Here is a 132,410-nt window from a genome sequence, read left to right as displayed (position 1 = left end):
TACCCTTCTGACAGGAGCAATTTATTAATCAATTGACTTTGGAATTGTGGGGAAAAAACATCCATTGAGCTTCTTTCTTCAAAAAAGACTTTGGTTTTAAGCCCTTTGACTTTTTAGACGTGAAACAGTGAAAGAGTAAACATCCTTTAGAGTGACCCAAGAAGTCTCCCTTTCTGAAAGAAATTGGTATAGTCAGCCTTTGATAAGAATCCACTGTGAACAAGGCCTAACATAGAGGGCTTTGTCACCACAGAATATATTATTTTCAGAAAGATTCAAGAATTTTTAAGTAGACCCTTTGAAAATTTCATAAATTGGACTTGGCCAAACACTTACTAGTAGTGTCTTTAAAATGATTTATTCAACCTTGTCTTTTCAAGGAAATTGCCATTTAAAGAGATAGTTGGTAAATAGCATCTGTGCCTTTTCTCAGAAGTGATTTGCTGAAACATGTCCACATTTTAGAGTTTAATTGATATATATGTAAACTATCACACATTTGCTATTATGCAATGATTGATAAACTTCAGTAGCTCTAGAAAGACACAGGCTCTATACTTATATACAAAGGCACTATTGCACATATTTTGTTGAATATTTTGTCAATTGTATTTACAAAAGAGATACTTTCTTAAGAGCATATGCTATTAATATTTGATATTTTAAAGTCAGAATATTGAAGATTGCCTTAGTATTGTATTATAGCCTAGACTAATTAAAATTGAATACTTAAAAGAGATTTTTCAGTTGCACAAAGACTATACACACAAGTTAAAATGACAAATATTTTCTGAGTCTTTAGGAGAAACAAGCTAAACACATAGTTTTATAGTTGCTACCTTGCTGAGCAAATGGATTGTTCTTAATATTAAAAATCTTACGTAGCTGTGTCAAACTGAACCGGTGCATTATACCTTATACATTAAATTAAGTATGTTCTAAGGTGGCTTTTCTTGTCTTTATAAAAAAATAAATATTATAAATCTATTATAATAAATATGAAAAATGGTTTACTTAAATATATTACTGTTATTTGTTACGATGTATTTTTATTAACACTTAACTCAGTTATTACTTGAGGACTTCCTTTATTAGTTAAGGTTCAGTTGCAGAGAGCAAAATTCACTCTAATTAGTTTAGTTAGGCAAAGATTTATTACCAGACATTAAGTGGCAAGAGAACTGACTCTAAATTGAGCATTCAAGAACAACTTCCAAAACTACACCAGAGAACCAGACCACCAAAGGAGTTGCTAACTCTTGTATGATTAGGAAACTGCTACTTCGTGCTGTCATGATGGAAAGCCAACACTAAAGCTGCTACCTCCAGAACCATGCTCTATCTGCTTTGATTTACACCAGCAAAATAGATGCCAAACCTCTCAGTACCCACAAGCTAGTGACTATATTGAAAGAGAACAACAAACATCTTCACAACCATGTTTCCCAGCAGAAATGGCAGAAGCATAGCCTCCACCTCTCTTCTGTCATTCAGGTCTCATGAGTATGCATCTCATTGGCCTATGTTGCAAAGAAATCTGGGGCATGTCCTTTTAGCTTTTAGCGTTTTAGCTTCTGTAATACAGGAAGGCACACTATAAGGCTGGAGTGGACATTGGACACTGTATTTGTTTTCTATTGCTGTGTAACAAATGACCACACACAGGCTCTGCTTAGAATCTCACAAAACTGCAGCCAAGGTGTCAGCCAAGCTGGTTCTCATGTAGAGGCTCAATTGGAGAAGAATCCACTTCCAAGCTCACTCAGGCTGTTGGCAGAATTTATTTCCTTATGGTTGTGATCTGGAGGGCCCAACTTTTTGCTGGTAGTCAGCTGGAGGCCCTCCTCAGTTCCTAGAAGCTTCACTCAGCTCCTAGCAGCTGCCCCCAGCTTCTTCAGGCTGCCCAAAGATGTTTGCCATGTGGGTTTCCCCCAAATTGCCACTTCATCAATCCGGCAAGGAGTCTCTAGAACAAGTCTGATAACAAGACTTCCTTATATAATATAACATAATCCCACAGTGGTGACCCCTCATCCCCTTTTCCATATTCTTTTGATTAAAGGCAAGTCACAGGTCCCACTCTCAAGGGAAGAGGATTACACAATGGCATGAACATCAGGAGGCTGAGATCATAGATGTCAAACAGTATTTCAAATGACTGTACCAATTAACACTCCGTCAATCATAATTAATAGATCTGGTAGCTCTGTATCCTTACCAACATATGGAATGGTCTGCCTTTTTTCATCTTAGCCATCCTGGTGGGTGTATAATGATGTCTTGTTATGGTTTTAATTTGCATTTCCCTGATTTAAAAAAAATAAGCTAGGTATAATTTACATATAAATTAATACACATTTAAAGTGTACATTTTTTAAAATATATCTTTATTGATTTCAGAGGGATGAAGGGAGAGGGAGAGAGAGAGATAGAAACATCACTGATGAGAGAGTTATTGATCGGCTGCCTCCTGCACACCCCCGACCGGGGATCGAGCCCGCAACCCAATTATGTGCCCTGACCAGGAATCGAACCCTGATCGCCTGGATCCTAGGTCGACGTTCAACCGCTGAGCCACACCCAGCTGGGCTAAAGTATACATTTTTGAGTTTGACAAATTTATATACCTTTGTAACCAACCACACCACTATCAAACTGTAGAAAATTTTCACCCCTCTAAATTCCCTTGTTCCCTAACCAGGTCAACCTCCCCTACCCCCAGACCCAGACAACCCTTGATGTGCTTTCTGTCATATATTAAATTTATTTTTACTAGGGTTTTATAGAAATTGAGGCACACAGTAAGTTCTCTTTTATGTCTTGTTCAGTATAATGTATATAAGATTCGTCCATGCTGTTGTCCATATCAGAGATTTATTCTTTTTAGTATTTCATTTGTATGAATATACCACAATTTTTGTGTCCATTCACCTGTACATTGTCATTTGAGTTGTATCCAGGTTTGTCTATTATGAATAAAGTTTCTAGGAACATTTGTGCACAAATCTCTTTGTGAACATACTTTCATTTCTCTAGGATAAACACCCAGGAATGGGATCGATGAGATGTAAATTTATTTTTCACCTCATAAGGAATTTCCAAACTGTTCTCTAGATCAACTGTATTGTTTTGTATTCCCATCAGTAATATATGAGAGTTCCAGTTGCTCCACACTCTTGCCAGCACTTGGCATTCTTAAATTTTGGCTATTTTAAGGGGGGGGTGTAGTAGTATTTCATATTGTAGTTTTAATTTATATTTCAATGATGACTATTGTACTTCAGTGTCATTTAGTTTGTATATGGGCCGTTCTTACATACTCTTTTTGTGGAGTGTTAAAATCTTTCACTAATTGTTTAAAAAAATTTTCAGTTTTATTGAGAAATAATTTACATATGTAACTATCTGTTTAAGGTATACAGCATGATGGTTTGATTTATACATATTGTGAAATGATTACCACAATAGTTTTAGTTAACTTCCATCATCTCATATAGGTACAACTGAAAGAAAAAAATGTTCCTTTGTGATAACTCTTAGGATCTATTCTCTTAACTTCCCTATATATCATACAGCAGTGTTAACTAATCATTCGGTACATTACATCCCTAGTATTTATCTTACAACTGAATGTTTGTACCTTCTGACCATTTTCCTTTGACTTCCCCTTCCCCCCACCTCTGATAACCACAAATCTGATCTCTTTTTCTGTTTGTTTGTTTTGTTTTGTTTAGTTTAGATTGCACATACAAAGATCAGACAGTATTTGTTCTTCTCTGACTTATTTCACTTAATGTTAATTCTTCAAGGTCTATGCAAATGGTAGGATTTTCCTCTTATGTTGAATAATATCCGTGCACACGCGCGTGTGTGTATGTGTGTGTGTGTGTGTGTATCACAGCTTCTTTAAAACATGAGGGTGCAGATATCTTTTTGAATTGTTTTTGCTTCCTTTGGATATATTCCCAGAAGTGAAGTTGCTGGATCATACAGTAGTTCTATTTGTTAATTTTTTGAGGAACCTTCATACTGTTTTCCATAGTAGTTATAACAATTTACATTCCCACCAACAGTGCACATCCACACCAGTATTTGTTACTTCTTGTCTTTTTTATGATGGCCATTGTAACGGGTGTGAGGTGATATCTCATTGTGTTTTTAATTTGCATTCCCCTGATGACTAGTGATGTTGAGCATTTTTTCATGTATGTGTTGGCTATTTGTTTATCTTTGGAGAAGTGTCCATTCAGGTCCTTTGTGCATTTTTAAAATTACTATTTTTGCTATTGATTTGTATCAGCTCTTTATATATTTTGGATATTGACTCCTTATCAGACATGGTTTTCAAATACTTTTTCCCCATTCTTTGGTTGTCTTTTCACTTTGTTGATGGTTTCTTTTGCTGCACAGAAGCTTTTGGTTGGTGTAATCTCACTGGTTTATTTTTTATTTTGTTGCTTGTGCTTTAGATGTGACTTCCAAAAAATCATAAGGAGATGTTTTCCTATGTTTTCTTCTAGAATTGCCATGGTTTTAGGTCTTACATTTAAGTTTTTACTCCATTTTGAGTTCATTTTTGTTGGGTGGTATAAGTTTTATTCTTTTACATGTGAATATCCAATTTTCTTTTACTGTCTATATCAGTTTATCTTTTCTGGTCATTTCATATAAATGGAGTCATACAATATTTGGTGTTTGGCATTTGCCTACCAGTGTTGTTGAGGTTCATTCATGTGGTAGCTATCAGTAGTTCCTTTTCATTGTTGAGTAGTATTCCATTGTATGGATATATCATAATCTACATAAATTCAACAATTGGTGTACATTTGGATGGTTTCCCCCTTTTGGCTATTATCAGTAATACTAGTATGAGTATTTGTGGTATAAGTTTTTGTGTGGTTATATGTTTTCATTTCTCTTAAGTATATACCTAAGAGTAGAATTGCAGGGTCATATAATAACTCTATCTTTAACATTTTGAGGAACTGCCAAATTGTTTTACAAAGTGGCTGCACCATTTTACACTTTCACCTGCAGTGTGTGAGGGTTCCAGTATATCCACATTCTCGCCAACACTTGTTATTGTCTGTCTTTTTTTATTGTAGCTACCCTAATGGGTATGAAGTGGTATCCCATTGTGGTTTTGATTTGTATTTCCCTGATGTATAATGATATTGACCATATTTCTATGTTCTTATTAGCTGTTATAGACTGAGTTGTGTCCCCCAAAATTTCATGAGGTGGGATCTTGTCCAACTGAGACACAGCAGTCACCACAGGAATGGGATCTGCATGGCTCTGTAGCCAGAAGAGGTGGCTGAGCTTGTGTCCTTGAAGACCCTTTTTGGGCCCTCACAGCCCTTAATGGCCTTCTGTGGTATTTAGGTAGCCACGATCCTTCTCACCTTGCCACATAAGACAGTGCCTATGGTGCCTTGGCAAGAGCTTCCCTAAGGCCTGGCAGAGTTGGGCCTGAAGACCCTGAGGCCAGCCAGTCTGGCTTGGAGTGGCCACTACCACTACCATCAGATCATGGAGGTAGTTGTGGTTCACTGTTACTTCTGAGTCTGGGCCTAGCCATTAACAGCTGTGGAGAGGGCTCTGGGGCTCTGCAAGACAGGAGTTGCAGCCTGCCCCTGACCTCTATCCCCAGTTCACCTGCCTCCACTTCTCACTGCCCATTCTTCATACTACATCTTTGAAACCCAGTGTGTATTTTACACTTACAGAAAATCTCAACTCAGACTAGCCACATTTCAATTACTCAGTCGTCACTTGTGGACATCGGCTTCTGTATTGGACAGCACAGTTCTATAGCTTTGTCTGATCTGTCATTTACAGAAAGAGGTATGATAGAATTGTCCTATGGGTATGGATATATCAACTTTTGTTTCTATGAAGTTTTGCTTTAACATTTTTGAGTCTAGGATATTGGATACCTTAATTTTAAAAATTTTTTTATATATATATTTTTATTGATTTCAGAGAGAGGAATGGAGAGGGAGAGATAGAAACATCAATATTGAGAGTCATTGATTGGCCACCTCCTTCACGCCCCCCACTGGGGATCAAGACTGCAACCTAGAATGGGCCCTGACCAGGAATCGAAACGTGACCTCCTGGTTCATAGGTCAATGCTCAACTACTGAGCCATGCCGGCCGGGCAATTTTTTTTTAAATTTATCTCTTCCTGGTGGCTGGAATCTGTTGTCATTACGAAATGATCCTTGTTATCTTTAGTTTATACTTCTTACATGAACCCTTTAACCTCATTTTTTCTCATTATTTGCTATTGTCGCTGTGTAATTTAACTCTCTGTACATTGTTGACTTTACGTGACATTATTATTGATTAATTCAGTCAATATTTACTTTGATTTACCAACAGATTTACTATTTTTGTTCTTCATTACTTCTTGCATCACTAAGCTGACATCTTGGGTCATTTGTATTTAATGTTTCTTTTAGTGGGAGTCTGCTGGTAACAGATTTTCTGTTTTTGTTTGTGAAAATATCTTTAGCTCACCTTTCTCTAAAATTTTCCTTATAACTTTAGATTCACATGCAGTTGTAAGAAATAATATAGAGAGATCCCATATACCTTTTACCAAGTTCCACCCAATGCTAACATCTTGTGTAAATATAGTACAATATTACAACCAAGAAATTGTCATTGATTCAGTACACTGACTTGAGATTTCTCCAGTTTTAATGGTATTTGTGTGTTTTCTTCTATATAATTTTGTGTGGTCACCACATCCAAGAAACAGAGCAGTTTTATATTTCAAGGTACTCTGCTGCTGCCCTTTTACAGCCATATCCATCTCCCACCCACCCTAACTCCTGGAAACTACTAACCTAGTCTTTTAAAAATTTTTATTCTTTTGCCCGGCCAGGCGTTGCTCAGCGTTTGAGTGTCAACCTGGGATCCAGGCGATCAGGGTTCGGTTCCCGGTCAGGGCACATGCCCGGGTTGTGGGCTGCAGCCGATCAATGACTCTCTCATCATTGATGTTTCTAGCTCTCTCTCCCTCTCCTTTCCTCTCTCTGAAATCAATAAAGATATATTTTTTTTAAAAAAATTATTCTTTCAAACATTTTTATAAATGGAATCATATGGTGTCTGACCTCAGGAGATTGGCTTTTTTCATTCATCACAATTCCTTAGAGGTTTATCTAGGTTATCATGTGTATCTTTTCATTGTTGAGTAGTATTCCATGGTGTGGATATGCCCCAGTCTCTTTAGCTATTCACCAATTGCAGTGCATCTGAACTCTCCAGTTACTGGGTATTATGAATAAAGCTGCTCTAAACACAAGTTTTTGTGTGAACATAAGTTTTCATTTGTCTGGGATAAATGACCAAGAATGCAGTTGCTAGGTTGTATGGTATGTGCATGTTTGTTTTGTGAAAAACTATACACGTTTTCCAGGGTGGCTGTACCATTTTACACTCCAGTATATAAGTGATCTGGTTTTTCTGCAACCTCTCTAGCATTAGGTGTTATCACTATTTTTATTTTAGCCAATATGATAGACATGTCATGATAGCTCATTGTGATATTAATTTACATTTCCATGGAGGTTAATGTTATGGCTGGCTTGAATTGTGTCTCCCCAAAATTTGTATGTTGAAGTCCCAACCCACAGTACCTCAGAATGTAACTGTATTTGGAGATAAGGTCTTAGAGCAATGATTAAGTTGAAATGAAGCTCTTAGGGTAAGAACCTAATCCAATATGCCTGATATCTTTATGAGACGAGAAAGACACCAGGGGCATGTGTGCATAGAGGGATGACCATGTGAAGAAGCTTTAAGAGCAGCCTTCAGCAAGCCACAAGTGAGGCCTCAAAAGAAACCAGCCCCGCCAACACCTTGATCTTGGATTTTCAGCTCCAGAAGTATGGGAAAATAAATTTCTGTAGTTTTAGCCAAGTATTTTTTTTATGGCAGCCCTAGCAAACTAATATAGGTAATGATGTTGAACATCTTTTCATGTGCTTATTTACTAGGTGTTATATATCCTTTCCAGTGAAATGTCTGTTCATGTATTTTATCATTTTCTTTTTTTAATTGGATTTTTTTTACTGTTGAGTTTTGAGACTTTTTTGATATTTTAAATATGAGTCTTTTGCCAGCTATGTGATTTGCAAATATTTTCTCCCAGTATGTAGCTTGAATCGTCATGTAATTCACATGATTTTGATGAGGTTCAATTTATCACTTTTTCCTTATAGTACAGTGATTTTGGAGTCAAGTCTAATAATTATTTAACTGCTTGTAGATCCCAAAGATGTACTGCTGTGATCTTGTACTAAACCTTTTATAATTTCATGTTTCACATTTTTTTGTTATCCATTTGGAGTTGATTTTTGTATAAGATGTGAGGTTTAGGTCAAGTTTCGTTTTTTGCCTCTTCATGTCCAGTTGTTCTAGCACCATTTTCCGAAAAGGCTCTTTCTCCATTGAATTGCTTTGGTACCTTGTCAAAAATCAATTGGACATATTTGTATGGGTGTATGCACTCTCATTTTCTAAAGATATTTTTACTGGATATCAAATTGTAGATTGCTTTATAAGTTTTATTTTTCCAGCAGTTTGATGATATCATTGCATTGTCTTTTGACTTCTGTTGTTTCTGTTGTCACTTTTAGTGTTGCTTTTTTGAAGTTAACCATTCTTTATTTCATTTTTTTTTAATTTTTAAATTGAATATATTGGGGTGACATTGGTTAACAAAATTATATAGGTTTCAGATGTACAATTCTATAATATATCATCTGTATATTGTATTGTGTGTTCACCACCCCAAGTCAAGTCTCCTTCCATCACCATTTATTCCCCCTTTACAACATCTTCTACCTCTTTCACCCCCCTTTCCCCTCTGGAAATGTCTCTCTTTTAAATCATACTCTCTTCTATCTGGTTTCAGTGTGGTGTGTCCAGCTGCATGTAATATTCTTGTATTTACAAAAATAGATGTAAGGAAGCCTTGAAAGCATCTATATTTATAATCTTACCTTCTATGCAATAGTAAGAGAAACATTTTCCTTTCTACTAACTCCTCATGGACCTATTTATGGTTTTGTGTATGTTTAAGGGGGAAGGATGCACAAAGTGTATAATATATAAAGACTAGTATCCTCACCCTTTCTTTTAAAAGTAAAAAGGAACTCTTTTACTATTAATAATTTTATTTCTATTCCCACAACTCTGCCTTCATTTGACTGTTTCAGCAAACATTTTGGTCAGTTGGAATTTCTCCTAACATTTTGAGTGTTGTTCTTGTGCCTGTGGTAATGCTTTTATGGATTATTTGTAAATTTTCCACTATTATACAGAATTTTTTTTAATTTGAGAGGATGTTTTATTAAAGCTGGGGACAGTGAAACAAGGAAGGGCCTAGGATAACAGGAGAAGGACTAGGTGGGGAAATGAGCCCAGGCTGGGCTGCTTTGGCTCACTAAGAAGTCAGAGAAAAGGGGGCCTTGGAGACAGATTCAGGGGGTTTGCCCATTGCTGCCCTGGTTGCAAGTCTCATGGGGTCTCAGCGTTTAGGTGAGATTTTTTTTTTTTAATTTCAGTATCTTTTTGGAATTTAAATAGAATAAATCCTTAAAGTGATTTCTAGGAAGGAAAATCCATTTTCCTATCAGGCTGAATACATTTAGTGCCATAGTATGTTCATTGTACTCAACTATGCAGGCATCTATCTTTGGAGAAATAGCATGAACTGAAGAGTTTGTAAGCCATTGCCAGTGGCACCTACCAAAAATCACCACTCCCTACAATTCAAGCAAAGCCGTTGTTCCCATATTTACATTTTTGTATATACAGAGCCTCGTGGGCAGCTTTCCTATGTTGATTAGGAAATGGAGTATCCAGGAAATGTGGGCAGGCAGAAAAATTGAAGTATTTCAGTTACCTCTAGGAGTAAAGCCATGAGTATTAGCATTTCTAGTAATTTACCTGAATGGCTTTTTAAAAAAATAGGTTTAATCTTCATTGTTGAAAGTATTACAGTTGCCCCCCCCCCACCATTGGCTCCCTCCACCCAGCTCCCACTCCCACCCCAGGCCTTCCCCAACCCCAAGACTTCCCCACACTCTCTTTTGTCCATCGGTTATGCATATATGCATATAAGTTCTTTGGTTAATTTCTTCCCGCACTCCCTTCCTTCCCTCTAAGATAAGTCCATCTGTGGTCTGTTTCAGTGTCTCTAGATCTATTTTGTTCATTAGATTCCACATATAAGTGAGATCATGTGATACTTGTTTTTCTCTGACTGGCTTATTTTGCTTAGCATAATACTCTCCAGGTCCATCTATGCTGTCCCAAAGGTAAGAGATCCCTCTCTCTCACAGCTGCATAGTATTCCATGGTGAAGATGTACCACAGCTTTTTTATTCACTCAACTACTGATGGGCTCTTGGGCTATTTCCAGATCTAAGCTATTATAAATTGTGCTGCTGTGAACATAGGGGTACATATGTTCTGGGTGTTTTGGGTTTCTTTCTGATTGGTGTTTTGGGTTTCTTAGGATATATTCCAAGGAGTGGGATCACTGAGTGAAATGGCAGTTCCATTTTTAATTTTTTGAGGAAACTCCATACTGCTTTCCATAGTGGCTGCACCAGTCTGCATTCCCACCAGCAGTGTACTAGGGTTCCTTTTTCTCCACATCCTTGTCAGCACTTGTCATTTGTTGATCTGTTGATGGTAGACATTCTTGCAGGTGTGAGGTGGTACTTCATTGTCGTTTTAATTTACATCTCTCTGATGATTAGTGACCTTGAGCATTTTATTCCAGATCTCCAAGGGTTTCTCCCAAAATTTTCTGGGGCTTGTGCCTACATTTGAAAGGCAGACTGTTATACTGATGTTATTTTCTCAGTGCTTATTAAAATTCCACAACACTGCCCTGTCCGGATATCTCAGCTGGTTAGAGCGCCATCCCAATACACTAAGGTTGCATGTTTGATTCCTAGTCAGGGCACATACAAGAATCAACCAATGAATGCATTAATAAGTGGAACAACAAATTGATGTTTCTCTCTCTGCTTTCCTCTCTAAAATCAATATTTTAAAAAAAATTCCACAACACTGCTCCCACCTCAGAAAATATTAAACAGCCATTAATAAATTCTAATTGTGCAAAGGATAGATTTTTATGTATTTATTTTTTAATCCTCACCAGAGGATATTTTTCCATTGCTTTTCAGAGGGAGTGGAGGGGAGAGAGGAGGGGGAGGGGAGGGGAGGGGAGGGGAGAAAAAGAGGAGAGGAGAGGAGAGGAGAAAGAAGAGAGAAAAACATCAATGTGAAAAAGACACCTCGATTGGTTGTCTCCCGGATGTGCCTTGACCAGGGCCAGGATCAAGCCTGCAACCGAGGTACATGCCCTTGGCCGAAATCGAACCCGGGACCCTTCAGTCCACAGCCTGATGCTCTAACCACTGAGCCAAACCAGCTAGGATAACTTGTATTTTAAAGTTTTCTTACCTATGGAAATTGTCATTAGTTTTCCAAAAGTGTTTTGACAGGTTTCCATGGATTTGTTTAACATTTTCACTGTTAGCCAAAGGCAAAGCCCCTTCTCCCAGTCTAACAATTTTACTACATAGTCATGTCACTTCTGGGTGTCCATGAAAAAGCTACACACAACTAGAAGCTTTCAGTATGGAATTTGAATTTTAAATAAATTTCCTCCCCAGGTTCTCAGAGATCAGTGCAAGGTAAGGAAATTAAACAAGTACACCCTCCGCCCAGTGTAGACATGGGCTGGAACAAGACTCTGGGAAAATCTCCCTAGGTGTTGTGGGTTCAAGGAGTTTTCATGCTTGTATCCTACCATTCACCCTTTTCAAGATTTTCCACTCAGAGTACTATGCACACAAGAACGAATTAGTAGAACAGCAAGCAAAGCGTCATTTGTTAATAAAAGCTTGATTCAAGAATTCAGCATATGCTTAGTAACGCCTCTTTTTCTGTCATTCTGTTTCAGGGTTCTCTGGTTTAAAAATTGGATTGTAAGCCCAGGTAGCTCAGTTGGTTAGCGTTGTCCTGATATGCTAAGGTTGCGGGTTCGATCCCCAGTCAGGGCACATACAAGAATCAACCAATGAGTGCATAAATAAGTGGAACAACAAATTGATGTTTCTCTCTAAAAATCAATAAAAAATGGACTATAAAATGAAGCTTAATCTGCTTCCTCCCGTCTGAATCTGAGGAGCAATGGTCTTGAGAAAAAAAATGTCCTGACCTAATCATGTAGAGGAGGTGGAGCCGGCTACTGTGTATAGTCACAAATGCGTATTGCTTTTCATTGTGATGACCCTGTTCACTGGTGAAATGTAGTCTAATAATTGACCTCAGACCAATCATATTAGTAGCTCTGATGGAGGAAGATCTAAGAAAGAGGTATATCAAGCGCCTGGAATTATAGGTGAACATATTTGCTCTCCACCATGGACCAAGACTGAAGCATGGAGAGAAGGTTAAAAATGTTCCCCTTCCCTAATATTAGCGAGACTACACTTACTATTCCACATATGTCTGTTGGGAGAAGTTGATTTCAATGCTGGCTCCCTCTCTTTGGTTGCCATGGTGATGAGAGAGTGAAGAACAATTGACAACAGAAAAAGAAATTTAGTGCTACCAGGAGGAAGTAACAAGATTTCCCTCTCAGCAGAACCAAGCTTGCCAGTGCTTCAGTGCCACACAGGGACTAAGGAGGGGGTCTTTGGGATGAATGATTTGTTATCTCAGCAGTCTTTATGCTGTTGCCATTGTGTTAGTGCTCTGGTACCAGCCTCTGGTACTGACAGTCTAGCCTGCATTTTGTATCCCAGAGTCATGTCAAGGGACATTGAGAGCTTTTATCTTACTGCTTCCCTCAGTGCCTGCAAACAGGTGTTGCCATCAGGACCCATGCTGATGACACACATCAACACCTTATAATCTGTACTAAGGACAGAGTTGCCCTTTTGAGCACCTGACGGTTATGTTCAACATGAGATGAGTGGCTAAATCAAGTTGGCTGTGCATACAGGATAGTGGCTAATTTCTCAGTGCATGCAGCTTGGCTGGGGAGATCATGTTCATCTCTCCTCTAACTTGCCATCCAACATTTAATTTTATTCTTGGCATATGCTGGAGATGTGACTATCTTGGGTTTCCAGTCCTGATAACTTGCTGCCATTTCTTTTAGAAGAATCTTTATTTAGTAGTTTACTGAGGATAAAACGGCCTCAGTAGAAGCAGGAAACTTGTCAGAGTGCAGTAATGTGGCCTCCAAACCATAAGCCAAGTCGTAGGTTTTAGATGCTTTACATTTAGCCAGAACTCAGGGCCCTGGACAATTGCAAGTGTTAAAGAAAAGCACTAGAATCAATGCAAGATTCTGGGGTCCAGTCTTGACTCCTGCAGTGACTTGCTGTGTAACCTTGAGCAAGTTACTTCCCTTCCCATCATCTTCAATTTCCTCATTGAAAGGTGGGAATATATCATGGGGAATATTAAAAGATTCAAATGAGGTCATGAATATAAAGCTGCTCTAAAATGCAGAAAAAGCCTAGCACTTGTGTAAAGCAAGCTGATTAATATTCACAGGATAGTGAAGGACAAAGATGTACAGTCCAAGATTCTTGTAAGTATATATGGAGAAAAGCAAGTGTCTTAGCTCAGGCCTTACCATGAACCTTAGTGAGTGTGTTGACATTGCTTCCCTTGGGGCAGGACAGTGGGCTGAGGGACACCAGGGACCTAATAGAGCTAGATAGGGAGAGTCAAAGATGTAACTACTGAAATAATAGCATGTGTCATAATAATGATTATATGTATACACACACATACTATGCACACACACATATGTATCTCACATCTATAATGTGCCAAGTACTCTGCTAAGTCATTTATATATAAAATTTTATTTAATCCTTATAGCAATCCTCTGCAATTAGTATGATTATCATCCCTATTTTATAGATGAAGAAACTGAGGCTCAGAGACTAATTTGCTATTTTTTTTCATGGTCACTTAGCTAGCAAGGAGGAGAACTAGTATTTAAACCCAGGCCTAGTGTGATTCCAGAGCCTGTCCCCATAACCACCAGGCTGGCCATAGAATCCTCTGGGTGGATGAGCCTCTGGATCCCTTCCCTAGTGCTGTAAGTCCAGGCTCAGTCTAGAGCTCAGCCACTAGAGGGTGCTGCCTCTCCTGCTGGTAATGGACACTAGTTGAATTGTGAGGGATTTGCAGCTGGTTCTTCTCTCCCAGACATGGAAGACTTCTCTAAGAATCCAGAGCCTGGTTCCATCTTGTTCTTGGGCTCTCACTCAACCTCTTTTAATTCACACTTGGCCTCAGGCTCCAAGTGTTTCCAGTGTTGATGATAGAAATGCCTTAGCATGACAGTTTGTGTGCTTCTGTTTCATGTAGGCCACAGGACGTCAGGCAAACTGCCTGCCCTAAAAAGACTCTCAGTGCCTCTTTGGAAAAATGAGTAGAAGGGTAGGAGGGACTTAGTAGTTAAAAGCCAGAACTCTGTACCGACACTGTCTGGGCTCTCACCCCAGCCTCCCCACTTCACCTCTCTGAGCTTGTTTCCTATCTGTAAACATAAGAATAACACAGCCCACCCTGCTTGGGGCTGGTGAATCTTGTTTGGGATACAACATGCAGAGCTTCATGCCTGGAGCACCATGGGAGAGCTCAGCAATTGGTAGTTCCTCACGCTGGGTCCAGACTCTGCAGATAGAAGGAAGCACCACACTCAGCCAGGGCCCATTATACTTGGAGGCCACAGAGTGGAACAGGAGAAGTCCCTCATTGGCCCCTCTCCTCTGGTAACCCTATACTGCAGCCTAGGTTCTGTGAGAGCCTGTTACTGCCCTGCAGGAGGCCCCCAAACATCCCTCCCTTGGTGACACCCTTCAGTGGCCCTTCAACCTTTCCTGGCCCAGAATTATTCCTAATCTCTGACTCGCTTCCCTCCAGCCAGAACTGCAACATTTTCTCTCCTGTCCTCCAAGATACTTACTTCTTCACTAAGCCTTGTAGATTCTACTTCCTGAAATGAGTTGAACCTGAATCCTGTCCTGCTTTTTATCATTGGTGTAACCTAGAGCAAATGCTGGCATCTCTCAAATCATGGCTCAGCCATTTATGCATTGTGTGACCTAGAGCAGATTCCTTAACCTCCCTGAATCTCAGTTTTCTCCTATAAAATGAGGATAATACTAGTTCTTATGTCTCAAGGATTGTTGTAAGGATTAAATGAATACAGGTAGCCCTGGCCAGTGAGGCTCAGTTGGTTGGAGCACCCTCCTGTACATCAAAAGGTTGAGGGTTTGATTCCCAGTTGGGGCAAGTATGGAAGGCAACCAATCAATGTTTCTCTCTCACATCAATGTTTCTCTCTCCCTTCCCCTCTCTCTAAAAATCATCAATAAAAAAAATGAGGACTACAGGTAAAGTGCCTCACACTTAGAAGGTGATAGAGATGATCAGCTCTGTGATTTTTGGCATGGTTTTTGAAAACCCTCAAAACCTCAGTCTCCCTAACTGTAGCTATACCTGAGTTGTTATAGTAAATGAGTTAATCCATTTAAGGTTCCTAGTCATGCACCCAAATCTATAGTAAGAATTCGACAATTATCAGTTGTTATAACTCTTATCCTCCTAGCCACCACACTGCCTAGTCTCCTCTGGACTGGGAAAACCCCTTCTTCCACCTCAGTGGGTGTTATCAACTCCTACCCACCCACCCCTAACTGTGCCTGTGTGGTTATCCAATAGGCAGTTTGTCTTCTGTCTTCCCCAGTCCTTTGTTGTAAAATGGTAGCCCAAGTTCACTGTTCTGTCCTGTCATAAGCCTGGGGTTAGTTACTGTGTTTTTTGGTTTACCCCGCAGCTGGAAAGGCTTGTAGCAACCTCCATGCAACCACACAAACCCATGTACAAAAACCTTGCTAACTCTTATTTTTCTCATTCATAAATGGGCTTATCTTCTAGGATTGTTGTGACTTAAGTACCATAGAAGATCATCGCTGTAACAAGAGTAGCAAGTGCCTGGCAAAGAGTATTGTAGCTACCACTTATTAAGCACTCACTCTATGCCAGGTTTTTGTGTCTGGGTTTGTGTGCTTGCATGGAGGTTGCCACAAGTCTTGCCAACTGGGAGTAAACCAAAAACACAGTAACCAACACCAGGCCCCTGACAGGTGAAGACAGTGAACTCAGGCCACCTAGCAACCGTGTTTGGGAAGAGAATTGGCAAACATTTTACAACAAGGGCCTGGGGTGGAAGGGAGAGAAACTGCCCACTAGAAAACCACACAGGCACAGTTGGGGGTGGGAATGAGAGGTGGGGACTGGTAATACCCACTGGGGTAGGTGAGGGGGCTTTCCTTGCCCAGAGACAGAGGAGAATAGGAACATTTAATGAGTATGTGCAGTGTGTGTGTGTGTGTGTGTGATATAATAAGGGACTGCAGAGCTGGTAGTGAGAAGGTTGAGAGCAGAGAGCTGACCTTGACACCTGACCTGAGAGGAGCAGGCCCATGGATACAGCCAGCATGTGGCAGATATGGGATTTGAAGCCAGGTACTTCTGCCTCCAAAGCCCATGGTCTTAATTATTACAATATTAATTCCTAGCACAGGGTAGGTGCCCAATAAATATTTGTTTAATTAGAGATTTCATATTGCTGCTTCTTTCTGGGAAGTTTTCTCCCTCCATCTCTAGCTGGGTCCAGCCTTCAAGATCCAGCTCAAATGCAGCCTCATGCTCAACTGATGTGCCCTCTCTCTGTTACTATGGGGTGGGGGAAACAGGAGGCATCAGTGCTGGGGTATGAAGTATTGGTCACTAGGATGAGCCAGCTAGGGTGGAGCTGAAAGAAGGACTCTGGGTTTTGCACAGGGATTTTCCTCCTGGGTTTGCACACTGGTTTTGAAGTTGTTATAAGTAACTCACACTGGGCTCTGATTAGTCAGAACAGTGAATTCCAATTACTTAGCAACCATGTGTACAGAGGAGGACTGGAGCAATTTTTGAGCTATGAAATACTGGGAGCTTAGAACGCAAAGCAAGAATTTTAAACGGAACACTGAACATGTTAAAATACTAATCCCCATTAGACTTCAGATCAATCTTATTTTAACCCTTGGAACAGTGGATTCCAAATAGTCTTCCCCACAATCTAGGAATCCCTGGCAGGTGCCTCACAGAAGGGGATGGAGAGACTTCGTTTACAAGGGAGAGGACACCATGGTGGGAGTTCTGTGCCCTCCGTTGTAGTTTCCACCAGGACAGCTCCTATTTGGTTTGTATATGGAGCTTCTACATTCAATTCAAAAGAAGAGTGTTTCTGCTAAAGCACAAAAAATAAGTTTTGAATCCTCTGTCCCAGGAACCCACATTTGGCCTCTGTTTTGTGTTATCTTTTTTAATGAGGGACAAACACTGCAAAGATGCTTTGAATGGTCAGCCATCAAGTGGTGCCAGGGAGAGCAGGTGGAAATGACTGACAAATCAGTCATTAGTTGAGTAAAGCAGTCATTAGCTGACTTGAGCCTGTAAGCTCATTTCGGTTATAAAATTAATAAAACCACTACTACAACTATGATTACTATGACTACAACCACTTGCTGAGTGCTTTTACTATGTGCTAGGGGTTGTGCTAAGTACCCTACATATATTATTTCACTGAATCCCCACACCAACCCTGAGAGGAAGTATCATTTTCCCCATTTTACAGATGAGGAGACGGGCTCAGGGTGGATAAGTAACTTGCCCCAGATCATACAGCTAGCATATGGTAGGTTCCACTTTACTTACAAGCACAAACAGAATGGACTAAAGGGATTATAGCAGTCAAAGGTCAACTACCTGGCAGTATTAAGGAAAAGGTTAAATTTCCACCAATAGATGGCACCAGTGTATGAATTTGGTTGCCTACTCAAGGCTGGGTCCAATTCAGGGAAGCCTCAGCAGGGCTCAGAACTGAAGCAGCCTGTCACAACTTGATTGAAGAAGGAAGGAAAGATGGCCAGCATTTTATTCTTGAATCAGATGACAATACTCTGTCCTGTTTGCAGCTAAGCAAAGAAATGGGAAACCAGCAAGTGAGGGGACATAGGTGGTTCTGTCAAGAACTGCTTTAAAAAGACCTTAGAATCTTTTTTTTCAACATTTCCTGAGTGCCTGCTTCATGCCAGGCAGTGTGCTGTGCAATGAAGTCACATAGATATCTTACTTCATAAGAAGAGGGCAAATGCTATGGTAAGGGAGGCACTGAATGAATGGGGGCACCCAACCTAAACTTGGGGGTCTGGGAGGCTTCTCACAGGAGAGGTATCTGAGCTAGTCTTATTGGTTGAATGGGAGTTTATCAGACATGTAGAAGTGGAAGAGCATTCCACACAGAGACTTAAAGCTACAGAGGTGATAGAAAGCAGGATATATTCAAAGACAGGCAACATACGCTTCAAGTGTTGAGAGATGAGTCTGAAGAGACAGGCAACTAAAGGAGAATAAGAGATACAAACCTCCAGTTATAAAATAAGTCACAGGTTATAGTGTACAGCATAGGGAAAATAGTTGATAATATCATAACTTTGGTGACAAATGGGTACTAGACTTATTGTGGTGATCACATACTAAGGAATATAAATGTCAAATCACCATTTTGTACACCTGAAACTAATATAATATTGTATGGCAACTATATTTTAATAAAAATAAATTTTTAAGAAAGAGAGACCGTTAACAACCAAACAATTGGGCAGCTTGGAATATCAAGTTAAGGGCTTGACTTTTGAATATATGAGTAGAGAATCCATAGATTCTCAAGAAAATCTGTGATTTTTTTTTTTTAAAGGATACGTCTTCAACTGTTAGTGTGGCAGTGAAGAGCCATAGTAGGGCTTTAAGCAGCAGCACAACATGATCTGATCTGGTGGCCACTGTGGAGGATGAATTTCAGAGGAACATGCTCAAGGCATGAAAATTAGTTGACAAGTATTTGGGGCAGGGGTAAGGCATGAGAGCCTGAACTGTGAAAGTAAAATTGATAGGACTGAGTAGTCCCCCAAGCTCTCCTCCTCATATGCACACAACTCATCTACAAGGCTGAACTAAGGCTGTATCTCTCACCCACCCCCCACCCCAACCCATTGCCCTACTCCCTATTTTCAGGTTACACTTTGGAGGCCTTTTTGTTCCTTTTCCATCTATCTTTGAAGTTTAGTCTAGCCTGATTTCACACGTTGACAGAGAGGGCCTGGCCCTGGCCCTACATCCTCATCTGTAAACTGAACTCAGGTAGAGCAATGAATTGGCCTTGAGCTGGTCTCTGACCCTGTGCCCATGGCCTCACAACATGAACAGAGTTCAGTTAAGAAATCAGCACAGTTACAGGAAAAAGGCAAACATCATTTAGTTTATTTTTCTCCTGATTCATCTTATGCCAACAGAGACCCCAGTGGATAACAGCCAAAATGAGGAGAAGTCCCCAAAGCAAGCTGATTGTCTAGATGCACCCTCCTCTTGCTGCAAGGCCCATCAGAAAAGCATTACAACTCTTCTTGGATCTGGTGTTGGTATTCCTGGAGGTGAAGCCCGAAGTCAGTTTTTCCATGAGGAGACAGAACTATGTGGCCACCCAGAAGGCCAGGGAGTCAAAGAGCCCTGAAGAGTGGCTATTCCCCTCTACATGGGCATGCTGTGTCCTGATCTGCTTCCTGGGGGCTTCAGAAAGCAGATCTTCCTTCCCCTAGAGCTGCTAATACCCTCCCATTGTCAAAACTGCAGCAACCCAGACAATGAGATGCCAGAGGCCTGGGCTCACAGCACAGGTGGGTATAGCCAGCCTAAACTGGTGACTGAGGACCCAACTTTCAATCCAGAGAGTTGTGCCTAGAGATTCCTGGTAATTGATGACCTGAGGCCTTGCCAGGCATACTGAACCCTAATCAGACTCTGGCTTAGTTTGGACAGGTCAGGGATGGGGAAGGAGGATGACTTGTGACTCTGTGTGGTGCTGACCTTAGTATCCTCAAACACCCTTCTGGCCCCTTTTTATCTGCCTCCTTTTTCTCCTGCTCTTCGTCCCCATCCTCTTCCTCACAGTTGTCCTCCTCTTCGCTGTCTGAGTCTTCATACAGATTGATGGTTGCCTGGACAGGGAAGTTCTGCAGTAAAATCTCCCCATAACTGTATAGGTAGTCAAAGGAGCGGGATTTGGGCCAGAAGAGCCTGTGGACAGAGAAGAAATATGGCCCCTAACTTAAACAGGTCTCATATGTGTAGAGGGGTCAGCAGGACCATGGAAGAAGCCAGACGCTAAACTCCTTGTCCTACCTACAATAATGGTGTGAGAGAGAAAGGAAGAAAGAGAGCTTTGTAAAAGCATTTTCTGAATTGTTACAAAATAGCCGCAGACAGGAAGGTAATATATGGTGGGCCTATAACTGTGGGGAGCCTCAACCCCAATATCTATCAATTCTGACACTGATCCCACCCCCACCTCAGAAGCCCTCTAGCCAATAATTCTGTAGATTTCTCCTCTGTTCTCCATCTCCTACTAAGGCTTCTTTCACTGACCTGTCCATAAGGACTCATTCTTAGGTGTCATTGACAATGCCACCAGGGAAGGCAACTTTGGCAAAATCCCTAACCTCTCTGGGCTTCAGTTTTCTGGTCTATGAGATAGTGGTCATAGCAATGCCTCCCTCCTCCTGCTACACAGGGCTCTTGTGAGGATTTAAAGAGCTAATGAACTTATGTCAAGTTCTGAGTTTGGTGCCAGAAGCTTACCTGATGGGGTGATGGAACTTGGAGTCAGCTTTGGTGACCTCGGCACTTGTAGCCCCACCAGTGGCCTGTTCAAAGCAAAAGCTAGCATGGGGCTCAAAGTACATGGCCAGATAACTGCCTCTTCTGTACCAGGGATCAGAAACCTGCAGGTAAGATGATCTAGAAAGAGACTTTAGACATCTCTGGGGTCCAGCCCCTACCCCTGCTCCCAACAAAAGGGTCTATCCTGGTTCTGGTTGAAAAACAAGTGGACAGAGTCCTGGGGGTTGTTAACTTTCCTGCCCCTGTTTTAATACTTGTTTGGAGACTGTCCAGGGGACAGGGTTCTACTGAAACAGTAAAGATTTGGGGGCAAGGGTGGGGGAAGAGCATTGGGGTTAGGTGCCAGGAGACCAGGATTTTAGCAGCAGCTCTACCATAGCCTAGCTTTGGGGCCTGCTCATACCGTCCCCTCCTTTAGACCTCAGTCTCTTTATTTTTAAACTGCACAGAAACCTCAGGTCTGCCCTCCTCCTAGAGCTGTTGTGAGAATCAAATGTGAACAAGGCTGCAAAGATGGTTTCCCAGATCTGCAAACCTTGACTGAGGTCAGGGGCTCTTTGGAAAGAGACCTGGTCAGTGTGAACACATGTGGCTGCATGTGAACATGTGTAACAGGAGCTCAAACTCACCAAATCCACAAGTTTCCTCACCTGCCTTGGGGGATCACTTGTAGAGCACAGCCAGGGCCTCCAAAGACAAGCCCCTCTAGGACGTAGAGGAGAGATCCATCAGTGGAGGAAGGAGACTTGAATGTGGACTCTCTGAGATAACAAAGAGGCCTCCAAAAACACTTGGCTTGGATGCCCTCTACTTCAGGAAGCCTTTCCTAAGGATCCTGAGCCCAGGTCAGGACAGATGCCCCTCCTCTCTGCTTCAACAATGTTATCATTGCTCTTATCACAGTTTTGTAATTGTCTGTTGTTTACTTGCCTTTGAGCTTCTTAAGGCAGATTTATGTTTGATCATATCTGGATCCCCAACACCTACCACAACGCCTGGTACACAGTAGGCATTTCAGTAAATATTTGTTGAACTCCTTAAATATTTGGAGGAATGAATGAGGGCTGGGTGGAGAATATCTTACTCCCTACCTCCTGCTCCAAGAAGCAGAGGTCAGAGTCCTTCCATTTTTCTGGGCTGGGGAAAAGGGCCAGAAGTATTCCTGGGCCAACTGCTTCCCCACTAGACTTCCAGAAGTAGGGGAAAAGCAAATGGAAATCTTATAGTGTGGTCAGAAAAGAGCCCCCCCCCCCCCCCCAGTCAAAAGTCTCTTGGGACTTTAGCCCTCGTTCCCTACCTCTGCAGCCTAGGTCATGCTAAACTGAGGTTTCATGGCATTCTCATGTGTGCCTCTCAGTGGGCTGAGCAACTTTGCCCATGAGGGCCTGGCTGCTCAGCTTTCAGCTTTGGCAATGCCCACTGTCCCCAAATCCCCTCCTGTCACCCAGAGGGATTAGTGAGGTGAAAAGTCAGTTGAGATATTCCATCCCCAGATATAGAGGAGACAGTTTCTGAGAGCTATGAGGCCTTTGCCTTTTTTTTTCCTTCACAGAAAACAAGGACATCTTGAACATCTCATTTTCCTTCCTTCCCCAGGAAACCCACTAAGCCAGAGTTCAGGTTGCCAAAGATCAAGTTCACTTACCTTTCACTCCCATCTACTTCTTGTCCAGGGAAAGGAAGGGGCGATGGGCTTAATAGGCCAGGGAGTTCCAGGGGTTCCTGTGCTAGGGCTGGAGCAATGCTTAGGGCCAGGGTTGGTTCAGGGTCAGCAGCAGCAGTGGGAACAGAAGGATCCATTCTTAGGGTGTCAAGACCAGGCAGGCTGTGAGGGCTCCTATTTCTCAGAACCTGCTACACTCTTGGCCTTTCCTGGGAGACCCTTTATAAGACCTGCCTGGACTCATAAATTATTCAGAGAAGTACAGATGTGGGGGACTTGAGGCGGGTGAAGATTTAAGAAAGGCACTCAAGGAGGGAGAACTGGGTTCCTTGGTGTGAAATCTCTCCCAGTTGAATAAACAGAGAGTCAGTGGGGGATGAGAGGTTATCTTTACCTCCAAGTCAGAAAGGAAAACACAGAAGGGGCAAATCACACACCATTTGTGAGAATACCTCAGGCAGTAGCAAAGCAGGAGGGGGGAAAGGTGGGAAGCTCATTAGTACCTGAAACCACAGAAAGTTGTCAGGCACAGAGATCTGGACAGACAGGCCGTTGGCACAGCTTGTTCCAAAAAAGAAGGACAGTTAACTTGGCTAAGGAGAGTGAGGAAGTCGCCCGTTATTTCAGCTCAAACCCCAAATATATTTGCCAGGGGCACCTGATATAGGGTGACTGCCATTAAGCATACAACCTGGGTTAGGAAAAAAGGAGTTTCTGGGTGAAGCAGGTATAGTTGCCTATGGGCTAAACGTCAAGTCTTCTTTCCACACCCTCCCCTTTACTGGTCAATTCTTTTGCAAAAGTGCCAGAATCCCCTTTCCAGCCTTAGCAGTAAGTGATTCTGTAAATGAATGCAGGCAGTATTGTCAGGGTTTCCAGGTCAGATTCCAAATCTTAAAGCTCAGCTTCTAGTCCAGGAGCCAGGGTGCTCGGGGAGGCAGAGTTTTCCCAGCTGCTAAGCTGCTGAAGGACTATCGCTGGCTCCACGGCTTTCACTTTCTTCACATGTGAGAGGAGGGTGTGAGCCCAGTGGTCCCAAAAGGCCCTGCAGCCTGAACACTCTGTGACGGGGGGCTGGGTAAATGGGTACTGACCCTGGGCAAGCCCAGAGGCTTGAGCACAGTCGTCCTTGGCCTTAGCCAGTCTTCTGGGCTTTAGACAAAAAGCTTCGAGCTACAACTACTGGCAAGCTCCTTATGCTTTAGAAGTCCTGAAAATATCCTTCCTGACCTCAGTGTCCAGCACCAGCACAAATTTAGCTTCTTGGATATTCATTACAGTAGGGTTTATAATGGGAAAAATTAGAAACAACCTGAAATGTCCAATCACAGGAAACTGGTTATATTAATTAGGATAAATCCTTGCCGTGGAATACTAAGTAGACATTCACAACCATGTTTTAGGAAGTATAATTATCCACAAAGTGGAAAAAAAGTCATATGCTAAAATTGGATGAATAATTTGGTTAGAGGGCTCTTCTTTTCTCCATTCACCTACCCCCCCTCTCCCACCTCACTTCAAATTACAGCCCCACTGTGTTCTTTACAGCAAAGGAAAATTGGAAACAAACTAAATGTCTCTCATATTAGAAAGTTGGTTAAATAAATCATTGAACAGTTATACAATTTTGTATTAAAATTGGCTTGGTAGGAGACTGGGGAAAAGTTAATGAATTGAAGAAAGGAAAAAAGAAGCCTCTACAGTATAACTTAGAGGAAGATCTCATTTTGGTAAGAAAAAAGTATAGAATATACAGTGTGCAGGAAAAAACACTGGTTAAAAGAAAGGAGAATGTAACAGTGGTTGGTTCTGGGAGTAAGATTATGGTAGATCTTTACTTCCTTCTTTATGCTTTTCTGAATTTTCTGAAAAGTTCCACAAGACCTAATATTATTTGGGCCATAATAAGTAATGACATAAAAAGAAAAAGAAAAATGCTTATCCACAGAGGAAAGAAAACTCTTGGGGAAATGGCAGTCATTTTCAAATATCTGAGGATTAGACTGCAGTGGGATTATACTTGTTCTGTGTGACTTCAAAGGACAGGGCAGAGGCCCAGGGGTGGAAGCTACAGGGAGACACATTTTGGCTCAATCAAAGGAAAACTTTCTAACAGCCCAGTCACCACCTAACTCAAGGGCTTGGCACTGTGCCGGCCCTTAATAAACAGAGGTTTATTATATGTGGTGAAATGGGATAAGCTCTCTGTCCCTAAACTGTGTAAGTGTAGACCTGATACCAGATCTGGAGAGGAAAATCTTTGGGGAGAAAATGAGGGCTAGTGGGAATCCCAAATTTCTATCATTCTTTGAGGGTTCTTGCTAAATTTACCTCCAGAAGATGAGAATTTGCTTAAACTGCATCATTGACTCAAATGAGGAGGGAGGCTGAGAGGCAAAGCCAGGTTGAAGAGATTGGGCTGGAAGGAGATGACAAGTGAGTGAGTAAGAAACAAACTTCCTGTCATACCCTCAGAACTTCCTGATCTCTAGATGGCCATGGTCTCTGCAAACAGGCAAGTGGGAAGAGGGAACAGGGAAAGGGGTTAACATTACTCCTGATCCCAGGGCTCATTCTCAGCCAGACTTAGCCATGCCACCTACCACCTAGAACTTGTGTTCGTTCAGCCATAATCCTTCATGATTGGAATTGTCCAGGCTCTACTCTCCTGAGTAGCAGGCCTCAGGGTTCCCCTCAAACCAGCTCCCAACATGCTTTCCTGGAGTCCAGATTGCCTTCAGGCCTGTCTCCAGGGCTCTTTGTTCTCCCTCCACAACTGCTCTGTCTTGTTACTTTCTAAGAATTGCCTCAGCCACATTCAACTTGCGGGAGATGAAGCCACTGGCCTTTCTTTTTGGCTTCTCCCCAAGCTAAAGGATTTAAGGCCTGCATATGTTGCTGGACAAAAGTGGGAGCTTGGCTGTTCTCCTTTGCACTCAGCACAGAACAGGAGGAAGGTGGCCAGCAGGGTGACAGGAAAGGTCTGTAACAACCAAAGTGAAGAACTTCCTGTCAGGGCAATTATGATCCTACCTCTGTTTCCCCTAACAGGGTTTCATCAGTGATTGCTTTGCCAAATCCTTCTGAGAGGGCTGGGTGCCTCCTCTGGGCCAGATGCTGTTGGACATTGCCTGGTGGGGGAATGGACTAGAAAGAGGAAAGTGCTTTAGACACTGCCTCAAGGGGATTACAGCCCAGGGAGGGAGACAAGACCCACACAAGGAAAAACAGACTCAATCAACCTCCACTGGGCCCCAATACCCCTCAGTCACTTGAACATGTTCTTTTGTCAAGTCCTCAGCTCCAGCAGTCACATTTCCCTGGGCCACATTACAAACTTTCTCCAGCTCCCAACCAGGTTTCTGCCCCTCCCCTCTCCCTGCATGGAACAACCTCTCCTCCCACTTCCTTGAGAAAACAGAGGCCTTCAAGCATGAATTACCTCAGTGCTCTGCCCCACCCCCCCAAAATTGGCCTGCCTTTCCAACTTCCTTCCCCTCCAGGGGACAAGGTGCTCCTCTCATTAAAGGCTAATCCCTTCCCCTTCGGCCTTGCCTTATCCACCCTCTTTCTCTGGGCTCTTCCTTCAGACATGGCCCTTCTCTTCAGAAAAATTCAGCTTCTTTGTACTAGCGCTTTCTCTTCTCATTATAAAATGCCTGTTTCTCTTATCTCCCAGAGCAAGCCCCCTCCCTCCTCGAATGTGTTCTCTTTCTCTCTCTGAATCTCTTTCTTCCCTCCCTCTCTCTCCTTCTCTCTATCTTTTCTTTCCTTTACCTTCAAATTTGTTGAAAGTAGAATCTAAATTCTAAACTGCCACTTTTCCCAACTTGCCATTCGCAGTTTAACCGACTGCAATTTGGCCCAACCCCATCCTTCTAGTGAAAGGGCACTACCAAAGGTCACCAATGATCTCCTAATTGCCAAATTCAGTGATCTCTTTGAACTCTGGGTGGCAAAAGACACTGTTGGCCAAGTCCTGATTTCTGAAATTCTTCTCTTGGCCTCCATGATCATGCTCTCCTGGTTTTCCTCCTACTTCTAGAACCATTCCTCTCAATCTCTTTTGCTGACCTCTCTTCCTCTGCCCATTTCTCAAATCTGTGGTTCTCAATTATAGTTAACAAATCAGGATGATACACAGTGATGTTTTCAATAGGTCACAGCAAAACGGGAAAAACATCAAATGTAGAGTTTTTCAATAATCTAAATGTATGCAATTATAAAAGACTGGACTTCATTCTAAGATTATGTCCTCCCTATTTTTTTGGTGGAAAAATATTTTCTTTTTTGAAAGAATGGCAATGATGGATGTTACTTTATTTCTATTTCTTTAATGTCAAAATAAAATGTTAGTTTCTCTATGTCTGTCTCATTGACATGTATTGTATGAAAGATTGAGAATTATGTTTCGAGCCTGAAATTCTCCCAATACATATATGAAACTCACTCCAAAATGGAACTATATTTCTCCCCCCACAAACCTCCTCTGTACCTGCCTTGGTAACCAGCATATTGGCCAAGTCATTCGAGCTAAAAACCTCAGCCACTAAGCCCTAATGGTTGTAGTCTTCACCATTTCTCACATCTGTCAACTTTGTGCTCCCCACTCTCCCAGTTGTTTCTTCAATTATGGCCTCATCTGTCCTCTCTCACCTGGATGCCTGAACTAGCTCCCAGATATGTTGCCCTGTTCTTGACTTGCCTTACCAATCCATCCTCACAGCCACCACAGATCTTTCTAAAAACTAAGTAAGGTCAACGTGTACAGTACTTAAAATTTTCCAGTGAGTCCTAATTGCCTATAGAAAATGTCCAAACTCCTTTGTGTGACAATTGTAGCCTTTTGCTGCCTAAGCACAGCTTGCCTCTCCAGTTTTTTGCCTCCACATACCTTCCGCTGCAGCCCCCCTTGACTTGACCTGCACTCTGCAAAAAGGCCATGGCCTTTCACCTGTAATCTTTTCATGATTTAAGGCCTCTGAAGGTCTTAAGCCCACCCTGTACAGGGGCTTATCACAGAGAACAGTGCAGGTCATAACTAATGGCAAGGCTTAAAGTCAATTTAGTGGGTTGCAACCAGCATTTAACAAAATGAATAAACAGCAAATAGAAGAGTGAATCACATGCAGTAAGGACATATATTGTTCTGTGAAACTTTTGTTTTAGTCATATATCTAGATCTAGATTTAGATTTAAAGATACACAAATGCATGTACTAGGACATGCTGTAAAATATATTTCTTACTGTGGGTTCCAGTTGCAAAATTTGACTGCCTTAGGGGCACTAGATGTTATGTTTTTATTCATTTAGTCAGTGCTGTTCATGTCACAGTCCTTGCTCTCAAAATGGGACTAGTTTCACTGGGGAGTGTAACAGAGGTTAGGAGAACAGGTAATGCCAGGCAGACCTCAAGGAGGTGGGTGATTGAGCTGAGCTGGGCTTAAGTAGGCAGTGAGAAGGGGAAATGTAATCCTGGCAAGGGAGAACTGGCACAGAAGCAGAAAGTGAGAGGAGAGAACATTTGTTAAACATTTATGTACCAGGCACTGTTCTAAGCATTTTGCATGGATTAATTTAAGTCTCACAAACAACCTCTGAGGAAGATCCTATAACAAGTCTCATTTTATAGATGAAATTAAGGTACTTGCCCAAGGTTACAGAGGTAAAAGTGACAAGGCTGGGATTTAAACTCAGGTAGTCTCTGTGCTCTCAATCAATACACTGCTTTTCACTGCCACTGGAGACCAGTGAGGAGAGAGGGCTGTCCAGGGAACAGTGAGAGTCTAGGCCAGCAGGAAATAGATGGAGAAGGCTTTAGAATGCCAGGTTGAAAGCTCCAGAACAGGTTCTGCTCTCACCTTGAGAAAGGAGGTCTTACTCTTTCCCTCCAGCCTCTACCTTTTGAGCCAGAGGCCCTGTGGTTGGGGGCAGGAGGACTAAAAGGCCACTGTAGGGGCCAGGCAGAAGCAAGGCAAGTCAGGATCTGGTCTGAGAAAGGAAGAAAGGGGAAGATTCTTTCCCTCACCCAAGCCTGTCCCCAAAACAAAAATAGCAAATGGTGCTGGGGACCTCTGCCCTCAAGTCCAAATGTCCCAAATGTGCCAAGTCTTGAGCCCAGCCCTTTGGGTTCCTGGGATGGGGGGGTCTCCTCTGGAGAACAGTTTGTTTCTGGGTCAGCTCACTGCCTGCACCCTCTGACTCTTGGCCCACCATTTGAGCCAGGGCTGTGGCCCATGTGGTGCAGGACTCTCTTTGCAGAGCCCCTCACAACTCCCCATTTGCTCCTCATTTGGACTGCAGGGGCCTAGAAAAACAGAGCTCTGAGAAAGCAAGAGGGGTGGGAGGTAGGGTGCCTGGGAAGGTCACTCCTAGCCAGGCTCCTCCCCTACCCCCATTTAATCCAGTCAGCCTCATCCCTGGCTCCTATAAGCAGCCTCTTCAGCCCCTTGGCTCTGACTGGGCCTCCTTTCTCAGCCTGGCCTGAAGCCATGGGAAGATGAAGTGATGCTGAGTTTTTAGCATATTCTCTTCTCTTTTCTTAAATTTATTTTTATTTTTGTTTGTTTTTTTAAAATTGATGAGATAGAGAGAGAGAGAGAAAGAAACATCAATTGGTTGTCTCCCATATGTGCCCCGACTGGGATCAGACTCACAACCTAGGTATTTGCCCTGACCAGGAGTTGAACCACCACCTCTTTGGTGTACAGGACAACATTCCAACTAACTGAGCCACCTGGCCAGGGCTATTCTCTTCTCTTTTTAGTTTTGGCATCCTGCTGATCCTACCTAAGTAAAAAAACAAATACTGATAATTAGTGGCAGCCATCTTCCTGGGAGGTAGATATTGACTAATAAGAATAACCACTACCACAACAGAAATAAGTAACATTAATTGAGTGCTTATAATGTGCTAGTCACTGAGCACTTTCTTACTTTATTATCTCATTTATTCCTTATGAACATCCCACAAGATAGGTACTATTATTATTCCCAATTAAAAATGAGCAGAAAACAGAGAAATTAAGTGATTTACCAAATAGCTAGTGAGGAAAAGATCTGATATTGAAACTCAGTGTTTTATTTCAACACTCTATGAGATTTTAGAATACAGCTGTGTGGAGGTTATGGTCCATTTGGCAATTGCTCCAGGTACCCCACTTAGGGGCCCATGTGCTGCTCTGGAGTTAGGTAGATTGCAGAAGGGGCCAACGGAAGTGGGTGACTGGTGCCACAACCTGAGCAAATCTCTACCATAGCCATCACCAGTGCTCTAGGGTTGGGCCTGATCTGTCAATGGCACCACCTCCCAACTACAAAATGGAGCCAGCTGAAATTTCCGTCAGTGCTTCCTTCCTTCATGACAGTTCTTGACTTAACCCTCACTAGCTATTGCTATAGAGTAGTTTGGCTACCACTCTACCTCAGGTCTTTCTCATCAAATGTCTGTATTTCTGCAGTAGACCTTAAAGTGAAAAGGCTTGGGCTCTAGAAATAAACTTTGGTATTTATTCCAGCTTCAACACTTATCTGTGTGGCCTGGGGCAAATGACTTAACCTCTCATTTCTTAGTTTTCCCATTTGTGAAATGAAGTAATAATGGTCCATACCTCACAGGTTTGTAGTGAAGATTTAATGAAAGAGTTTGATAAAAAGATTGTTCAGCCCGACACATATTTAATACTAATGTGGCTGTTATCATTATTATAATTATTCTTTTTTCCCCACTCCATCACGAGCTATTCAGAGCAGAGGCTTTGGAAACAGGCCTGGGTTGCAGTCTCTCCTGGGTAGTTTACCATCCAGGTGACCTTGGGTAAATTACTCAATCTTTCTGAGCCTCAATTTTTGGGGAATGAACACAGTAGTACCCATATCATAGGGCTGAAGTGAAGATGAAATGAAATACTGTAGGTAAATTGTTATTAGTTATTTTTGTCCGACATGCTTTCAGGTGTTTTCGTTATATATGGCCAGATTTGGTTTCTTAAAACACAGCTTTGCCCAGCCGCATGGCTCAGTGGTTGAGCACTGACCTATGATCCAGGAGATCGAGGTTCGATTCCCTGCCAGGGTGCATGCCTGGGTTGCAGGCTCAATCCACAGCAGGGGGCATGCAGGAGGCAGCCAATCAAAGACTCTCATCATTGATGTTTCTATCTCTCTCCCTTTCTCTTCCTCTCTCCGAAATCAATAAAGATATTTAAAAAAAAAACACAAAAAACATATCATAGCTTCCATCCTGCTCATACACCTGCATTGGTAAACCATGACTGACGAAATAAGTCAGACATTCACAATTTTCCCTATATCTTCAACTTTACCTCCAACTCCACCCAGCTCTCTCACTTCCAGCAGGCTTGTGACTACACTGGCCTTTCACAAAATCATCTCCATCCCCTGCCTAGGTCTAGAATGCCTTCTCTCTCCCTCATGTTTAAAATTCTACCTCTACTTCCCAGGTCCTCGTTAAACCCACATTTACTCCAAGAAGCCTCCAAGATGTACTAATATCTGCCTTCTTCCACAGCTCTTTCAGCAGCTTCCTTTTCAGATGTAAAGTAAGCTTCTCTATTGAAGTGAATAGGGAAAGGACTGTGCCTTTATCATTCCTCCTCTTTCCCAACAGCACCTGACACAGGACTGAGTACATAGTAGGTGCTCATTCCATCTAGATAGAATGCCATTTGACACAGGGTAGTTAGTTCAAGAAGACTAACAAGATTCAGTCCGGCAGAGCCTTGGGGCTTAGAGTGACAAAAGTTCATGGACCAGTATGGAATTCTCTGTTAGTGTTTTGGACTTACAGGATAGAGCATCCAAGATCCTAGGATGGGGGAGATTTGGAGGGTAGTTGTTGACTTGGCTGAGATAGCTCAGGAGCAAGGCAAGTCAGAAATAGGAAGGGGCACAGCAGAGGTCCTTGGGGGAAGGGATGTAGAAATTCTCTCCTCCTCCTCATTCTCAGCTGCCTCCTCTATTGACAGGACATTTCTAAGCATGATTAAATTTTCATCTCCACCTTTCCACACTCCTCCCCTTTCGGCCTAGACCAGCAGCCTTAAAAGTATGCTCCAAAGACCCCTGGGAACCTCTAAGAGTCATTTAGAGGGTTCAGTCAAAACTACTTTTATGATAATGCTAAGACATTATATGCCATTTTCACTGTGTTAGTACTTGCACTGATGGAGCAAAAGCAATAATGGGTAAAAGTGCTGTCAACTTAGCATGGATCAAGACAGTGCCTCAAACTATATTCATGTTATTTCTTCATCAGCAATGTTTTCCCGGTAGAAAAAAATGGTAGTTTTATTTAAGAATATCTTGATGAAATAGTACAGGTTATTAATTTATTTAAGATCAACTCTTTTAATACATGTCTTTTTATAGTCTATGTGATAAAATAGGAAGGATGTATAAAGCACTTCTGCATACCAAAGTATTGACTTGCAAGCTAAACTAACCATTTTTTTAATGGAATACTCTGTTTTTAATTGAAAGAACAAATAACAGACAAACTATTGTTATTCAGATTTGGGTATTTGGTTAGCAGTTTGTTGAAAATGAATAAAGTGATCCTGTTATCTCAAGGAAAATGACTGATAATATTGGTTGTCAATGATAAAATTTAAGCTTTCAAGTAAGAAAATAAAATTTTTGAAAACCTGCACCTGCCACTGTGAGCTTGAGAGTTTCTCAACACCCTAAAGACATTTCTGATAAGATTAGTAGTGATATTATTAATGAATGCAGTTTTTTATATTGTATAATCATGAAATGAGTCAACAACTGGAAGATCTATATAACTGGTTGTGCCAATATTTTCCAAATGACTAATGCATGATGTTACAAAATCATGCATGGATAATAGATCCATTCAAAGTGCAATATAGACCAATGGATTTCAATGTCACAGAATACAAAAGGTTCATTGACATGGCTTCAGATTCAACATTGCAAATAAACATTAAGAAACTACCACTTCTGGAGTTTAGGTGTGGTACCGAAGAAGAATACCCACAATGTATTAGTTTTCTATTGCTGCCATAAAAAAAATTATCACAAACTTAACAACTTTAGCACAACACTCGTTTATTATTTCACAGTTCTGTAGGTCAGAAGTCCAGGTGGGTTCACCTGAGTTCTCTGCTTAGGGCCTCAAAAGGCTGAAGTCACATTTTTGGCTAGACTGGGCTTTTATCTGGAGACTCTGGAGGCAAAATCTGCTTCTAAGCTCAGTCAGAATGTTAAAAAAAATCCAAACCTTCAAGTTGTAGGTCTGAGGTCCCCATTGCCTTGCTGGCTGCCATCCAAAGGCCACCCTTTGCTCCTAGAGGCTACTCAAATTCTTTCTCATGTGGCCCCTTCTATTTTCAAACCATCAATGGCAAGTCAAGTACTTTTCACACTTCGAATCTCTCGGACTTCCTTTTCTGCCACTAGACAGAGAAAGTATTCTGCTTTGAAAGGGCTCACATAATTAGATTAGGCCCACCTAGATAATTTCTTTTAGTCAAGTAACTAATATAATCATGGGAATGATAAACATTAAACATCATAAACTCTCACTCTCAAAGGAGAGAAAATTTATATCCAGGTCAGGGTCATTTGTGAGTCATTCTTAGAATTCTGCCTAAAAAGCTATAAAATAACCCCCTTCTTTAACTACACTTCTTTATGAGGCTGAATTATCTTCATATACTTTAACCAAAACAATGTATTGCAACAGATTGAATGCAAGAGGAGATATGAGAATCCAGCTGCCTTTATTCAGCCAGATATTAGAGATTTGCAAAAATGTAATACAATGCCACTTTTCTTGCTAATTTTATTTTGTTTTGGAAAATAGTTATTTTTTCAAAAATGTATTATTTATTTTAACATACAATGGGTTTTTATTGTGATTTTAAATAAAAATAGTTTTAAAATGTATCAGTTTTTATTTCTATGTTAAATATCAATAGATACAACCTGTAAAAATTAAAGCTCGTTGGAATATTCAATTATTTTATTTTTTTAAGTTTTTAATTAATACCTTTTATTGATTTTTAAGTATACATACATGTCATTTTAATATACTGTGTGACAAAATGTGGAAGGACACAGAAAATTAATTCTTATACATAGTTATGTAACAACTATTACAGTTTCAACACCCAGAATAATTCCCTGTTTCATGCCATTGTACACAACCCCTTCCTCCATCCCCAAACCCTGGCAACCACTAAATTGTTCTCCATCCCTATAGTCTTGACATTTCAAGGATGTCATATAAATGGAATCATAGAGTAATCAGCCATTTGAATCTGGCTTCACTCAGCATAATACATTTGAGCTTTATCCATGTAGTTGTCTGTATCGATAGTACATTCCTTTTTTAATTTTTTAAAAATATACCTTTATTGATTTCAGAGAGAAGATGGGAGAGAGAGAGAGAGAGAGAGAGAGAGAGAAATATCAATGATGAGTCATTGATCTGCTGCCTCCTGCACGCCCCCTACTGGGGATCAAGCCCGAAACCTGAGCATGTGCCCTGACCGAAAATTGAACCTCGGTCTCCTGAATCATAGTCGATGCTCAACCACTGAGCCACGCTGGCCAGGGAGTACATTCCTTTTTATTGGTAAGTAGTATTCCATTGTAAAGATGTGCCACAGTTTGTTTATTCATCCACTAGTTGAAAGACATTGGGCTGTTTCCTAAATAATTTTTTTTCTTAGTAAGATACCCTTTTTATTCATTGAACACAAAATGAAAATGTGCAAACAAAGGGAAAAAAGAAGCCCTAAGTGTTATGCCACAGAAATCTACTTTTGTTATCCACAGGCAATTTTCACAGCTTTCTTGAACCTCAAACTTTTTACATTTGTACTTCTAAAATAATTTTATCCCCTATTGTAAGGCCAAGACTTTTTTTTAAAAAATCTAAGATAAGAAATGTTATAATATTCTTGAGAACTCCCACCTTGGGCAAGCCACTTTGCCACACATGAATATAATGCCTAGATGTCTCTTTGTTAGTTAAACAAATTGTGGCCAGAACTGTGGAATGTGTGTGCTGGCCCAAGTGCACCTGTTTGCACACATGATCATCAACTAAATCAATCTTTTCACAGGCAATGTAAAGAAGGTGGAGGAAGGGTTCAGAATCCCAAGGATCTGAATCCTGACAAGGTCACTTCTTAGCTGGATGAACTTGGGCAAGTTATTTAACCTTTGTCTGTTTCCTCAAGTCCAAATAATTTTTAAAAGTGTAAAGTGTTCCTAAGACCACAAATTTTGAGAGATGATAGTAATGGAGGTATCATTTTTACATGGGAAACCACTACATGAATGAAAGAGCTATATTTTGGAGGTAGGATTGCAAGGATTTACACTTCAGATGAGATGGGGTGCAGAGGGTAAGAGAAAGAGAAAACAGTGACATTAAGTCTAACGCAGAGGTTTCTGGCTTTAACAACTGCTTTGGTAAATGGAAGATTTGCTTTAGTTCCAAGGAAACCAAGGACATAATTTTGGACATGTTGATTTTGAGATATTTTTGAACTATCCAAATGGAAATGTCAGTATATAGGGGCCTGAATTTCAGAGAAGTCTGGGCTGAAAATGATGATTTTGAAGTTATTAGAGTATACAGGGTAATTGAAACCATGAGAGATAAATGAGACTTCCAAGAGTGGGAATGCAGAGTGAGAAAGGAAGAAGACCTAGATCAGGCTCCTGAGAAACACCTATATTTAAGGATTTGGCAGAGGAGGAGGAGTCAATGAAGAAATAGCAGGAGAAATAGGAGAAATACGACAAGAGAGTTGTATTACAGAGGCCAAAAGAAAACATTTCAAGAAGGGCAAAGTTAAGGACATTGAATGTTGCAATAGAGACCAAGGAAGTTAAGGACTGACAAGTGGCCATTGGATTTGGTGACATGGGGTCATTTTTTTTTAAAACATATCTTTATTGATTTCAGAGAGAGGAAGGGAGAGAGTTGAAACATCAATGATGAGTCATTGATAGGCTGCCTCCTGCACGCCCCCTGCTGGGGATCAAGCCCGAAACCCCGGCGTGTGCCCTGACTGGGAATCGAACCTCCATCTCCTGGATCATAGGTTGGTGCTCAATCGCTGAGCCACGCCAGGCTGGGTGACATGGGGTCATTTTTAACCTTGACGAAAACTTCTTGGTTTGGTGGAATAGTGGGGATTGAATGTCACGAATCCTTTCTCTGCCTTAGATCCTAACTCTTTCTCCCATAGCCCTCTCACCCCTGCCTCTTTGCCCCTAGAATCTCTTATTTCTCCTTCTAGACTCCTCTTTTCATAGCACCATTTACTCTTTCTCTCTTAAGACCTTGCTTTATATACACTTCTCTTAGATTTTCTTCCTCAAAGACCCTTTTCCTACCTTTTCTCCTGCTCTCTTCCTTAACCTATTTCTACCCAGACCCCCATTCTCCTTCCTTTATTCTCTCACTGCTCACTTATCTCCTTAACCAGACACTGCTTTTCTTCTCTTCTCTCAGACCCCTCTCCATTCCCTTATCTATCTAAGCTTTCGGGATCTCAGCAGGGGTCCCAGAAGATTACTAAGGAGCCTCCCAGGTTGAACACTGAAGAGTCAGTCTTTGGCATGATTCCACCAGGATCTGGCAGTGCCAACCCATAGGAAACACAGTGTTAGAACTTAGTTCTTGAATGATTGCCAGTCTGGTAACCACATCCTGCCAACACAATACCCTCATCCGCCCTGGCATCTGCCCTTAAGATTCTGCCTTTTCCTATTCTCTTTTTATTTATTTATTTATTTATTTATTTATTTATTTATTTATTATTATTATTATTATTATTATTATCATTATTATTATCATTATTATTTTGCCTTTTCCTATTCTCAGTTGCACTGTCATGGTGAGCTGATAAGGCATCCTTCTACTACAAATTCTTTCTTGCACTCAACTAGCATTCTTTATTTGTCAAAATGCTTTCATATTCATTAGCCCAGTCTTTTGGAAGTCAGCTGGGTGAAGCCTAGAGAAAGAAGATATGAAGACTTGCTTCAGGTCACACAAATTGATTAGTGGATTAACCTACTATCCCTTTGGTCTTCTATCCCTTTGGGGTCTACTATCCTCATTTTCATGCCCCAAAAATCCCCAGGCCTGAGCTTGGGAATGGCTTCCCTTTGAGCTTGTCCCAGCCTGCCAAAGGGTAGCACCCTGGGAGTACAGCCAGGGGTCAGTACCCCATTTGTACTTGCAAGACAGTTACATGCCACCTTGGGAAGGACAATGATTTCTGATTTGCTTCACTGAATTTACACTAGGTAACAGATCTGACTGATTTCTTTGCTGTTACTTCAGAAACAGAGTAGAGAATAATTAAGAGCCAAGCTCCAGAGTTGGTCAGATTTAGTGCCCAGGCCTGATTCTGCAGTGGCTCAGTGAGACAATATATAGAAAGCCCTCATCACAGTGCCTGACACCTAGAAAGTGTCCAATGAATAGTGGCCATTAGTCTTATCTGTTTTACATAGGAATACTTGGGAGGGAGTCAGTGTGGTACACTGGAATGTTTATTGAACCAGACATTTAGAAACCTAGATCATAGGTGTAACTATTGCTGCTCAACAAGGGATGATGGGTAACTCATTCATTTCATCTCATGGGACCTAGGCTTTCTCATCTGGAAATAGTAATAGCTGCACTACTTTTGTATTATGTTGTTTTAGCCTTTAAAGCATGCATCCTCTTTGCCCTAGCTATTCTATTCTTAAGAATTTGTCAGTATTATGTGCAAGGATTCTAGGTTATAATAGTGAAAATGGAAATAACAAAATGTCTAATAGTTAATTGTTAAATAAATTATATATCTATATAATAGAATGCAATGCAGCCATAAGAAAATGATCCAGATCCTATTTTTTAATTGACATAGAAATAGTGTGGTAGGCAGTTAGACAGACATGAGCAGAGCAAGGTCAGAAGGCCAGGGCTTTCTGCCCTGGATGCCTAACAAAGGACAATTGTACAGTGGGACCTTGCCCCCAGGGTGATCTTTCTTCCCCTAGCATATAGCTGGTCATGTGGTTTGGACCCTCTGACCTTTCCTCCTTAGAGGTAACATCTAGGCCTCAGTTGTATTTCAGCTCCAGGCCCAGAAAAGCAACAAAACCAGTCAAGGCTGACCCCAGGACCAGCTGCATTAAATAATGACTGCCCCCCACCCCACCCTGGCACTTACCAATTAATCAGTGGAGATATAGATCCTGAAAGGACACACCTGGAAAGCTGCTGAATATACTATTGAGACCTTCCCCTGGGACCTCCCCTAAAATCTCCACCCTTAAAACCATTAGGACAAAGGACCCAGTGCTCTTCCTCCCAGGAGCATGCCTGTGCCTTTCCCTCCCCCCTACAAGTGTGTTACCATTTCCTTCCTCACTCCCAAGCTCCAAGGGCCTTTCCTTTACCTTTATAAATTGTTTCCTACACTCATTTTTTTTCCTACAAATTACTTCTGCCTCTGTGATTTTCCAAATAAATATTCCCTTACAGTTTGAGTCTTGGCTCTGAATTCTTTCCTAGCCAGAACCCAAACTGAAGCCAGATATGGCCTGACCCCACCTGTCTAACATGCAGTTCCGTTCCCACTGCCTACAACATTAGGACCATGTCAATGTCTTATCATTACATTATTTAGAAATGATAGGTTACAAAATTACAGTGTATAATGTGATTTAATATTGTAAAAAAATATTTCTATTCATGTCTTTTACAGTACATCAAAATGTTAACAATGATTAACATTATACCTATTGCTGGTGGTATTAACAAGACCTCTATTTTCTATTTCATACTTTATTTTCTGAATTCCTTGCAAAAGAATCTAGTATATTTTTTTTAATCAGAAAAAAACAGAAAAGCTTTTTTTCCCGTTTGGAGAGGAAACCCAGTCTCTGCACTCCACTCCACAGACTTTGTGGGAGACTGAAATGGTATAGAATATGGTACTCTTGTGTGTAGTATAAAGGGGAGGCCCATGGTTATCATAGCCACCTCTGTCTTACCTTGTAAGGACCTGCTCTTTGAACCTACCTGCAGTACACATGTTTGCTCTTGCACTTTGGGGTCAACCTTAAGAGTGGAGTAGGGCTGGTGGCTTCCTGTAGAACAAATCTGTGTGGAAAAGTCTGCGGGGCTATAGGCAGCACAGGGTTGCTTGGGCACTAGCTCACTGGACTGTGTTATGAGGCTTACTCCCTGCTGGGCTGTAAGGCCACTAGCCAGGAACACCTAATGGGCATAAAAGAACACCCTCCTCTCCTTACTCCCAAAGCTGAAATGTTCCGAATTCCTCCTTGGGTCAAACTGCTCTCCCCCAAAGCCTCTCCTGGGCTCAAAGAGGTCACCACACAAAAGCCCAGCTGGAGTTTTTGACAGGAAAAACACAAAACTCACCAAACTTTTTTTAAGTACCTCAATCTTCTACAGCCTCCAGGGGTTTAATTCTGATCTGAAATAAGTCTCTGGCCCAAGGCTGAGATTTGCAGATGGATTTTGCAAAGCTGCTGCTAACAATTAGAAATCCTTTATCACCTCAGCCTGGGGCCCCTTGCACCTTGCTCCTCTCCCTCAGGATCCCTTCAGGATTCTCTCCAGGGCCGTACGTCTCCTCCCAGGCTCTGCAAAACAACTGCTTCGTAAGTGTCTCAATTCTGATTTATTTCCTGTCTTTTAAGCTCACTTAGGTGGTCTCTTGCTTCTTAGTTGCTGCCAATTTGGCTCATAGTGATATCAGGCTGGGCCACCTTGGGTTTCTGAGGGAAGAGTGCAGGAGGGAAAATTCCATTGTACAGGAGTTGGTAGTGTTTGTTTCCTCAAGGCTACCACAAAGTTAGCAGTCTTTGAACCTACAGGGCTAGAGGAAGCACTCTGCAAATCAATAATTTCTGAATGCAGCTTTTGAAGGCAAAAGGACTGAGATAAGACGATGGGGGGAAAGGAGCTACTGTTTGCATCTTCGTCTAACTTGAGGGGTGACTAAGGAGGATTGGAAAGGGTACTCCCTTACAGCCAGGACCAATGCCTTCCTCAGCATGAAAGTTCAGGGAGTCAGCAGAAGGTAGAATTTGAGCGAAGTCATAAAGTCTCCCCTCCAAGCCCTTAAATAACTCTCCCCCACTGGTCTGCAAGTCTGTCATTAGAAATTCCTTTTTTGAAGGAAATCTTGCCATTTGGGACAGTATGGATGGACCTTGAAGCATTATACCAAGTGAAATAAGCCAGACAGAGATAAACACTGTATGATCTCACTTATATGTGAAATCTAAGAAAAAATAATAATCTGAGCTCATAGATACAGAGAATGGATGGGTGGTTGCCAGAGGCAGGGGTGGGTGGGAGTGTGTGTGTGATACAGGTGAAGGCGGTCAAAAGGTACAAACTTCCAGTTATAAGATAAATAAGTCCTGGGGATGTAATGTACAGCAATGGTGATTATAGTTGACAATACTGTATTGTATATTTGAAAGTTGCCAAGATAGTGGATCTTAAAAGTTCTCATCAGAAGAAAAAAGAAAAAAATATAACCATGTGGTGATGGATGCTAACTAAACTTACTGTGGTGATCGTTTTGCAATGTATACATATATTATATCATTATATTGTACGCTTAAAACTAATACAATGTTATATGTCAATTATATCTCAATAAAAACAAAAGAAATCCCTTCTTTGGATGGGGACATTATTCTCTTCAAGTATTCTCTTTGAAAACAGTTTCAACCAAAACATTAACAGCATTTTAGCTGTGGACATTTTAGGTGATGTCTGTTGTCTAAATTCTGCTTTCTGCATTTTCTACCTTTGTAAAATGAGAGTGCTTTACTTTAATGATCAGGACAAAGATAAACTTAATTTTAAAGTGTTTAGAAAATCTCTCAATCCACTTGTAGTTCCCTGAACTGTCATCAACCAATTGATACAGAAGGAAAGATGTACTGGTCCAAGGACAAACATTCCAGAAAGTAGGGCTTCAAAGGAATGGCTTTGCCACTTACTAGAGCCCTTGGCAGCTGGGGGTGAGGCACAGAGAGGAGAGCAAGTGTCTCAGATTCCTGTGAGGGGCTGTGAGATCAAGGGATGGAGAAATGAGGCTGATGGGAAGAAGAGGGTTGTGGTGGCCTCCATCACCCCCAAAATGCCACATGAGGTCCTTCCTTGAGTGTGAGAACCTTACCTGTCCTGTCCCACTCAGTCTTTTGAGGGTGCTCCCAAAGAAGGGGTATCAGTCACAAAACTCTTGAGCAAGATATGCGGGGACTAGTGGAGCAAGTATCCAGGAAAGAAGTGGTTAATTCAGAAACTGCTGTCAGTCTTGATACCCCTAATCCTCTCCTGCACTTCCAGTCCTTCCCTTAAGGAAGATTAAGGTAAGGATCCTAAATGAAGCCTTCTTGTCCAGCCCTTGGGCCATGGAGTGTGTTGGTCCCATGCCCAGAAAACAAATTCAGCTGGCAAGGCCTAGAATTCTCTGGTATTCCAGAGTAACCAGGGCTTGACTTCTAGGAGGATCCCTCATAGAGAGGAGTTTCTTTTAGAGCTGCCTGCTTCTAATAACAGCCGTTTAGTCTTCTATATTTGTCAAAGTAGCTTCCTGTCCCTATTACCTTACTTGAGACTCAAAATCTTAGACACCAGAAAATTAGGGCCTGAAGAAGTTAGGGAACTTCCTGAACAGGTTCCAGGGAGAACCAAGACACAAACATTTTGGTGTGACTTTGACACTACCCTTTAGGTCACCAATATGCTTAGAATACAGTTAACTATTTGTTGAAGACCTACACTGAGAGGCAGGTGTCATTCCCATTTTACACATGAGGAAACTAAAGTGTAAAGAATTGAAGTGACTCTCCCAAGGCTACACAGCTAGAGAGTGCAGAGGCAAAACAAAATCCATGTCTGACTCCAAACCCCAGTTTCTTTTTTTTATAATGTTTTTAATATGTTTTCAGAGAGGGGAAGGGAGAGGGAGAGAGAGATAGAAACATCATTGAGAGAGAAACATGGATCAGCTGCCTCCTGCACACGCCCTACTGGGGACTGAGCCTGAAACCCAGGCATGTGACCAGGAATTGAAACAGCAACCTCCTGGTGCATGGGACAATGCTCAACCAACTGAGCCATACTGGCCTGACCAAAGCCCAGTTTCTTTTCCTGCCACACCATACTGCCTATCTTGAAAATGCTTAGTCTCAACTTCTTTCTTTTGATAAGAAAATACTAAAGCCAGGTCGTACTAATAAGAATTTCCAAGGTCTTTTGATTCTCAGGCCAAGACTCTTTCTCTAAACCCTCTACTGCTCATCACAAAAAACAAAACCAGAATCTGGCCCGGACCACCACCCAACCACTTGCTATTTTGTCCACCCTTGACTTCCTGACCATGGCTGAAAGCTGACCCATATTGGACCATTTCTCCCATTTGCATAAGCTTCAACAACTTGTCCTTCCTCCTGCCAAGCTTTGCTAAGTCAGACTCTAGAGATTTCAAACCTCAGCGACGGCATTTTTGACTCTCCCTCCCCTTCCCCCGCCCACACCAAACTACTTTCCTACTTACTCCTACTGAGTCAAGACTGAGTCTGGGGAGAGGATATCTTTTTGGGGACACTGTTGAATTCCATGGGAAACTCAAGTTGGGCTCTTCTGCCACCATCCCAGAAAGGCTAAAGCAGAAACTGGGAGGCAGGAGGTCTTTTCCCCCTCAAATTCAAGGTAGTTCACCAATGTTCAGTGAAAGCCCAGATATAGATAGAAAGTAAAAAGGAAAAGTATTTAACCCAGCCTGGGTAGAAAGAGGGGTCCAAGGAAGGTTTCAAGGAGAGGATAAGTTCTGAAGGATGGCTAGCAATTAGTCAGGCAAATGGTGGATAGTAGAATAGTATGCTTAAGGGCTTGGAAACAGAGGAAATTCAGAGAAGTACATGAGTTCAGGTATGTCTGGAGCACGCACATGTCTGTGTGTGTGTGTGTGTGTGTGTGTGTGGTTTCAAGGTAGGGTGGCACTTATGATTTCATTTCCATTTTAGAAAGATCCTTGACTATGGGATGAATAATTGATTACAAGAGCAGGGCAGAAGTGGAACTAAAAAAAACAATTTGAGGTGTCTATGAGATTTCCAAGTGGACAAAAGATAATAGTTGCATCATTTCAACTGAAGTTTAGACTATGGAGATGGGGGAAAGTGGATTTATTCAGGATATATTTTGACAGTAGATCTGATAGACTTCATAAATGTCTATATGTCAAAAAGAGGTGAGGGAGGAATCAAGGATGACTGGCTTGAGTTATTGAATGGGTGATGGTCCCATTGAAATAAATAACATTATGTAAAGGTTTGACGTAGAGAGAGAAGAGGACAGCTGATTTCAGCTTTGCAAATGCTGAGTTTAAGATGACATTAAAACATTCAGATGGGGTCATTCCAAATGCAGATCAATATATAAATCTTGAGTTCGGGAGAGAGATCTGCCCTAGAGGTCTAGACTTAGGAGTCATTACCAAAGGGACAGAGTGGATGATATCACTCACAGAGAATGTGGGAAGGGGATGGGTGGAGGTGGAAGAGGGCATAGAGGGGATACATGGTGATGGAAAAAATAAAAACAAAAAAAAGTAAGTTCAGAAAGTCAATCCATTAACAATTCCCCTTTCAAAAGGAGGCCCAATAAAAACATGGACTATTGTGAATAAAAAAAAAAAAGTCTAGAAGTCTATATAAAACCCTCAGTGGAATAGTCAGATTTATAGAGGGGCAGAAGAAGAACTTATAAAGGAGACCTAGGAGAATAATTTTGAGGGGCAGGGAAAACTGGGAGTGGTGTTATACAAAACAAGGGAGAAGACAGTTTTATGAAGGCGAGGGACAAGGTGAGATGACAGAAATATGACCATTAAATTTTGAGACAAGGAAATAATTGCTAATCTTAGTGAGAATATTTTCAGTGGAGGGCTAATGGCAGAAGCAAGACTGCAGAAGGTTGAGCAGTGAGTGGGAAAGGAAAGAAGTAGAGACATCAATATTAAATGGCATGTTTAAGAATCTTGGCTGCAAAGAGAATGCTGTGGATAGGCTAATAGCTGGAAAGAGTAGAAGGAGGGTGGCTCAAATAAAAAAAAAATTAAAAAAAAAAAAGGAGTGATAAGTATTTGAAGTAGTCACCTGGAGATGTTCACCAGGGAAATGGAGAAAAACTTCGAAGCAGCACTGAAGGTCCAGTGGGATGCACAGTCATGATCAGGAATTGTGCCCCATTTAGCAATAAGAAGGCCAATGCCTGGAAAAGACTTGCACAGGGTCATGGCTGGAAAGTGACAGCTGAGATTCAAACTAGATTTACCTCCCCACCTCCTATCAAATGTTTATTGGTCCCTGCTTTGCATCAACATTGGAATTGTCATGACCATCATGGATGAATACTATTAACTATCAACCATGTGCCCAATGCAGTAGAGGCACAACAGAAGTTTAATATATGGTTTCCTCCCTCAAATTGTTTAGAGATTGGTTGAAGAGACAAGGTATTCAACAAATGTATATACATATAAAATGGTAAAGAAAATGTAGGGAGCAAAATATCAGACCTCTCACATAGCAGTATCTTCACAGATACATTGCCTAGGGTAAGAGGAACAAAGGGAAAAGATATGCAAATGGAACTACATCAAAATAAAAAGCTTCTGCACAGTGAAGGAAACCAGCATCAAAATAAAAAGGGAGCCCACTGTATGGGAGAACATATTTACCAATGATACATCTGATAAGGGGTTACTATACAAAATATATAAAGTATGTCTACAACTCAAGAAAAGGAAGACATACAATCCAATTAAAAAATGGAGCCCTACCTGGTTTGGCTCAGTGGTTAGAGTATCAGCCCACGGGCTGAAGGGCCCTGGGTTCGATTCCAGCCAAGGGCCCCTTCCGGGGTGTGTGTGGGAGGCAGCCAATCGGTGTCTCTCACATCGCTGTTTCTCTCTTTCTCTCTCTCCCTCTCTCTCTCCCCATCCCTTCCACTCTCTCTGAAAATTAATGGAAAAAATATCCTTGGGTGAGGATTAAAAAAAGGAGGGGGGCAGATACGCACGGAGAGGTTCAAATCTGGGTCAGGGCACATGCCCAGGTTGTGGGCTTGACCCCCAGTAGGGGGCCTGCAGGAGGCAGCGGATCGATGTGCTCTTATATCGATGTTTCTTCTCCCTTCCTCTATCTCTAAAAGCCAATACATATTCTTTAAAAAAAATGGCAGAAGACCTGAATAGACACTTTTCCAAAAGAGGACATACAAATGGCCAAGAGACATATGAAAAAATGCTCAGCGTCACTAATCATCAGAGAGATGCAAATTAAAATGACAATGAAGTACCTGCTAGAATGGCTATCACCAATAAATCAACAAATGACAAGTGTTGGCAAGGATGTGGAGAAAAGGGAACCCTAGTACACTGCTGGTGGGAATGCAGACTGCTGTAGCCACTATGGAAAACAGTGTGGAGGTTCCTCAAAAAATTAAAAATAGATGCCCGACCGAGCATGGCTCAGCGGTTGAGCGTCAACCTAGGATCCAGGAGATTGCGGTTCGATTCCTGGTCAGGGCACATGCCCGGGTTGCGGGTTCGATCCCCAGTGGGGGGCCTGCAAGAGGCAGCTGATCAATGACTCTCATCATTATTTCTCTCTCTCTCTCTCCATCTCCCTTCCTCTCTCTGAAATCAATAAAGATATATTTTTTAAAAAAATTAAAAATAGAACTGTTGTTTGACCCAGTGATCCCCCTTCTAGGAACAGATCCTAAGAAGCCTGAAACACCAATCAAAAAGAATATATGCACCCCTATGTTCATAGCAGCACAATTTACAATAGCTAAGATCTGGAAACAGCCCAAGTGCCCATCAGTAGATGAGTGGGTAAAAGAGCTGTGGGACATTCACACCATGGAATACTATGTAGCTATAAAAAATAAGGATCTCTTATCCTTTGGGACAGCATGGAGGGACCTGGAGAGTATTATGCTAAGTGAAATAAGCCAGTCAGAGAAAGACAAGTACCACATGATCTCACTCCTATGTGGAATCTAATGAACACAATAGACCCAGAGACATTGAAACATGCAACAGATGGACATATTTCAGAGGGAGGGGTGGAGGGGAAGAGTTTAACCAAAGAACTTATATGCATGTATGCATAACCCATGGACACAGGCAATAGTGCAGTGAAGGCTGGGGAGGGGGCAAGAGGGGGTCATTGGGGGGAAAAGGAGGACATCTGTAAACTTTCAAAGGTAAAGATAAATTTTAAAAATACACAAAAATAAAAAAATAAGTGGTGAGTCCGGCTGGTGTGGCTCAGTGTTTGAGTGTCAACCTATGAACCAGGAGGTGAGGGTTCGATTTCTGGTCAGGGCACACTCCTGGGGTTGTGGGCTCGATCTCCAGTAGGGGGCATGCAGGAGGCAGTGGATCAATGAATCTCATCATTGATGTTGCTATCTCTCTCTCCCTCTCCTTTCTTCTCTCTGAAATAAAAAAACCCAAAAACATAAAATGGTGAAACTTTGTTTTTCTCTGTCTCTCTTTTTCTCTGTATCTCTCTCTTTGTCTGTCTGTCACCACTCTGGGTGTTCAAATGCACTGAGTAAGGCACTTGAGATACAGAGATGAATAAGATACAGTCTTTGGCTTCAAATAGTTCACAGACTAGTGGGGAAGAATAAGGATTTCAACAGGAAATTTAAAGTTTCCTCATCTGTACAATAGGGATTTGGGTACCATAAAGCATTATTGTGATATTAAATGAGTTAACATTTTTGAAGTGCTTATAATGGTCACACAGGAAACACTACATAAGTGTTACTATTATTATTATTACTGTAATGGAGGTAAACACAAGATATTGTTAAGAACGTAGATGAGGGACACATGATCCTGGCTAAAGTGAGAGATTCTTGAGTTCTGTCCTAAAGCATGAGAAGGTGCTAAACACAGGGAGAATAATGCAAGGCATTCTGCATAGAAGGAAAGCCTGTGTTCAGGTTTGTAAGCAAAAGACAACATGATCTGATTGAGGAACTGAAAGTTCAGCCAGACCATAGAGTGTGTGGAGGGGAATGGCAAGAGATGAAGCTTGCGAGGTCATAGAATACAAACAAGTTTGGACTTTATTCTTTAGCTGGTGGGGAGCCACTGGAATGTTTTATGTAGAGCAGTGACTTGATCAGATTGTGTTGAAAGATCACCTTAGCAACAGCGTGCAGAATGAATTGGAGGAGGGAAGATTGGAAGTAAGACCAGTTAGGAAGTCATTACTATAGTCCAGGGGAGAGAGAGTGAAGAAGCCCTGAGCTAGGGAAGTAGCAGTGGGGATGGAGAGATGGGTACCATGAGTTTGAGTTATAGTCAAGAGGTAGAATTGGTGAGACAGTGACCATAGAGAGTGAGGGATAAGTGCGAGAGAGATGTAAAGAATAGCTAAGATCTGGAAACAGCACAAGTGCCCATCAGTAGAAGAGTGGATAAAAAAGCTGTGGGACATTTACACCATGGAATACTACGCAGCTGTAAAGGAGAATAATCTTGTACCCTTTGGGACAGTATGGATGGAGCTGGAGAAAGTTACGCTAAGTGAAATAAGCCAGGCAGCAAAAGACAAACATCACATGATCTCGCTTATACATGGAATCTAAAGAACTTAATAAACTGTTGAACAAATAGATTCAATGACATGGAAGCATAGATGAGACTGACAAATGTCAGAGAGATGGAGGAGGGCGGGTGGGTGGAGGGGGAGAGAGTAACCAAAGAATTTATATGCATATATGCACAACCCAAGGACACGGACAATAGTGGGGAGAGGGACTGGGGAGAGGGATGGGACGGGGTGGAAAGGGTCATTGGGGAGAAAAAGGGACATCTGTAATATTTTAAACAAAAATAAAATAAAAATAAAAAAGAATTACTCCCAGGATTTTGGTCTGGCACAAGAGGATGGATAGAGATATCATTCAGTGTCCATTAGGGAACCCAGGGAAGAACTGTTTGGGGGAGGAGTGTGGTGGGAAAAGTGACAATTTCTCTTTTAAACACATTGAATTTTAGCTGCCTATGAGATTTTCAAGTAGACATTTTAAATGGGTAATTGTTTTGGCAATCTTGAGGCTCCAGAGGAAGGTTTGTCCTGGAAATACAGATTTTGGAATGCCAGTGCATGGGTGTGAGATTAAATCATGAGGGTGCATAAGTGTGTTCAGGTACAGAGTGTTGATTGAGAAAAAGGATGGCCTTCTAAAGAAAACTCACATTTAAGAGATGGGTAGGGTAAGAGAAATTTTGAGGAAGGCTAAAATGGAATAGCCAGATTACGGTGGGTTGGAAAGTTAGTGAGCTGGAGGATCTTGTAGAGGATGGGAAGAAGGATGTGTCCTTGACCCTTAGTGTCTTGAACCTTGGCAAGATTAGGGTCTCCTTCAACACTGCAAAATCCTGGACAGCTCTGAGATTCCAAAGGATTGGCTTAGATGTTTTCCCTTACAAAGCCCTCTATTCAACTTCCCTTTCCTCTGTTCATCTTAACAGAGAGCCCAGGGAATTTCAGGGCTCCATCCGGGCCCTGAAATAACCTTTGCTCCAGAGTCCCCCCACATTATCTGAGAGGTCTGGGGCTGATGTGGCCATCTATTAGGAGAGCAGATGGAAAATGTCTGGGTGTATTACATATGCAGAAGGCTTTAGGCTAGCCTGTGGAGGGGAATTTGGGCAGGTCCTGGAGGACCTGAACTCTCAGAGTATAGATGGAAGACTTTGTTTCCTGCCCCAACCTGCTCTGGAGTAGATTTTCACCATGGGCAGGAAGACCCAGAGCTAAACCACTGCTTTCTAGGCCCTTGAAGATTCAAGAGGCCTCTAATAACTTGGAGACCATGGCTATATCTTAGTACCTGTTACTCCTGCCCAGTCTCCTGGAGTTTGGCCTCAGTCTGCATTTGAGGGGCTTTGTGTCACTGTTGCTGGGTACTGTGTTAAACAGAAGGCCTTGGAGATGGAATCATGCCAACCAACAGCTTAACGTGAAGTTAACACGGCTACCACAACTGCCATTGACATCGCCACCTTCTCTTAAAGCAGCTACCTGTCTGGCCCCTAATTTTGTCTGGCTGCCAACTTAAGGCATGTGCCTACGCAGGAGATGATGACATTTTGGCTCCACTTTCAAAGTTTTTTTTTTCCTTTCTCATGTGTTATTTCTAAAGATAACAAAGGTCAAAAGGCACCAGCATTTTCTGGTTTCTCATAAGCTTCTGGTCAATATTTAATCTGGTTTATGGATTTTTTTTAGGTCTTCTAGATGCCTTCTTGAACCTGCTTGTGGCCACCCACAGACACTTGTAAGGAGGAGAGAAGTCAGCATAGCAGAGACACTCTGAAATGAGGAAATAGAGGCTGGGATCCAAGGATCAAGAGCTGCAGCCAGAACACAAGAAAGCAAGCCTTGAAGACACTTCTACTGAGAGGTCTGCCATGGCCTCTCTTGGCGTCCAACTTATAGGCTATATCCTGGGCCTTCTGGGACTGTTGGGCACATTGGTGGCCATGCTGCTCCCCAGCTGGCGAACAAGTTCTTATGTTGGTGCTAGCATTGTGACAGCAGTCGGCTTCTCCAAGGGCCTCTGGATGGAGTGTGCCACACACAGCACAGGCATCACCCAATGTGACATCTACAGCACCCTTCTAGGCCTGCCTCCCGACATCCAGGCTGCCCAGGCTATGATGGTGACGTCCAGTGCAATCTCCTCGTTGGCCTGCATTATCTCTGTGGTGGGCATGAGATGCACAGTCTTCTGCCAGGATTCCCGAGCCAAGGACAGAGTGGCGATAGTGGGCGGAGTCTTCTTCATCCTTGGAGGCCTCCTGAGCTTCATCCCTGTTGCCTGGAATCTTCATGGGATCTTGCGGGACTTCTACTCCCCACTGGTGCCTGACAGCATGAAATTTGAAATCGGAGAGGCTCTTTACTTGGGCATTATTTCCTCCCTGTTCTCTCTGGTAGCTGGAGTCATCCTCTGTTTTTCCTGCTTACGCCAGGGAAATCACTCCAACTACTATGATGCCTACCAGGCCCAGCCCCTCGCCACTAGGAGTTCTCCAAGACCTGGTCAACCACCCAAAGTCAAGAATGAGTTTAACTCCTACAGCCTGACAGGGTATGTGTGAAGAACCAGGGTCCACAGCTAGGGGTGGTGGTGGCTGGGTCTGTAAAAACCAGTGGACAGCCCCCCCCCCCCCCGGGCCATAGGTGAGGGACATTGCTACTGGATCATGTCAGAAGATGCTGCTGAGGATAGACTGACTTTGGCCATGGGACCAAGAGAAGGCAAAAATGGGTGCTGGTGTGACAGTATGCAAGTTGAACTGTCAATATGCTTACCAAGCCAGCCTTTCTGTTTCCTTCACCTTGGTTCCCAACCTCACACCCTGAGTCCCTCAACCCCCAACTCCAAACACACCCTCTACTCTAGACCAGATTCCACAGGCTTCAATCTGCCCGTTGGTTTACCTGACAATCCATCCATAAACCCACTAATCCATCCCACGGACTGATCCTTTCTGTGATCAAAGACCCTCTCTCTGGCTGAGGTTGGCTCTCAGCTCATTGCCGGGGGTTGGGGGAAGGAGGAGTGGTGGCTTTTATGAATATGGCTCAAATCCTGCTTCTCAAGCTTCCCTCCAAATAAACTGATTGGCCACTAATGGGCCCTGGAGTGTCCATCCCACTCTTGTTATGATTCCACAGTGTTCAGACTGATTTGTGCATGAACAGAAATAGAGCCATCACACTGTACAGAGGGAACAGAGAGCAACTGGATGCAGGATGACAGGGAAGGAAGGTAGCTGAGGATCCAAAAAGACCGGAACCACTACCCAGAGAAATTCTCAGAATTTGCTCACACTTGTGGGTTAAGGATATAGTCCACAGCTAGAGGAAAGGACAAGGAAAGAAGATATGATGGAAAGCTCCACTCCAGGTAGCAGCAGACTCTTACTCCACTGAGGAACTGCCTCAGAACTTGCATCCCCAACTTTCACTGAAGTTCCTGCTTCCCTCTGAGGCACCTGACCTGGCCTCCTGCTAAACAAGGCTAAGGGCCCTACACAATAGTTTCCTTAGGAATGGGAAACTAGTTTTTCTAGAGATGGCCCTTGGCTGGGAGATGAGAGTGTGGGAGTTGTCGGGGACTTCGAAAGATATCACTCCTTGATGCTGGTGCCCAAGAAAGAATAAGAATTTTGGTATCTAAGAAGCTAGGTGGATATGTGTGGTGCTACAGTAGGTGTTTCTGTTGGGCCAGAGAGAGTCAGTCCCCCAAAGAGTCTTCAAGTCTAATAGAAAATCAGCTCAAAGGCTGAGAACAGGCTCCCAGGAGTCTACCCACAGAGCACACTACAGAGACTGAAAGACTACAGCACAAGGTGGGCCTCTTGTCACCCTTCATATTCCCCACTACCATCCTTCACCAGACATTCCAGAGTTGCTACAAGACATTCAAGGGCTTCAGCATGGAATAACCAAGGTGCTATGGCCCTGATCTGAGTGATAGCTGAGCTGCTGCCTGGAATTTCAGGTGAGGTGAGAAAGTAGAGAATGATTCCCAAGCAGACAGGTCCAGCTCCAAGACCTGAAAATGCTCCATTTCCCCTGGGGTAGGGGTGGAGGTGGGAATCATAAACAAACCAAGGGCATTTTTACTCACCAGCCTAAGTATGACCAACTTCTGAACTCCAGAACACCTCCCCAAACCTCAGTGCCAGCAAAAGGGGCCCACTCATTGTCTCTAGCATACCTTGCATGTTTTCCACTTCCTTGCCTATGTTTAAGCTGTTCTTCCAAACTGGAAAGTCCTATCCCTTTTCCCAAGTTTTCCTCATGCTTGAACAATTTGCTCAGCACCACCTCCTTTACTGAGCCTCCTCTGACCACTCCGTCCCTCTCCTACACCCCCCCAATGTACAAATTGCTTTTTGATGCTTATCATTCACAATTTTGATGCATAGTTATATTTTCATGTGTGTATATCTGACTTCACAAGTACATTGTAAAATTTGGAGGGTAGGGGCCATATCTTAGGCATCTATGTATCCTCCAGACTTACAGATAAAGAGTGCTTGTAAGAGTGCTTGGCAAATAGTAGATAATCAATAAACATGTGTTGATTGAATAACTGTTTTATTCTGTCAAAGTGGCCCATACAGGGCAGGTGTGATGGAGAGAATTGGGTTAAAGGGAGGGTAAGATGGAAAATGGCCTTTATTCCCACTGGGCGGATAGAAAATTCTAGACTTTTCTGAAGATACTACAAAAGTAAGACATTCCTCCTCTCCAGGAAAACTTTAATCTTTTCATCTTGCCCAGGGATCTTCCTTTTCACAATAATTGTTTCATTTTTATTTTCTAAATTTGCTATGTGTTTATTCCTTTCATTCTCTGAATCACCACTGTGAGGAAGGTTAAATAGATCGGATAATCTCCACTTGGCAGATGGGGAAACTAAGGCCCACATAAGAAAAGAGATTTCCCCAGGGTCACACAGATGGTGCTAGTTCCCTAGTTTCCTGACTCCCAAAATAGGATTCTGCAGATCCAACAACATTCACAGACAATAGGAAGAGCCTGACAGAGGTTCCCAAACTGCCCAAGGAAAACAGCTATGGTCAGCAAAGTAATATTGGAGACACATAGGCTTTCCTAGTCTCCTGTGAGGAGGATCTGGGAGAGCAGGACAAATTCACTGAGTATACCACCTGGAATTGCCCCTCCTGCCATGCTGGCCAGCCAGCCAGCCTGGGCATAGCTAACTGTCCCATCAGGGGAAATGCCAGGCTTACATTTGAATAAGTCACAATACCTCAGTTCCAATTACCCTAACTCTGGAGGTGTGAGATTTGGGGAGGCCAATGATTTGTCCCTATTTCAACCTCTTTTGGAAGTAACAAAGCCTAATTCATGAAGATATTAACTGTGGCAACATTGACCATAATGGGACCCTATAAGATTCAGCTTACCCAATCCCTGGACCTTGTAGGCCTCAGCACACAGAAGCCTGTTATAACAGGCACTACTATCATTGCACTCTTGAAGTGGGCCTTCTTTGGTGCAGAGGCTAGGACCCTAGCATTCCAAGCCCATTTAGAAGGAATGGAGGCAGGCAGGAATAAGGGTGGAGAGAGAGGGCTTGATGAACAGAAGTTTAATAAGTGGTAATGTCTCTGGTCTGGTACCAGGAACCCAAGTGCCCTTGACTGGGGCCACTGGAGGTTGGAAGATGGGGTTGTCTTGCTGACTCTGCTATGCTAAGTGGGTACCAATCTGGTATGGGCTCTGATGCCCCACCACCTGGCAAACAAAATACTTTCAGATCCACCAATTTCATTGCATGCTCTAAATACCCCAACAAAACAGATCTTTTGCAGGAAACAAAATGGAGGCCCAGAGAGGTAAGTTCCCTAAAATCACAGAGTGTCAGAGTCTGAACATAAGCTTGGAAACCCTTCCCATAGGGTCTGAGATTGTGCTCAGAAGGTATAAGAGCACCTGTTGCTCTTTAGACTCCTGCCTTTGCTCTTGGAATCTAAGGGCCTTTGAAGGAAACTGAGCACGATCTTCCCTTCATCTTAGGATAAGGCTGACCTGGGAAGTCCTTCTTCCTTTTTTTTTTTTTTTTAAATAAGAGTTTATTTGCTCTAAACTGATGACGTATGCTGGGGAATAAGATCTCAAGTGCTCTTCTTGCTTCCTTTTAATCTGGGAAGATTCTATGAAAGGAATTAGAAATTCATCCTCAACTAGAGAAATCAGGGAAGACCCAACAAAGAGCAATTCGTTGAGCAAGAAAAGCCTTTGACTGTTTTTTCCTTTGGCTTGTTGAGCAAGAAAAGCCTTGATCTAAATAATTTCCTAGAAATCTCCTTGAGTCTGGGTCCATGTTGAACAGCTTTCAGCTAACCCCATTGCTTTCCATCATAAAGTAATTTAGATTAGCCAAAGACCAAGGGGATAGTGAAGGCCATTGTGTTTATGCTTCAGCCTCATGGTGCTGACCCTTGCACAAGGAGAGCTGTTTCTGCCCTCCCTTATTACTCTGATAATAGGATGACTCATGTTTTCCCCCCTTTGGGGCCCTGGTGACCCACTGCTATGTGATCATTAATGGGGAGGTGGAGGCTAAAACTAGCTTCTTGGTGAGACCTTTACCCAGTTAAACAACCATTCAACCAACTCTCCAGCCAGCCAGCCCACACTAACTGCACTCTTAGTCTGTGTCAGGCAATGTGTGCTTTGAGGGCTATAAGGGTGAATAAGGGTAGTCTGTGGCTTATAGGAGCTGACAGCTCATCTGGGGAAGATAAGATATGCACACCAAAATGTGGTCTAAGGCACAATATAGTCTGCCTTGTGGGAAGGGGAAAGTGCCATAAATTGGGATGTCAGGGGCTAGTTTAAAAGGTATGTAAGTCCCCTCAAATCCCAATTCATATGAAATGAGGCTCTGGCACTACTTGAGCTTCTGGGGGAAGGATGATCAAAAGAAACTGTTTCTCTAGCTGAAGGACCATGGGAAATAGAAAAATAAGGTGGAGAGCAGTACTAAGGAGGAAACAGGGAGACACCACTCAGCTAACCCAGGACATCTTTGAATTTACCTCACAAGACCCTCAAATGGCTCTAATGGAGAGAGTGACCCTGATGCTCATCCTCTTCTCCCTCATTTCCTTCTCTTGGGCAGGTCTATGGAAATTGCTGGGGGCAGCAGAGATGATGACCATCCAAGTAACCTGAGACCTTTGGCTCTGGACCAGAGGAGAAACATAGGTGTGGGAAAAGGGGCACAGTTATAAAGGAAGGCAAATGAGGCCTTGCAGAGTCAACAGTTCCCTTCTACTAAGCCCAGGGCCATGGACAGGTGACTCTTTTGTGCCTTCAGCTGCCCACTCTGGGACATAGAGGCCCTAGGCTGGGAAGTGCCTGTGCTCCTCCTCAGCTGGCTGAAGCTTGCCCTTCACCCAACCTTGTCTCCCTGCCCAGGCAGCTCCTAGCTTTGATGAGAAATTCTGTTATCTTAATGGGGGGCAGGGGAGCCTCAAACAGGAAGTCCAGCAAATTACCTCTCTCTTTTGCCCAAAATATTAACAGGCTGTTATCAGGCACAGCAATACAGAAGCTGTAATCTGACCACCCCCCTCCACCTCACACAACCTACCACTTTCCTGGAAATTGAAGCTCAGGAATTCCTTCTTAACTTTTGCCTATAATTTCCTGCTCTGGGCCTAATTTCTCCACAAAACAAGTCTTAGGGCTTCACAAAGCAGAAAGTCCCCACACCAGGGCAAATCATCAGGTTCTACTTTCCTGTCACCCATGAATTCCCATGGCACCCTTACTACTTCACAAGTCACTTCCTTGGAGGGCTTTGAAGAACTTTCTATTTGCAAACATGGTCTTGTGGAAATAACATTGAGAAAATTCACATGTTTTCAAACAGATATTAGAAAGTATAACGGGATGTGAAATTAGATGCCAAATGAGTATAAGCACTGTGCCAGGCAACCCAGCATTTCAGTGGTAACTCCTTTCCTCCAATAGCACTTTCATAGTCTGTGATATTTGACAAAGTTCTGTTGGGTTGCTCAGGAGAAAAACCAGTCACACCAAAAGTACAGAGAGAAGATGCTCCTTGCAGCCTTTCACTTGAATTTATTTCTGGAATTACCAAATGGAATGCAAGAGGGTGGATCAGCATCCCCCACAAAGGATATCTGATGATACTGTGAAGACTTCACTCCCTTAGGATAAAGGCACTGAATGCCTCAGTTGAAAAGCAAGTATATTTTATGGAAAGAGAAATGCATTCAGCCAAAGATTAGCCATCAACACCAGAATTTGCACTAGTTTCTCAGTTTAGCCTTAAAAGAAGCCTGAATGAGAAGATGAGACCAATGAGTTTAAGATATAGAACAGTAATTCAGAGACAGTAGACACTGGAATAATTTGGGAGAGAGGGTAACATATGCACCCTTCAACTATATGATTCAACAGCTTCAGGAATGGAGACAAAGTAAAGCCCGGCCGGGAGTGGCTCAGTGGTTGAGCATCGACCTAGGATCCAGGTGATCGGGGTTCGATTCCTGGTCAGGGCACATGCCCGGGTTGCGGGGCTCCATCCCCAGTTGGGAGCGTGCAGGAGGCAGCCAATCAATGACTCTCTCATCATTGATGTTTCTATCTCTCTCTCTCCCTCTCCTTTCCTGTCTCTGAAATCAATAAAGATACATTAAAAAAAAAAAAAAAAAAAGGAATGGAGACAAAGTAAAAACTAAGAAATAGGCAGACAAGATGAGAAAGGTAGTTCCATCTCCCCCTTGGCAATTCCAGAGGCAGCTCATGTGGTTAATTTTACGCATCTGTGTGTAATAATAAACCAGTATGTTCTCAAGTGTCATTCCCCAAGAGACTTGCTCAACTCAGCACTCTTGGGGTGGGGGTGGTGGGGAAGGGTGGTGGTGCAAAGGAGCCAGTGAGAACACTAGAAGGCAGAGGCCAACAAGTCCAAGACCTCCTGGAGTGTAAGAATAGGGTCTTGATGGCTGTTTTGATATCAGGAAAGCTGCCAAGTGACAGCTCTGGGTGAAAAACCCAGTCAAGAGGAAATGAATTTCTATGTTGTTTGGAGGGATATTCGTTACATAAGTGAACAATTTCCTGATCATGAGGGCAGTTAAACATTGTGTGGGATTGTAGAACTTTCTTCCTTGGAAATTCTTATTAGTGTGAGCTGGCTTTAGCATTTTCTTATCAAAAGGAAGAAGTTGAGACTAATTTTCAAGATCGGCAGTATGGTGTGGCAGGAAAAGAAACTGGGTTTTGGCCAGGCCAGTATGGCTCAGTTGGTTGAGCATTGTCCCATGTACCAGGAAGGAGGTTGCTGGTTCGATTTCTGGTCAGGGCACATGCCCTGAGCTTCAGGCTCGATCCCCAGTAGAGGTGTGCATGTTTCTCTCTCAATGTTGTTTCTATCTCTCTCTCCCTCTCCCTTCCCCTCTCTGAAAACATATTAAAAACATTATAAAAAAAGAAACTGGGGTTTGGAGTCAGACAAGGATTTGGTTTCACCTCTGCACCCTCTAGCTGTGTGGCCTTGGGAGAGTCACTTCAATTCTTTACACTTTTTCTTTACGCTTTAGTTTCCTCATGTGTGAAATGAGAATGACACCTGCCTCTCAGTGTGGTCATGGCAGATAGTAGGTCCTCAACAAATAGTTAACTGTATTCTAAGCATATTGGTGACCTAAAAGGCAGTGTCAAAGTCACACCAAAATGTGTGTGTGTTTGGGGAATGGGGGGCAGGTGACAAAGTATATTTTATACCATAGATCTGAATCTACATTAGCAAGGGGATAGTCTTTCTCAGGCCAAAATTTCTCAATATTGTTCCCAAAAGTCTGAATACTTTGAAGACCTTGAATAGGCTTCTGTTCATCAGATTCCAGGGGAAAGCCGACTCCAGAAGCTGGAGAGAAAAGGGGTGGGCATGGCTCTTTGACCTTCATCCAGATCTATGAAAATCTGAGGTGAAAAAGAACCATGATCAATCAGGTCCCACTATAGTAAACCCTCAGTTTTACAGCCTTGATTTAATGGACTAAATTTCTGGTCCATATGTCATATGTGAAAATTAACACCCTGTTAATTTAAAAATGCTTTTAGCCAAGATTTGCTTATAATTAAGTTAACAAGTTATTTTTTGTTATTAATTCACTGTTATCTGGTGGTGGTTGTTATTAATCCTCACCTGAGGATATTTTTTCCATTGATTTTTAGAGAGTGGAAGGAGGGGGAGAGAGAGATCGAGATCAATGTGAGAGAGACACATCGATTGGTTGCTTCCCATACATGCCTCAACTGGGGCTGGGGATCGAACCTGCAACCCAGGTGCATGCCCTTGACTGGAAATTGAACCCACAACCCTTCTGTGCGTGGGCTGACACTCTAACCACTGACCCACAACGGCCAGGGCTAATTCACTGCTATTTTAAACAAATTTTAGTGAATAGGCCATATGTTGGAAAAAACACTGTAGTAATTTCGCCAACATAAATAAATATTACATATATACAACCATAGCCTATATATTTAAATCTAAGTCACTGCTCATAAACAATGTTCTGCAAATGATTAGCACGTGATCACACTGCATTGCACACGGTAATTGGTTCTCTTGTCGAGTGCACGATTTTATTCAGTAGTTTTAACGCTTGCCTGGCGATGTTCCTACCTGTGCTCAGCCATGCCCCAGCCCCAGCTGTGGGCATTTGTTTACTCTTGGTGACTGGTGAACGAACGTATTTACTAGATCTATTCAGTATAAATTTAAAATTACAGTAATATATATATAGAAAACTTTTCTGTGAAATTAAACTTTTCTTAATTTTAATTACACAAACATGTCTATATAAGTAAAAACAGGTCAACTAATTTGTCAATTTTTTAACATACACATTTGGAAAACCTACTTTATTATATAATGGACTTTCGGCTTTACTGGACATGCCCTTACCCGAATTAGTCCATTATATCGAGGTTTTACTGTATTAGAGAAAAGCTTAGTCAAGGAAACTGCAAACTGGGGTTAGTTTCCCAAACTCTGGGACAACTGGAGAGTTTTCAACAGCCACTTCCTAATTCATAGTCTACACAGCACCCTTGGTGAGCAGATTTAGCATAGCCACCCTCTTGCTGGCATTCCCAAGTTCTTGGTCTGTTCTGTTCCTTTTGCTCCAAATTAAATTATTCACTATTCCTTATACCTCCTCCAACTAGTCTTGTGACTTTCCTTATATTATTGCCTACACTTGGAAAACTCTCCCCACATACCTTTACCTTTCCAGTCCTTACAAGTTTCCATAGCCCAACTGGAAGATCAGGCCTTTTGGAAACACTGACCCTCTGCCTAAAGTCATTTTGCCTGCCCCTGAGGACTCAATGGGCAGATGAATGTATTTTGGCACACAGAAGGCACCCAAAACATCTGAACTGTTCTTATATAAAAAGTGGGTTGGGGATTTCTGGTGATTCACATAAAAACTTTGGGCTTGGGGATGGAGGCAAGTAACAAAACACATTTCTTCTGCAGATTTTATTTTCCATCAGAATGTGAATGCTACTTATGTTTAATTAATGACTAAAAGATTAATATACCCCAAACTATTTAAGTCAGTTCAAATTATCTAATTTATTAACTAATCATGTGCTCTTTTTTTATTTATTGATTTGAGAGAGATGAATGAGAGAGAGAGAGAAACATCGATTTGTTGTTCCACTTATTTATGCATTCATTGGTTGCTTCTTGTATGTGCCCTGACTGGGAATCAAACCCACAACCTTGGCTATCAGGATGATGCTCTAACCAACTAAGCTACCAGGCAGGGCATGCCCTAACTTTTGATTAAGAAAGTATGGTTCCTGAATGTCCTCTCTGCCTAAGATAAGTCCTGAATTAGGAATGTCCTTGTCACCAAGCATAGTTATTCTTTTGGGGAAATTACTATTGACTTAACCTGAGCTTACCCCCTGAAGCTTTCCTGAGCATACCTCCATACTTCACTCTTAACAGTGTACTAAAGAAAGAGGTTTTAATTCATAGCACAGAACTCTGAAACACATTCTATCTGGACATGGCCCTTGGAAACAGAGCCAGACAAGTCTCTGCCTCCAATGATTACCCCAATTATTTGCAATCACTGGACATAGGCAAGCAAATCTTCCTGTCCCCTGGGTCCACAAAGTCTCTGACCTAGTCTTCTGCTAGGTGCCAATTTGTTCATCCAACAAGCTTGTATTGCCTTCCTCACATGTGCCAGGAACTTACTTCCGTGAAGCTTGTTCTGTCCTTTGCTTATGGATAGTTCCTTTTCTTTTGAAACAAACTGTTGCTGCTCTTGGAAAAAGTGCGCAAAAGACTCCCCAGAATTTTTTTTCCCTCTTTTTACTTCTTACTCTCAAGATCTGGTCTCAATAGACTTCTCCTGATTATATTCTGTAATTATCAGTATTTCAAAATTGCATGCTAAGGAGCTTCCTTTTGATAATATTCAGAATGCCTGTGAGAACATCCATATTCCCTTTCTCCTTTGGTAGCCTTTCTAATTATTCAAATTGAAGATCAGCTAAAGAGAAACACTAGGCCACTCCAGCTCACACTGACTGTCCCCCATAACTTGTACCATTTATTGTCTCAGTCTTTCATTTTCAGAGTTTAATGTCCAGGATTGCAATCTACCTCACTGATACTGTATGTATCCAACCTCTTCGGTGAATGAGGCACTATTTAAGGCTCTTGAGAGAGAGGGAGATATGGACAAAAAACAGTCCCCACCACTACAATTATTTATTGATTACCTACTATATACCAGGTACTACGATAAGCTCGAGGATACAGTGATTGGCAAAAACAGGCATGACCCTTCCCTTCGTGGAACTTATTAGTGAAAGTGGCAGACAGAGACCAAGTGTGTTCTGTTCACCACTGAATATCAAACAGCACATAACATATACCCAATAAATATTTGTTGAATGAGTGAAAGTAAACAACCAAATATATAACTGCAAATTGTGAAAAGTGCTATGAACTAAACACAATAGAAAACAGTGATAGAATAGGGTAGAGAAAAATGGTTGCTAGGAAGACCTGTCTGAGAAAGTTGACACACTAAGACCTGAAGGGTGAGGAATAGCTAGCCATGCCAAGACTGGAGATATAAGCATTGAAGCAGAGGGAACAGTATGGATAAAGACTCTGACGTTAAGTCATAGACTGACATGTTTCAGTGGTAAAACCACAGTGAGCAGGGGAAAGTGAGATATGATCAAGAGTTGCAAGAGAAAAACTAGAAGCAGGGAGGGGGTCTTGTAGCACATTGTAAAGAATATAGCTTTTATTCTAATACAATGAGAAGTCATTGAAGGGCTTTAAGCAGGGAGTCATGTGATTTGATTTATGAGTGTGCATGTGCGTGTGTGTGTTTAAATCACTCTGGCTATAGTGATAGGACAATTGTGGGAACAAAAATGAAAGCAAGGACACCAGTTAGGAGTTTCAATTATCTATGGGAGATGATAGTAGTTTGGACTAAGGTAGCTGTAGTAAAAGTGAGTGAAGTCAAGCTAATACTTTGGAGTTAGAACTGACACACTTTCTGACAGACTGGATGTGGAAGACTAGAGAAGAGAAAAATTACAATGACTTCCAGGTTTCTAGCTGTGACTAGATGGGCGGAGGTACCAATTTTTAAATGAGGAAAACTGAGGGAAGGAACAGTCCTGGGGGAGGGTGTGTCACTGTTTATTTATAACATGTTTTATTTGAAGTACCTGTGGGACATGTAAATGTAAATGTCAAGTAGGCGGCTGAATATTTTAATCTGGAGTTCTCTAACAGGGAAGACAGGACAAGGAAGTCTGTGATAAGAGCCTTATTAGTGACACAAAACTTACATGTTTAAAGGAAATGTCATCTGGCTGGGTTAATCAGAGGAATTTTCAGGAAAAAAAGTTGACATTTGAGCCAAAGGAAAGCTGATAAGGGAGAACATTCCAGGCAAAGAGAATGGAATAGCAAAGGTAGAAACGGCAAAAATATTAAAGCAGGTTCAGAAGCCCAGAAATAGTTCATTTTGGATGGAATATGGTTTGTTTGAAATGTTGGAAGATGAGTCTAGAGAGCATGGTGTAAGCCAGATGGGAATTTGTATTGCAGTTGGTGGGCAGCTGGGAGCACTCGCAAGTCTTTGAGCAGAGGCATAACGTGATATCATTAAAAGCAATTTTGTGATAGTGAATATGGTGGATTGAAGGAGTGAGAACAGGAGGCAAGGGAGGCCAGTTAAGAATCTATTGTAATGATCAAGATGTGAGATAATAAGAACCTAACTGTTGACTATGGAAATGGAAAGTTAAGGGGCAAATGTGAGAGACGTTTGAAAGGAGAACTATGATTATGTTAACCTAATAAGATAGACAGGGGGCAGCACTCACTTTTTTCTCCTGAATGTCTTTTGCTTCCACACTGTTTCATAAGCTCTTGTAAGGCTGAGTGACACTTTTCGATCTCTCCACTGTGGCATTTAGTATTGGTTAAAGGGACCTTATCTGGTAGGATTTCATTGTAAATAGGGAAAAAAGAGGTAGCTCTGGTATTGTAGTAAATAGAATCACACAGTTAACTGTTGCTGGAAGAAGCAATATGGGGTTGGGACTAGGAAATGGGCTGAAAGTAAGCATAGTAAAGATGAGTTAAAATTTTCCATTTTTTAAAAAAGCCCAATGGCCTATACGCCTCCCTATTCTGTCCCTTCACTCACCCATACATCTCTTTTCTTTCTCTTTCACACACACACACTGAACCTTCAACTCAATTCTCTGATTGTTTTTTTTCCTACATCACCCTCTGATCCATGTTGTCTATATCTGTGCAAAGCCCCACCTTCTCACAGCCCCCATCTGAAGAACAAGTATCACTGATAGAATGGCTGAATGTGCTCTCCCCTTCTCTGAGTAATATTTAGACAACTGGGGCCCTCAACATCATAGTCCAAATGTCTGACATGAGAAATAATCACGTGGCAGGCTAGAGCTGCAGTGAGGTGAAGGTAAGGGGGAAGGGGATATTTTAAGTACTTATTCTAATGGTGAAGCCTGGCTCTGGCCTCCCCCTATTCCTTGCAGTCTCACTGGAATATCTATGATGGGCTTCCTTTCAAAGGAGATAAAATAAGTTTGGGAGAAACTTCTGAAGTAATTCTGCAGAGGAGAAACAACAGATATCCAAAACATTCCTCTGGACTAGTGAATCCATTTGTGATTGCTTGATTCCCACCTCCCTTTTATTATTTCTCCTTTATAGTTTTCACTGTTGCTATGTTTTTTATGTGTTCAATGTTCAACATCTTTTGAAGAGTACCTTGAACTCTTTGGAGAGCATGTACTATATAAATACAATAAAGCAAGGAATAAACAATATGTCTACTTTTACAAGAGTATAAGTTTTACTATTTCTGATAATATGAGATCTACCCTTCTTTCAGCACTAGCCTGAAGAGTAGGAAGGTGGTGTATTCTGAGGACTATCAAATAGATCTCCCTGCTCTAAAATAGCTCCCTCACTACCTGAATCCCACAGATTGATGATACATATTTTTTTAATTTGGACCTTGAAGATTTCTTTTCCAAGAATTCCTTATTAAAATGCAAACAACACAGAGGGAGGTGGGTAGATGGGTCACAATTTAACCTTAGTTCCCTTTACATTAACCCACCATTCCTACTAAACACATTTTTCACATTCTAGCTTTTTCCGTGCCTTTGTTCATGCTATTCTTCCAGAGGTAATGTGAGATACAACATAAATTATAAATATAAAATTAACTTATAGTTTCACAAGTCTCTCATTTGATATCTAAATCCAAGCCTACTCATTCTTTTAAAAAATGATTTATTTTTTCCAATGTAAGAATAACAGATTTATTATAGAAAATTTGAAAAAGGCAGGAAGATAGCAAGAAGAAAAAATTATCAATCATAGTCCTACCACCTAAAGAACAACAGTTGTTAAGTGTGATCATGCTTGTTCTTTAAACAAACCTTAGTTTATGTCCCATTTCTGATGCCTTCCTTGAACTTCCTCCTCCAGACTTTCCCTATCATGCTTGTACTACTATCTTGTACGTTAGTTAACTTGGTGTTTCTCTTGTGTTTCCAACTAGATTGTTAGATCTTTGAAGGCTGAATCCATGAGTTATACATCTTAATTTACTCCAAAACTCCTAGTACATTGGACCCAATATTTGTTGACTGATTTAACCTAAATGAATACAAACCATTTCAGAAAGGATATAAAATAGGTCAAGTACCTAAGTCATGAAAGTTAAAGCTTTCAGATCACTTGGTTTGGTGACTACTGCTTTTCTGTTCCTGGAACTCTTGAAAGACTATTGAACTAGCCTCTTTTCTCACACCAAACTGAATAAGAAGAAGACTGATTAAGAGCAAGGATTTACTCAAAGATTCTCTAAATAAGGCATAAAGGTGAGAGAATGAGAGAGAAGTGGGGAAGGGAGGGAGAAAAGGAGAGAGAAGATAAGGGAAAGGAAGAGGAGAGGAGAGGAGAGGAGAGGAGAGGAGAGGAGAGGAGAGGAGAGGAGAGGAGAGGAGAGGAGAGGAGAGGAGAGGAGAGGAGAGGAGAGGAGAGGAGAGGAGAGGAGAGGAGAGGAGATAGAGTGTATAGTCTAGTGTTCAATCCAGTATGTGATTTGCCTCCAGCACCGTATACAGGATCCCATCCACTTGTTCTGAGTCAAACCCGATCTCACGAAGCTCCAAGTGAGGGAGGACAGAAGTAAGGAGATAGCTGACGTGGATACGCAGCCGCGTAAGCTTTGCCAAAGCCCTGTATGATGGAGTGAGGGGGCAGGAGAAGAGATGACATGAAGTCATTAGCCAACAGAACAAAATGAAGCGCCTTAAAAATGGGCCTACATTTCTCAACAATTATGTTTCCATTAGCTACAAAGAAAGAAGAAAGCACAATGCCACCAAGCACAGGGAGACTGGCTGCAGCTCTCTAAGAAGTAATTCCTCAATCCTTGGTGGCCTTGGTATGAATTGATTCAGACTTCCTCCCTTATCTATGACCAGTAACTGGGGTCCTAAGGGATCCTTCCCATTAGCACTCACAAGCTGATAACTAAACCCTAGTAATTAACCTTTCTAGGTCATCTCCCTCTGGGGTCCGGTAGGAGACCTGAGCCTTCTGCAGCACTTCCAGGTGCATCTCTGTCTCCTTCAGTTTCTCTTTTAGTTCTTGCTTTTCCTCTTTGGTTCTTTCCAGCTCAGCTTTCAGAATCTGGAATTCAGCTTGGCGATAGCCCATGTGTTTCTTGCTCCAATACAAGCCTTCCGTTTCCTGGGTACTGTAGGTCACCAATTCATGTTGGACTTTCTTGAATTCAGAATGCCAGTGATTCCTCTCCTGTTCCAGCTCCTCCACCTGCAGTCCAAGAATAGAAATTCAATGACCCCACATGCTACGAGAGTACAAAAGTTGTCCCTAATATATTCACTCAGTGATTCCTCTGTACATATTCCTCTACTTATGGACCTTTTCAATCCCCAAATATAGGAGGGAAACCCATTAGGGTTCACCGAATCTGAGACATACCACAGAGCAATTCAATGACCTATTTTATTTAAAGGCCTCAGAACGTGAATTCATCAGACTCTCTGATCCCTTGGTTTCAGTGATCTCTTATTCCCAGTGGTAAGGCGCTGCCCTAACCTTTTGCTGGAACAAATTCCTTTCCGCCAGAACACGTTCCAATTTTTCTGTGGTTCTTTTCAGTTCTTCCAGCTCTCTTTGGTTCTTCATCTTTGGCATATTATGACTTCCACTCTCCTCATAGCCTCTCCCTTTCTCCCCAGTGGCTGCGGCAGGGATTGTAGCAGAGGCCACAGAAGAATAAGGCACTGGGTTCCAGGATTCAATTGCTTTTCTTCTCTCAGCAAGCTCCTCTCGGTTAAAAGGGATCAGCTGAATGGGAGCTCCTGAATCTCGAACACCTTTTGCAACACCAACAACAGCTACAAAAGGTCCCTTGTTTACTTCTTCCTTGTTTATGTTTGTGCTGCCTCTGTTAGATTCTTCTGCTACCAATCTTGGCATCTGATCTTCTAATTCTTCAGGGAGCAGGGACCCCTGATGTTGTTCTTGGGCCCCTGAATACAGAACTGAAACCTCCCTACTTTGACTGGTACTCTTGCTTGCTTCTGGGTATTCTGGGGAAAGGTATGGTGGTGTGCTTCTCTCAGAACTGGATTTATCATGGCTGTTTTCCCCTTCTGGGTAAGCAACAGCTGCCTCTACCCTCCTGTAAGAGTTAGGCATGGAATAATCTAGTGGAGGTGTTGTCATCTCATTCTGGAGCCTTCTTCGTTTCTCCACAGGTTCCTCACCCAGGATCCATTTGTATTTACTGTAAGAAGGAGAGGAAATGAAATTTTAATCTGTCAAAACATAGGCCAAATATTTCCTTATCCTATAGAGCCCCTCTTCAAATTTCCCATATTAAAACTGATTCTAGTTGTTATCCACAGCTCATTTCAGGTTAGGAATGCAGGTTACCTCCAACCCCCCACCTCTGCACTTATGCAGTTTGCTGGTATAACAATTGGTCTTAAGAGAGATATGAAATCAAAAGGTATGAAGAGTCAGCATCTGGATACAACAGGACCAGGTTGACCTTGGTAAGAATTCTGAAAAAGGGATTAAAACCAGCCTGACTTAGAAGTTTCAGAAATGCAAGTCAAGGAAGGAAAACAAAAAATACACACACAAAATCCCCTAATACGAGAATGGAAAAAAAAAAGGCCATAAAAAGCCTAGTGGAATATGTGGAGGAGAACTGAGCAAGCTCGTTAATTTTAAAGTGTCACAAAAACCTTCCAGTATCAAAGACTTATGCACAAAGACTAATGCATTTTTTTTTTTTTTTATATTGTAACGAACACCATACAATTCCTTTACCAGCCAACTGGATTGTGGCTATTGCCCATTATTCACTTGTAAAAGTTAATTAAAACACAGGGCCCTGGTCATAAACAAAGAAACTGAAACAAACAATTCAAGTCATTTCCCCCTATAGCAAAAGAATCCCCTCTGTTGGGGTAAACAGGCACTCCCAGGATGGTGACCTCAATCACCTTCCATTTCTGGCTGCTATATGCACTAAAGGTTGAAGGAACAAACAAAACAATTGGTGCCAGTGAAATCCATAGGCAATTTTATATCATATGGCAGGATGGGACCCTCATTTTTATCCTTATAACTATTCTGCCACTTCTGCAGAAAACCAAGACATTTCAAGGTAAAGATTGACTTTCAAATTTTCAATGAGAAAGAGTCAGGCATGTTCTTGGGCAAGTCATAGTATTTTGAGGCTGCTCATATTTCTCTGCAATTTCTGAGAATATCTATAAGACATCTCAAATCTTAGCTTATTATAACATCCTGAATTTTCTTCAAAACTAGTGTTCACTCAGAACTAAAACTGGTCTGCCATCTTAATAGATCTTGTTGTGTCAGCCTTAGTGGGAAAGCAAAAGGATTTAGGGGCTATGTAAGAACAAATGTATCCATTATTAAATGCGTGTAAGGGCCACTACAGATGGTCCATTTAGCTCTGGTACTGAGGAAGATAGTAAAACAATCAGTTTCCAAGTATAAAGAGAGGGTAAATGATACTAGATAGCAACAACAAAGTTTTGTGAAAGGAAATGAATGTCAAATTTTCCGCCTTCTCTTCATTTTCCAGTATAAGGGTTCTGCCCTTAATTGTATTCTCTACCTACAATTTTTTTCCTTTGGTAATCTCATACAACCTCTTGGTTATATAACCTCTGGGCAGTAACTTCCAAGTCATTCCCCCAGCCCTGATCTCCAGTACTGAATTTCCAACTGCCTGTTACACATTTCTTCCTGGAAGTCCCACTGATATCTCACTCAGTATTTATGAAATTGACCTTTCATTTTTACCTTCAAACCTAGCTCCCTCTCCTGTTTCCTATATGTGTTAAGACACCAATAAACTCTCAGTACTTTTACATAGTTCTACCACTATCAATACTCAAGTTCAAGCTCTCATTACCTCTCCTGGACTATCGCAGTGGCTTCCTCCAGTCTCTCTTCTCTCATCCCCAGATCACCCACTGCCAAGTTAATCTTCCTAAGTAAGGCACTACTCTAATTATGCCACTCCCCTATTTGAAATCTTTATTTATTGCTCCCATGTCTAAGTCCAGCTCAAATCTCACTTCTGAATTCCTAGAGCATGTCTAAGTCCAGCTCAAATGGTACTTATGAATTACTATAGCACTTTAGCCCTGTCATATATGTATCACTTTCTACCATGTATGCATGTGTGTATGTGTGTATCGCAGGTTCCCTACTAAAGTATGAGCTCCTTGAGAGACGGGCACTTAACTAACTGTGCTAGATGGGGATGAGGGAACAAAAACTTTGCACATAAGAGCCAATCAAAAAGAAATAATTATGTGGAGATAAAAGTAAATGAATTTTACTTATTGGTTCTATAAATACTTATTAGTTTTATAAGTAAAGTTCTGGTTCTTCCATCTAAGAATCAATTCTTATTCCAAACCTGTATTCACTCATTTAGTAAAGATTAATTTAGAGTTTACATACTAGGAATTATTTTCCAACTACATAGTTTCTTAGCATTTTCTCTCTTCTTTTTGTCACCTTCCTCCATTGCTTGTTTGCAGGGAAGCTAGCTGATATTTTGATAAGAGACTATATTCAATCTGTAGCTCAATTTGGGGAGTATTGCCATCTTAACAGCATTAAATCTTCTAATCCACAAACATGAAATGTCTCTCCATTTATTTAGGTCATCATTAACCTCATTCAACAATATTTTGTAGTTTTCAGTACACAAAATCTTGCTTGCACTTTTGTTACATTTATTCTTAAATATTTTATTTTTCAAACTACTGTAAATGAAACTGTTTTCTTAATTTCTGTTGTTCTTTTCAAAGCTCTGTTAGCTAGTTAGATTTTCACCCTTTACCACTAGATGTATGTGTGTCCTAGAGACTCTAGATGTATGTCCTAGAGACTGCTATCACAGTTAAATAAATTTATGTTTCTACCTCACATTCATCCAGGTAGTAGTTATTTCAATTTTCCCTCTCCAATCACTGCTGAGAAGGCACAGCCTTGAACTTGCACACAGTCTTTCAGACTACCAAGGGTATGTGTAATTTTACTTTTAGCCTGGCTTCCTAGGAGTTGCCCCTGGGTCAGAATACCTTATTGTTCAGTCAGTGGTTGGTTAGAGGTTGTGCTTAAGGCCTTAGTGTCATTGAGGCTTCTGCTCTTTATTGTTTGATCAGTGTGAGGCTTGGGGACTGCTTTCAAGTCCATTTTATGTCCTGGTCTGATTGCTCCTAAGATAGTGTAGCCTTGTGCTTATGCATAGCCTTCTTAACCCAGGATTGACTGTGACCCCCAAGAAAGCTCTTCCTGACTATCTTTTTTCCTTGGTTCTCTCTGTTAAAAAACATCTGATTGCTCAGCTATTTTGCTTGTTGTAACTTGTATTGTAGAGCTATGAGTACCATCTCAATTGTTCTCCACCATGATTTCCTTTATTTTTGACAATGCCCTTAAAAATGGAATTCTCCATGATTTGTTCCACATAAAGTCAGTTCTTTCAGGTAGAGTTAAGGAGCTCTTTATATTTAAGGCCTGTCTTTCTCCCTAAGGAAGAGGTGGTTTCACTCTTGGAGAGTGAAACTTTTTTTATTAATGGTGCTGGGATGGTTTTTGGTTTCCTTCTTCTGGCATAAACCTCTGTCCTACAAGCAAGCTGGAGCTGGAGCAACAGGAGTCCAGTATTGTCATCATGCCTTCCCTAGGGCAGTGCTTTCACCATGAATTAGAGCTGGATAGGGGAAGAGAAAGCTAGCTAGGAGAAGAAAGACCCAGTCCTTCTTGGGTCTGTCTGGAATAGAGCTTCTGCAAGACAGAACTGGGGGAGATGAGAAATGTCAGAGGCCTGACCCTCTCAGGTGAAACCATAGCTCTAGACTAGGAGCTAGGAGAAGATAGAGACCCCAACTTCTTGACCACATCCACCTGGATTTGCACTCCCAGAGTAGTTTTCACAAAACACAGCTTGGAGGAGGATGGGAGCAGGGTAAATGACAAAGACTCTTGTTCTTTCTGAGATCTAATAAATTACCTGAATAAATGTTTCTCCATTTTCTGTATACCCCTAGGGCAATTTCCAGGAACTCAGAATGACTGTTTTGTTTTGGTTTAATAACTTTTTCCAGTTAAATGGTTATTTGTTGGTGAAAGTGCCCACTACACTCCTCATTTCTCCATTCTGGAAGTTTCTCACAAAGAATGTATTTTAAAATGTTAATACTGGCCTCTGAATCAACTTATTCATTAGAAAAATTGTTCTTTTATTTCTACCTCATATTTGTTGTTTCAAATATTCCTTTAAACATACTAGAATGTCTCTCCTTCCATCATTACAATGTAATTTGGATTTTTTTTGGTTATCTTCTTAAACATGAACTAATTTGTCTTTGACATATAACTTACTCATAGGCTTTATAAATATCTAAATAAATTACAGCCACTAATGCTCTCCTTTGTATCTATGTTTATGACTACTTTGGACCTCAATCTGTACCCCACATGAAATCTAGCATGTATTGGGAATACTTACATATAAAACTTTGATACCATAAGCTCCTTCGTCTTTGATTCAAGCACTGCCTTAGAACACTGTCTTTCATTCAGTAAGCACTCACATATATGTAGAATGAGTGAACAGAAAAGGCTCATTTCTATTAAAAGAAATAAGCTGTCTTTCTCTAAAAGGTTATGCCTGTCTCATACTGGCTGAACATATTTTCTATTTCAGGTGCTCCCCTGCTCTTGTTAGATTTGTGAGACTCATAAAACTGTTTCTGATGACAACTCAGGAGGTCTTAATAAGTCACATAACTTACCCAACTAGGAATTTTTAAAACTTTCTTTTATAGTGAAGGCTTTGTTTTATCTAGAGTTAGAGAGTTGTACTACCTGAACTAACGATCCTCATTACCTTAAGGTTTTGATAATTACAAAGGAGACCTTTGTAACTCTTGACTAAATCGGTAATTCCATTAACATCATTTTATCAGAAAATCTTGTATATTTCACTGAACTCTTGAACACCTTCATTTTCCTTTATAAAAAGGCAGACTCCTTCCAATCAATCTGAATCCTCCTATACATATAGCTTGAAATGACATAGTCATCATTTACTGACCTTACATAAAACATATGACATCAGTAACACCATCAATTATCATGTATCTTTCCCTTGAAATAATATTATTCTCAAATTAAAACTACACATGAAGAATCAAAGTACTTTACCTGTCCTCTATAGCCAAAACCCAACTCTGGGAACAGCAGCTTCAGACTCATACAAAAATCTCAATAAAGACTGATAAAGTGTGCCACCTAATGGATGTACTGACATACTACATGCATAAAATACACATACATAGGTTAGCATTTGCAACCTCCTTCAGGTTACCAAAAGTCAATAGAGAGGAATGAAAGAAACACTGACAAAAAATAGAAACTGGTCACATCAGGGAAAGTATAGCCTTTAAGAGCAATGACATCTTAATACTCCAGTGGCAATTCTGATACATGACCATCTCAAGGAGACTGAGGTAGAGAGGTAATATCTTGCTTCAAAAACACACAGCAGTAGGAGGGAAGATGGCGGCACCCTGACAAGAAGCAGAGCGCCCTTGCTTCTAGCCATGGACTGGATTTAGGGCTAAAATACTGCATAGTCAGCTTGGAAAAACAAGAGAAATATACCTGGGTGGACATATTTCGAGTAAGGAGCACTGAAGAAACACCATGGAGTCTAGTAAGAGAGGGGGGGTATAGAAAGGGGAAGTCCTCCCTGAAGCCAGTGCTCGGCTGCGAGGCCGAAGGTTTAGAGGCTGCAAAGCTCCCTCCCCTTGGGAGTGTGGACTGGCATCCAAAAACCTGGGATCTCAAACCCGGTGCAGAGGAGAAAGGAAGGAGAGCCAGTGCATGGTGGGCAGAGGGAGATGGGAATAGTGTGCCTGCAAGAAGGGGACCACACCTTCCCAGTGAAACAAGGCACCTAATGGCAGCAGCTGGGACAGGAGAATTTCACCCCAGGTGCTGACCACAGGAAAGGCTGTGGCTTACAAATAGAAAGGGGCCAGAGGACTGCACTCAGCAGGGACCTACAGGGACCCTCTGCTTTCCTGTAAGGCACTGTGTAGAACCCCAAAAAGCATTTGAACTGTGTGGCGCAGGGAAGGAGAAGAGAGCACTCCCACCACCAGCAAGAGGATCAAGCAGCGACAGGGAGGATCGGGACTCCAGCCACCAAAGCTGCTGGTGGGGCGGATTGGAGATTCTTGACCTGCTCTGAGGGGAGTTGGGATAGTGCCCAAGGAGCTGCCACAGCTTTGCTGAGATCAGCTGTGCAGGAGACCTAAGTGGGGCTCACTTTGTAACCCCTCATGCTTGGTTCCAAAGTATGGGGTCACTGGGACTTCAAAGGGCGGGTTCTCTGCCTGTTAGTTGCATTGTACGTTTTTGATTGCTCAATGGGCATCCACCTTCCTGGCTTGCATTGAGGAGACAGACCAGCGAAAGCTGGGATTTGTACCTGCATTATGGAGTTTGAACTGAGCACACTGTGAGATCAGCCAACCAGATCTGGGAAAGTAGAGATGGAGCACGTCTACCTCTACCGCAGGCTAAGAGCACCACCCCCAACAGGAAAGGGGCTGGTTCAGCTCACTGAAGCCCTAAATATCACCCAGCAGGGCACAGTCCTGAGGGGGGGGGAGAACAGCTCATAGGGCGACAAAACAAGAGTAAGACTATCAGGGACTATTGTTTGGGAACTGGAGGAAAAGCTTAAAACCCCTTCTGGGGGCTGGGTAGGCAACTTGCTCACAGGAGTCTTTTTTTAATCAAACCCACTGAGCCGGGGCTGCTGAAACTGCCTATACAGAAAAGGCAACAGACTGAACTCAATCTGAACCTGCAGCAGTCTACTGTATGGGGAACTAGAATTGTAGGATAGGGTAGAGACTGAGGAGTTGGCTTTGAAGCAGAGACTAACTTCCCCACAGTGAGTGCTTGACAGTGAAACCTCTAAGTAAGGGGAGCAATACCCCAAGCTACACTAGCCACCCTGCACCCTAAAGACTCTCTTCAGAAGACTCTGGTGTAAAACCAGGCAACCACAAGGGGGAGGCACAATAGCTGAAAGGGGGAGGTGGTCCATAGAGAGCCTCAGACCAGCCACTACCTGAGGAAACCAGAGCCAAACTTAGACAGCTCCTGACATTGGCTGACACACAAGTGCCTCCCAGGAGACCTGAAATCGGCATACAAAACACTGAGGCTCAGACAACATAAGCTGCCCAGACAAAACTCACCTGATTGACTTTTTTTTTTTCTTAAAGATTTTTAAAAAATATATCTTTATTAATTTCAGAGAGAGGAAAGGAGAGGGAGAGAGAGAGACAGAAACATCAATGATGAGAGAGTCACTGATCGAGCCCGCAACCCAGGCATGTGCCCTGACCGGGAATCGAACCCCGATTGCCTGGATCCTAGGTCGACACTCAACCGCTGAGCCACACCCTGCCCGGCTTTTTTTTTTTTAGAAAAAAGAGGGAAAAGAGGAAAGAGGAAAAAACTTTTCCTTTTAAATTTTTAATTACTTTTTTTAAAAAAATTGTTTTATCTTGCTTTGCTTTTTTTTTTTTTTTTTTGCTTTATTTTGTTTTGTTTTTTGTTCTATTACCAAGATTTTCTTGATATTCTTGGTTTTATTGCTGGGATATTATCATTATAACCAATAAGTTTACTGCTTTTCTCTATTGTTTCCTACATATCTCTTATTGGCTTCCTTCCTTGCCCTTGCTTTACCTCTCTCTCTTCTTGTTCCATTGGCATAAATTTCTTTTTTTTTTTCTTCTTTTCTTTCCCCCCCGTTTTGTTCTCTGTCTTCCTGTATTTTTGTTTGTTTGTTTGGGTTTGTCTCTTTAGTTTATTTTTATTTTTTATTTTTCAACCACTTTCCTATTCCTACTCTCTACCTTTATTATTTTGCTAGCCCTTCTTTCCTTTCAGAATCTTTTCTCTGCCCATTTTATCAACCAGTAGCTTCTTTATTTTTAGTTTTTACTTTATCTTATTATTAAATTTATTTATTTTTTACCATTAGCAATAATATCCTTTTCTTTCTCTTGTTCGCTCTCTCCTTTTTTGCATTAGCATTTGTGTTCTCGCTTTGCTCTCCCAGTTCTACTTTCTCTTGGGTTGTTTTCATTGTGATTGTTAGGATATTTTGTAAGTTACTGTTTGTTTCCTGGTAGTTTGGTTGTGTTCTGTTTTGACCTGTCAGCACCTGTACGACAGCTCACACATCGTGGTTGTGGTTGAGCCTCACAGTTAGCCAACTGGAGAGGGGCATCCTCCCAAGAATGAGTCAACAACAATATAGACTCAATCACAACAGGAGACCCCAAAGAACTCCCAAAAGGAGACCCACAAAAGAGACACACTTAGAACACATAGCTCAGAAGTATAAGGAAAACAAACCTTTGGGTCCCACTTGACATACACTATAAAATACCACCCCACAAGACTGGGAGAGAGCAAATATGTCTAATATATAGATACAAACACTAAGAGTCACTAAAATGGGGAGACAAAGAAACAATCCCCAAACTAAAGAAAAGAAAAAATCACCAGGAAAAGACCTTGATGAGATGGAATTAAGCAAGTTATCAGAAATAGAGTTCAGAGTAATGGTTATAAAGATGCTCAAGGAAATTAATGAGAATCACAAGACATGTAATGGGAAGGTCCAGGAACTTCCTGAAAGCATGAAAAAACAACTAGATATGATAAGTAAGAACCAGGCAGAAATGAAGAATACTATACCTGATATCAAGAATACACTGGAAGAAATTAAAAGCAGGCTCAATGAAGCAGAGGACAGAATAAGTGAATTAGAAGATAAGTTAGAAAAAAAACACTCAATCAGAGCAACAGAAAGAAAAAACACTTAAAAAGCATGAGGACAGTTTAAGGGAATTTTGGGAGAACAGGAAGTGAAACATTTGCATAACAGGGGTGTCAGAGGGGGAGGAAAGTCAGCAAGGGATAGACAACTTGGTGGAGGAAATAATGATAGAAAACTTTCCTAAGCTGATGAGAGAGAAAGTCACACAAGTTCAGGAAGCACAGAGGGTTCCAAACAAGAGGAACCGAAAGAGACCCACTTCAAGGCACGTCATAATTAAAATGGCAAATGGTAAGGACAAAGAGAGAATATTAAGGGCTGCAAGAAAGAGACAGGCCGTGACCTACAAGGGAACCCCCATAAGGCTGACAGTATATTTCTCAACAGAAACACTTCAGGCCAGAAGGGATTAACATGAGTTTCTCAAAGCAATGAAAAGTAAGAAACTTTGACCAAGACTGCTTTATCCAGCAAAGCAATTATTTAAAATTGAAGATAAAATAAGGAGTTTCCCAGACAAAAGAAGGCTAAAGGAGTTCAGTTCCACCAAACCAGCATTGCAAGAAATGCTAAAAGGATTATTGAGAGAAAGGTACGTCAACAGAAAGGGAAAAATGGTATTAAATTAGTATATATAAATAATAACCTTAAATGTAAGGCTCCAATCAAAAGACATAGGGTAGCTGAATGGAAAAGAGGACCCATATATATGCTGTCTACAAGAGACCCAACTGAGAGCAAAAGATTCACACAGGATGAATGTGAAGGGATTGAAAAAACATTCCATACAACTGGAAATGAAAAAACAGCTGGAGTAGAAATACTTATTTCTGACAAAATAGACATGAAAATAAAGACTATAACAAGAGGCAAAGAAGGTCACTACATAATAGTCAAGGGATCAATCCAACAAGAGGAAATAACCCTTATAAATATATATGCACCCAATATAGGAGCACCTAAATATATTTTTTAAAAAAATTTTGGTGGATTTTAAGGGGGAGATCGACAGCAACACAATCATAGTAGGGGACTTTAACACCCCACTGTAATCACTGGACAGATCATCAAGACAAAAAATCAACAGGGAAGCACAGACCTTAAATGACACACTAGATCTAGTGGATTTAATTGACATTTACAGAACATTTCATCCCAAAGCAGCAGAATCACATTCTTCTCAAGTGCACATGGAACATTCTCAAAAATAGACCACAAGTAAGTCTTTACAAGTTCAGGAAGATTGAAATCATATCTAGCATCTTCTCAGATCACAATGGCATGAAACTAGAAGTCAACTACTATTAAAAAAACCTAAAAAATATTTAAACACATGGAGGCTAAATAGCATGTTATTAAACAATGAATGGGTTACCAATGAGATCAAGGATGAAATAAAACACTTCCTGGAAAAAAAGGAAGATGACCAGACAACAACGCCATATCTATGGGACACAGCAAAAGCAGTCCTGAGAGAAAAGTTTATAGTATTACAGGCATACTTCAAGAAACAAGAAAAAGCTCTAATAAACCATCTAACACAATAACTAAAAGAATTAGAAATAGAACAGCAATAAAAGCCCCGAGGAAGTAGAAGTAAGGAAATAATAAAGATCAGAGTAGAAATTAATGACATAGAGACTAAAAAAACAACACAAAAGATTAACAAAACCAAGAGCTGGTTCTTTGAGAAGATAAACAAGATTGATGAACCTTTAGCCAGTCCCACCAAGGAACAAAGAAAGAGGACCCAAATAAATAAAATCAGAAATGAAAGAGGAGATATAACTGACCCAACAGAAATACAAAGGATTGTAAGAAAATACTATTAGCAACTATATGCCAACAAACGGTACAACCTGGGCCAAATGGATAAATTACTAGAAGCATACAATCTTCCAAAGCTGAATCAGGAAGAATTAGATAACCTGAATAAACTGATAACAACTAATGAAATTGAAGCAGTAATCAAAAAACTTCCAGCAAACGAAAGTCCTGGAACAGATGGATTTACAGGAAAGTTTTACCAAACATTTAAAGAAGAATTAACATTTATCCTCCTCAAACTATTACAGAAAATTCAAGAGGAGGGAAAACTCCCAAGCTCTACTTTTGAAGCTAGCATCATCGTAATCCCAAAACCAGATAAAGACACTACACAGAAAGAATTACAGGCCAATATCGCTGATGAACACAGAAACTAAAATCCTCAACAAAACACTAGCAAACCGGATCCAGCAATACATTAAAAAGATCATACACCATGACCAAGTGGGATTTATTCTGAGAATGCAAGGCTGGTATAATATCCACAAATCAATAAATGCGATACATCACATAAACAAAATGAAGGACAAAAATCATATGATCATATCAATAGATGCAGAAAAAGCATTCGACAAAATCCAGCACCCATTTTTGATAAAAACTCTCAGCAAAGTGGGAATAGAGGGAACATATGTTAACATGATAAAGGCCATATACGATAAACCTATAACCAATGACATACTAAATGGTCAAAAACTAAAACCATTTCCTTTAATAACAGTAGAAAGACAGGGTTGTTCGCTTTCACCACTCTTATTCAATATACTAATGGAAGTCCTTGCCATGGCCATCATACAGGAAGAAAACATAAAAGGTATACAAATTGGAAAGGAGGAAGTAAAACTGTCATTATTCTCAGATGACATGATACTGTACATAGAAAACCCTAAAGACTCCACCAAAGTACTACAAGATTTGATAAATGAATTTGCAAGGTAGCTGGATACAAAATTAACATCTGGAAATCAACAGCATTTTTATACACCAACAATGAACTCTCAGAAAAAGAAACTAAAAAAACAATACATTTACCATTGCAACTAAAAAATAAGATATCTAGAAATAAACAATCAAGAATGTAAAAGACCTGTACTCGGAAAACTACAGGACACTGAAAAAAGAAGTAGAGGAAAATATAAACAAGTGGAAGAATATACCATGTTCATGGATTAGAAGAAATAGTATCATTAAAATGTCCATACTACCCAAAGCAGACTATAGATTCAATGCCATTCCTATTAAAATATCAACAGCGTATTTCACAGAGCTAGAACATGTATTCCAAAAATTTATATGGAACCAAGGAAGATCCCAAATAGCCACAGCCATCTTGAGAAAGAAGAACGAGTGGGAGGGATCACTTTACCGGATATCAAACTATACTACAAAGCCACTGTAATCAAAACAGCCTGGTATTGGAACAGACATATAGATCAATGGAACAGAAAAGAAATCCCAGAAATAGACCCAAGCCTATTGGGTCAGTTACTGTTTAACAAAGGAGGCTAGAGCATCCAATGGAGTAAAGACAGTCTCTTCAATAAAAGGTGCTGGGAAAATTGGACAGATACATGCAAACAAATGAAACTAGATCACCAACTTACTCCATACACAAGAATAAATTCAAAATGGATAAAAGACTTAAATGTAAGTCACGAAATCATAAAAATCCTGGAAGAACACATAGGCAGTAAAAGCCACAGACATCTCATGCAGTGGAATTTTCACTGATACATGTCCTAAGGCAAGAGATACTAAAGAAAAAAATAAACAAATGGGACTATATCAAACTAAAAATCTTCTGCACAGCAAAAGAAATCATCCCCCAAATACAAAGGAACTCCACAGTATGGGAGAACATATTTCCCAAGTATGCATCTAATAAGGGGCTAATTTCCAAAAGGTACAAAGAACTCATACAACTTAACAAGAGAAAGACAAACAATCCAATTAAATAATGGGCAAAGGACCTGAATAGAGAATTCTCCAAAGAGGACATATAAATGGCCAAGAGACATATGAAAAAATGCTCAACATTGTTAATCATCAGAGAGATGCAAATTAAAACAAAAATGAGATATCACCTCACACCTGTCAGAATGGCTACCATCAACAAATCAACAAATGACAGGTGCTGGTGAGGATGTGGAGAAAGGGGAACCCTGGTACAATGCTGGTGGGAATGCAGACTGGTGCAGCCACTATGGAAAACAGTATGGAGGTTCCTCAAAATATTAAAAATGGAACTGCCTTTTGACCCAGTGATCCCACTTCTCAGAATATATCCTAAGAATCCCAAGACACTGATCAGAAAGAATATATGCACCCCTATGTTCAAAGCAGTGCAATTTACAATAGCTAAGATCTGGAAACAGCCCTAGAACTTATCAGTAGATGAGTGGATAAAAAAGCTGTGGGACATTTACACCATGGAATACTATGCAGCTGTAAAGAAGAAGGATCTCTTGCCCTTTGGGACAGTATGGATGGACCTGGAGAATATTATGCTAAGCAAAATAAGCCAGGCAGAGAAAGACAAATATCACATGGTCTCACTTTTATGTGGAATCTAAAGAACATAATAAACTGATGAACAAAATAGATCCAGTAGCATGGAAGCATGAACCAGACTGGTGAATCTCAGAGGGAACATGGGTGTGGGTGGGTAGCTGGGGAGAGATTAACCAAAGAATTTATAGGCATATATGCATAACCCATGGACACAGACAATAGCGTGGTGAAGGCCTGGGGAGGGGAGTGGGGGCACGGTGGAAAGGGTTGATGGGGAAAGAAGGGGACACCTGTAATATTTTGAACAATAAAAAAAAACCCCAAAAAACAAAAAAACCCAAAACATACAGCACTTCACTGTACAACCTTCCCAACCTACAATGGAAGCTAGAAAACTACAGATGGGAACAGAGGAGAATTACACTCAAGCTTCTGGTATGGACTAGACTATATTTCTTACCCCTTTGCTCTATAGTGCAATCTTAGAAATTGCTCCTTTGATATTACTCAAATTTAATCATTAGTTATTGAGTACCTCTAAATTCTTTCATACAAGTTCTCACTTATTTCCTTTAGAGTTTTATTAGTTTTGCTCCTAATTGCTTACTTCCTCTTGAGACTTTTTGTTCATGTTCAGGGGGGTCATGAGGTTCTTCCAATATCTACAGGGCTTAATTGTGGAAGAATCACTGAATAGGGGACTTGCACACAGGTAGAGATGTTTGTCTAGATGAGAAGCTGAAAAGACCCACCTAAGAAGCAAGAAACAAGGAAAATATCAGTAACAATGGGGAAAAAACAGGAGTCACTTTTTTTTTTTTTTAAATCATTACCTGAGGATATTTTTTCCATTGCTTTTCAGAGAGAGTGGGGGGGGGGGGCATATCGACATGAGAGAGACCCATCTATTGGTTGTCTCCCGCACTTGCCTGGACCAGGGCCGGGGATGGAGCCTGCAACTGAGGTATGTGCCTGTGTCCAGAATCAAACCCAGGATCCTCAGAAACACAAGACCCTCAGTCTGGGGGTCAACACTCTAACCACTGAGCCAAACCAGATAGGACTAGGAGTCATTTTTACTGTATCATGTATTCCACTGCATCTATCCTAAGTTAAGAAGATATCCAAAGTAAAGAGGGTCAATTGAAAGTTCACAGCCCACTACATAATAGTCACATTATTGATGACTGTAGAAGTTTCTACTATTAGAGAACAACTCTACCTGCCCTATGGCTTGGCTCTGCCAGAAGTGAGAAGCATAACAGAGAGGAGAAAGCAAGTTTTAATCACAGTCCTGAGTTCCAGTCTCATGGCATTATAGGAGCAGTCATATCTTTCAGTGCTTCAAATACTCCTGATATTTAAGAAACAGAAAAGGTGTGCTCCTTCCTGTTATAAAGACTAACAAAATAATATTGATGAGGAGCTAGAAGATGAACAAGTAAAGCTGAAAACTAAACTTATACTAATAATTTACTCTAGGAAACAATGAACTAGAAGGCTTACCTAATGGTACAAACTTCTAATGGTTATTTTTATATGTGGCCAACATGTGCTAGGCCTATGGAGACCCATAGGACTAATATTAGTTTAATATTAATATTAATAAGCTTAATATTCCTAAACTTAAGGAAAGAAACAATGCTTATCTATGTAATTTTAGCTTACATTTGTATAGTACGCTATGCTTTTCAAAGAGTTTTCATGTCTATTATTTTACAAACACAATTCTCAACATAATGTGAATATACAATACATAAAAGAGCATTTGTCAGATGATCACCTCAAGAAATAAATAAAAGGATAGACAGGTTTAACATAACAGTTGTAATGTTTAATAAGTGGGGGTACATGCAACACAGAATTCTATCAACCCAAAATGATGTTTATCGTTCTGAATTCCATGTTAGGCCTAAGGGAAAACATAAATATGATAACCATACCAACTTACATTACAGGAAACAAACCCTGAGGCTTACTGTTGAAGAGAGACTATGTATTTTACCCACCTGGAAAACTGAAAAACACTGGAATCCAGAGGCTTAAGTTGAAGAGAAGGTGTTTTGCTTTCTTCTCCAACAGATGGAAGCCGGCTAGGGCTATCAATTTCCTCATATCCAAATGTTTTACTATTTAATTCATCCATATCTTGAATAGTAGGGATCTTCAATGGATTAGTGAATACCTAGCAAAGAAAACAAAAAGATGCATAAAAATCCCAATTTCAAACTAAATACCAAAGGATGAGTCAATCCTTCTGATGCTAGGAAAGAACACTTAGCCAAATAAAAAGAAACTGTTTCCTACAACAGAACAAACAGCGCACAGTAATGTACACTAGAACACTGAACCCAGGCACATTCACTTATAACCTAATCAGCTGGATGCCAACAGACCTCCCGACTCACTTATTGGCTCCTAGAATCATCCCACCCACAACATAAACCCAGGCCCCCTAGTCAGTGTCTAATTCTCTCTTTTGACCCAATTTAAGGCTGGACTTTCACTCCTCTGAGATCTGTGATGAGGGTAGGGACGGAGGGAATAAGCATTGCAGCATGTATTGGTGCTGGTCTTGGAGAAATGCATGCGAGACATTAACACGTATTCACAGTGCACACACACAGAGACATGCATCTGGGATCTTGTGGCAGAGCCAGCTTATGAAAATAGTATGAATGATGGTGAAGGAATATAAAGGGGAGGTAAACTGAATGAGGACAGGGCAGTCCCAGGAAATCTCCCAATCTCTAGATCAGCCTATTAAGCCAAGTCAGTAGGGCATGAAACCTGAATATTCATATAACTGGGTCTTGGTAGACTGTCAGAAGAAGAATTAGTATTAAATTGCCTCTATCCTCACCAGTCTGACCTACCCTGATTGAGTGGGTGAAAGGTGAATCTAACATGCGACTAGTAGATATCTCTGGGAAAGAGGATCAACAGGAAAATCATGCAGAAAGGCAAGGTTGGGGGGGGGGGGGATAGATGGGTGCTATGGTGGCTGTCAGGAAAAGAGTGTCCCTGAAAGGACGGCCAACCTTATTGCACCCTTCAGCGTCCGGAGCTGGGCAACCATGTCCGAGAGACAGTGCTCCTGAAAATCCAAAACAGCAGAGTCTTTATAAAGCCAGCCAGCCTGAAAGCAGGGATGGGAGAGGGGCACAAAGAACCACCCTTCTTCCCAAAAGGAAGGAGGAAGAATCACCCCTGAATCCTGGAAGAAAGGAGACAGGAAAACCAGACACTCAACAGGAGCAACCTGTATGAGGATGGAACATAACCCTGAAAATTCTGTGACACAGAAAGTGACATATACACTGTCTAGAATCAATACTGAATCCAAATCTGGAAAATGAATGATTTGGCTCTTCTATTTTTGGTGATCTGAACATCAGTAACAGCAGATCAAAGCAAAATCAAAAGATCCAATGAATAAAAGACCACCAGAAGAAATGGCTCATTATTTCTATGCAGCTTTCAAGATTGCTGCTTCCTTCAACCTATGTCCTCTGTTGGGGAAAATTATGTTGAGAAAAGGAAGAGGGTGGACTGTCTCTCACCTGGTGGTTCTCATTTTCCAATGGCACCTTCTTCTTCTCAACAGTTTGATCTCTAGGAGAAGATAAAAGTGCTATTTAGTTCACTCATGAAATTTCTCAGTCTAAAATGGATTACCAATTGTAGATTTAGGTTTTAATGATCCTTCCAAATTAGAAATAGTGTGGGCTTCACTGAGTTTCTAAGGATGCCTTCCTGAACTCTGCTACTGAAGAGAAATTTCAGATACCCCATCATAAGAGAGAGGGGGAGGGGAGGGAGACTAAAGACAATCACTAGTTGAGAAACTCAGGAGATGATAAGAAGGAATAAAAAACTGGGAGAACAAAGAGGCGAGGAGGGAAATCATTAAAAACCAAAAAAGGGGGGAAAAAGCATCCCTCTTTTCAAAACTCCCATTTTATTAGGAAAGGTCAGCTTCCTCTACTGTATAATACAGATACTACCTTAGGTATACTCAACTGTTTCTTAGCTTTGCTCAAGTACAGGTCTTCATCAATGAGTTCTTGTTCCTCTGGAACAGAGCATCTCCTGCAGTATAGAGAAGAAATCATCTTTTGGAAACAAAATGTGTCCTTCACTTTTACCCTTTCCTTTCCTCACAATTATGACAAGGCAGCTTAAAACCCTCTAACCTTAGAAAGCTCAGGTTCCACCCACATTACAAAACCTGTGTGCAGGTTAATGTGTAGTAATTCTTATTTCAAGGCATATGATCATCTAATTATTTTTGGCACACATATCACCTTTCTCCCAATACATTCAAAGTACTTGACAGCTATAAAATACATATTATGATGGACAGCACAAAGTATAACCTCTATTCTTACACAGTGAAGTTCAAGCACATGAGAGACTTGCTTGAGGTTTCATACAAAGAGAATATTGCTGAAATTAGAACCTAGGTCTTTTGCCTCTCACTTACTAAGAAATTCCCAAGATGCAGTATAGAAGAAGCATGAGAATCCCTAAACTTGGTGATAAAGTCTGAAGAAGAAAATGAAGGGCTATGATAGAAAGCAGCAATAAGGAACTAGGAGCTTACATCATAAAAATAATAGAACAGAGACTACCAAAGAGAAGAAAAAGGAGGATTCTGTAAATGAAAAGATATACATTTATTTGCTATATGTAAAGCATGAGGAAGAGAATTTTAGAGGAGTAAAAACTGAAGACAGTACTAGAAAAAGCATTCAGTGGTCAAAAGTCATCCTAGAAACAAATAAAAATTAATAATTGGAAACCCTATGCTATATCCAATTTATAAGGGGGCAAAGTATCTTGGGAGGCTATATCTCCTGGACTAAGTGTAAACTGATAGGAGATACAAGATTAAAAAATGAGAGTTCTATGCACTCAGTCCCATATTCCAATCATAATCTCACTTACTCTTCATGGAGAGGTGCTTAGGCACAGCTGGAAACTATGAAAGAATGCTTACTCATTATAGACCTATACTTCATTTCTTTGATTTCCTCCCTTTTAAACATTTTTTTTTCTTTCTAAAAGGCATACCATTTTTCTTTCCTTTTTTTCTTTTTAATTTTGAGAGGATGTTTATTAAAGCTGGGGACAGTGAAACAAGGGCGGGCTTAGGATAGAAGCAGCAACAGGAGAGAGCTTAGGTGGGGTTGTTTTGGCTCACTGGGAAGTCAGAAAAAAGGAGGCCTTGGAGACAGGATAAGGGGGTTAGCCTGGAATGATCTGTTGCTGCCCATTGCTCCCCTGGTTGCAAGTCTCATGAGGACCTTTAGCGTTTAGGAGATGCACACCTGAGAGGAAAGAAAGGTATGGGCGTGCTCCAGGGAGGGATAGCGCCTAGTGCCTTTTTTTCTATCAGAATTTATCCTGAGGGGGGAAAATTACATTACAGCCTAAATGAAGCAAACTGACTTATTATCATACATCTATGTGACTACTGAATCAAATAAAAAATATTTGTTAAACTGAAATGAATGTGCATGGATATGCCAGGCACTATGTAGATGTTAGATGCTACATGGAACATACAGTGTATTAAAAAGACAAACATGTAAACAAAGAGCACTGAATGTACGGTAGGTACTACAACAGATTCAGGTACAGGAGGCATATGAAGAAAACCATCATATCGAGCTGAAATGTAAAGCCCTTGTTCTCAAATAGCTTACAATCTCTTGAAGAAAAACATCCCAAAAATACAAAATGAGCCTGGCTGGCATGGCTCAGTCATTGAGCATCAACCTATGATCCCAGAGATTGCAGTTCAATTCCCGGTCAGGGCACCTGCTTGGGTTGCGGGCTCGGTCCCCAGTGAGGGGCATGCAGGAGGCAGCCGATCAATGACTCTCTTATCATTGATGTTTCTCTCTCTCTCTCTCCCTCTCCCTTCCTTTCTCTGAAATCAATAAAGACATATTTAAAAAAATTCCAAAAAATACAAAATGATATGTGAACAAATGTCAAGAATTAAATACCACAGGAAGCCAGAGTAAAATCACTGTAAACTATTGTCAACAGGAGAAGTATCACACAAAATACTTAAGCATCCCAGATATATATGATTTGAATAGGCAAATGGAATGCATAAAGTCACTATAAGCAAGTGGAATGGCACTTTCAAGTCATGGAGGAGAGAAATAAGCATGGCATGTGTGGGGAATAGTGAAGCCACAGGTCTAACTAACGCATAGGGTTTGTGTTCGGATACAATGAAAAATAAGGCTGGATAGGTAAGGTGGGATCAGCTGGCACAGAGGCAGGAATGCCAGGCTGAAGAGTGTGGACTTGAGATGAAAAGTGTTTTAGAATATAGAAACAAATCAGGAGTTATCTCTGGCATATTGAGTCCTAAGCTTACCTGTATTTTGGATGAGAATTATAGTAACAAAACCATCTTGCAGGTAATGTAGATGGATCAACCTTGCCAGGAAGCTTCCTCCATTTAAGACATTCATCACACTGTACCCATGTCTGGTCAGGAATCTTCCTGAATGAAGGAAAACAGAAGTATAACTGTCTATATCCTAGCTCTGCACAGTGTCTTACATTAGAAAGGCACACCCTAAAAGTGAAACAACATAATTTTATATATGAAATGTGTTATAACTGTTATAGTCTAGGTGTCTAAAATATATATCTTGAACTTCACAGAAAAAAATGATAGAACTATGCCATATATGAATATGAAAAATAGTAACAAATATTAACATGGTGAGCTACCATTATTTATGGAGGTCAATATTATTTATCCTGGAATCTCTTGTTCTAAGCAAGCAAGAGGAAAATTTTAACTCCAAAATTAATTGATAGGAAAAATTTATATATATTTATAATATTACCAAGAAATAAAACCCACAGAATCATTTTATTTGGTTTTACCCAATCTTGTGACAAGTTAAAAATGGGGGAAGGGGAAGTGGGAACAGATTAACCAAAGAACTTATATGCATATATGCATAGTCCATGCAGTAGTGTGGAGAAGGCCTGGGGTGGGGTGGAAGCTGGGTGGAGGGGGGCAAAGAGGGTTGTGAAACGGGGTATATCTGTAATACCCTCAACAATACAAATAAATTTTTTAAAATGCATTTGTGGGAGTCACTGAAGAATCGTCACCAAAAACTCTCCATTTCCCTACAGACTTCCTACTCCTACTTTTTTCCTTTCAAAAACTGTCTTTGTTTATACTTTAATCAAAAATTTATTAGGTTGATATTCCCAAAGTTAATCTTAAAAAGTAATATAAATTTGATTAAATTTCATAACTAGAAATGGTGGCTCCAGTCCAACAATTGGGTTAAATTATTAAGATAAATTCTTCCAGAGTTCTACTCTTAATACACATACTCTCCTGTTCCCTTGCCCCCAGGAAACATATTCAGTCATCTTCACCTTAAAGTGAATTTGTTTCTCTGTGAAAGGAGGTGGTTCATATACAATAGAGACAGTCAGCACCTAAGGTGTGAAAGGAGTGGGAAGGGGGAAGGCTGGAGAAAAGACAGAAAGAGGATAGAGGGGCAGGTAGGACCAATTTGAAAAACACATAATTTAGCCTAGGGTGAGTTTTGTGTTATACTTATATTGCTCTTATACTAGATATTTCAATAGAGTGATTTTTTTTATGTCTTAGTTCAATATTTTTCTTATCTTTGTAAATAGTGTTTTCTAGTTATACTACCAGCTCATTATAGAAAAAACTTGAAATACAGAAAGATATAAAAAGAAAATAAAAGACACTCATAATTCCACCTCTCAAATACAATGTCCTCTTCTTGTTTTAAGTTTTGTTTTTAAAAGGAGAATTCATACAGATTTTTGGATATATAGCCTCCTATCTCCTAGCTCCAGGCTGCTCCAACCTTGCAACTTCTAAGCTCTGAGCTCAGGCCTGACCTCTTGTGTTTAGATATTTCCATACAGCCACTGTTCTATTTAGAGCCAGAGCAGCAAAAAGCAGTTTCAACAGTAGTGGGAGGGGAGAGGAAAGGTCATATTAGCTTTGGTTTTATGTGCACATGCACAGAAGAGTCTCTTGCAGAAGCATGTCAACATTACTCTCTTGGGGACAAGCATTAAAGACAGCAACTCCATGCCTAAGCTTACATGTGGACCATGGTAGATACTTCTATCCAGACAGACAGAAAAGGTTTTTAGCTTGTGCTTGCAATAAATAGGTAGTTGAAGGGGTTATACCACATTATCCTCGTTGCATCCTTCCAGAAGAGTGTCATGGTTAAGAACTTGTGTTTTGGAGCCCAAGGACCTATATTTGAACCTTAGATATACCATTTTCTACCTGTTTAATCTTGAGCAAGTTGCTTAAGTTCTCAGTGTATTAGTGTCTACGTTTGTAAAGAAGAAATAATATTATCTATCTCATAGGGTTGTTGTGATCAATTAATACACATAAATACAAGTGAAAATTTTAGACCAGTGCCTGGAATATAAGTAAGTACTCAATAAATAATCATTATTACAATTCTGCTTCCAGAAAGATTATGTCACACACACACACACACACACACACACACACACACACACACTCCAGCAATATATGAATATTTGTTTCATTGCATTAATCATTGCTTATTTGAAAGACTGAAAATGGCATCTCATCTTAATTTTCATTTCTTTGAAAACCATGGAGGTTGGACATAGCAAGATATTTAGAATAAGATAGTGATATTTATATATCAATCAGGTTGCATTTGAAACAAAATTTTATATCATGTATTTTCATGATGATTCCCATTAAAAAAAACCACAGGTGGCTTCCTACCTCAAAATGAACTTTTAATACTCTAATCTTTGTCTTGATGGTGGTTTAACTGACTGTGTATGTGTTGTTACACATTCTATCATCTTTATTATGCTCCTCTCCTGGCCTATGGAAGTATTTCATCCTGATCCATAGTTCAATAAATTCTACCTTTTTTTTCTGATATGCTGGGTTCTCTACTTCTGTTGTCAAATTCCTTGGTACAGTTCCAACAATGTTCACTAGGAATAAAGAGAAGGAAAGTTTGCTAACATTTCTGAATATCTACTATATGTCAGGCACTGTGCTAAAAATGTTATATTATCTAATTTATTATATTCAGAGAGGTGAAGTGACTTACTTACACAAGCTCATCTAACTATTAAGAAGTAGATTCAGATTTTCAGTCCTGGAGTATCTGATTTAAATCTCCATCATCTCCCACTATATCATACTGCCTATGGGGTAAACTGAACATACTAAACTCTTCATATTTATGATCCAAACCACACAAGTGTTAAACCAGAATGAAGAGGTCTGGATAATGATAAAATTAGTACTGGTGACTTCCCAGTTTTTTGTTTTTGTTTTTTTTGTTTTTTAAATATATCTTTATTGATTTCAGAGAGAGGAAAGGAGAAGGAGAGAGAGATAGAAACATCAATGATGAGAGAGTCATTGATCGGCTGCAGCCCGCAACCCGGGCATGTGCCCTGACCAGGAATCGAACCCTGATCGCCTGGATCCTAGGTCGACACTTAACCACTGAGCCACGCCCGGCCGGGCGACTTCCCAGTTTTAGTTCATTAAACTTCCTTATGTGAAAAGCACCATCTTATTCTTGTTCCTTCCATTGCTCTACAGACATGAACCACAGTACTTTTATTTTTATTATTTTATTTTATTTTTTAAAATATATGATGGGGATTTTATTTCTTATTAATTTTTTTTTTAATCCTCACCGGAGGATATTTTTTCCATTGCTTTTCAGAGAGAGTGGAAGGGGGGGATAGAGAGAGAGAGTAACATTGATGTGAGAGAGACACATCGACTAGTTGCCTCCGGCACGTGCTCCAACTGGGGCTGGGGATTGAGCCTGTAACCGAGGTATGTGCCCTTGACTAGAATTGAACCCGGGACCCTTCAGTCCACAGGCTGATGCTCTAACCACTGAGAAAAACCGGCTAGGGCCCCCCAATACTTTTATATTCTATATTTACTACTCACGGTATTGTCCTGGCTATGGCTGAGGTTTCAAAATTCTCTTGGGAAGTCTTTTCCTTCCAATAAGCATTGAGCTTCTGTGCAAGGGCATTTATTGTCAACCTAAAAGAAGAAGCAAGAAGAAGCATGTCAATGTTGAGAATTTGTTGAATATCTTTGTGACCTATGAGATGCTCCCATCTAACAGAAGCCAACAATTTAGAATATTCAGCATAGGTTTGAACGTCTACACTTACAGGAACTAGGATGGGAATTCACTACCTTGCAAATTACATGTCAAAATGACAGTTGGAATCCTGAATAGTCACTTTGACTGAAAGGTAAAATGGTTATAAGTCCTAAAAAGTACTGTGTTCTCCAAATTTTCAGGGATTTCAGATTCATGGGGGGTGGGGAATTGATATTAGAGAAATAACAGAGGACTAAATTTCAGAGCTAGGACAGACCCAAATATAATAAGTTATTTGGTTGTCAGATGACTACAGGTAAACAATTCAGGACCAAGTTGAAAGTCAAAGGATCATAGGCTGTATCCTACTTATTACAAGTCAATCAAATACTAACTTTAAAATGTCCATACAGTTCCTCTTCATGCAAATGATGCTCAGAGCAGTTATAGCACCAATGGACAACAAAGTCCCTTTTGATCTACTACATAGCTGTTAGTGGAAGTTATATCCCAGTTCTGGCTGTTGTTCTTTCTCCTTTTTTTTTTTTTTAATTTTATTATTGTTTAAAATATTACAGATGTCCCTTTTTCTCCCCAATGACCTGTTCCACCCCGTTCCTTCCCCCTCCCCAGTCCCTCTCCCCACCATTGTCCATGTCCTTGGGTGTTCTTTCTCCTTTATCTCTCTTCCCAAATTAACAACAGTAGACCCAGGGTCAAAAAACGTAATGTGTATAAGTCAAAATGGGAATTTTACTTTTAAAAACCACCACTTTCTAACGGCTAATTCCTATTTAATTCTATAACCCAGGATTACAACTTCATGTACAACTGTACACACCTGAAGTGCTACAGAATTAGTATGTTTAAAATCCCTTGACTCCCTGGATCGTTCCCCAAGGGTTTTATAGACTTCTTCTCTCCTTAAGAGGAATTTTTCCTTACCTCCACCTTATTCATATTAAATTAGATCCTGAATACACAGAGAATATTAAAGTAATCATATATGAGGTCTCCTTCCCGCCTCCAAACCCACCAATGTTCCTACTTCTATGTTTATATCCTTCCCTCAAGTAACAGATGAAGAACTCTTCCTTGTTTTCTCTTAAAATTCTACTTTAAATCTACTTTAAAAAGAAGTAAATTAGACAGGATTCTGGGACGATGGTGAAGTAGAAAGCACCAAGAATCTTACTCCCCACCTAGACAACAATTGCACTGGCAGAATCTGTATGGTGAAACTTTTTGGAACTCTGGGGTCTATTGGAGACTTGAAACTTCCAAGGGAAGGCTTAGATGGTAAATTGGCAAATTTCAGCTCTTAGCACCATAGTAGCTACCATCCCCTACCCCAACCCAGTGACAGGCAGATGTGCACACATCCTAACAGTAGCTTGCAGGACCCAGGGTGGAAAAAAATAACTCTGTCCTTCAAGTATCAGGACTCTGAGCTCTGATAGCTTTTTGCTGCTCCTGATCACAGGATCATGTAATCCCCATGGTAACCACAAAGAAAACAACTATAAAATATGCACAAAAGAAAATGAGAAGATTTAAACGTTTCACTAGGAAAACTCAACTAAACATAAAAGAAGATAGTAATGCAGGAAACAAGAGTCACAAAATCTGTAAAGCATATAGAAAACAAATAGCAAAATGATAGAAGTCCCTCCTTATTGTTGATGTCCCCCTTTTGTCCCCCCATTGCCCCCTCCACCTGGATCCTGCCCTGCCCAGGCCTTCCCCACCCTATTGTCTATATCTATGGGTAATGCATATATGCATATAAGTTCTTTGGTTAATCTCTTCCTGCCTTCCCTTCCCCCTTCCCTCTAAGATTTGTCAGTCTATTACATGTTTCCATGCCTCTAGTTCTATTTTATTCATCTGTTTATTTACAGGGAATCAACAGTAGAGGACACTAAATATCAAATCAGCAATTTGGAATATGAGGAAGCAAAAAATACCCAATCAGAAGAGCAAGAAGAAAAAAGAATCCAGAAATATGAAGATAATATAAGGAGTCTCTGGGACAACTTCAAGTGGCTCAACATTCACATTATAGGGATGCCAGAAGGAGAAGAGAGCAAGAAATTGAAAACCTATTTGAAAAAATAATTACAGAAAACTTCCCCTCCCTGGGGAAATAAATAGACTTACAAGTCCAGGAAGCACAGAGAGTCCCAAACAAGAGGAACTCAAAGAGGTACACGCCAAGACACATCATAATTAAAATGCCAAAGGTTAAAGACAAAGAGAGAATCTTAAAAGCAGCAAGAAAAAGCAGTTAGTTACCTACAAGGGAGCACCCATACGACTGTCAGCTGATTTCTCAACAGAAACTTTACAGACCAGAAGAGAGTGGCAAGAAATATTCAAAATGATGAAAAACCAGGACCTACAACCAAGATTACTCTACCAAGCAAAGCTGTCATTTAGAATTGAAGATCAGATAAAGAGCTTCACAGTTAAGAAAAAGCTAAAGGAGTTCATCACCACCAAACCAGTATTACGTGAAATGTTGAAGGGTCTTCTTTAAGAAGAAGCTAATGAACAAAAGAGACTAACAAACAAAATAGACCTAGAGACACTGAAGCATGCAACAGACTGTTGTATTTCAGAGGGAAGAGGGAAGGGGGGTGGGAGTGGAGGGGAAGAGATTAGCTAAAGAACTTATATGCATATATGCATAACCCATAGACATAGACAATAATGGAGTGAAGGCCTGGGGAGGGCGCGGGAGTGGAGTGGAGGGGGTCAATGGGGGGAAAAATGGGACACCTGTAATACTTTAAAAAATAAAGATAAATTTAAAAAAATAGATTAAACCCCCAATCAAAAGACAGAGATTGGTAGAATGGGTAAAAACAAAACAAAATCATGATCCAAATATATGCTGTCTACAAGGAGACTAAATTTAGACAGAAACACACAAGTAGGTAGAAAGTGAAAAGATGAAAAAGGATATTCCTTATAAATAGTAACCTAAAGAGAGCAAGAATGGCTATGCTAATTAGACAAAATAAAGTAGTCCTCCCTCCTTATCTGCAGTTTTATTTTTTGCAGTTTTAGTTACCCCCGGTAAACTATGGCCCAAAAATATTAAATGAAAAATTCCAGAAATAAACAATTCATAAGTTCTAAATTGCGCACTCTTCTAAGTAGCAGAATGAAATCTCTCACTGTCCTGCTCCATCTCACCCAGGATGGGAATCATCCCTTTGTCTAGCATATTCATACCATATATAGAGTACAAGAAAATATTTTGAGACCACATCCACATAACTTTTATTATAGTATAGTTATAATTTTTCTATTTTATCATTGTTGTTGTTAATCTCTTTCTGTGCCTAATTTATAATTAAACTTTACCAAAGGTATGTATGTATAGGAAAAAAGTAGTATATCTAGGGTTCAGTACTATCCATGGTTTTGGGCATGCACTGGGGGTCTTAGAACATATCCCTTGTGGATAAGGGGGGACCATTCTAGACTATAAGTCACAATTGCTAAAACATGGAAGCAACCCAAATGTCCATTAATGGTTGAATGGGAAAGCAAAATGTAGTATATACATACAGTGGAATATTATTTAGCCTTAAAAAGGGAAGGAAATTCTGATACATGCTATAACATGGATGAAGCTTGAGCACATTACGCTCAGTGAAATAAGCCAGTCACAAAAGGACAAATATTGTATGATTTAACTTATGTGAGGTACTTAGATTAGTCAAAATCATACAAACAAAGTGGAGTGATGGTTGCCAGGGGTTGGTGAGGGGTCATGGGGAATTATTGTTTAATGGGTATAGAGTTTCACTTTGCAAAATGAAAAGTTTTGGAGATGGATGGTGGTCATGGTCACTTAACAATATGAATGTACTCAATACCACTGAACTGTACATTTAAGAATGGTTAAGATGGTTATTATATATATTTTGCCACAATAAAAAATGTGAAAAATGGAAGTAGATATGTGGTTGACAGAGGTTGAAGACAAAGAGAAATGTGGAATGACTGCTAATGAACAAAGGGTTTCTTTTGGGGGTTATGAAAGTGTTTTGGAGCTAGACAGTAGATGATGGTTGCACAATTTTGTGAATATACTAAAAACCACTGAATTGTACAGTTTAAATTGGTGAGTTTAAACTGTACAATTCAATTGTACAGTTTAAATTGGTGAGTTTAAACTGTACAATTTAAGTTATGTGAGTTTTATCTCAATTAAAAATAAAAATAAACATCTGTTCTCACGTGCTCAGTTAAAATTTATTGAGATAAAATTTACATAAAGGAAAATTCATCTTTTTAAGTGTGTAGTTCTATCACTTTTGACAATTGTATGCAGTCATGTAACTACCACTTCAATTAAGGTATTGTTCTCATGTATTTTGAAACCCCATTTCTTCTGACAAAAACCATGGCCTTACTATTCTATGAATTTCCTTCCTTTTACTTCCCTAATCCTGGGATATGTGGTTTATATCTACTACTTCTTTATTCTCCTGTCTTAATCCTGTGCAATCTAGTTTCTTCCATTGTCACTCTATGAAAATGTTCCTTTTCCGAACCTCATTCTATCAATGATCTTACTTACTAAATTTGAGAATTTGAAGTGATCTTTGATTCTTCCTTCTCCTTTATTTCCCATACCCCATTATCAATATATCACCAAATTCTTTTGATCTTATTTCTCTTTTCTTTTTCTTTTTAAATATGCTTTTTGCCCGGCTTGGTATGGCTCAGAGGTTGATGGTCAACCTATGAACCAGGAGGTCATGGTTCAGATTCCCGGCCAGGGCACATGACCAGGTTGGGGACTCGATCCCCAGTAGGGGGTATGCAGGAGGCAGCTGATCAATGACTCTCATCATTCATGTTTCTATCTCTCTCTCCCTCTCCCTTACTCTTTCTGAGATCAATAAAGATATATTTTAAAAAATAAAGAATAAAACATATTAAAATATGCTTTTTATTGATTTCAGAGAGAGAGGAAGGGAGAGGGAGAGAGAGAAACATCAATGATGAGAGAGTCTTCATTGATCAGCTCCCTCCTGCACAGCCCCTACTGGGGATCGAGCCCCCAGCCTGGGCATGTGCCCTGGCTGGGAATCTGAACCATGACCTCCTGGTTCATAGGTTGACAATCAACCACTGAGCCACACCAAGCCAGGCTGATCTTTTTTCATAGAATCTGTTATATACTTCCTTTTACACAGCTACTCTTATTTTAGCCCTTCACTTCACACCTATATTACTCCAATAGCCTTTAATCCTTCCTTTAATCCATCTTATACCCTGTTGCCAGATGTATCGACTGATATGATTCATGTAAAGTACCTTATAAACCATAAAGCTGTGTATAAGTATAATGTACAATTGACCCTTGAACAATGTGGGTTTTGTGTGGATCCACTTATAAACAGACATAAAAGAAATTTAATTTTGCCCTGGCCAGGTGGGTCAGTTGGTTGGAGCATTACCTCATATACCACAAGGTTTTGGGTTTGATTCCCCTCCATGGCACATACCTAGGTTGTGGGTTCGATCCTTGGTCAGGGCACTTATGGGAGGCAATCGATTGACGTGTCTCTCTCACATCAATGTTTCTCTCTCTCTTTCTCCCCTCTCTCTCTTTCCCTTCCTTCCTCCCTTCCACTCTCTCTAAAAATCAATGGAAAAAATATCCTGGAATGAAGATTAACAAACAAACAAAATTTTAAATCCACATATAAGTGGACTTGCGTAGTTCAGACCCACATTGTTCAAAATCCATACATAAGCAGACCTGCAAAGTTCAAACCTGCATTGTTCAAGGGTCAATGGTAATTTTGATTTGCAGTGGGGAGTTTGTATATCCAGAGAGCCGGCTTAAATTGTATATAGGTTTTCGACTGCATGGGTGGTCTGAGCCTCTAACCCTCTCATTGTTCAAGGGTCAGCTTGCACTATATTCTTTTTTTTTTCTTTTTTAAATTTTTTTTCTTGTGCTATATTCTTAAGATAGTGTTTCAATTCACTTCCCTAATCAAGCACACACAATTAATTCTCATATCCTAAGCACAAGGGCAGAGAACCTTTTTTCTGCAAGGGGTCATTTGGATATTTATAAAATCATTCAAGGGTCATACAAAATTATCAACTTAAAAATTAGGCTGTTATATTTGGTCAAACATTTAATTAACTCACCCCTAATGTGATGGCTGGAACGGCTTCTCTTTGGTGGGGCTTTGGCAGGGCCAAACCAAATGATTTCGCGGGTATGGCTCCCGGGCAGGACATTCCCCACACCTGGCTAAGGCATCAACTCACTCTACCCAATATCCCTCTAAGACAGAAGTTCTCAAACCTTCCTGTTTATGGCACCCTTAGTATCTCAAATTTTTCATGGCACCCTTAAGTCAAAATAAATATGTACCAGTTCTACTTATTAAATAGTTAGGTATAAAGAACTTAGTAAGTACTTATGAACTAAAGTTTAGAATCCATTTGAAAAAAATAATATATATAAGTTAAAAAAAAATTTCTATTTCATTCTTAAATAACCACAATTATTTACTAATGGGATGTATATGTCTATTGGGTACTGTACTTCTTGAACCTTGGAATCAAATTGGACACAGATTTCCTCATTTCTTAGTCAACACTGATTTTCATGTTTTACTTGTTTTGTATCACAGCAACCACTGAAAGCCCAGGTACACAAAGATATGCTGTAATCAAAAGGAATGCAGCAGGTTTTGGTACATGGAAGTGGGGTGCTGCTATAACAAATACTTAAAAATGTGGAGGTTGCTTTAGAATTGGGTACTGGGCAGAGGGTAGAAGAATTTGAGGAGGACAACAGAAATAGCCTAGATTGCCTTGAACAGACTGTCAGTACAAATATGGATGTTAAACACCCCACTGGTGAGGGCTCTGAAGGAAGTGAGGAGCATGGTAGAGAAAAAAAAACAAATTCCCTTATATAATACCAAAATTATTGTGAACAGACTGTTTGTTAGTAGAATTATGGATGTTAAAGGTGTTGCTTGTAAAGGCTCAGAAGGAAATGAGGACCATGTTATTGGAAAACTTGACAGAAGGTGATCCTTGTTATTCAGTGGCAGAAAGCTTAGCAGAATTGTGTCTTACAGTTATGTGGAAAGCAGAACTTGTAAGTGATAAGACATTTAGCTGAGATTTCCAAGCGAAGTGCTGAAAGTGTGGCCTGGTGTCTTCTTGCTGCTTATGTAAAATGTGAGAGGAAAGAGATAAACTGAGGGAAGAACTCTTCAACAAAAGGAAACAGGACTTAATGATTTTGGAAATCCTCAGCCTATCCAGATTGTAAAAGATACTAAAATTTTGAGATTCGCAGTCAGGAAAGCATGCTTTAGAGAAAAAGCCAAGGTCGTGACTGGACAACCTTTTGCTAGTATCTCAGAAAGATCAAAAGGTCAGAGTGTTCAGTCACAAAAAGCTCTTTAAAAAGATTAAACATGTGACTCAGACCTCCACAGCCATTTCAGCAGAAGCTAATAATAGAAATAGAGTTATCTACGGAAGGCCTGTCTGGAGCCTCTTGTCTGATGGAGTGAATATCCACAACATACATGTGAGACCCACAACGTTTTTGAGAATGGTATACTAGCACAAAAACAGATTTGACTGAAAGGGATGAAGAGAGAATAAAATGAAAGAAGGCTGTTAGAACTCCAAAACTCTATAGTCAAGAAACAGGCTGATGAAACATCTCAGCTGCAAATACATGCTACCTTTCATGAAAAATGAAAGATGATGCTGAGGGTGGAGCCATGAGGCCAGAAAACAGCACCTTAAATCCAGGGGATGTAGCTGCAAGCCCCTGAAGATTATTCCCAGGCCTTGAATTTAGTGGAGTTAGCTTGGCTAGATTTTGAAATTGATTAGGACCAGAGACTCCTTGTTCCTTCAATTTTATCCCCATTTGAACTGAAATATCTATAACTGGTATCCTATGCCTGTTCCACCATTGTATTTTCTGAGCAAAATATGAAAATAAAATAGACACATGTATAGATGGAAAAGAATTTTACCCCAAGATGCATCAGACTCAGAGAATCACCCATACCTGATTTAGATGATGAGATTTTGAGCTGATGACATTAAGATGAGAGTTTAGACTTTGAGTTGCTGTAATAGTTGATACTTTGAGGGATGTTGGTATGGGTTAGTTGTATCTTGCATGTGAGATGTAAGTGGATATCAGGGGGCCAGAGGGCATAATGTGATAGGCAGAATAATGGTCCTTCAAAGACATCTATGTCCTAGTCCCTGTTACCTATGAATATATTAGGTTACATAGAAAGGGAGAATTAAGGTTGCTGATGAAATTAAGGTTTCATCAGCTGACCTTAAAATAGAGAGATTATCTTGGATTATCCAATGTAATCACAAGGGTCCTTAAAAGTGGAAGATGTAGCAAAATAGACTCAGAGATGTGATGATAGAAGCAAGGTACTGGAGTGATGTGATGTAAAAAGGACTCAACCTACCATCACTAGCTTTGAAGATGGAGGAAGAGAGCCACAGGCCAAGGAATGCTGGCAGCCTCAAGAAGCTGAAAAAGGCAAGGAAATACATTCTCCCCTAAAGCCTCCAGAAAGGAAAGCAGCCTTGCCAAAACCTTGATTTTAGCCCAATGAGATCCATGTTGGACTTCTAACCTACAGAACTCTAAGATAATAAATTAGTGTTGTCTTAAGCCATTAAGTTTGTGGTAATTTCTTATGACAGCAATAGAAAACAATTTCTATTGTTTATAAACAGAAGTCTAGTATCACTGCATTTCTCTCAAAAATTTAAAATATCTTATAGTTTCCCTGTGAGTTCATTATGTGCAACTAGGCACATAGTTTGGAAACTGTGGCTCTAAGACAGGGGTCGACAAACTACAGCCTGTGGGCCCAATCCAGGTCACTGACTGTTTTTGTTTATGGATGCTTTCATACTACAGCAGAATTGAGCAGTTGTGACCATATAGAGACCATATAGCCCACAAAGCCTAAAATATTTACCTCCTGGACCTTCACAGGAAGTTTGTCAACCCGTGCTCTAGAATATGGCCCTACTCTATCCATCTCACTCTATTTCCCTCACTCTAGTTACTTCCCTTTACCCTTACTCCCCATATTTTTACCATTCTGAGTTCCTGTCACTACCTTAGCTCATGCTATAATTTCCTTCCTGGAATTCCCTCCCTTCTCTTTTCTAAATCTTGTATCCTTCAAGGCAAATCTTTAAGTCATACTTTCTACCAAAAACCTTCCCTATCTGTTCTCTCAGGGCATTTTTCCTATACCATACCACTTAGGTTTTGATTGATCAAACAGCCATCTTATTAATCTCTAAATTGTTTTATGTATGTGACAACCTGATATTACAGACTATAAGCTCCTCAAAGACAGAAACCATATCTTGAATTTCTCTAGAAAATTCCACAAAGCCTAGCCACTGTACCATGCAATAGTGGGGTGCTCAGTTAGTATGTGTTGATTGCACTTCTTAAGCTGCAATTTACTCTAATAATGCTGTAAGTTTGAGCCCTGATAGTTGCAGCTGAAATCTGATATCTACAACTATTTAAACTGATATTACACATAATTTATTTGAAAACATTCCAGCAGTATGAAGGCTGTTATCTCTTTTATCATTTTCAGTTTTGATATCTATAATACTCTTAGGAGTTTGTGATAGCAAACAACTTTCTCTAATACCACTCTCTAATTCCCTTTTTTAAAAAACGGAACACTTTTTCATTTTATATAAAATAAATTGAGTGAAAATGAAAATGATGCCATAACTGGGACAAGAGTTTTGCAAATTTTTATCCTCAAAGGCTCTGTATGCAGGATAATATACTGGTTTTCTATTTTTAATAAGATGTGTAGCAGCTTATTAAGCAACTTAAGTCAGAAATCCTATATGTTTAACTGAATAAACCTACTGGTGATGGAATATATCTGGATCCCCTGCAATTACCTCAAACTCATCATACTAAAACTAAAATCACAAACCAAGGATCTAATACCTCTAAAATTTAAAAGGTAGATGAGGATTTGGCAAAGATAATATAAGAAAGATGTTAAGTAATTTTTAATATCTAACATTTGGAGTTCACAAATCACAATTATTTGCTTAATCACCAGAAAGTCACTATTCCTTTTACTCAAGAGAAACAGAATGACTTGGCTTTGAGACTTCTGTCAAACTGATGTCATTTCGAAACTTTAACTCTTAAGAGTCAAGTCCTAGTCAAAGATCTCCATAATGAGCCTGACTCATATTTAAAAGACCGTTTTACTTAAAACTGAGGGCAGGTAGTTACCATAACCAATGAGTAGCCCTAGTGACCAAGAACCAATTACCCTGAAATTAATTTGGGGTTGCCATCCAAAAAGTTGTCTCTGTCAAGCCCTAATTCTAAAATTCTTATGGTTCCAGATAAATTAAGGTACAGCATTTACCTATTTTTTTTTACATTTTGGGGCACACACATACACAAAGGAGATTTGGGAAATTACTTCCTGCACTCTAAAAAAATTACTACTGAGACTTCAAGGAAAATGAAAATGTCCTTATACCTTCTTTCTCCATCCTCCCAGAACACCACTTGCCCTTTTATGTCCTTGCATATACTTCCCTCTGAGTAGAATGCCCTTCCCCTATTTGTCCACTTAGCAAACTCCAATTTTCCCCTCAAGTTTTAGTTCAAATATAATCTGCTTTGTGAATCCTTCCTCTACTCCTTTAGGCATATTAAAGGTTCTTCCCATTTTGCATATATCCCCCATTAAAGCAATTACATTATAGGTATTTAACGTATTTGCATATACCTCATCCTATTTGTTCATAGACATCAAGGATTCTTTCATTATTATGCCCCTAGTATTTGGTACATAGGAGATCTCTCATAATATTTGATGAAAGAAGAAAATGAGTGATTCATTCCTTCCCCAAAGTTTAAAAACAATCTATTACATACTGGCTTTAACAACTCCTTTCTTGGTCTCCTAAAAATATCCTTGCTGGTTTGGCCTCAATGCCCAGTTACTTTCTGATTCTTACTTGTGTTACTTATTAAATCTAGATATTTCCATCAAAACACACATGCCTTTCCTGCTGCTCCAATAGTTTCCTCTCGATCTGTTCACTGGCTTCAAGAAACTGTTTTGGAACAAGCTTCAAACTGCTGCTTTCCTCCCAAAATATTCAATAATTTCAGATCCACTCATCTCTTTTCATTAAAATCTAATGAACAAAATTAACAAACAAAATAGAGATAGACTCATAGATACAAAGAACAGACTGACAGCTGTCAGAGAGGAAGGGGGTTAAAGGGCTGGGATTAAGCAAAAGAAAAAAACCCCCTCATAAACATAGACAACAGTATGGTGCTTACCAGAGGAAAGGGAGTGGGGGAGGTAAAAGAGGGTGATGGAAGGACAGTTGACTTTGGGTGGTCAACACACAATACAATATACAGATGATGTATTTTAAAAAAAGACAATTCGAAGGCTTTTTGTTTCACCAGAAGTATTTTGCTGAATGATTCCTATGCTCTTTACATAATTTTTAAATGTAAGGTTTATCTCAACTGAGCTTCATGTATCATGTATTAGTAAGCTTTTATTTAAAAATCAAATCATTTTTCATCTTAGAAAATAGATTTGAAGGAATTCTCAGTTAATTTATCTGCCTGGTTTTTAAAGATGCTTTTAGATGTTTCATAGAACAGAACCATATCTGAAGAAACTATCAGAAACACTTCAGGTTGGGAGTGACTCACCGGTACTCCTTGGTGTACTCAAAGTCTTGTTTGTTGTACGCAGGTTTTAAGAAATTGCACTCAATGACTCCAATTACTCCCACTCCTTCTCCATGAGTTGGCTTAGAAAAAAAATTAATTTCAACATTCACATTACTGTTGACTGCCTGGAGGCATTTCCTTTTGATTCCAAACAATAATAGAAAGGTTACATAACAATCATGGGCAAGGAAAGGCCAGCGAGATCTAGAGAAACACTCAGAATATACTTCAGTAGACTGCAAATATTACATTGAATTGGAACCTCTAGCAAATTCTAGGACAAAATTTCCAAACTATGATCTATAGATCTTCTAGGATTTTCCAAGGATTAATAACCATCTCTACTTCTCCCATACTACCTCCATTTTCAACTGTTTTATATTCTGAAATTGCCATAAGATTTCCTTTGAACAAAAAATGACACTGCTAAAAAAATCAAAGTTATATACTACTGTTTTAAGGAACTGAAACCAAACTTCATCTGAAAAAAATTTAAGAATGCTATGCAATCATCACACTCTGTTAAAATAAACAATTAGGCCACTAATCAACTACTAACGTGAGTCAGACTTGCAGTAGTTATTAATTACAAATTGATACAAGGTATTTTTGGATTGAAAATCTTTTTATTCTTTTTAAAAAATATGTCTTTATTGATTTCAGAGAAAGGAAGGGAGAGGGAAAGAGAGAGATAGAAACATCAATGATGAGAGAATCACTGATTGACTGACTCCTGCACACCTCACACAGGATCGAGTCTGCAACCCAGGCATGTGCCCTGACTGGGAATTGAACCGCGATCTCCTGGATCATAAGTCGATGCTCACCCACTGAGCCATGCAGCCGGGCTCTTTTTTATTCTTTAATGGAAGGAATTGAGTCAAGGTGTAGTTAGACTAGCACACAAACCTGAGTTGTATAAAGATGATATAACAAGGAAAATCAACATAGGCTGAAAACTAGCTATCCTGGGTCTAATATAAGTTTGCCCTACTGTGTAATATAAAGCAGTTTATCATTCTTTGTGCTTTAGCAATCTTATCTGTAAAATAGGAATGAATGGAATACTTGTGGATATTTGTACTTTAAATTGTCATTAAGACATTAAAGGTGATGGTAATATTTGTATAGTTTGGTTTATAAAGCATTTTCACATAATTTATCCCATTTAAATGTCTCAACCTTGTAAGCTATAAGGTAGGCAGAGCAGGTAAAATTATTGTGGTTCCCATTCTGCAGGTAAGAAACTGAGCCTCAGAGAAATTAAGTGACTAGGCTGCACAGCTTGTAAGTGGAAAAGCCAGTACTCAAATCCTGTCCATCAACCACTAAATTTTATGCACCTTCCACTACGCCTTATTGTCTCCCCAAGAATATATAAAAAGCTACCTTCAACTCTAGTAGGCTTATATACATGGCAGAGTTGCTGGTGTTCTGATTCTACCTCTTATTAATAGTTACCTAGAAATGCATTCAGTAGTTTCCATGTTAACATCTAAGAAGATTGAGAAATAGAGTTTTTCAACACAAGATGGCTCACTGGCAACATAGAATTCCAGGATAAGATTTAACAATCATCATAAGATGGGAGTAAAAGCCATTAATGACTTAATTCCCTTTGCAAATTTTAAATCTTCTTCCTACTCTTTTTAGTCTTGTGTGACAAAGAAACATTAATCACTCACCTTCACCTGGCATCCCACCTTCTCAAAGGACTTTATGAGTCGGTTGTTGTGATACATCATTATTCCATACTGGTTATTATTCTTGCAAGAGAACCCAAAAGTTATTTTCACCTGCTTATTCTGAGGAGAAAATCATTAAGGAGACAAACACTCAGAACTTAGGCAGAAAAAAGTCTTGCATTCTATTATAGCAAACTTTGGATATAAATTGGTAAAACATTTCTAAGAGGGCATTTAAAAAACCTGTATTAGTGGCTTTACAAATATTCTTTTTTTTTTAATCCTCATCTGAGGATATTTTTTTTTGTTGCTTTTCAGAAGGAGTGGAAGAGAGAGAGAGGGAGAGAGAGAGACATCAATTGGTTGCCTCCCGCATGCGCCCCAACTGGGGCCAGGGATCAAGCCTGCAACTGAGGTATGTGCCCTTGGCTGGAATCGAACCCGGGACCCTTCAGTCCACAGGCCTCTAACCACTGAGCCAAACTGGCTAGGGCTTTACAAATATTCTTTACCTTGACAGAGTAGTTCTTTTTCTAGGAATTTATCCTACAGAAAAGGAAGCCCATAAAGGTTTGTTACAGAGATTTATCAATTAGTGATAATGGCAGAAAAACATAAATAATTGAAATGTTTGACATTAAGAGAATGATTAAATAAATGTTGGTATATCCACATGGTCTATCATGTAGCTTTAAAATTATGTCCTTGAAAAATATTTCATAATATTAGGAAATATTCAGAACATAATAACAAGCATTATCTAAAAATAATTATATACAAATATATACATAGAATAGACTAAGGATATATACCAAAATGCCATAAGTGATTTAGAAAATTTATAAATAATCAAAATGTTTCTTAACCCACGATAGTTGCTCAATTTTCTGCTTGTTCTCCCAGGTTCTGATAAGAGCTGTAAACGGTACAATAAAAATCTACACAATTATAAGCAATAATATAAGTCCTGCTAATCATATGAAACAATGACAACAAAAATGTGAAAAACCAAATCACTTTTAAACGTAAAGGACATGAATAGTCCTGTTGTAACACATTTCATGGGACGAAGTTAAGAAGCTTGGATAGATGAAATAAAAAGAGCTAACTACTATACATAAAACATGAACAATGATGAGTTTTTAACAAGTCCGATTTGATTTAAAAACTAAGGTAAGAGAGTGAAAAAGATAAAGGGCAGAAAGAGTAACTGAGATTTTCATTAAAACAAATACTAAGAAATCTTCATGTCCAAATTAGTTAAGTAAAAATTTATTTTTGCTACTTATTTTAAAAATGATATCAATATCCCTCTCTAAATAACAAGCTATTGCATCAACTCAAGTGACAAATGGGCCAGGTATGATAGAACACAGTAATGTTTGGTTCAGAACATATAATGTTCTGGGCTCCAGAAGCTCCAATCAAATCACAAGTAAGGCCCTATTCAAATGCAAAACCAAAACAGGACAAAACTCGCCCAAAGAAACACACTAAAACTCTACACCATAAAATTAACATTTTAAAGATAAAGATTGTCAAATACATTCTTTCTATGGTATACTTTTAAAATTCCAAATTATGGGGAAGGAGTACACTGGGGTAGGAGGTTCCTCAAATTAGTATAAGGAGAGAGGACAAGAAGGAAGAGGCATGAGATAACTGAGGAATAAATAAATCAGCATCAGTGATCTTGCCCCTCAGTGACCTTGGAGGAAATATTATTAGGAGTTTCATTTTACTCATGTCTATAGTGAATTTGTTTAGCCAAAATCTATTAGAGAAGGTAACTAGTTTAATGAGAACAGTGGGTAAGAAGAGTTAAGGTACAAATAGAATGTATTCATAGGAGTCACCCTGATAAAAACCCATAAAAGACAGAAGCTGGTGCAGAAATGTGGCATATATTTAAAAAGTAGTTGAAAAACAATTCTTTATACTGGCTTTGTTAAACCTATGGCACCGATATCTTAGCCTACATACAGAGATATAGCTCATTTACCTACAAATGCTAACAGTGCTACCTCTGGCTTTGTTAAGTTGGGTTTGTTTAGGGCTTTAAAAAAACCACTTTCCTAATAAACAACATATTTCCAAAACAGAGAAAATCAATCTGCTTAGAGTAACAACTACACAGCTTTTAAAAAAGGAATCAATTTCTAATTTTTGGTCAGAGGAAGAAAGACAAAGCAAGATAAATAACACCTTTGATAAAGTAAACAGTGTGTGTTTCTTTGTCCAAGAGCTGTTCTTAGTTACTAGAAAACAAATCACAAGAGTAATCTTCATAATTTCTTATAAGTTCTCAACCTTTCAAAGACTTTTTTTTTTTTTTTGTGCCCCAAAAGCCATCAACAAAGATGGACCTAATTTCTATAATCTTAAGATTTTCTCAAGTGTCTGAAATCCATTCTTAGTGCAACGGGGGTGGTGGTAAGAAGTAAAAATGAGTAATTATTTCTCTGAGCGGCTGCCATTATCACAAATACAAGGAAATCCAAGTCAAACATGTTGAAGATTTATCTTACCCCAGAAAATCAACCTTAAATTTCCACTCTCCTAACTTCCATCAACATAAGTCTGAACTTGTCATGACAAAAATCATGCTATGTCCAAAAGGTTAACAAGTTCTGGTCAACATTTTGCTTATTTCAATCAATGTAATACATAACAAAATTCCAATACAAACCAAATGGTGTGGACCTTAAAGCAGAGTTTCAAACCTGGCTACTTATTAGAATCAGCTGAGAATTTAAAAATAATATTTGTTAAAAAAAGAAATTTCAGAATCTACTGAACCATTCTAGTCTCAGGATTTTGTATTATAATCATTTTCAGGTGATTTCTAAAAAACAACAACAAACACATAAAAAAACAAACCAGAAACTCAGAGGGAAGGCAGGGATGGGTGGGTGGGTGGGTAGAAATTAACCAAAGAATTTATATGCATAATCCCTGGACACATACAATGGTGTGGTGAAGGCCTGGGGTGGGGGTGGGTGCAAGATAAAAGGTAAAAAAGGTCAATGGGGAAAAAAGGGGACAACTGTAATACTTTCAACAATAAAGATAATTTTTTAAAATTTATCTTTATTGATTTCAGAGAGAGGAAAGGAGAGGGAGAGAGAGAGATAGAAGCATCAATGATGAGAGTCATTGATCAAGCCCACAACCCGGGCATGTGCCCTGACCGGGAATCAAACCCCGATAGACTGGATCCTAGGTTGATGCTCAACCACTGAGCCATGCCTGGTTGGGCAAGATAAATTTTTTAAAAAGTGTATAGATTGACATTCAAGAAACACAGAGTATACTGTAATAGGATTTGTACTATAACACATATTTTTGAATTAGAAAATGAAAGGATTTTGTTTTTCTATGAAATCTAATCCTGAAATGAAGAGATGAAATTCATGTAGTTGTAAGGATACTGTGAAGGTAGGTTTATATATATCGTATGCTACATTGCCAAGGCTCTTGGCAATCATCTGGGTAGTCACCTTCTTTTGACGCAGAAAAATTTTCATTCTTGGCTTCATATACAGAATACCACAAAATGCCTATGGAACAGTGAAGGGAAAGTTATTATATGATATTGCCAATTCTACTAAAACCCCCCTTAAAATACTGCTAGCAACTGAGGTCTATTCTGGGCAAAGATTTGGCTCAGTTTCCATACCATATTATACTATGTCAACTACCATACTAAAGTAATGTTGAATCTATTCACTAAACTCTTTTGGTGGAGACAGTGAAAAGGAATCCTAACACAGGGCTAAAAGGCTGTCATCTTTATATAACTAAAGTGAGATATTGTTATATAGATTTTCGTGTTAGAGGAAATCTTACCTCTCGTTGTTGAAGAAAAACCATTCTTACTCACCCGTAATGAATACTCTGTTTCTGGCAGTTCAGAGGTAACCCCACCAGCCTCTTTTTCTTCTGTGCCAAAGTCTGATACCAGGATGTCATATTGATCTGTATCAAAGTCCAACTCAGACTTTCCATCTTTATTTCTGGGTAAAAGAGACAAGTACCAATCTAACAAAAACTGGTTCCAAAGGACAAAAATGCACTAGGAACCCAAGAGAAAAGAAACAATATGAGCCCAAACTCAGGTACCTATTTCTTTCCCTGACTACCAGTACCGAACTACAAATTACTCAGTTTGAAGACCACACAATATTTAGGGTATTTTCAGTCTGAACAAATCTACTATGTTTCATAGAGGTGGTAATGCCAAGTACAGAAGGAAAGAAAAAAAAAAAGGAAGGTGTGTACATATGTGATAAATCAATTGGATGTCAGTTATCCTCCAAGAAGGGCCTTATAATAAGATCCCAACCTTCTGGGTATTGTTGCATAGGTGATTCAACATCATTTTCCCTAACTGAATAAATAGATGAATCAAAACCTATTTCTTCTAATTTCAGCAATTGTGTAAGGACTAATGAGATACTGAGATTTTCACAGATCTTATTTCTTAGAAGGTAAAAAAGGTTATTATAGAAACAGCATATATTCTCTAGAATATCATTTATGAAATTATCATTTAAATGTAATAGTACTCATATTCCTTTCATAAAGATCTTTCTTCTTCTCATAATCATTTTGGGTCACTTAGTTGTGATCCATTCCAAGACTCTGGCTTATATCACTAACAACTGCCAGGGAAAAAAGCCAAGACCCATCTTTGCTCCTGGTGGGTTATGGAGAAAACATATAAATCAGAACGGTAGTTTCAAAAATTTGTTCTGTGCAACAGTAGTACCCCAAAATTCTCTTAAATAGAAAGAGAGAGAGAGGGAAGGAAGGTAGGTTGGTCACATGAGTGAACAAATACAATTGAAAACAATTCCTGGCCCTCGGAGACATCCCTACATTCTAGCGATACCTCTCTCATACTTCAGACTTTGCAAGCTCAGAGGTTCTGTGGTGAAAATGTAGCTCCTTCTTCAAGGCTGGACCAGGGCCATTATGGTATGTAGCTTTTATAAAGCCCATGTCACTATAATAGTATATTGTGGATTTTCCAGGGCAATCCTGATTCTTGCTACCCGACTCCACTTTAACACATACTCTGAGGAGTTTCCCTGGCCTTGCCCCTCACCATTCACCATCCAAGGAAAATAGGTCTGGAGAAACATTTTTTGAAATTGGGTAATGCTGCTTACTATATTACTCTTACATATTTTCAAAGCAAATTAAAATAACATTAGCATATTAAAGCCTCTGAGATGTCCTGCAATAAATCAGCATGGTAAACTTCAAGCCAGCTTTTCCTGAAGTTATGTGACCATGGAATCCTGTATTTACATAACACCTACTACTATATAATTGAGAAACGATGTACAAAGAAAAAAGTCTGCTTAATGTGTTTAAATCACTGGAAATACCTCAGGAAAATGATCCTTTATAATATAAATTATATTATTTGAGGTTTCCCCAGTAGGACAAAGGAAGATGTAATTTACCAATGTGTGAAAACATCCTTACTTTTTTCTTTTTAGTTGAAAGTACTTTCTATACAAACCAGCATGTTTTTAAATTTATTTTCTATTTATTGATTTTAGAGAGAGAGAGGAGGGGAGATGGAGAGAGAAAAACATCAATTTGTTGTTCCACTTATTTATGCATTCATTGGTTGCTTCTTGTATGTGCCCTGAGTGGGGATAGAACTCGCAGCCTTGGTGTATGATGATGCTCTAACAACTGAGCTACCTGGCCAGGGCAGCATAGTTTTAAATAAATTTAATCCAGCTAAGAAAGAAGGTGAAGCCAGGCCGGCTTGGCTTAGTGGTTGAGCATCGACCTTTGATCCAGGAGATCTGGGTTTGATTCCCAGTCAGGGCACATGCCTGGGTTATGGGCTCAATCCCTAGTAGGGGGCGTGCAGGAGGCAGCTGATCAATGACTCTCTCATCACTGATGTTTCTCTCTCTCCCTCTCCCTTCCTCTCTCTGAAATCAATAAAAATATATTTTAAAAAAAGGAAGGAGGTGAAATACCTGAATTTAGGAGAAAAGGAATAAACATACCTCATACTTTGTTCTATTAAACATAAAAATAACATCTCTATTTTATAATAAAGATTTTTAGGTTTTAGTGGACACTGTTAAATGTATTCCATTTGACATAACTAGATTAAACAAATGATATATTCTAGAGTATTTCTAGATTGTTTTATTAACTCTCAACACATAACCTGAAGCCAGCCTCATTAGAGTTCAAATTTATCTGTTTCAAAGTTTTTTCTACTTCTAATTCAGCTGCTCTAAAGCACTAATGCAGAGGTCTTTATTATTTTTTTTTAATATATCTTTATTGATTTCAGAGAGAGGAAGGGAGAGGGAGAGAAATAGAAACATCAATGATGAGAGAGTCATTGATCAGCTGCCTCCTGCACTTCCCCCTCTGGGGATTGAGACCACAACTCGGGCATGTGCCCTGACTGGGAATCGAACCTCAACTTCCTGGATCATGGGTTGATGCTCAACCGCTGAGCCATGCCGGCCGGGAATGAGGTCCTTATTTTTAAAGAGTGTGTTGTACTTTGTTACCCTAATGTCTCTTTATCTTTTTTTCCCTTTTTACTGAATTTATTGGATTACACTGGTTAACAAAATTATACAGGTATCAGGTGCACAATTATACAACACATCATCTATACACTGTATTGTGTGTCCAGCACCATTTATCCCCCCTATGCCCTCCTCCAACTCCCCCCTCCTCTACCAATCACCACACTGTTGTCCATGTCCATGAGTTTTCTCTCTTTTTTTCTTTTTTGCTCAATCTCTTCATCCCCCAAACCAGCTTCCCAACCACCCTCACCACCGGACAGCTGTCAGCGTGCTCCCTATCTATGAGTTTGTCTCTATTTTGCTTGTTAGTTCATTTTGTTCATTAGATTCCACATATGAGTGAAATCATATGGTACTTGTCTTTCTCTGACTGGCTTATTTAACTTAGCATAATGCTCTCCAGGTCCATCCATGCTGTCACAAAGGATAAGATTTCCTTCTTTTTACGGCTGAGCAGTATTCCATTGTGTAAATGTACCACAGCTTTTTAATCTACTCATCTACTGATTGGCACTTGGGCTGCTTCCAAATCCTGGCTATTGTAAATTGGGATGCCATGAACATAGGAGTGAATATATTCTTTCCATTTGGTGTGTTGGGTTTCTTGGGATAAAATCCCAAGAGTGGAATCACTGGGTCATAAAGCAGTTCCATTTTTAATTTTTTGAGGTAACTTCATATTGCTTTTCACTGTGGCTGCATCAGTCTGCATTCCCACCAACAATCCACGAGGGTTCCCTTTTCACCACATCCTCGAGAACACTTGTGGTTTGATGATTTATTGGTGATAACCATTCTGACAGGTGTGAGGTTATATCTCATTGTGGTTTTAATTTGCATTTCTCTGATGATTAGTAACACTGAGCATCTTTTCATATGTCTATTGGTCATCTGTATGTTCTCTTTGGAGAAGTGTCTATTCAGGTTCCTGTGCCCATTTTTTAATTGGATTGTTTTATTTTTTTGGTGTTTAGTTTTATAAGTTCTTCATAAATTTTGGATATTAACCCCTTATCAGATGTATATGTTCTCTTTCAGTGGGTTCTCTTTTCATTTTGTTGATGGTTTCCTTTGCTGTGCAAAAACTTTAGTTTGATGTAGTCACATTTGTTTATTTTTTCTTGTTTCCCTTTCCTGAGGAGATAACAGAAAAAATATTGCTACAAGAAATGTTTGAGATTTTACTGCCTATGCTTTCTTCTAGGATTTTTATGGTTTCACAATTTACATTTAAGTCTTTTATTCATTTTGCATTTATTCTTTTTTTTTTAATCCTCACTTGAGGATATCTTTTCCATTGCTTTTCAGAGAGAGTGGGGAGGAAGAGAGAGGGAGGGAGGGAGAGAGAAACATCGATGTGAGAGACACATTGATTGGTTGCCTCCCAAATGTACCCCGATTGAGCCTGAAACCAAGGTATGTGCCCTTGCCAGAATCGAACCCAGGACCCTTCAGTCCTCAGGCCAATGCTCTAGCCAGAATCGAACCTGGGACCCTTCAGTCCTCAGGCCAATGCTCTAACCACTGGGCAAAACTGGTTAGGGCGAGTTTATTCTTGTGTATGGTATAAAAAAGTGGTCTAGTTTCATTTCTTTTTTTCCATATCTGTACAATTTTCCCAACACTATTTATTGAATAGACTATCTTTACACCATTGTAAGTTTTGCCTCCTTTGTCAAATATTAGTTGACTATAAAGATGTGGGTTTATTTCTGGGCTCTCTTTTTTGTTCCATTGATCTATATGTCTGTTTTTATGGTAGCATCATGTTGTTTTGATTATTATAGCCTTGTAGTATAGTTTGATATCAGGTAGCATGATTCCTCCAAATTTGTTCTTCTTTCTCAAGACTGCTATGGATATTCAGGGTCTTTTGTGGTTCCATATACACTTTTGGAATATTTGTTCTAGATCTGTGAAATATGTCATTGGTATTTTAATAAGAATTTTGTTGAATCTAAAAAATTTCTCTGGGTATTATGGACATTTAATGATGTTAATTCTTCCAATCCATTAACATGATATACGCTTCCACTTATTTCTATCTTCTTCCATTTCTTTCTTCAGAGTCTTATAATTTTCTGAGTACAAGTCTTTTTACCTCCTTGGTTAAATTTATTCCTAGGTATTTTATTCTTCTGAAGTAGTTGTAAATGGGATTGTTTTCTTAGTTTCCCTTTCTTATAGTTCATTAATGGTGTATAAAAATGTAATTGATTTCTGGATATTTATTTTGTATCCTGCTACTTTACTGAATTCACTTATCAGTTCTAGTAGTTTTTTGGTGGAATCTTTAGGGTTCTTTCTATATACAGTGTCATATAATCTGCAAGTAAGGATAGTTTTACTTCTTCCTTTCCAATTTGGATGCCTTTTATTTGGATGTCTGATTGCTGTGGCTAGGAGTTCCAGGAGTATGTTGAATAAGCATGGTGAAGACGTACATCCCTGTCTTGTTCCCTATCTTAAGGAAAATGCTTGTTAATGTCTCTTTTTCATTGTCAAATAAGTTATATAACTTTCATTTACCTGTCTCAAAACAGTGTCCATGAATATAAAATAGATATTTATAATGGATTCTAAATATTTTAGAATAACATTGAACTGTCTTGATTATTTGTGGCAATAGCCTCAGGATATGCATGTCTATATTATCAAGTTCCCCATTTTACTAATAAGAACCACTTTCTCTAACAGAACTGTGGTTGTAAAAAAACATTAAGAAAAAGTATGCAATAAGATACAAATATCTATCAAAATTTATCTACTCTGCTTCTCTTGAAATTTGTTAGGATGTACTTCATCATACTACCTTTGCTTATTAGAATCTATCACCCTTGGTATACTATACCTGCGGATGTTCCAAATGAGAACACGAGTGCCTTTTTTGCCTGGGATGGCATCAAACTGGGACAGCAGATCATTTTCGCTGTTGAAAATTGAATAGTTCAAGATGGCTTCTAGGCTGGGCAAGGAATCCTCAGTAATAATCATTTTTTGTAAAACCAAATGCAGTCAAAGAAAAATTAGTATTTTAAGAGGATACTGTTAGTTAGGAAGATCTGCCTTTGAGTTGCATGTTTAGACAAAATATAGACATAGAGACATAAAGCATGGACATTAATGCTATAGAAGAAAAGAAAAGGCAAAATGAATAAAGGTTGTAGAGATGAACACAAAAATCAGTTACCCCTGCAGAATATAGCTTCAAGAATATAATGTAAATAAACACAGTTCTATATTTACAAAATAAATCAAAGGCTGAATTTTTAGACCCTTTGGAAGTCATGAGTTCAAACTTTACTGCTGTACTGCTTGGGTCAAGATGACCTGGTATCTAACAGAAATAATAGCTTGTCCAGGAATGGGAAAATGAGCGATTCTGCCATCAGATAAGCTGATGAATAGAATGTTTCTAGGAGTATAATACAAATGTAGCTACCCTTAGGGGAAAAATAAAGAGAGGGGGAACTTTACCAAGGTAATGGTGGTGTAGGAGAGATAGAGATCAAATAACAGTGAAATTTTCCATACAACAAAAGCATTTCTAGGCTTCTGTGAAAGGCCTACTTACTTTTAAAAAGCATTTAATAAGGGGAAATTCAAGTTAAATTTAGGACAGTTGAATTGATAGCTGGATTTGACCTGAAGAAAGAAATTTCTATCAAAATATCAGATTAGACTAATTTTTAACCAACATTCTCCATTTCCCAAAAGGATATTGTTTTGCTGGTTGAATGGAACAATTGGTACAATAACTGCCTGGGCCTGGACATATTCCAGGTAGGTCTGTGATAGGAGTCCAACAGTGAGAGTACCCCCATTCTTGGTGAAGACAAGAGCGTCCTTTCCTAGCCGCATGGAGCCTGACTTGAAACCATTACCAAAGACCCCGATGGGACACTGGCTCTTCTTTATTACTTTATCTGTAAAGCCAAAGCTGTAATTACACAAGAAAAAAGAAATCAGAAAAAAGAAACCAAAAACATAAAAAGCATCATAAGATGGGTGACAGGCAGAATGTTTAGGTTACAAATGAATAACACTTGTAAAATGTCATTCTTTTTTTTTCTTTTGATATTTCAGGGGAAACTATTAAGTTAAATGTAAAGGCAGCCTCTTTTCACTAACAAAGATAGCTGTAAAAGGTCATGGGTAGCTGCCTTTTAGTCTAGAGAAAATGGCTCTGATTGCTAATAGTAAGGTTAGGGTAAGGTAAAAAGGGTGGTTATCACAGAGTACACTGTATAGAGGGTAACAAAAGTACCAGATAGTGGAAGTGGTCAGAGGTACCAGACTAGACATCCCTTAACCTAGTTACAGCACCTTCTAGAAATCTGAAAGTCAAAGGTTATATATCTTAACAATTTCAACTCTCCACCCAAAAGATAACCCTTCCAATTCTTACCCTCCGCTTCGTCTGCTGGGACAGTTCATTGGAATGTGGCCAAGGGATAAAAATAGGTAGTTCTGCCTCTGAATATCAGCAAACAGCTGCAGTATAAAGTCTCTCTTGTTCTATTAAGGGCATTTCACTGAGTCACCTCAACAATCTCTGTAGCCCCTTATGATCAGTTTAATCTGGGAGTCATATCTTTTCCCTTTCATATATTCTCCATTCAAACATGCAACAAAATAATAGAAACCAAAAAAGTTAAACATATGAAATCTAGAAAATGATTATTATCTTCCTCATATATCTTCCCTCACTACAAATAAAACTAATTTAAGGGCTGTTTCTCTCCAGATTGACTAAGTTTACAATGTTGTACACTACCATTCATTCAATAAATATTTACTAAGTACCTATTATGTGCCATACATTGTGCTAAATATTGGAGATAAAACTGTTAATTAAAGAGACATGATTCTTGCCCTTGTGGTTTATAGTCCAAGGAAAGATTTCATATATTACAGATTAGATGCTTCTCTAACATGAATAAAATAGACACTCTATATGCCATGTCTGAGCAGCATGGCCATGGCTCTTATACTTTTGAGCAAGGTTGAGTTGCCTGGTTTCTACTTCCTGAGGCTGTTGCTTGTATTTATTCCCTAAGAAGGAATACCACCTTTCAATTTTCTATTTCAAAGTGTTATACAATAATACTATTAAGTCTTTCTAGAGTAGACAATTTACAAGAGCTTTGTGTACCCTACAAATAAATATAACTACAGAGAAAAGTAATTTCTAGGACAGTAGCTCCTTTGAAAATGCCAAAAGAGTGTTGTGTTTCTGCTGTCTATGGGCCTTAGTATTCCAGGAAATAAACATATAATAGTTGGTAAAATTAAGACATTCCTATTCTTTATGAAAAAAAACTGGCTAGAAAAGATGTGGTCATTATGAGGATTAAGTTATATACTTCATGCACAATATATTATAAAGTACTACTCAAACTTGAATTTTAAACTAACTCTAGAAGTCACTCTGAGAATTGTCATGTGCTATCCTCTAGCTCTACTTCAGATCTAATATCATATATAAAAGTCACGGCTCTTCATAAATAGTAACCTACTACATGAAATGAATCTATATGGTTATCTGAACTTAAACCTCTAATGTTACAAAAGCTTCAATTAGGTGGTCAAGAGAAAGTAGTGAAAATAGAGAGACTATATTACTTTCTTAATTTCCTAGCTTTCTATCATCTCTTTTCCCCTTTGTGAATATAAACCTTGATTGTGTTACTTGGTTTGAGAAGACCAAATTACTGAACTATTGTTCTCAATATTTTGAGAAAGTAAGAAGTCGGGCAGGGCTAGAACGAGAAATGGAAAAGGACAAGAATAATGAGAAGAGAGAATCTGGAACTCTGGATATTGTTATGTTCCACTTAATTCTTCCCATGTATTCTTTTATTCTGCTTAACAGTCCCATGTTAGGTATTCTATTTAACTGAAAATTGCAGAATAGATGCCAGATACTAATCAAATTACTACCTAATATAAAAGCCCTCACAATAAGTGATAGAGTTGTAGGAATGAATTTTGTATAGTTCAGTGTAGCTCACTCATTTTCCACAGAGATAGCTTGGCTTAGATACGTGGTTTCTCTTCACTAAGTCCCACTCTATCCTCTTGTGTAAGAGACAACAGTATTTATACACTAAGGGGGCTTGGATACCAGCTCTTTGAGTGTTATTCAGGAAGACAGCAGCTTGTTCCTGACTTTATCAAAATGTCAAGATTCTAGACTCTAGAGAGGTGAATTTAAATTGGGATTCTGACCAATGAAACAAACCTTAGCAAATCCATGCACATACAAGGGTGGGCACTGCTGTTTCCTAGATATATTGGTGATGTAATATGCAATATAAAAGAATGAAAGACTAAGCACACTGCTATTCTCTTGCTGTTGTTTTAGAAATGACCTACTGGGAAATGCACTTCTGAGCAGAGGTAGCAAATATCTTCAATCCATGGATCTGTTGCTGCTTTTAATCCTTGACCTCTGAAAGAACAGGTTTTCCACCTTGCTGAAAAAGGCAGCTGAATATATAGACTAGCTGGTTCACACACTAACTGAAGAAGCTAAAGAGAATTGTGGACCTTAAATTTGATAGGCTTTTCCTATTTAATTTGATTTTCATGGGATTGTGTATTTATGGGAAAAACTGTTGCTGCAATTACATAACTATTTTACTAGCCTGAAAATAGAAAGATTAGCACAAAGAACTGGAAAATGTGGATAGGATTATAAGAAATGTTATAGATCAAATAGAATTTCTGCAGGCTTAATAATTTTGCATATCTACCTCTATTATTTTTTCTAAATATAAAAGCAATATGTGCCCAAACCAATATAAGAAAAATTAATATACCTAATAATAATTTTCAAAGCTAGCTACCTCTAAGGTTCAATTATTTAAAAGAGAAATTGTGGTAAGTGGAATCCTTGGCTACAAGTTAGGATCGGATAAATGATCTCTTCTAAATAAATGGGACCTTCTAACAGATTCAAGTTTGTTTTAAGATATGATCAGAAATAAAATCTAGCACATATATCATATATAATCCAGGACACATTAAAAATTATTTAAAATTAATTTTTAAATATAAGGAACAATTTCCCAGCCCAAATTGGTGGGAAACATATTTGGCATGATAATGTCAAAAAATGCTAGGGCAAAAGAAGTTTCTGCCTGTTTACGTCTGTTTGTTCCTCATGAAAGAAATGAAATTTTAAATGAATGATACACACCCTTCATATTTCAACTCAAATGCCATTTCTTCAGGGTAGCCATTTTGGATTCCATAGATTAGAGCAGATCCCTCCGTTAAATGCTCTCACAGAAACTGTACTCTTCCTTCATAGCAGTTATCACTAGGAGGGATAGCCTATTTAGTAGTATTACTTGTAATCAATACTTTTCTATAGTTCTTGTTAAACTGTCAGTCCCTTGAGAGCAAGGATCATGTCTGTCTGGGTCACCACTTTATCTCTAGTGACTTTTACATAGATGTTCAGTAAAAATTTGTTTAATGAATCTCAAACAAAAATTGTTGCAATTATTTTAAAACCATCCTCCTTCTTCCTCCTGCCTTGTAACTATAAGCACCAACTTTCACAGATGTAGTTTCCACAGATGAAATGTAAAGCGGTAAGATCTGGGCTCAGTATTTAACAACTTCGTCACTGGAATAAGGTGTGGTGAGGAGTCAGTAAGAAGATAAGTGATTTAGGAAAAAAACTACTACATACAGAATTAGACATACAAATATTCTGGTTTCATTCCCACCTAAAATTGTATTTATCTTAATATAAAATATTAACTTTAGCAGACAAAAGTGATGCTATAAGTTAAAAGATAGGGCCAGCTCCATAACTTTACCAACATACTGGCCACTTTCTTATGTCACTTCTAGACACTTTCCTCAAACATTTTTCTAATTATGAGGGTATGAGACACAAGGTACACAGACCGCCAAGTGGTAAAACATAACCAAATTTATAATTAGTTATGCCCAAGTTTCATTTATTTTCTTTCATGGATCAACAGGATTTCCCTACAAACAGGGTTACAGAATTAGAATACCTTCAAAGAGAACTACAACTAAATGAATGTTTTCCAGTTCTATAGTTTGAAGCCCCTTCCCCTCCATAGAACCCCTCCATTGTTACTCATGCTTCACACACGAGTTCAGGAACCCACGTGGAGAGTAATGAACCTCATCTGCTAAAAAAGGAAGAGAGAAGGAAGGAATTAAGAAAATACTCATCTTTCACTGAGTGATAAGTGAAGATAATCAAGTACAAACTTACATTCTCAACTACAAACCTTTTCAAGTAATTAGCTGAACTGGGAGTGGCAATAGAAATCTGTATCACCAGCTTCAGCAGCTAGAAAAGAGAATTTCCTGATTTTGAAATTCTATTGCAAAACCTTCAAAGATTATGTGTATAAATGCCTTCTATTTATCTTTCATGGGGCTTGATTATGTCCAGTTACATTCATAATTTTAGTCCAAAGATCATCCCAATTCCAATACTTCTGATTTAAGAGTAATTTAGGTTAATATAAATTGGAGAAGGTCCCAGACCAGTGATGGCCTCCATGTCTTTACATTTGCTCTTCTCTTTGCCTGAACTCTTATCCCTTTCCCCCTGTTCCTTTACCTTGTTAAATTCGACTACTCACACTTAGATCTCAGTTTAACTATCACTTCACCTACGGCACTTTTCCTGACCTCCTAGATCAGATTGTGTTCCCCTGCTGACTTGTCCCATGGCATCCTATACTTTCTTATCATTATACTTATCATTTTTTAAATTATAATTATTGCTTAACTATATGAATTGTCAGCTAGACAGTATGCTCTGTGAGGGCAAAACCAGTGTCTATTTCATAACTAGTGCCCTGGCACATAATATATGCTCAATAAATATTTGTTGAATGAATAAAGGGAAAGTAAAATATTAAAGAATATCATCAAGTCTTAACTATAGTTCATGAACTCAAGACAAGAGACAAAGAATGAAGACATTTTACCTGAGCATTCGGTGTAATTTATGGGGTGTCATTCCACATCCATCATCAGTAAAGGTCAAACAAGATTTATTCTTGACCTCCTCAACATCTATAAAGACCGTCCTGGCAGATACATCTGGATCTACAGCGTTATCTGTAAAAGGTAGAAATCTGAGATATTAGATCTCTTTTTCTAATATTCTATTAAAATCTCTAGTTCAGTGCCCCTAAAACATTGAAAATGTCCTTTATTCCTTTCATGTGGATGTCCCAGAAGGTGAGCAGGAAGCATTAATGGTAGTGCACATACTATATTATAGAAAACAATAGATATGATAGCAGACGGGGGTATAAGCTGATTTTTTTTTTTTTTCATATAAAGTCTGATCTGTGATCTCTTTTTTCCCTTCAATCTTCGGGGTCTGTGGGAAAAATAACTCTTCCTATATACAAAGCATTATGCTCTGTTTTCATCTTATTACTTCTTGTCTTTTAGCCACTGCTCATGAACATACACAGTAAAGGGTGGCTATGGAGAAGAGCTAAATCACAATTTTGGTACAAATAGATGCATATTATACACAATACAGTTTACTTGTGAAAATTTTATTTTCTACTTTTTTACATCCACTCCTCTGTTAAAGAACATAGATATCATCACTATCCCTGTTTATAGCCTAAGAGGTGTTGAAAGAGTTAGAAGTTAAAATGAAAACATTAATTGACTGCCTAGATCCCAGTGATGGTAACAAGCTTGCTTAGGGAGAAAGTGCTTCTGCTTAGGTACTATGTAATAGTCTTAAAGGTGAGGCTGTCCAACCCTCATTAAATGGAGAACAAAGAATTAAAGTAGAAAAAAATATAGAGAGAAAGTTTCACAATTCCTCCTGAGTTAGGTCTTCATAATAGGTTAATTATTTAAGACTCCAAAGACTTCAAATATAGCCATATTCTAACATATGCATCATGTCCAAAACACCGAAGTGCTTTTGTTTAGTGGCCATATCTTTTTGCCACAGGTGCCAGTTTACGTAATAGTCAGTCACTGACACATGTAGTGTAACTGTCTCATTAGGATTCACTGGACCAAGTGGGAGGGCAGTTTGTGCAATATGTTGGATAGGTTTCTTAAGCACTCCTGTCTCTACTAGCTCTTTAATCAAGACTGAGACCTTCCCTTCCACCCTTTTCCCTTTCCCTGGCATCCTATACTGCTTTACTGATACCATGGGGCTCGGCTGAGAGATCCAGTGGGGGGCTGGCTGTATACTGGCCCCATTACCACTGTTCAAATTTGGCATTCCTCCACTGGGAACATGACTTACAAGAGAAGTATTACATATATAAAAAAATATCAATTTTTACAATGCAATTAACAATATTGGTTATAACCACTTGGATGTGTGGGATGTGCGGAATGTCCATCATATAAAATAAGACACAGATTAATTTCAAGGGCCACAATGATGTTGCCAGAATCAGTGATAAAACTGTCAGTGATTGTAACCTGAAAAAGTCGTAACAGTAGTAAGACATCACCAATAGTCCTAGAAGGGGGTTAAGAGGTCTGATGGAGTCAATCTTTAAGGACTAGGTGGGCCCAAAACTCTGTGTCATGTTGCAGATCAAGTGGGCCAACTTTTGGCAGGAATTATAAGTTTGACATGCAAAAGCGGCTTTATCAGAAATACAAGTTTTACTTTGTAAAAGAGGCAGCCGATTTTTTCTTTAACTGATAGAAGAATCCAGCATTCTGAAGCTGTCCACATTGTTTCAAGAAACTACTTGGCAAGCAGGCCTTGAATTGTTTTAAGACCTATCAGTCACTCCTGCTGGCAGAAAGCCAGGGCCATCGAGAATGATACCTTTAATTTGTCAACCAACAGGATATCACGTCTACTTTGAAAATTTTGCACGTAGAGAAATTTTTTCTAACATTTTGTAAACAAACATTCACAGTTCAAAAATGTAACGTATATCAATTCCAATTCCTTATTCATATAGCAGTGTATTCAATGAATCAGCTTGCAGGCCTCTCATAAAATCACTTTTACTTTTTTCCTCTTTAGTGCAAATTTTGCCCAAACTTTACTGCATGCTTCTTTACAGGAACATACCAAAGAGTTTTTAACACAGGCACTTCAGGAGTTACAAGGTAGTTGCCAGGAGCAGCTAGATATTTTATCTCCTTGGCTGGAAGCTAGTAGAGCACAGGGGGGAGGGGGTATGCAAGAGGCCAGGGTCAGTTGGAGCCGCAGGGAAGAAATCAGTGAGGCAGTCACAGCAGTAAATTCAGCTTTGCACTTACTTTCGGTTTTAAGTGGCCTTTCATTTAGCCTTAACAAATGAAATTATAATAATAACAAGATCAGCCTCAACAAATGAATTTGTAATAAAAGCACCAATCTGGTGGTTGATTTCAACCCTACCTCTTGTTGCTTAACCTTCCAAAAATTTATACTGCCAGATCCCAGGGAATCTATTTTCTCCCATGGCCCAGCCCATCCAGCCTTATGAACAGGTAGGACAATGAGAGAATTCCTACTGTTCTCCCCTTATCCACTACTTAGGCAAGGGCTGCACTAGCAGATCCTGAGATGTCTTTATCCCCTAACCTGGCCCACACAATCGTATGTGCTACCAGATACCAAGGAGTCTTATCTCTTCTAACCTGGCCCATGCAACCCTTAGTTGGAGGACTCTATCTCTACCTCTCCTCACCCACCACTTAGGCAAGAGCATGAAAAACCAGATTGCAGGCAAGCTATCTCATTCCCTAACCTGGTCCATCTGATCCCTGATCTTCTAAAAAAAAAAAAAAAAAAAAAAAGTATTGTAACTGAAGCCTCATTCCTCATGAGAACTGGGAAGGCATTAATGAAAAATTGTCCCATGACAGCCTCCCTGGAGAGACAGGCTGGGGAGTGGGGAGATGGCTTTTAAATTGATTTTATTTGGTGACATTGGTTAATAAAATTATATAGCTTTCAGGTGTACAATTTCAGGTATATAATACATCATCTGCATATTATATTGTGTGTTCACCACTGCAAGTCAAATCTCCTTCCATTACCATTTATCTCCTCTCAGGAGATGGCTTTCAGGTAGTGCCTCACAAGTCTCCCATCCTCTCCTGTCCCAGAAGGATGGCCTGCAAGTTCACCAGGATCAAGCTGTTGCCCTAGAGACATCCTCCAAGTATCTAAAAGTATTTTAGTCTAAAATTAAGGTCATCATCTTCTGACACAAGCTATTCTTCCTCTGTTCTACACACACACACACACACACACACACACACACACACACACACACAGTGTCAGCATTCAAATGACCACAAGTTTGATATTCAAAAGTCATTTTTATCCCTCCCTCTCTCTTACCCTATACACATCCTTAGGCTCTCTCATATTCTGCTATCTCTATTCCCATTGTCACTTTCTTAGTTTACAGAATTTATTCCCTCTCATCTGGGTTATTGTGATAACCTCCTCACCAGTCTTTTAAAACCAAGTCTCTCTCTTCTCCAATCCATCTTATACACTGCTGCAAGATTAACTTTCCTGAAGCACAGCTCTGACCACGACATTCCCTTGCTCAGAAAACTTCAGACTAAAAAGGCCAAATATCCAAGCCTCTCATCACATCCTGGTCCCAGTGGGCCTTTTTAACTTCATTCTTTACTTGGTACTTGGAGTCAAAAAGACCTGTGTTTGAGTCCTGGATCTGCCACTTACTAGATATGTAACCTTGGAAATGTAAATTAAATGCTCTGAGCCTCTGTATCCTCATCTGTGGGATGAGAATAATAATAATACCATTTACATCAAAGGGTAAAATTAAAAATGTATTTGTGAAAGCTCTTTATAAACTCCCTAAGGACCTAGGGTTTTGACTATTTGTGAACTTCATGCTCTAATTAAACTCAACTACTCAGTATTCTTTATGCCTTTGTTCATGCAGTTGTTACTTTTGCCTGGAATGCCCTCCCCTCCCCACACCCATATCCACATGTCCCAATCCTTCAAATCTCAGCTCAAATATCACGTCTACAAAGCTTTCCCTAACCCTCCTCTTCCTGGTAGGCTGGAAGTCATCCCTCTCTCCTCTAAACCCCCACAGCACTTGAATGTGTATATCTTTACTGATATATCACTTTTCATTTTGTTGTTATACAAAGCATAAACCTTCTGTACATATTTTATCTTTCTTACTAGAAGAGTGAATTTTTGTACCTACCATGGTGGCCTTGCCCACAGTGAGTACTCAATAAATATTTATCAAATGAATGATTCACTAGAAAATTAATGCACAAGTAGAGGAGAAAACTGTTGAAGGAAAACCTACACTGAAAGTTTTGGATTACCAGTTAACACTTTGTTCTCCCTTTTCCCTATTATTAATATGACCACAAATAGTTGTGATTTGGATTTAAAATATATGTTTGTATATATATACACACACACATACACATATATATGTAGGCATGCATGTGTGTGTATATATAAAATACTCATAAAAACTTGTATTCATATGGGACTGCTTAGGCCAGGCTTAGGTTAATGCTTAAGACAAAAATCATACTTACAAAGAATTAAAGATCATCCATAAAGTTCAGTACACAGTAGACACATATGGTTTTGCACAGTGTCACTGTGAGCTTAGCTGATCGAAAAGTACATTTGTCTCCTATTCCCCACTAAGTAAATTGTCACTTTTCCCTCTCTTTTTTTCTTTTATTAAGTTACATGCACATAGACCTCATTCCACTGTGCAGAGTTTCACTTAGGCATGGTACAAAACTTTAAAGATATAGTCCCTGTTCTCTAGGATTCAAAATATGTCAATGCCACTTTTTCCCCAGCACCTTCTAATGGACAGTCATACATATTGTAAGCATTCTGTTTTATGGTCAAACTCATCATCAAAGTTCCCTGTCACCCTTCCAAATAACTCTCCTGCTGCCCACTGACTTCTTGCCCAAGACAACTCACACAGCATGGCCACAGCTATTGCTTAAGTAGGAATTGGGGTTCACTTGGGGAGCTCTGAAACCATTTTCAAGATTTAGTTCTGTGCTACCTTGCCCCATAAATATTTCTCCCTCCTTTAAGTTTTTGAAACATTTATAATGTGCTTTGTATGCTGCTGCATCTTGTCCAGGAATGGTTTTCTTCTTTGCTTTCCACATAGTATTTAGCACACTGCTGCAAAAGCTGGTGTACTTGGTTGGCTTCAAGGGATGAACTGAAAATGCTTTAAAAGCAAACATTGGTGGAAGGGGAGGTTAAGTGCTCAGTATTCATTCCAGCGGTGTGAGGGCGCTCGTGGACCATGGACCTAGCCCTCTGCAGTAGCAGGGAGCCAAATGCACTCGTGTCATCTCTTAAGAAATGTCCCATCATTCCCAGATTCTTTGGTCCCCAAAGTTAAAGAACTCCGTTTTCCAGACCTTTCCTCATGATCCTACTGGGTGCACTACAATGCCTCTGTGCTAGCTCAGCGCCTTTCGGCCGGCCGTAGTCAGTCCCTGTGGAGCCCAGCTGCCTTAGGGCCCCATCTCCTTTCTATTATTTACTAAGCTATCCTAAAATGCCTGGAACATCACGAGCCAGAGAGAAAACCCACATAGGAGTCCTAACTCATTGGAAACACCTTGTTTCCTCAGCTTTATTCGCAGAAACTCGTCCCTGGTTAGAGAGCCCTCCTCCTCCACCGCTTGTGGAGCGGGGGCCAGTCCCGACGCCCCCACCCCAGCCCCGGCCCGCCCCGCGCGGCTCCTCACATTCCTCTCGCGTCCACGGCACCACGTTGGCACCACTGCCTTGGGCGATCGGGGCCAGGCCCGCCCTCACCACTCACCTAGCAGCTCCGCGATGGCACTGAAGGGTCGCGTGTGGCTGCTGGAGTTGCTCTGTAGATAGCGGGGGCTCATCTGGGGGTGAGAGAAGGTCCCGTCCCGCGTGAGGCCTCGGCCCGCCGGGCCCTCCCCGCGCGCCCCCCGCAGCCCCGGGGCCCGCGCACGCGTCCGCCCCCTCGGGTCCCAGACCTACCGTGCTCAGGCGGATCCCAAATGCCTGCGGGCTGCTGCCTGGCCGGGCCAGCCCGCTGCCCGGCGCGCCAGGGCCCACGGGGGCCCCTCGGTACAGGAGCATTTTTTTGGCCGCCACGATACTCGGTTGCTGCCTCCAGACTACTTGCCCGGCCGTCCCGGGCTGGAGCTCACTCACTCGCACTCGCAGCTGGCCGCGGCTGTCCCGGGCCGGCCCTCTCTCGCTCCCACCCGCAGCTGGCGGGGGCGGGGCGCGCTCCAGCCACCTGTCCGGGGCGGGAGGGGTGAGGCGGGCAGAGCTGAGCGGTGGCCCCGCCCTGTTAGCACCTCTCCAGACCCACCGACTGCCTGTAGTCCTCCGGCCGTACAGAAATATGGCGACCTCCTGACAGCCTCTTCTTGATCCCCGCCCCTAATTAATTCTTGGCGTTTGCCATAGGCCAGGCCGCCAAGCGGGAAAGCGCGGGGGGAGGGGGACGGGGGCGGGGGGCGGGGGCAGGGAAGCGGGGGGCGGGGGGCGGGGGGAGGGGCGGGAATGAGGCGAGGAGAGGGAGAGCGTGTAAGGATTTCTGGAACAGAGTCTCAGGCTGCATGACTAACGGGCAGGATAAGACAAGTCTTAGAAGTTCTAAAGACCACAGTTGTGCTGCTATCTGGGGAGATAGCAGACTTTCGCAATGGGAAAACATTCCGACTACTCTGGCTCAAACGTCCCCCCAAGCACCCAGAACTTTCTAGAAGGCTATTGGCAAATCATCTTCAAAGCTTTGCAGGCCTGGGGGTAGACTGTTTATAAAAGGAGAAATTGGAATGCACTTAAGTACCCTAACATAGGGATTGGTTAAGTTACAGAGTGAATATTGATGTGGAAAATATTCATGAGGGAATGAAGGAAACAAGAGGTTACAACATACTGTGTAATGTGATACCTTTTTTTATTTGAAAAACAAGTATTGGAAAAACAAGTATACATACATATGCATGCGTACACACGCACACACACCCTGAGAAACACAAGGATATATTCCAAGATGATCTCTCCACATCTGGAATTATGAATTTTTTCCTTTTTTTCTTATTAGTACTTTCTAAACTTTATACTATTAAACATATAGTGTTTGATCATAGAAAAAAATTTTAATTTTTAAAACTATATAACGTTCCCTGGTATTGATGAACCATAATTTGACCATTCCTCTATGATAATTCAGGTTGTTTGCAACTTTTTTTTGATAATACAAAAAATACTGTTTCAAACAACCTCATGTACAGATTATTAATTTCTGATACTGTTATTTCTACAGAATATTGCTGTGTCTAATATCATGTTTACTCTTAAAGAATATTTAATAGTATACTTAATAAATAGTGGGAGGTGATTTGCCCTCCCAGAAATGGTCAGAACTAGATAGTCCTAATCTGATCTGACCAATCTTTTTTTTTTTTTGCCAATGTTTTGAATAAAAAATAGTGTCTCCTTATTGTTTTAATTTGCATTTCTCCAACCACCAGTAAAGCTGAATATCTTCTAACATGTTTATTATATATTTTCATCTTTTCTGTAAGTACATGTTTACATCCTTTCAGCATCATCACCTCCTTCTTGGGCCTTTTGAATTTCTTTTTGTATATCTATCTTTAATTTTTTTAATACATAAAATTACAGAGAATGATATAACAGATCCCCAAATACTGAATACTCAGATTCAAAAATTTATCAAGACTTTACCATACCTGCTTTATATATTATTTTCTTTTTTATTTCTGTAAACATTTTAGAGCAAATCTCAAATATCATGTCATTTTACCCTCTACACTTCAGTGTCCTCTGAAAACATGCAATTTTCTTAAAGACATAACCACATCGCCACTTTCACACTAAACAAAATACCAATTATTTGCTATCCTCTAATATCCAGTCCATATTCTGATTTCCTCAATTATCTCAAAAATATTTTTTTGCATTTAGTTTGTTTAAATCTAGATCCAAACAAGATGCACGCATTTCACTTGGTTATGTGTCTGCAGTCTACTTTAATCTAAAACAGTCTCTTTCTTTTTTTTTCCATGCTATTAAGTTGTTGAAGAAACGAAGTCACTTGTAATGTTGAATGCCTACATTCTCATTTGTCTGTTTGTGTCTTTTTGTTGTCACTTAGCTTGCTCTTCTTGTTAGAGGAGTAAGCATAACTTAACTATAAATCACAAATTGGCTCTAAAGTCTTCACTAGATTTCAGTACAATTCTTTTTAAGCAGGAATGCTCATAGATAGTGTTGTATACTTCCTATTGCATTGCATTATGAAGTATATACTGCTCAGTACTTAGTGATGTTCAGATTGATCAGTTAGTTCCAGTGGAGGGAGCCTGAATGTTCCACCATAGGGATACCTCAGAGATATTTTGCGTTCAGTTCCAGACAACCCCAATAAAGTGAATATTACCATAAAGCGAGTCATGTGAATTTATTGGTTTCCCAGTGCATATAAAAGTTATATTTACACTATACTGTATGTAGTCTATTAAGTATGCAATAACATTATGTCCAAAACCACAATGTACATGCCTTAATTTAAAAATACTTTACTGCTAAAATATGCTAACCATCATCTGTCCCTTAATAATCTAACTCATAATCTTTTTACTGGTGAAGGGTCTTCCCTGGACATTGATGGCTGCTGACTGATTAGGGTAGTAGTTGCTGAAGGTTGGGGTGGCTGTGGCAATTTCTTAAAATAAAACAATAATGAAGTTTGCCTCATCAATTGACTCTTCCTTTCAGGAATGATTTCTCTGTAGCATTAGATGCTCTTTGATAGCATTCTATCCACAGTAGAACTTCTTTCAAATTTGGAGTTAATCCTCTCAAAGCCTCTGCTTTGTCAAATAAATTTATGTAATATTCTAAATCCTATGCCATCATTTCTATGACGTTCACAGCATCTTCAACAGGAGTAGAGTCCATCTCAAGAAACCACTATCTTTGCTCATTCATAAGAAGCAACTCCTCATCTGTTAAAGTTTATCCTGAGGTTGCAGCAATTTAGTCATATCTTCAAGGCTCCACTTCTAATTCTAGTTTTCTTGCTATTTCCACAACATCTATAGTTACTTCCTCCACTGAAGTCTTGAACTCCTCAAAGTCATCCGTGAGGGCTGGAATCAACTTCTTCCAAATTCCAGTTAATATTGATATTTTGACCTCTTCTCCCATTAGTCACCGATGTTCTTATGGCATCTAGAATGATGAATCCTCTACAGAAGGTTGTTTTTTTTTTCTTAATTTTATTTTTGTTTAAAATATTACAGATGTCCCTTTTTCTCCCCAATGACCCATTCCACCCCGTCCCATCCCCCTCCCCAGTCCCTCTCCCCACCATTATCCATGTCCTTGGGTTGTGCACATATGCATATAAATTCTTTGGTTATGCTCTTCCCCTCCACCCACCCACCCTCCTCCATCCCTCTGACATTTGTCAGTCTGATATATGCTTCCATGTAATTGAATCTATTCTGTTCATCAGTTTATTGAGTTCTTTAACAGAAGGTTTTTATTTTACTTTGCCCAGATCCACCAGAGGAATAACCATCTATGGCAGCTATAGCCTTATAAAATGTATTAAACAATAAAACTTGAAAGTTGAATTTACTCCTTCATCCATGGGCTGCAGAATGGATGTTGTGTTAGTAGGAATGAAAACAACATTATTCTCATTGTACATCTCCATCAGAGCTCTTGGGTGATGAGGTGCATTGTCAATGAGCAGTAATATTTTTGAAAGATGTCTTATTTTCCTAAACAGATCTCAACAGTGAGCTTAAAATATTCAATAAGCCATGTTGTAAACAAACGTGCTGTCATCCAGGCTTTGTTGTTCCATTTATAGAGCACAGACAGAGTAGATTTAGAATCATTCTAAAGGGCCCTAGGATTTTTGGAACGGTAAATGAGCATTGGCTTCAACTTAAAGCCACCAGCTTCATTAGCCCTTAACACAATGCAGCCACCTTCATTAATTATCTTATCTACATCCTCTAGATAACTTGCTGGAGCTTCTACATCAGCACTTGATACTTCACCCTGCACTTTTATGTTATGGACAAGGCTTCATTCCTTAAATTTCATGAACCAACATCTGCTAGCTTTAAACTTCTTCTGCAGCTTCCGCGCCTCTCTCAGGCTTCATAAAATTGAAGAGAGTTAGGGCTTTGCTCTGGATTAAGCTTTGGTTTAAAAGAATAATGTGGCTGGTTTGATCTTCTAACACTTTCTCCATAACAGAAATAAGGCTGTTTCACTTTCTTATTATTCATGTGTTCACAGGAGTAACACTTTCAATTTCCTTCAAGAACATTTCCTTTGCATTCTCAAGAGGACTAACTGTTCGGTGCAAGAGGCCTAGCTTTTGGCCTATCTTGACTTTCAACATGCCTTCCTCACTGAGCTTAATCATTTCTAGCTTTTGATTTAGAGTGAGAGACATGCAACTCTTTTTTTTACTTGACTACTTAGAGGTCATCATAGGGTTACTAATTGGCCTAATTTCAATATTATTTTATCTCACGGAATAGTGAAACTGTTGAAGAGGAAGAGAGCAGGCAGTTGGTGGAGCAATCAGAACACACACAACATTTAAGTAAGTTCTCCATCTTATACAGGTGTGGTTTGTGGTGCCCCAAAACAATTACAATAGTAACATCAAATATCACTGATTATATATAACATAATAAATATAATTAAAAAGTTTGAAATATTGTGAGAATTACCAAAATATGACACAGGGATATGAAGTGAGCAAATGCTGTTGGAAAAATGGCAGCAATAGACTTGCTTGAGGCAGGGTTGCCACAATCTTCAAATTGTAAAATAATGCAATATCTGTGAATAAAGTAAAGCACAATAAAACAAGGTGCTACTGCATAAAGTTCCCCATCAACCTTTTACTTTATATTTTCATCAGTTGATGGTCATTTTTGTTTGTTTGTTTGTTTGTTTCCCTGAACTTGGAAGAGAGGATTCATATGGGTGCTGCAGGGTCTAAAGATGCTGCACAGGATGTGCTTGCCTGGCAGGGACCCAGCACTGTGCTCGAGGTGAGCCATCATCATCACTCCTGCTGTGAAATGTCCCCATGAGCCAGTAGCCCTGTGAGATTATGAGCCAGCTATGTAAACTGCCTAGATATTACTCACAGCTTACCACTAAGGCTCAGAGAGGTTTGAAAAATATTTATTGGGGTTGCAAAACGATGATAGTTTAATCCCATAATTTCTTGTAATTTATTAACTGGATTCTTCTGTTAGAATTTAGTCTCATCAACCATAGCTATATGATTACTCTGAAATACAATTTATATTGGAAGGATAGCATAAATGCTTAATTCTTTACTTTTAATAGAAAATTTTTAAAGAGTTGGTGCATGTAGTGGATACTATGATGTGCCAGCCCATCTCCAATTTCAATAAAGAACTTTTTTTGCTGAGCTGCTGAGAGAACTGTTGGCAAGTTGCCTTCAGCTGTTAGCCCTTCAGGGATTGCCTCAGGTACAGGGAGTTGCCTCACTCAAGGTCACACATTTTTCTGGGGCAGCCCACAGGGACTAGCAAAGAAGGGGTATAAAGGCTTGACTCAGTCTAACTTAGGACAATTCTGAAGGGTCACTCCAGATCTTTCTGTGGGGTTGACTGAGGTTACTGTTGGACCCGCTTTGCAGCTCGACTTCCTCCTCTGCCTATGCCTGCTTTCTTCCACAGGTGTTAATCTGATAGACACCTCTTAATAAGCATTCTGCCCACTACATTCTATCTTGGAGTCAGCTTCCTGGGGAACTCAAATTATGACACTTGAAACTGAGAGTTATTTAAGAAATCCGTCACTTAGATGGGATTTAGGAGCTAGATTACTCACCTCGTAATTGACAATGAGGACCACATCACAGAGTGTAGGTGGAGCACAGATAGTGCCCTGCCACAAGATGGCAGTCCTATTATTGTTAAGATGTTCACCAGGTGGTGAATTAGGATGGTATACTGGTAGAAGGGGGCAGAGAACTGGTGTGATGTATTAAGTGTTTGAGAAATATGGGGAAAGAGTGGCTATAAAATAAATAGAATTGTGGTAGGTGGTGGGAACAGCACCAGGTGTTAGACTGGTGGGGTCAGATGGGACCTGGGGTTCAGCAACCTAGGTACTTGAGCTCTGGCTAGGAAAGAATTCAGAACCAAGACCTAAACTGTACGGGAACATTTATTGGTAAATCACAGAGGTAGATGAAGTAATTCCTAGAAGAAATGGCCTTAGGAAACAAGTTATAGAGGTAAAGGAAGGGCCCCTGGAGCTTGGGAGTGAGGGAGCTAATGGTAACATGCCTGGGGGTGAGAGGAGATGGAGAATGAGAAAGAGGGAAGGGGAAGGGGAAGGGGAAGGGAAAGGGGAAGGGGAAGGGGAAGGGGAAGGGGAAGGGGAAGGGATGGGATGGGCATGCTCCTCCCAGGAGGGAGAGTGTACTGGGTCCTCTGTCATAACGGTTTTAAGGGTGGAGATTTTAGGGGAGGTCCCAGGGGAAGATCTCAATAGAATATTCAGCAGTTTTCTAGGTGTGTCTTTTCAGGGTTGTGGTCGCCACTGATTGGTAGCAGCTGGTCCTGAGGTCAGCCATGACTGGTTTTGTTGCTTTTCTGAGCCTGGAGCTGAATTACAACTGAGGCCTACATGTTATCTCTAAGGAGGAGAGGCCAGGGGGTCCAAACCACGAAGCCAGAGACATGCTAGGGGAGGAAAGGCCACCCTGGGGACAAGGTCCCACCCTACAATTGTCCATTGCTATGCACCTGAGGCTTTCCACCCTGATGACCTTCTGTACCTAGCCTGTAGTCCTTGCTCTGCTCATGTCTCTCTAACTGCCCACCATAGAATTTGGTGTTTATTGAACTCCAACAAAGATTAAACACCCAATGGAGACAGGTTTGCTATGCCCAAATCAGGATGCTTCCTGGGAAAGAATAGGACGTTCACACATGGTTTGGGGATATCTAGATTGATGCCACCAAAATCTTGATTCCTCAGATTTCCCTGAATCCTCTGAGCCTGAAGAATTGGCCCAACTTCCTTACTAATACACCCCCCCCCCTTCTTGCTTGGATATGATGCAGAGCTTTTCCCCTATAAGAAAATATGTGCACTCACTTCCCCTACTGGTCAGTGGGCCCACAACAAGGGTTAAGGCATAGTATTAACATGCTAGGCCTGATAAGAGAGGAAAATTACTATACCCCAAGGAGTTGCAAGACTGAGCCAGCATGGATTGGCAGGAACTTCAAGAATTCACTTGAAATTGGATTCTGAAAGTGCTTGACCAAGGGAGCTGGACTATAAGATTGGATAAAGGGGACTTTATCAATGTGCAAACACTCTCCTGGAATATAAGATTTAACACCCTGGCAATGACCATAAGAGATAGTAGAAACTCATTACTAGGATGGTGCCTAGTAGTATAGAAAAAGTGATGATGCACACTAAGTGAGGTTGAAATGCCAGCATTGCTGTGGCAGTAGTGGAAAAGGGAATGAAAAGATTCAGAACTGAGCATACTAGAGTGGATATACTAACAAAACTGGAAAACTCAAACAGAAAGGGACAGGATACACCATTTACCAAGGATGAGAAACAAGCTGGTAAGAGGCACACCAGCACCACTAAGAAATGCAGCAGTGGCTCTCCTCTGCAGGTTAGGCCTGACAATGGAAATGGTTGTTACAGAACTAGACTCATGACAGCAGTGGGGATGGTAGCCTTCTGAAAAGATAGAGAATCTATGGCTGAGTATAACCATCAAAAGTCAGGAGCATGGCTGAGGGGCATGGCTCAGCAGTTGAGCATCGATCGATCTAGGATCCAGTAGATTGAGATTGGATTCCGCTTGGGGCACATGGCTGAGTTGTGGGCTCGATCCCCAGTACGGGGCATGTAGGAGGCAGCCTATCAATGACAACTCTCTCATTGATGTTTTTATCTTTCTCTCTCTCTCCCTTCCTCTCTCTGAAATCAATAAAGATATATTTAAAAACAAAAAAGTCAGATGGGTGCAATTGTCATAAGGAGTGACAAGGTTGGAGGAGAAGCCAGAGGAGCCGGAATTGCAATTATGGAAAGGTAAATAGAACATGGCATTCCTAGGGGACAAATAGATGTGAAGGAAAATAAATAGATGCCCATTCTGGTGATGTTTAACCAGAACCCTTATGTCTGAGATGAACATCCAAAGTTTTCCTAGTGGAGTGACCCACAGCCATTTCTTCCTCTCAGCACAGCACATTTTGAGAGCCTTGTTTTCCTTTTTTCTTATTTGTCTCAAAACTTGGAACTTCTAAAACTGCCCATTTACTGCCTTCTTCTAAGGTGTGTGGTCCATCTGTCTCACGCACTTTGGGGAACTGGAATGCTGCACAAGTATT

General features: G+C 40.0%; 3 protein-coding genes across 7 annotated transcripts; 1 reads left to right on the top strand and 2 right to left on the bottom strand.

Moving 5' to 3' along the window:
* Window positions 1-19,988: 19,988 nt before the first annotated feature.
* Window positions 19,989-22,662, bottom strand: RIPPLY1 (ripply transcriptional repressor 1; the record flags this gene model as incomplete). The annotated part of the gene is made up of 4 exons (XM_081126368.1): window positions 19,989-20,259; window positions 20,821-20,885; window positions 21,513-21,567; window positions 22,508-22,662. The coding sequence occupies 4 exons, from the start codon at window positions 22,660-22,662 to the stop codon at window positions 19,989-19,991; spliced, it is 546 nt and encodes a 181-aa protein (XP_080982494.1).
* Window positions 22,663-39,067: 16,405 nt separating this feature from the next.
* On the top strand, window positions 39,068-55,904 carry CLDN2 (claudin 2). Of its 2 annotated transcripts, none has more exons than XM_081125014.1 (2): window positions 39,068-39,221; window positions 48,915-51,790. In XM_081125014.1, the coding sequence occupies exon 2, from the start codon at window positions 49,097-49,099 to the stop codon at window positions 49,787-49,789; it is 693 nt and encodes a 230-aa protein (XP_080981140.1). In that variant the 5' UTR covers window positions 39,068-39,221; window positions 48,915-49,096; the 3' UTR covers window positions 49,790-51,790. The 2 variants fall into 2 exon arrangements, with proteins under 2 accessions (XP_080981140.1, XP_080981139.1); XM_081125013.1 differs by lacking the exon at window positions 39,068-39,221 and adding an exon at window positions 54,358-55,904 and having other exon boundaries at window positions 48,954-49,779.
* A 7,203-nt stretch (window positions 55,905-63,107) lies between these two features.
* MORC4 (MORC family CW-type zinc finger 4) lies at window positions 63,108-124,324 on the bottom strand. Of its 4 annotated transcripts, none has more exons than XM_081124987.1 (17): window positions 123,958-124,321; window positions 123,767-123,839; window positions 117,929-118,061; window positions 112,658-112,875; window positions 111,787-111,934; window positions 106,235-106,367; window positions 105,783-105,911; window positions 102,352-102,471; window positions 100,646-100,746; window positions 88,671-88,769; window positions 85,047-85,175; window positions 82,670-82,738; window positions 82,210-82,261; window positions 80,656-80,831; window positions 64,960-65,653; window positions 64,388-64,671; window positions 63,108-64,071 (listed from the first exon to the last, which is right to left on the bottom strand). In XM_081124987.1, the coding sequence occupies exons 1-17, from the start codon at window positions 124,057-124,059 to the stop codon at window positions 63,918-63,920; spliced, it is 2,814 nt and encodes a 937-aa protein (XP_080981113.1). In that variant the 5' UTR covers window positions 124,060-124,321; the 3' UTR covers window positions 63,108-63,917. The 4 variants fall into 4 exon arrangements, with proteins under 4 accessions (XP_080981113.1, XP_080981114.1, XP_080981115.1 ...); XM_081124988.1 differs by having other exon boundaries at window positions 64,426-64,671; XM_081124989.1 differs by lacking the exon at window positions 123,767-123,839 and having other exon boundaries at window positions 123,958-124,324.
* Between the last annotated feature and the right edge of the window lie 8,086 nt (window positions 124,325-132,410).

Source organism: Miniopterus schreibersii, assembly GCF_964146895.1.
Source record: "Miniopterus schreibersii genome assembly, chromosome: X".
Lineage (NCBI taxonomy): Eukaryota > Metazoa > Chordata > Mammalia > Chiroptera > Miniopteridae > Miniopterus > Miniopterus schreibersii.
The sequence above is the reverse complement of the archived record's forward strand: the minus strand, read 5'-3'. Positions and strand labels throughout refer to the sequence as shown.

What these genes read in the sequence shown, in the direction of transcription:
- CLDN2 (XM_081125013.1), top strand. Translation starts at nt 49,097, where the DNA reads ATGGCCTCTCTTGGCGTCCAACTTATAGGCTATATCCTGGGCCTTCTG. An exon ending in AACTCCTACAGCCTGACAGG is followed by an intron (nt 49,780 to 54,357) that starts GTATGTGTGAAG and finishes TCTCTTGGGCAG; the next exon opens with GTCTATGGAAATTGCTGGGG.
- MORC4 (XM_081124987.1), bottom strand. Translation starts at nt 124,059, where the DNA reads ATGCTCCTGTACCGAGGGGCCCCCGTGGGCCCTGGCGCGCCGGGCAGC. An exon ending in GGAATTTGTTCCAGCAAAAG is followed by an intron (nt 64,672 to 64,959) that starts GTTAGGGCAGCG and finishes CTTGGACTGCAG; the next exon opens with GTGGAGGAGCTGGAACAGGA. An exon ending in GAGGGAGATGACCTAGAAAG is followed by an intron (nt 64,072 to 64,387) that starts GTTAATTACTAG and finishes TCCATCATACAG; the next exon opens with GGCTTTGGCAAAGCTTACGC.